The sequence below is a fragment of the Marmota flaviventris genome, chromosome 6, assembly GCF_047511675.1.
Source record: "Marmota flaviventris isolate mMarFla1 chromosome 6, mMarFla1.hap1, whole genome shotgun sequence".
Lineage (NCBI taxonomy): Eukaryota > Metazoa > Chordata > Mammalia > Rodentia > Sciuridae > Marmota > Marmota flaviventris.
In genome coordinates this window covers 122,592,978-122,734,449 of record NC_092503.1, presented here as the reverse complement: position 1 = coordinate 122,734,449, position 141,472 = coordinate 122,592,978, and the positions used below count along the sequence as shown (strand labels likewise).

The following is a 141,472-nucleotide window of genomic DNA, read 5'->3' as shown; positions in this document are numbered from 1 at the left end:
ATAAGTTTCGCTTGAACCTTCTGGAAGACAAAGGATATGGAAGAAGTTTGCCTTTGGTCTAAAGTTCTAAGGTTTGTGTTTCTATTAGGGCTACATAGATTCCATACAGCCTCCTGATTTGTTACATTTTAAACTACTTTGTATCTTTTCAAAAGTAAATTGCAAATGGGCTTATTTTTCTTGGGTTCCCACCGAAAAGTATGGAATACTCAAAGTTGGGGTCTTCTGATGTTAACATCTTCTGATGTTAGGTCTTCTGATGTTAACATCAATCCTGCCAGTGTCTGATAATGCCTGAAAGGATTGGGCATTTCTCTTTCCCATTGCATTGTCACCTTCATAAACGACCAAGATCCCTTTTGAAAGGTAGGAGGAAGATCCATGGCACATACAATGTTGTAACATTGGATCTTTCTGCCTTCCCTCTATTTCTAGGCTTATGAATAAGTGCAGGCCTGGGAGTTAGGTGAGACACTGAGACTTTCCACTGGGGTAACTCATATAAGCTGTCTGTTTAATCAGCCAGATATTTTCACTTATCCAAAATAAGTGAGATTTTAGTAGGTTGATTATGTATGTCATTTTTAGTAACACCAATTAGGGTCAAAGATCCCTGATTACAGTTCTGACCATACTGTCTATGACTCACTATGCCCACCAACATCAGGAAGCCTGTTTCAAAGGTCAGATCTCCCACCACTGTATCTGGCAAAGAGCTGCTGCAGAACTTTATAAACATGTTAGCGCTCTCTTTTCTAATGCCTTGATGAAGAAAGTATCAGTTGAATCTTCTGGAAGACAAAATGAAGGAGTAAATACCTATCCCAACATAAATTTCTCCCTAAATCTTGGAACTTTTCCTTCTAATTATACCAATGCAATACTGAGATCATAACTTCATTTAATGTAGGCCACCTGGAATCTATATTTCCATCAACCAAGAAAATTGTTAGGGTGATTCCCAGCTACTTGATCTAATATATTGAATCTATAATGTGTGATGAATTCACCCAAGTAATCACTTTTATTTTATTGCATAACAGCTTAGTACAAATGGCAGCTTAGAACAACACCCATTTACTAGCTTAACTGTGGGTGGCCATCCTCACACATGATTTGAGTTACCTCCCTGGCTGGGTGAGAGGTGCTTAGACACAGCTGTGTCAGAGCTTTCCCCACCCTTCTCCAGTTTTGAGGGCTTTTCCGTGCAGAGGCATGTCTGACCACTGCCCCAAAGAGCCAATCGTTGCCCCTGACCTTGGGATGCTGTCCCCTTAAACTTCATTGGATGGGATTTTCCCCAGAATTTTTTGTTCCTCAATAAAAGTCCACTCCCTGGCGTGTTCTCTCTCTCTCTCTCTCTCTCGCTCTCGCTCTCGCTCTCGCTCCTGTAAACCTCGCTACTGCATTAGGTAGCTGGAGGCTGGAGCTAGGAGAAGCCATCCTGGTTTAAAAGGTAATTAGAGTCTTGTCTCTTTAATTTAATACTCCCTAGCGTTTTGCTCACAGTTCGAACCTTCTTTCATGAAGCCAGTGCGGGTCGCAAGCTAGACTCACCATTCTGAGTCAGAAGTCTGGACAATGCATGACTGGGCCTTTTGCTCAAGGTCTCACAATGCTGTGATAAGTTGTTGTCTGACTGCATCCTCATATGGAGATTTTCTAAGGTCGTATAATTTAGCAAACTTCAGTTTTTGAGGTTGTAGAATTGAGGTCCCTGCTTCTTTGCTAAATATAAGCAATCACTTTATGACAGGCATATCCATAGGTGATAACTTGAGTCACTTGTGCCACCTTTTGGTATGGAAAGCAGTATCCCATTTTATACAAGCGTCAAGTCACACTTGCCCTCAAACTTGAATTGGTCAGATGGCCATTCCCAGATTTCTATTTTTGGAGGTCACGTTTCTGAAATCTCATTACACAAATACTGTAAAAATCTGACTTCTCTTATGAAAACAAAACTACTTGGGATGTCTCAAATATAAACAGATTTAGTCTAAGAAATAAGTGCTTATAAAAATACTTTAAAATATGAAGAGTTGAAAATCAGGGTGACAGCAAATAGCTTTCAGGTTTATTGCCACAGAGAACAGAAAGCTGCTGTCACTGAGGCAGGGACATATAGGCAAATGCTGCCATCTCCACAGGTCTTCCACATCCCTCTCCACCCACCCTGGTGTCTAAGGGTCAAGAAAATGCAGAAACACTGAAAACTCCTCACCTGAGTATCCCAGGCATGCATCCAGCCATTGCTACAGCAGAACGGAGTCTCATGAGCGTTCCTCTGGTGAGAATGTAAAATGTGCCTGGAACCTGATGACAAGAAAGTCGATAAACTGTGGTTCCCGGTATGGAGGTCCCTGCCACACAGGGGAGAACATTGAAGAATGTCAAAAGGTACCAGTGCCAATAACTGCTACAGCCACACACCCCACTGTATGGGAAGGGCTGCAAAGGAACTGGTGGTGACAGAGTAAAACTAGAAAGAGAAAATAGATTTCTTGCTGAGACATCTAACAGTGACCTGAATAATGATGTGCTAAAATTAAATGACAGGGTAGAGGGAATGTGAAATTCCTGCAATTCCTAAAAGAACTTTTCCCTCTATACATTGAAAAAAGAAAAATTCTAAAATTAATTACACATTTACATTGTAGCTCTGTAATTTTTCTACTTATATGCAAGTGTTTGGATCCTTTATAATTTCTAATACTGGGGTACATTAATCTCTCATTCTGTAAACAATACAAAAGTCTGAGGCCTCAGCCCCTGCATCCTTGTTCGTTTGTGGTTGTCTGAACTTGACTCTCAGAATAGGCATCCAGTTAAGATCTCTTCCACGGCAGCTGTGCTCAGGGAACCCGCTCCTAACTTGTTGGTTCTAATGGTATGTCCCTTCTGGTAAATATGAAGCCCTGCATTGTTTCAGATTTAATTTTGCTGAGCCATTGTTGCATCTGCAGAAGCTCTAGAATTTCTGAGAAGAAGAGCTTAGATGTGTTTTAGTCAGCTTTATCAATGCAGTGACTAAAGGATCTGACCAGAACAAGTTTAGGGGAGGAAAAAGTTTATTTGAAGGCTCACAGTTTCAGAGGTCTTAGTCCATAGAAGGCCAGCTCCATTCCTTGGGGCTGGAGGTGAGGCATAACTTCATGGCTGAAGAGGTGACAGGTGGAGGCAGCTCACATGTGATCAGCAAGCAGAGAGAGGTCTCCACTTGCCAGATACAAATATATACCCAAAGCCACGCCCCCAAGGAACTACTTTGTCTAGCCACACCCCACCTGCCTCCAGTTACCACTCAATTAATCCCATGAGGGATTAAATCACTAATTAGGTTAAGGCTGTAACTGGATCATTTTTCCTCCAAACCTTGCTGTGGGAGACCAACCTTGCACGTGACTGAGTCATACTCCCCGGCTAGGTGCTGAGGCTCAGAAATGTGGGACGGCTTTCCCCACCCTTCTTGGGTTCAAGGGATGGTGTGCATGGGTGTGTCTTACTACATCCTCATGGGTGGAGATATGCTCACCTCTTCCTTTGTTATATTACCCCTTGCCCTGTTTGGGATAGAATGTTCCATGGAAACACCTTTTGTGTGTCCCCTTCTCTTACTGCGCCCTTGGACGTGGCCTACCTAGATGTCAGTCAACCTGCTGACAGCAGACATTATGAAGCTAGACTCAGCCCCCTGAAACCTGATCCCTTGCCTCATTTGAATGGCTTCAAATAAAAGGGGTTAGCACTTGTGGGCCCTCTCTCTCTCTCTCTCTCTTTCTGCAGACCCTTGTGGTCAGAAGAGACATCACAGCAACCCCAAAGAAAAAGGTATTTATTTCTGTCTCTTGTGTGGTTATTTCACGCAGCCCAATTAGCTCAGTTTCCCTGGAGTGACCTCTGAGTGTTTTAGTAATGAACAAAACCCCTGTGGAGAAAGCCCTGCCAATTCCTATGACTCGGTGCCTCAGCACCCAGCCAGGGAGTGTGACTCAGTCACGTGCAAGGTTTATCTCCCATACCTTGCATTCTCTTACATGTGAGCTTTTGGGGGACACCTTAAAACCAAACCATAACAGTATGTGCAACTTGGTTAAAGGGGCTTGCTGGAACCATTCTGGAAGCAATGTTTTCAACTGATATCTTTTGTTTTTGTTTTTAGTTGTAGGTTGAAACAATACCTTCATTATTATTTTTTTAAAGAGAGAGAGAAAGAGAGAGAATTTTTTCAATATTTTTTTTTTAGTTTTCGGTTGACACAACATCTTTATCTTATTTGTATGTGGTGCTCAGGATCCAACCCAGCACGCTACGCATGCCAGGCGAGCGCACATAATAATAAAAATATAATAATAATAATAATAATGATAATATTTTTTAATGTGGTGCTGAGGATCAAACCCAGTGCCTCACACATGCTAGGCAAGTGCTCTACCTCTGAGCCACAACCCCAGCCCTCAGCTGATAACTTTTTATAGTGATTAAGAGTGTGGCCTAGGAGCCAGACTGCCTGGGTTTGAGTCCTGAATCTGCCACTTATCATCTTTAGGAGTCTCTGTGCTTCCATTACCTCACTTACAAAATTAGGATGATTTTGACGCCTAAATCACAGAGTAGCTCTGAACGTTAAATGACATTATTTGTCAAGCACTATGAATAATGTTTGCATACAGAACACTCAATGAAAACTATTAGCAATCATTAGATTGTTTATTCCTGGATACCTTATAAAGGAGGTAAGAAAATAGGGAGGTTTTGTAGAAGCTGACTTTGTATAGCAATCATAATATTTTAAATTAGGTTTCAACTTATTCAGTGTAGATCCAGGGAGCAGATGGAGACTGTGGGAGAGGAGAAGGCAAACACCTTATAGCCTAAAGAACTATTGTTGGAAGCACCAGAAAAGTTTAGAAAGAACCTGGCAGAGAATTAACTCAGGGTGATCTCAAGCTCCTTAGAGAAACACTCCATCCAGCATGGTGCTCCAGCTAAGAAAAATGGCACTGCCCAAGCTGTAGATTACAAATGGGAAAGTTAGTGGCTGGGAGGGACAGAGGACAGACTTGAAGGACTCCAACCTCCCATTGTGGGTGAAGAAAGCTCCCAAGAAGTCCCAACAAGTCAAGGAGGTGCTGAGAGAACCAGTGGGCCTGGTCTGAGTGAGGATAAAGAGGCAGCAGAGTTTAGGATCCAATGCTGGAGGCCACAGTGGGTATCCTGATCATCAGCTTCTCCCAAAGACCAGCTGACTTCTTTAGCTGAACCAACACAGGGTGCCCATGAGGGACAGTCAGGACAGGATGTTAAGGCATGAGAGACTGTCTCATCAGGGCATGAAAGTCAGTACAGGAGAAACCATCAAGGTTCAGAGGCAGCCTGTGGGACCAGGGTTCCTTCTCTATCATCCATACAGAAAAATGAACTCCATCGTCAGCAGGAGGCCATTTTTGGAATGAGAGAGAGAAAGGAGAGAGCCCTTGTAACTTCAAACAGGTAGAGTATTTACCTAAAGAGGGGTGTTTTAACACAGGAAAAAAATAACTTTAATTGTCAAGCTGAGGTCCTTCTCCCACATCTTTCTTTTGTCATATCCTTCTATGCCTAAGAATGGGGCTCCAAAGTAAAGTGACATAGATTATATTAAATAATGCTCCAAGTTTTCTCACACATGTAGATTGAAACATGTGAAATGCATGCAGGTTTGAACCTTGGATTAGGACCTTTGCTTATTCTTCCAGGTGTCTAGGGAGACAAGTACCCTCAGCTTTAGGATGGAAAAATTCACCCAGTATCCTCCTCCTAGTGGTGTGTTGATAAATGTTTAACCAACTTCTTGTGGGGAAAAGTCCCAATATGTAGCATTTTCTGATTTCTGTGACAAAATATTCTTAACATGGCCCATTTCAAGCTACCAACTTGATGTGACTGAAAAGGGATTATTGAAGTAATCCACATTGGCAAACTAATATATAGTAACATATACTAAAAAGAAGAAAAGTGCTAAGTTTGGATTGTTTATTACTTTGTTTTTAATATAATTAAATGACAAGTTTATGTCATTTGGTTTTAGTTTTTAGAGCTTTTTAAGTTTCACAACAACATTGTGTGAACAATGTTGGCAGTGTGTCAAAAAGGAAATCAAGATGAAATTAGAGTATGTTGTGAGACAAATGAAAACAAAATCACAGCATACTAAAACTTGTGGGGTGCAGTATTAAGAGGAAAGTTTATAGCATTCTGCTTTTAGATTTCACCCATACTTCTCCTTTTCCAATGTATTTTCTTTTGTTCTTATTGGCTTTTTTTTTTTTTTTTTTTTTTGGTACCAGGGAGAGAACCCAGGGGTTCTTAACCCCTGAGCCACATAACCAGCCCTTTTCAAATTTTGTTTTAAAATTTATTTTGAGACAGTCACTAAGTTGAATTCATGATCCTCCTGCCTCAGCGAGTCACTAGGATTACAAGCGTGTGCCACTGTGTTGGGCTTGTTCTGATTTTTTTAACTTTATATTTTCCTTTATACATAGGTGCCTTAAACAATATGTGGAAGATAGCAGGGTGTAAATGATGAAAGTCACAGGTCCAACCATGAAACTTTCTTTACTTTTAATCTCTAAATTTCCTCCATTTGGAGGGCATCACACAGATCACAGGCACTATTTCGTCTAACCATGCTGTCATCTCTTAGGAGCAATAGGCGATAGCAATGTCATAAGTTAATATTGATTAAGCATTTATTTTGTGCCTGGCTCTGCGTGTGCATTTTACACATGCTATTTCATTGTATCTCCTCAACAACTATCCTGTGGGGAAAATGTCACTATCTCCATTTCACATGCAAGGACCTTGGAGGCACAAAGAGATTAAATATCTTACTCAAGGGAACACAGCAACATTAGAACTCAATCTAATTTTTCTTTTCTTTTTTTTAATAAATTCAGGAATCCAAGCTGTTAATGCAAGACTATACAATATATTTTAAATCTGTGGGTCATCTAGAGTTATTATTACTGGTCCCACAAACATCTGGAATATTTACTTTAGTCTTGCTTTGCAATTTTACTTGAAATGTATTGGCACAGGATAGTAAAGGAGAATACATAGGTACATCAAGTTCATTTTTTAAAATTTTTGCATCTTTTGTTGTTTCATTTCTCAGAGTGAGAAGTAAAGAATAACACAATAAGAGCATGAGGAAAGACACAGAGAAACACAGAGAAAGAAAGGAGATAACAAAAAAGCTTTTGGAAAAAAACACATTTTAAAGTGAAAAATCTATGACTTTAATCAAATAGGAAGTTGTGAAATGGGAGAAAAGAACTAATTTCTAAAAACTTCAGCATTTTTGTTATTTAGGGGGATAGTGTTTTGCCCCTGAAAAACAGTGGGCCTTAGTATACCCAGGACCCAGATCTGGGTCCATTGTCCTGTAGCATCAATGGTGAACAGGACCAGGAAGGGGCCCTTTGCCTTGGCTGTGAAGGAAGATATAATACAGGTGTATCATCCTGGAAGAAAATGAGGAGGGTAAGACACCACATCTCAGAATAAGTTTCCAGGAAGCTGGTCAAGTCCAAGGAACAGAGAGCAGGCCTGTACCGGGGTGTATAGACAGTGGCATCCTGAAGGACACTGACTTTTTCTCCTGTGGGCCAGAAACTAGGACCAAGTCCGTGTGTTCTGCAGAAAGCTGCCTTCTTGTATGCATGCCAGGAGAGCTGCTCCTTGGGATTCTGGTCATATGAGGAACAAAGCAAGCTAATGCTGTGTTGTCTTCTGTAGCCTAACTTATACAATCCCTCTCTGTACAGTGACTGTGTGGAGCTAAGGGCACCACAGAAAGGATTTGTGTCCTTGGCCAAGCTGGCCACCACCAGACAAAGTGCTGTGAAGGAGAGGAGGTGTTCTTTTATGGTGTAGTCATGAGGCAAAGGAGGTTTTACTTGGTGAAGTACCAAGAGGGACAGAGGTGTTCCTGTCTGGCCTTTGCCACTGGACTCTCTGGTGAAATGTCCTACTTAGTCTTTGGGTCTAGACTTTTCCCATAAGGTTTTACCAATACACCTTCTGTCTCACCCCATCTTTGGGTGTCTTCCTTGGTTTCACAGCAACCTATTCCACTGCCCTAGTCAAATGGGCATGGACAATACAGTGGGCCATGGATTAACCCACTGTGATGAATGGAAAAATGGAATGAGTCATCAGTGTGTCCATTGAGAATGCCATGGTGAAAGAATGAATGGACATGGGTACCATTGAGGAAGCCATGGGAGAGGCCATTTCAGTGATGACCATAAGGAAGGCCTCAGAGATCACTGAAGAAGCCAAGCCATAGCCATGAGATAATGAAAGTCATTCTGTACAGGAAATTATGGGGGAGGAGAATATCATGGAGAAGACAAAGAGCAATGAGGGGAGTGAGTCAAGATAGGACACCAAAATATTCCCAGGTAATACCCAGAGATCATGGATAAGGTCAAGGACAGAACCAAGGGAAGCCTCTCAAGAGTTTGACCACTAAAACTGGGTCAAGCAAAGAGTTTTGAAAGACCAAATCCTCATTGGGCCTGGAAATGATCTCAAATAAATACATTCCCAGGGCTGTCTCCCTAGATCAGGATCAAGGAGGTGGCAAGCCCTTCATGGGGGCTGGGGCGGACCAGTGATTTCACTCAAGGCAGTGTCATTCCCTTCTCCCTGACCCCAAGTCATTCAGGTGCCCTTCAGGGTTTAACTCTTTGGAAAGTCTTCTTCCTTCCTCCATGTCTTCTGATGTGTGTGACTATCTTGGTACATTTTCTGCTCTTATAACAGAATACCACAGATGAGGTAATTGATGAGAACAGAAATTTATTTTTACATTCTGGAGGCACTAGCACCAGGTTTCTGGTGATGACCTTCTTACTGCTTCCTCCCAAGAAAAGAAAAAACGATATGTCCTTACCTTCCGGAAGAAAACCCCACTCCAACAAGCCCTTTTTATAATAGCACGCATCCATTCATGATGGCAGAGCCCGTAGGACCTAAGTACCTCCCTCTAGGCCCATCTCCCAACACTGTTCCATTGGGGATTAAGTTTTCATTATATGAATTTTGGAGGATACTCTCAGACATTGCAGTGACTAAGGAGAAACTTACTAAACACTAATAAATAAAAGTTTATAAAGATATATATGGTATCTAGCTGGGCATGGCGGCATATCCCTGTAATCCCAGTGGCTCAGGAGGCTGAGGCAGAATGATCACAAGTCCAAAACCAACCTCAGCAACTTAATAAGACCTTGTCCCAAACTAAAATATAAAAAAAAGGGCTAGGGATGTGACTCAGTGGTTAAGTGCACCTAGGTTTAATCCCCAGTACAAATATATATATATATATATTCATCCAGATAAAGTCTTTAAAAAAAAAACTCTTGAGTCTGTATTGTTATTGTTCATCAATCCAAATGATTTCTGTCTGCCAACCATTTTGCTGAAAGGTTTCTTTTATGTCTTTTTGTGTGTTTGTTTGTTTTGATACTGAGAATTGAACCCAGGGGCACTTAACCACTGAGCCACATTCACAGCCCTTTTTTGTATTTTGTTTAGAAACAGAGTCTCACTGAGTTACTTAGAACCTCAGTAAGTTGCTGAGGCTGGCTTTCAACTCATGATCCTCCTGCCTCAGCCTCCTGAGCTGCTGGGATGACCGGATGTGTGTCACCATGCCTGGCTTGGAAGCTTTTATATACACCATCACTCAATATCCACAATAATCCTACAAACTGCAGACTATAATCCCCACTAAGTAAATAGCTAACATATGAGCAAGTAGGAACAAGTTCTTTAACACCTAGTGATTCTAGAGAGAAAAATACATGTTGTTTTACTTAGAAATGTTATTTGGATTTTTACTATTAGAGCAGGGGCTGAAGTCCCTGCATCAACTGATAATTGGCCACAAGCCTCACCCATTCCCCACATAGAACTTCTATCAGAGACACATGGCTGATTAACTCCCAAGCACTTTCCCAGGGTATTGCAGAATCTGGACTCCTGCTACCTCTGCACCCAATACCTTATTTTCTACCTTGGCCCATTTTCTTCCCACTTCTAGAACTTGTTTGTTCATGGTTCTTTCATATCTTAAAATGCCAGCTCCAAAAGACCACAAATTTCTGTGTCTTGTTCACTGGAGTACAACGTCCAGTACATAGTAAGCACTCAAAATGTTTGTGTGATGAATAACTTCAGGCCTCATATGCCCTGAGTATTCATTCATCAAACATCTGAATGATCTAAAATGGTTCCTTTGCCAAGAGACCTAGCTATTCTGGAGAAGATGGAAACAACTTGTTTTGATCTTACATATTATAGAATTTAAACTCCCATAAGTCTTTTTTTTTTTTTTTTTTCAGTACTGAGAATTGAAGGTGCTCTACCACTGAGCTACATACCTAGCCATTTCTACTTTTTGAGACATGGTCTTGCTAAGTTGCTTCAGGCCTCACTAAGTTACTGAGACTGGCCTCAAACTTACAACCTTCCTGCCTCAGTCTCCCGATTCACTGGGATTACAGGCATGTGCCACCTTGCCCAGCACCATCTTTGTTCAGCCATGCTATTTCTGTTGGCCTCATTTAGAGTCAACCAAGAGATATGGGAAGTACTCAGTTCAGGTGGCAGATTGTCAATGCCCCAAGGGCTGCCTCAAGATCAAGTACCCTCCTTGACGGTTCAGCGTGTCTGGCATATAACACTGATGAGAGGAACCAACTGAAGCTTCTCCCATGGAAAAGTTCCTATGAATTCTTTTAAAAATGAAAGAAAGTCTGGGGATGTAGCTCAGTGACAGAGCCCATGCCACGCTAGCATGTGTGAGACCCTGGGTTCAATCCTCAGTATCTTAAAAGAAAAATTAATTAATTAATAAAAAATAAAAATGAAAGAAGAGCACCTTTACCAAGGAGGGACGACAGAAAGGACATTCTTCTGGAGTCATCATTATGATTGTTAGGTCCTGTCCTGGGTGTCTTGGGGAAGGTTTAATGTCTGCTCTGTTGTGCAAAAGCTCCTGCCATGGCTAACTTCATGCTGCTAGTGTGGACCATTAAATGAGGAGTTGGGAAGTGATGGCAACACAGCTTAATATACCATTCCCACCAGACAGCTGCAATTGATGTGCATGCCTTCGTGGGTGTACAGAATGTGGTAAAACTAAAAAGAGGTGATAAGTTGGAAGCATTTTTACATTGCTTTTTAAAATAACATTTAGTATTTTATAAGTAATCTCATGTAAATTTTTAGTGATGGCTATGTGATGAAAAATCCTGAAAATGTGAAAGTAGGCTCTTTCAAATGGGTATGACCAGTACCACTTCACTATTGGTCCTGTCTCTTCAATAGCCACAAACCCTGGTTCCCATGCCTGAGAGACCCCAGAGTCTATTTCCTGACCCCTGAGTCTCTAGTCCCCCCTCATGTAAGAAGAACTTTTGGTGCCTACTGCATACTCAGCACTATCCAGAGGCACTGTTCCTAGTTCCCACTCACATGGAACCTCACTCTAGGTGTCCTGCTTCCTAAGTCCCATTCATTGAGACCTCCTTCTCACAACCCTGCTTCCCCAGCTATCCCAAACACTTGGAATTCTTGTTCAGGAAACAAGGTGTTTTTACCTCCCTCTCTGCCTCAGAGGGTGGGTCTCCATCATTTGACAGCCTTGATCCCCTTGAACTGTCCAACTTCCTGCTCCTCCCAAGGACTCATCTACTGGGACTGAGCCTTTCTCCATCTTCATGTACTTCCTGTCCTGTGTCCCTTCTTCTCTGAACTCAGGTGTCCTATCACTGCTCATAGCTACAGGAATAACAGGCTCCATGGCCAGCCCTTGCCCAGCCCAGATGATGCTATAAAGGAAGAGAGAGGTGACACTCTGTGGAGGGAGCCTAAGGAAGCAAACATCCAGCCTTCCCATCCTGTGGCCCCAGGTCCCCCCTCCTGGTGCTTCTCTTGAGGTTGAGGACCCATTCTGTGGCGATCCGAAGGGAACTGCAGCCCTTAGATCTCCACCTTGAACTCTGCTCTCAAGACCCTCATTTGTCTTCTTTAGGCCTTGATCACATCTGGACTCAGCACCCTCCCTTCCAGCCCTACGTAGTTATACTGCATCAAGATGAAGAGAAAAGCATTTTTCCTTCCCTGCTGGTTGTTTTACCTTCTACTTTTAGTCAATGGTGAGTGATTTTGTTGAAAAGAAGGTAATGTTGGGGTGTAAGTAGTGTTTGGGGAAAATGTTACCACCTTTTGGGATGCAAATCTATCCTTTTAGCTCTCCTTTGAGAAGAAGTCAGAATTGTTATTTTTGCTTTGCTTTGTCCCATTCAACAGAGCATCTGTCTTCCGTTCTGTTCCCAGTAACAATTCTGCCCAGAAACCTAACCAATTCTCTTTATAATAAATCAATCCCAAATATAAATGCATTAAAGTTGGAAGGGATCTTAAAGTTAGTGCCTGAGCACCCATAGTAGACAGGAACCCTGTTCAGCATCTCTGGCCTCCAGTTACACATTGTATAAGCCATGTTGTTCCTTCTTAATTCCTTCTAGAATCTATACAATTAGAGCTTTAACTTATTTGTTTTATTCTTCTGAAGAACAGAACAAAAAATTTTCTCCTCAATGGGGCAGCTTTTCATCTCAGCTTCTCACTTTGTTTCTCTCTTGACCCTTACCTTTCCCCTAAACCTAATCAGAAACAATTAACACAAGGTTTTGAGGATCCTAAATTTGCATTCCTTATGTTATCCCAGACAATACCAAAGAAGGAACACATGCAGAGGGTGAGGGACTGAACACCAATATTTTGGAAGACAGGGTCATGGTGATTTGAGGGGGTATAGATATCTGGGAAGACAAGCTCTCGGTTATTACTCAGATGGAGAAATCAGAAGAGGTATAAAATAGTGTACATGAGGTAGAGAGGGAGTCCAGGTCTCATCTTGACTCTGACTGACCAATCAAGGATGCTGAACCCCTTCCTTGAATCCCAGATCTTATTACTTCAAGTTATACCTGGTTGGATTTTGCTAGACCATATGCTAAGAGCATCTGGGATCCTTTAAACTGGTGGCTCCCAAACTTTATTGTGTATGAGAATTATCGAATAGTAAAAAAAAAAAAAAAAAAAAAAGTGCATTACTATTTCCTGCAAAAATTGATTTTCCTCCCTAGAAGAAAACAATGCCATTTGGAGAGTAGCTTAATTGGCACATGTGGCCCCTTCAACTTTCTCTCTTATGTTCTGTATCTGGACGGTATCATGGATAGGTGAAGAAGGAATAACACAGTCTCTCTGTGATGCCAGGCCACTGGCTCCCCACACCTGGGATATGGAATAACATATGGATTAAGGGATGGCTCAGGGGTCAGACTGCCTTGATATAAATCCATGTATCACTACCTACTAAAAACTTCCTGGAACCAGTTGCTTCCTTTCTATAAGCCTCAATTTCCCCATCTGTAAAGTGTGGATAATAATAATTCCTATCTCCTGGAGGTATTGTGAAGATTTGAGGCACTAATTCATATGGGGGTGGCATTTAATGAACACTTAATAAAAGGCAATTATTACTACTATTGTTATGAGGAGTAATACTAGTAGTTGCAGGACCAAACTAAATTTCCATTGGAACTAACCAGCATTCTTTCTTAATCAGCTGTAGCCACCAATGGTAACACGACAATAGCCACAGAAAGCACTGCAAGCACCCTCCCTGGGTCGTCCACAGCCACCTCCTCTGGAACAACCTCAACTACCTCCTCTGGGTCACCCACATCCCCCTCCTCTGGGTCACCCACAGCCACCTCCTCTGGACAAAACACAGCCCCCTCCTCTGGGTCACCCACAGCCCCCTCCTCTGGGTCATCCACAGCCACCTCCTCTGTGTCACCTACAACCACCTCCTCTGGATCAAACACAACCATCTCCTCTGGGTCAACTCTCCCTGGGATGAATACATCCTCCTCATCATCATCCAGCTCCAGTGGGACTAACACAGTGGTGACAACCTCCAATGTCACCACTGTGAGCACTGCCTCTCCAGGGACCGTGGGAAGCATGATCAGAAACTTGAGTCCCTGGGAAGTTGCCCTAATTGCACTGGCTTCCGTTGCAATGGCTGTGATTCTCTCCATTGGAGTCGCCATCTCTCTTGTGAGTGTCTGAAGTGTGAGAACCCCTTTTCCTGAGGAGGAAGTGCAGGACAGAGAGGAGGAAAGTGGGGCAGAGAGAGCAGAGTCACTGTAGGGCTGATGGGGAATAAGAAATCTGGAGAGAGTTGTATATAAACCTCAGCTTAGAACTAGAAGATGGAAGATAAGAAAAGCCAGGAGATACTGAGAGAACACTGAAGAGGGGAAGAAGGGGCCAAAAAAGGCACTTGGAGGGGGCTGGGCAGGGTGTGGGGGATGGTGGGATTGGAGAGACAGAAGAGAAGTCTCATGACTTTGAAGCACTTCCTTTTGTTTTCCAGAAAAGCTCACCATGCATAAGAAATCTCTTCAGCACAGACCTCTACCACCCCCATGGCCCCCACCTTGGTACACGCCCTCAAGGCTATCACGGGGCCCAAAACATGCCAAGTGCGACTGGAGCTGGTTGCAGAGACCAGTATCCCCCTGAAACCATGGAGCTTACAGAGACACAGTGTCCCTGAATGTCCTTAATGACAGAAGCATCACCATCCTGAGGGGGAGGGAGGCAGCTGACCAGGAAGACCAAGGCCCAAGCTCTCCTCCTGGCTCTGTTTCAGGCCCCAACAGCCTCCTTTCTCTGGTTTTCCCAGACTGCAAAAGGGAGGCTAGAGCTGTGAACAGATTATTAAATAAATTCATCTGATATTTGTGGGAGCCAGACTCTGTGGGTGTTTATACATCACGACAGACAGGTTCCCTCACATGAGAGACCCCGTTTCCCTGTGTACTCCCAGTTCTCAGATGCCTTGAGTGAACTCCAGAGACCTCATATAGGTCGTCTTTTCTTCCCCACTCCTTCCCATTTCCCAGAGGCCTGTGGGCTGATGGAGGAGCAAAACCAGGAAGGACAGGGGAAGGCAGGTGCTGGGCTTTATGAATGTGGAATTTGTGTCTCACAGTGGGATAGTCTCTGTGTGCTCTTAGAATGTGCAGAGGGGGAAAGTGACCCTGCACTCTGCAAGGCAGAGAAGGAATTGTCATGGGGCTACTACAGCAGGACCATATTTCTTCTCAGCACTCTGCAGAGGCTTTCAGGGGACTGTGTGGACCCTTTCCTCCCTGAGCAGATGTCCTGGGTCAGGAGAACCACTCCCAATTTCAGCAAGGGCAGGCCCGACTGGCCCTGACAGGCTCCAGGTTCTCAGAAGCCCCTGCCAACCAGGCCTCAGGCAGAGAAACAGTGCTTATCCTGTCATGTGCCAGCACTATGCTTTTGCTAAAGGCTCAGCCATGTTGTCTTCTTGGACAATTGGCTGGTCATACACATGCCTCTGCCCCCTTCTTGCTGCAAATCAACCATTTGCTTGTTTTATCAATTTAATCCTGCCAGTGTCTTCCATCTGGGAGGTTCTCAGGCTGGGTTTTTACCAGAATAAAGCTGATTCTCCAGGTACATTTTACCACAGAGTTAATAGGACAGTTTTTAACAGATGCATAGTGAGAGTATCACTGGGGTGAAATTCCATTGGTAGGAAATTTAAGAATAGGCAAAACTAACCTATGCCTATAAGATCAGACCTGGTCTCCTAAGAGGATGAGAATTTCTAGGAAGGGTGGACTTCCTGGATGATAGAAGTGTTTTATAGTTGGCTAGATAGTTACACAGAAAGAAATCGGTCAAAATTCATTTAAGTGAATGCTTAAGGTCTTTGCGTTTCACTATTTATTTTATGTTAAAATTAAAATCATGTAACAGGTTGTTATTGTTTTTGTTTTTTTTATATTACCAGGGATTGAACCCAGGGGTGCTCTGCCACTGAGCTAAACCCCCAGCCCTTTTAAATTTTTATTTTGAGATAGGGTCTCACTGAGTTGCCCAGGCTGGCCTCAAACTTGAGATATTCCTGCCTTAGCCTCCCAAGTAACTGGGATTACAGACATGCTCCTCCAACCCTGGCTATACAATAGACTTTTTTAAATTTTTATTTTATTTTATATATATATATACATATATATTATTTATTTTTATATGACAGCGGAACGCATTACAATTCATATCACACATATAGAGCACATTTTTTCACATCTCTGGTTGTATATAAAGTACATTCATACCAATTCACGTCTTCATACATGTACTTTGGATAATGATATTCATCACATTCCACCAATATTTCTAACCCCCTGCCCCGTCCCTTCCCCTCCACCCCTCTGCCCTATCTAGAGTTCATCTATTCTTCCCATGCTCCCCCTTCCTTCCCCACTATGAATCACATTCCTTATATCAGAGAAAACATTTGGCATTTGTTTTTGGGGGGTATTGGCTAAATTCACCTAGCATTATCTTCTCCAATGCCATCCATTTATCTGCAAATGCCATGATTTTATTCTCTTTTATTGCTGAGTCATATTCCATTGTGTATATATGCCACATTTTTTTTTATCCATTCTTCTACTGAAAGGCATCTAGGTTGGTTCTACAGTTTAACTATTGTGAATTGTGCTGCTATAAACATTGATGTGGTTTTGTCCCTGTAGTACGCTGTTTTTAAGTCCTTTGGGTATAGACCGAGGAGAAGGATAGCTGAATCAAATGGTGGTTCCCAGTTTTCCAAGGAATCTCCATACTGCTTTTTATTTTTTTAAAAATATTTTTAGTTGTAGCCAGGTGCAATGGTGCATGCCTGTAATCTCAGCAGCTCCAGAGGATAAGGCAAGAGGATTGCAAGTTCAAAGCCAGCCTCAGCAACTTAGTGAGGTCAATGAGACCCTGTCTCTAATAAAATACAACAAAGGGCTGCGGATGTGGCTCAATGGTTGAGTACCTCTGACTTCAATCTCTGGTACCTCTCCCCTGCCCCCGCAAAATATTTTTAGATGTAGATGGACACAATACCTTTAATTTATTTAGTTATTTTTATATGGTCCTGAGGATGGAATACAGCGCATCACACATGCTAGGCAAGCGCTCTATCACTGAGGCACCGCCCCAGCCCACAAAAGGTTTTTCAAAAAAATATCCTTGAAGGCAGTAACTAGTCTATCAGTTATCTCCTCTTCATCTTTAACAGACCCCAATCCTTTACCTAAAATAATGATCTTCTTCCTTGCTCATTTCTTCATTTGTTCATGCACCATATTTACAGAGCATATAAGAAGGTCCCCAGGAGTTGGGGAGACAAGGATGAACCTGCTGGCCATGGCTGGGTGAAAGAGACCTATTTGTAGACAGATAAGCTGTGGGTCAATGATGAAGTCCAATCAACTAAATTGTCCCAGGAAGAAATGTATAACTTGGCCCAGGGAGTCAGGGCTGGCTCACATAGATATTAACATGTGGATTATGAAGACTTAGTAGCATTTACAAAGAGGCCAAAGCCAACAGTTTGTGTAAGCCTGGGCCTGGCATGGTCAGTGAATGGTCAGAAAACTTGTGGGACTACATAGCACCACAGAGAGGCTAGGGTTAACTACAAGGCTTGTGACACCACACCAAGGAGGCTACAGTCCATCCTATCATACCAGGAAGCCAACACAGCCTTGTAAGTTGTAATGGGACAAGATCCAAGCAAGAACACTCCAATTACCAGAGTTGAAAAGGGTAAAGTGGAGCTTGCTGTAGCATGCCTGTAACCCCAACTACATGAGAGGCTAATGCAGGAGGTTCCCAAGTTCTTAGTCTCAGCAATTAGCAAGATTCTGTCAAAAAATAAAAATTAAAAAGGTTTGGGGACTGGGGTTGTGGCTCTGCTGTAGAGCAATTGCCTAGCACGTTGCAAGGCCCTGGGTTCGATTCTGAGCAACACATAAAAGTAAGTAAGTAAATAAATAAATAAATAAAAGTATTCTGTCCAACTACAACTAAAGAGTAAAAAAAAAAAAAAAAAAAAATTAAAGTCTGGGGATGTAGCTCAATGGTAGAGTGCCCCTAGGCTCAATCCTCAGAACCAGTTCTAAAGGTGAGGTTGGGTGTTTAGGGCCCCCTCATAGACATTCCTCCTTTTCTGTTAAGAATCAAGGTGCTTATACCCTGGGACATCTAACTCCCCTCCTTGCCAGGCACTGGTCCCCCAAGCAGCCTGGCTGCCCCCTTGGTCACCCTGACCTTACCAACCCTCTCTGACCAAGAGGAACCAAGGCCCTCTCTGACCACTGACACATCCAGCCTGTGGAGAACAGTTTTGATCTAGAGGTGTTAGCAAGTAATATCACTCACAGTGACAAGCTTGATCCCATTGCTGCTCAATTCTAGACTCAGGCAAAGGTCCTACCTGCCCTGAGGCATCTCTCTCCTCCTAGCCCTGCCTCTCTCCTGGATTGGACCCTTCCTCCCTTGGGAGATGCAGAGTCATAGAGTAGGTTGCTCCTCCCTGCAGAAAGGAAAACCCAGGAGCCCTGGATGCCATCAGCAGCCACACCTAGAAATCCCACAGCCACTGTGGGCTGAGGAGGGAAAGATGAAAAATCCAGTTGAGAGAAGGAGGGAGGACAAGGTGCCCTGGCTTCCAGCCTGTGCAGATTTCCTGAGATGAAGAGAAGAAAATGCTCCATCCCGCTGCTGCTGCTGCTGCAAGGTGAGGGACTAATTTGGGGAAGAATGACACAAATGTTCCCCAGGGCTGGAGAGATGGAGTCAGGATCCCTCAGGATCCCTAGTGAAAGAACCTCTGGGGTCTCAGGCAGGGTGGGTCCTGAGCACAGGTAGCAAGGAGGCAAGGCAAGCTCAGAAGGTGCCAGACCAGACCCTGCTCTTGTTGTGGGCTGATCGCTCAGAAAACACTCTCAGTCTGAATATTGTCCAAATTAGAGAGGTTTTTTTTTTTTTTTTTTTTATTTAAGCCAGCTGGTGACTGCTCCCCTACAGGACACAAATTGTCTCTGCCAGGAACAGCACTGGGTCCAAGTTATGTGGAATTTATAAGGGGAAAAACCACATCCTCGAAAATGTAGGTACAGGCAAGCAGCAGGATACAAGGGCTGAGAAAGCAATCAGCAGAGCAAAAACAGACAACCACATCCTGGGTTCGAGCACATTTGTAGGCACATGAAGTACAGAAAAACAATTTTTACATCTTAGAAACAGCTTAACATTGTTTATTTTATGACACTTATCATAATCCTATTATCCTACTTATTATTATTTTATAACCTATAATTTATAATCTATATTGATTAAGCTCACACCATACCACTATCTGCCCCAAATCTCCATCCCAGGGAAACAGGAGCCAGAGTCCTGCTCACTCTCTGCCTCACGTCGGTTTTTTTGATTATTTACACTTCAGGGTAGTATACTTCAACTATCCTTGAAAAACGAAAGCTCTGAGTCCCATTAGAAGACTCTTGAGAATCCACAGCAAGTCGGTTGGAAGGGTTTGGGGCAAAGGGACCCAAAACTTCAAAATTTATGCCAGCATAAGCTGCACTCATTCCTGAGATTAAATTCTCCCAGGCCTGAAGCCTGCTAGTGGGGGGGTGTGTTGTGTTGCAGGGGATGCATCTTTTCTTATACCCAACTTATACCCAACTCAGTGGTGCCCTCAGCCCCAACCAGCCCATACCCATAACTGCCTCTGACTCCTCTCCTGACCCTGCCCCAAAACACCTGGAATCTCACCCATTTCCATCTTGCCACTTTAGTACCAGATCTGACCCAAGAACCATCTTATTCTAAATTATGTACCAAACCATGGCCTTAATGTAATCTCTAATATGAATTACAGTTCCTACCTTGCTTGTTAACCAGAACACCAGGGGCAACTGGACCAGAGGAGACACGTACATGCAGTCAGAATTTCTTAATTGCTAAAACACTGACTGGGCGATAGTGAGGTTAGAGTCAGGGTTACTGTTCTATGGAAAGAGACCAGACGCAGCAAGGACAGAATCAAAGACTGGGTGAGCAGAGGCTCCAAGGATATGACTTAGCTCTGGATAATCCATATCATAGTGCAAGAAGATTCCTTGTGAAATACGTTTTATGAGAATTAAATCCAAAGTATCAGATGTTTCTTAACTCACATAAATGCAATCACATTAACTGAGCAGATATGTCATTTGGGTGGGTAGAAAGTTATGACAAAGAGTAAGAACAGATAAGACAAGCCATTGAGAGTACAAATTAGATGAGATTATTTTTGAGTAGGAACAAGCCAGAGGATTTTCACCAGGGACCCTGAGATCAGTCATAAAGACTCAAAGACAAGAGAAAATTATACCACAGATGACCCAAGGACAACTGAAGTCTATGTCACTGCAGACCTGTGTCCACAGTCACCAAGGAACTCTGTGTTGTACCTGGCTTCATGGTGGATCCAGGAAAGGGAGGACATCCTGGGAAGGAGGGTATGTAAGGAGAAGGTGGGCACAGGGATGGAGGTAAAAGGTGAAAGAAATAGTCAGGTATGAGGAGGCCAGCAGAGAGAGAGAGAGACAGAGAGAGAGAGAGATGGAGAGAAAGGAAAGAAACAACTAGCAGAAAAGATGAGGAAGGAAGAGAGGAAGTTGTGAGAGGTTGGCAGAAGGAGGGAAGATGGATGAAAGAGAAGAGAGTGCAGTCAGTGATGAAGCAAACAGAAAGAGAAACAGAGTACAGTGAGAGCTAGAGCAAGGACACACCACTACGTGAAGGTAGATGTAAAAAGCTGTAAGTTATCAGAAGACAGAGGCTGGGTATGGTGGCACACGCCTGCAATGCCATCGAGTCACAGGCTGCAGTAGGAGGGATTGCAAGGTCAAGACCACTCTGATCAAATTTAGTGAGACCCTGTCTCCAAATATGTGGGGTGTAGGGCAAACTGGGTGTGTCACTCAAGCGTAAAGCACCCCTGGCTTTATTCCCTAGTGTGAAAAGAAAGAAGGAGAATATGAGGGGACAGAGAATTGGGGGTAAGAGGAAATAAAAACATTTTGATGGTCCACTCATGTCAGAAATTATATTTTTTGTGTTATCACTGCCTACTCTGAAATCCTGCAAAAGATTGTTTTTCAAATCAGAACTGGATAAGTTTTATGTGCATGAATGCTCTGCACCAGAGAGGTGGCTTGTAGAAGTTCTCAAAAAGTGAACTCTCGGGCTGGGGTTAACAGGGAAGGGCTGCTCCTCTTTAGCCATCTTAATCTAAGGAGCAAGTGCATGCTGGAGTTTTAACAAGTGGTTAGTTGTGAGATTAATTAACTCATGAAGGTCATTAAAGCCTAGTTAATTCCTGTGGATCATTTATGCCATTGTATGCTGACCTCTGCCCCAAAGGCCACAGCTGTGGATCCCCTTGTGGGTAAAGTGGACAGTGATGCATTATACACTTGCGTGTTCACGTTTAATCCTACCAAAATGACACTTTGAAACTAGAGCCTTCTGAAAGAGGGCTAACAAGAGGAAAATGGGAGTGAAAGCTGCCACAGTACTTGATTCACACATGAGTCACACTTAAGACTTGTCAAAGGGGCTGGAGGTGTGGCTCAGTGATACAGCATCTGCTTAGGATGTGCAAGGTCCAGGGTGCAAGTCCTAGCACCCAAATAAAACCAAACAACAAAAATAAAAACAAAAATCTTTTCAGCAGAGGGAAAGCCTTCAGTGGATTTCTGATCACGTGGAGCATGAAGAGAAATCACCGAGCCTTGAAGGATGAAGGATGAAGGTTGAAGGATGCCTTCCTCCCCAAAACCAGACTTCCCACCACTGGCACAGAGCAGAGCTGAGCATCTGCATCTTCTTTATCTCTTGTAGAGACTAAAAACAAGAGATAGCTCAAAAAGCCCAAGGAATAGGAAGTAAGAGGAACACCTGTGTTCCAGAACTTTCTAAATTTTTAAGTTTTAGACTTTTTATCTAGGAAGTTTTTTGAAAGATGAGAATTATCACTAGTTCCATCCCTTCCCCTAATCCCATCAATCAAAATAATTTTCCCCCAAATGACTTCAATGTTTGTGTATATCACACATCTCCAGTGGTAAGTGTCACAGTCTGATGAAGAAACTGAGGCAGGCAGTAGTCATAGAGCTGAAGGCATGGGCTGGACAAATCTCCATAAACCACAAACCAGTAGGCAAAGAGAGGAATGATCTTAAAGCTAACTACTTTCTTTCTTCCTAGAATAAGTGTTTGCTACATCCATTAAAACCATCTACCAAGGTTATGCATGGTCCCCATGCCACAGACTGAGGTACACTATCAAGAGGACCCATACCTGGCTGGATGTGGTGGCATACACCTGTAATTCCAGTAGCTTGGGAGGCTAAGGCAGGAGGATCGTGAGTTCAAAGACAGCCTCAGGAAAAAGTGAGGCAATAAACAATTCAGTGAGACCCTGTCTCTAAATAAAATACAAAATAGGGCTGGGAATGTGGCTCAGTGGTCAAGTGCCCCTGAGTTCAATTCCAATAACCCCCCTCAAAAAAAAAGAGGAACCACACCTGTAATTCCAGAGACTTTGGAGGCTGAGGAAGGAGGATTGCAAGATAGTAAGATCCTCAGCAACTTAGAGAGACCCGTATCAAAATTAAAAATAAGAAGTTCTGGGGCTGGGGATGTGGCTCAAGCGTAGCACACTTGCCTGGCGTGCGTGCGGCCCGGGTTTGATCCTCAGCACCACATACAAACAAAGATGTGTCCGCCGAAAACTAAAAAATGAATATTAAAAAATTCTCTCTCTCTCAAAAAAAAAAAAAAAAAGAAGAAGAAGTTCTGTGGATATGCCTCAATGGTTAAGCACACCCTGTTCAAATCCAAGTAGCAAAACAAAACAAATACAGACCTCTCTTAGCTTCTGAAGAAGGACCAAGAAGCATAGTGTGTCCTCAGGTTCCAGGGTCAATGATCTCAGCCCTGTGACCACCAGATGAGGAAGAAATCTAGCTTTGGGAATAAGCATTTTAGTGACACTTGGAAGGACACTTGACCTTTCTGAGAATCTCCCAGTTCTGTCTGGCCATTTTTATTTCCTTGGGAAATTTTCCTATATCCATCTACAAAGTTTGGTCATGAAAGCCATCTAAGGTAGAAACATACAACTCAGATATAAGAGACATTCACTGTCTGATAATATACATAAAGTAACTGTTCCTATCTGAGTCACATGTCTGTATTAATTCATTTAACAGAATAGATAAGTGCCTAGCACAAGCCAGACACTCTATGCTTTTCAGTCTGTCTCTCTCAGTCTCTCCGTAAGCTGAAGATGTACCTCTTTGGTCTCAAAGCCCAAGCCCTCCCAACACTCAGACCAAAGAATCACATATACAGGATATAGCCTGCAGGTCACTGAACAAGTATGCATTGAGCATGTACTGTGGACAGACTGTCATAGCAAGTAGCTGAGTCTCATCTCAGTCACAATGTGAGATGAGGAACACAAAATCCAGGACTGACCTCTAACTGTGAGAACACCTCTGTCTCTGTGAGGCACCAAGAAGTGATTTCCTTCATTGGGGAGTCCTGTAAATGATGCTTAAGATGGTAAGAGCTTAGACAAGGTCAGGACCTTGAATATAACAGTTCCATGGGAAGTATAGGACAAAAAGCAAATAAGCAAAGATTTTTGATGTAGCCAGGTGTGGTGGTGTGCATCTATAGTCTAGCTACTCAGAAAGCTGAGGCACAAAGATCACTTGAGCCCACAAGTTGATGAGAGTTGATGATTGTTTGCTTACTCTGCCACTCCTAACAGAATTACCACACTGGTAATTACCAATAATTACCCAATGCGACTGTGGAATTATGGTATGGAGCTCTTTTTCCCCCAAGGACAATATGGCACCTGCTACTCTGCTGTTGGCAGTGTAGATCAGGACAGTATGTAGGCAATGGACCACCCTGTTTTATAGACAGCACAGTGTTTCAGGGGAATCTAGGAAAAACTGTAAACTCTATACATTTAGTAAGGATGGGATCTTGTTTCTCTGGGTCAAAAAAGGAAAAGTAAATAGTCTCAATGTCACTAAAAATGAACTACTGTACTCCTTCAACCTTCCAAAGGCAGTTTGCTTTTAATTCTCACCCAAAACCACTGTCCTGGAAGTATAGCAGCCTTATACTATTTTCTAAAGATGGTGCAGCTGGAATTACCAAACTAAACTTAATGGTGTGAAAACTGGGATACATTTGAAATAATTTATTTGAGGAAAAAAAACAGTGAAGTTTATGTCTTTAAAAGCAACAATTTAAACACAGGTGCAAATAAATTACATTTGCAAAAATTAATAATTTTGTTTCATCCCTTGTATGCCAACCACATAAGTCACCTATGTTCCAGGAAGTAAAGCTACACCTTCGTTTGTTGGATTACACCAACACTCCAACTCTGCTGGATTCCACACAGCTCTAAAGCTGTGTTCCTTTGAAAGTTTAAAGTTCTTTTAAAAGTTTCCTCAAAGCTGATCATTTTACCATGCTATGGAATAAAAAAGCTACTTTTGTGTTGGTAATAGGTAGTATAGATGTTGACAAGAGAAGGCGCTTCCTACATGGAGAACCAATCCAATGCTACACAGCAACCAAGGAAGAAAGTGAGGTAGTACAATGACTAAAACTAACCCCATACAGGATGTAGGTTGGAATTCTAGTTCTACTGAGATTTTTGCTATTCATGGTTTTAGGCCTGCCAAAGCAACACTTTTCAACTTGAAATGTGACCCTGGGTTTGAGTTTGGAATCCATCCTTACAATGAAGCCTACTGCAGCCCTCGTGGACATGTATTAGTACTAGTTGGATTTGGAAACCTGAGGGAACAAATGGAAACATGGAATATTAAAAACTATATATTTTTTTCTAAACTAGTGTTTTCTGATTCTATATGTTTTGTTTGGTGCCCAGATGGGGAGTGTATTTTAACAGCTGCATTTGGTCCCAGGTACATGTTAATGATTGGTACAAGATAAAGCATTACTCTGGCTCTAAATGTGATGTACCATCAAATGCAAAATCATGGCAGGTCTCTTGGCAGCCAGTTTTGGATGGAATATTTTCAGCAAAACCAATAATTTACCAAGCAGTTCCAAGTGAAGTACCCAGTGAGGACCTTTAGGAACCAAAAGTTGCAACAGCTTATAGACCCCCAGCTTTAGGAAATAAACCAATTACTGATTCCAAATTGCATGAAGAGAACCATTTCAGAATATGAAACCAGAAGCAGAAAATAAAAGCCATTACCCCAAACAGCCATTAAAAATCAAAGGAAGCATGATTTAAGAAAGCTACCAAGCGAAAAGCAAGAAGTGACAAGAGGTCAGATTTGACAGTTACTCTTGCCCTCAGAGCATAACATGAAACATCACTCCTCTGTCAACTTCTGGTGACCCTAAAGTAGACACACAAAAAGAAAGAACTTAAAGAAGAAAGTGAAAGCAATCGAAGAACTGAAGAAAAAAGCAGTAGCTGGAAACTAGAAAAAAAGTCTAATTGGAGAAATTTCAAAAAGAAGGTAAGGCACAGGGGAATGAGATGATCCAATTATGTGGATGTATGAATATGGCATAATGAATCTCACTATAATGTATAATTATAATGCACCAACAAAAAAGAAAAAGAATCATAACACACCAATAAAAGAAACAAATAAAAGAAAATTTAAAAAGAGACAACCCTTCTCCAGGAGCTGGAAGATTTGGAATTGGGGATTTAAAGATTTACAGAAAGCAAATTGATTACCAGAATTTAGTACAAACACATCTGCTAAACACATTGGTGCTCATGGAATATCCATGTACCACATTTAATGTTGGTCTATAATTTTAACCATTTACCTAGTCTGTATATGTGTGAAGTCATGTAATAATGTCTATTAAATTAACTTTTACAACCTGCATCCTATATCATGTCAGCATAAAGAAAAGAGATACATGAATTTTTCAGCTAAGTTTGAGAGCTGAGAGGCAGTGTTTTATAGTAGAGGATTCTATTTAATTTGTAAATGAATAAAGTCATTTTAAATTTTTTTTAAAAAAATCTGGCATTGAATCAGAAACACAGAATAAATCAAAATATTAGAATCCAGTTTGATTTCCAAAATTTATACATTACTTATTATCATCCAGACATCAATACTACAAGTTGGGTAAGAGTCAAACTGCCTCACAGGTAGGATTCAAAACAGACAAGTACACTCATAATTTTTATATAATATTACAAGTGATATGATTGACATACAGATACATTGAAGTATCAAGAAACTGAAAAACTCAGTTTCACCACCAGCCAGCTGGGCATCCTGGGAGCAAGTCCCTTAACTTCTCAGAGCCTCTTTTCCAACCTTTAAAATGAAAGAACCGAATTGATTAAATAAATATTAAAGTGACATTTCTCAAAATTGTTAATAAGTCCTTTTAAAGGGAAAGATACATTTTGAGAACTCCAGTGTTGGCTTAAATTATTTTCTTATATTACCAGACTATATTAAAACCAAGAAATGAAATATAAACTGCTGTGCTTATAGTGTTACTATTCTGATAAAGTCAGAAATAACAGCAGCAATTTAATTTGATAAATGACAGTCCTTGCTCCCAACATTAATGTGTATGGATTACTACAGCATATTCACCTGAGTCTCCTCAGCAGCATGATGTCTTCCTTCTTTCTTGGATTTGCTCTTTATGAATTCTCTCAAGACCTTCAGCTGTGAGACTATCTGGTCTTCACCTAATACAGTGCACCATATAACTTTTTAAAAATACGTGTATATAGTACATTAACATTACTATTATCTGAAGTTACCACCACTGGGTAATAGCACACCAGACTTCTTTCTCCAAATATTTAGTACCTGTTAATCAACCTTTTCCCATCTCTTCTTCCTGCCATCACCATTTAAATTTTAAGACAGTCCTTGTTCTACTTTTGTTAGTCTGTGACAGTTGTAAAGACTAATCATCCCTCTTCACTTTATGTGGATTAGATGTTAGTCATCAGGAAGAACCAGGAAAGGCTTACATTATGGAAATTTCAGATTATCATCTAAAGGAAAACATGTGACAGAAATGCTAGTTGCTATTAAACATCCCCTTTCCTTTCCTTTCATGCTTGAAAAGCTGAGTTTTGTGTGGGACAGCCATGTACGCACCTAAAATTTCCCAGTCTCCCTTGCACCCGGTGTGCTGAGGAGGTGCTATTCTGGCCAGTCATCTCTGGACATAAAAGAGCCCAGGAGAGTACTCACTAGGAGAGAGTGGAGCAAAGGAAAGACATCAGCTGGATCCCCAATGGTGTTACTGAGCCCTCAGCTGCTCCTTCTGGATTGTGTTTTGTGTGTGTGTGTGTTTTTTTTGTGTGTGTGTTTTAATTTGGTTTTGGGGTTTTTTCCTCAGGGAGTTTTGCTATGAAGCTTAGGCTGGCCTCTAGCTCCTGGGCTCAAGTGATTCTCCTACCTCCTAGGAGATACCTCCTAGCTGGTCCAGGACTGCAAGCCCACACCACTACACACAAGATGAGTATTGAGTCACAATCATGTTCAACCCCCTGCACTGGAGGTTGAATACCGCTCTATGGTGGTTTTATTTTTTTTTTTAGTTATAGGTGGGCACAATGTTTAATTTATTTAATTTTTATGTGGTGCTGAGGATTGAACCCAGTGCTTCACACATGCTAAGCAAGCACACCACCATTGAACCACAACCCCAGTCCCACTCTGTGATATTTTTATTGTAGTGAAAATAAAAATACCACGGAGAATATGTGGGCTTCAGAGAATACATCCATAGTCCCTTGGGAAAAGACTATTATTATAGTCCCCTCTAGTGCTAAGAGTTTAAGAATGTGTGACTTACACACCGTGGGAATAGAAAAAGAACAACATAAGTTTCTCCCTTGCCCCCATAGGTGGAAAGGCAGAGTTTGGGGACTCAAGATACAATAAGAATATCTGTTTATCACAGGGGAGAAAAGAGTTTCTTTATTAATATACAGTCAGAAAAAGTCAGGTGTGTCTCTATAAAATCCTTCCCCTGCAGTTTGGACTGGGGCTCAAGACTGCTTTGGCAAGCAGAAAGAATTCCAGAGCCTGCTTTGGCTCTCAAGGAGGCAGAACTTCTGCTGTCTCAGCACATACTTGGTTTGTGCAGTAGACAAAGAAATTGCCAGAGCTGTGAATTCTTACTGAGGAAGTCTGTGTAGTTGAGTCTCTGAGTGTTGAAGGCAGCTTTGAGCACTTGTAGAAACCATGAGATCTTTGTAATCAGCATAGCATGTAAATCTCTTAGTCCAGAAATTCTAGCTTGCAAGGAATATCAAAAATTGTTGTTCTCTTTCAATAGAGTTGAATTTGCTCCTGTCAGGTTTGAGGAAAAATCAATCGGAGTTCTTTTTGTTGCTCTGAAGAGTCATACATGAGACAGAGGTACATAGGACACCTTTAACGTCAATAGCAACTAGCCTGTCCTAATTACCCCTCCAAGACCCCATGTCCCTTTGCGTCAGCTCCACCACAGGCATGGTGTGTTTGGTGAGTCAGTGTCCCTTAACTTACCACGTCACCTTCTTCTCTAAAACATGACTACCTCTGCAGAGTGCTGCTGGGAAGGAGGGTATAGCTTCTGCAGTTCAGGCCCCAGAGAGATTCTGGGCCTCGCTGGACGGTATTGAAGGTAGAAAAGACAGGAGGATACTGCAGAAACATCCAGAAGGAAAAGAAAAAGAAAGAGAGCTCAAAAATAAGGAGCAAATCTCCCTAACCCCTTTTGGGACCTTGTACTACAAGATTTGGTAACTGGCTCCCAAACCATAGCACACTCATACCCATGGACACTCGCGATTTACTACATGTTTCTGTGCATACCATCTGTTTAGTGATTGTGTCCATCATATGAGTTCAGTAGCATTTGGCTAATCCGCCTTTTCTCTTTACAAAGTCTAGTGTTTAAAGGACTACTTTAAATTATTATACTAATATAAGGTATAATTAAAGAGCAGTACCAAATCCAAGTGGACCCAATTGGCAAATACCATCACCACACTGTCCAGACTGAGGAAACCAGGCAAGTACGCCCTGAATAGAATTGTGCCTGAACTGGATTTGTGCCTGTTTGGGTGTGTCACCTCGAACAAAAATGTCTGAAAATGCACACTCTGGTCCAGTCCCCTATCTTTACCAACAAGACAATGTTTTGTGATGCTTTCCAGCAATAGTGATTCAACACCCTCCCTTACTTTTTACCATTGAGTAGGTACTTTTCCTGCAATTTTTCTAAAAGCCGATCCCTCCTTCCAGTCTCTAGCACCATATTTATTTCCTTTATAGACCTGATCACAAACTTTGTAAAGGTTTATTCATATGTCAATTTATCTGCTCACTGTCTATCCTTCAACTAGAACATCAGTTTCTTGAGAACAGAGATTTTGAGAGCAATACATAAAACCAGGTGGGTATTCAATTATCACACGCTTTCAATATCCTAACAGGCAACTTTCCTCCACAGTAATCTAATTTAAAATGGAGCTGTGACTTACCATCCAGGGCATGTCATGGTGTAGTTGGCAGCACTTTTTCTTCCTTAGTGAGACATAAATAGTGGTTCACTTTATACCCAATGTCATCCTAGATTTGATGAAATACATGTTCTGAAATGAATGAACGCATGCTTTCTTTTGATGCTAACTCTTATGTTTTGATCTTGCTTGGAATCACAATGAAATTAAGATTCCTTTAGAGCTGGGGATGTAGTTCCGTGGTAGGGCCCTTGGGTTTGATTTCCAGTACCATGCACAAACACAAATGCCGGGTTTCTGTTCTCGTGACTAAAAGGCTCAGGGGTCACTCTAGTTAAACTGGGCTAACTGGGCTGCGCAAAATAACCACACAAGAGACACAAATACCTTTTTCTTTGGGGTCACTGTGACGGCTCCTCTGACCTTAAGGGTCCGCAGAAAGAGAGAGAGAGCACACGCTGACCCCTTTTATTGAGGAGAAGCTATTCAAATGAGGCAAGGGGTCAGGTTTCAGGGGGCTGAGTCTATCTTCATGATGTCCACTGTCAGTAGGTTGATGACACCTGGGTAGGCCACACCCAAGAGCACAGTAAGAGAAGGGGACACACACAAGGCACTTCCATGGAAAATTCTATCCTAAACAGGGCAAGGGATTATATTACAAAGGAACAGGTGAGCATAGCTTCACCCATGGGGCTGTAGCAAGACACACCCATGCACGAGACACCGACCCTCAAACCCAAGAAGGGTGGGGAAAGCTCTGCCACATTTCTGTGACTGAGCGCCTCAGCACCCAGCCAGGGAGTGTGACTCAGTCATGTATAAGATTGATCTCCCACACACAAACAGCTTTAAGTGAGTGTTTAATCTGTGCTGGGAATTCATTTAGGAACATAGTCTTTTCCCTGGAGGACAAGAAAATGAACAATTATAGTGCAATGTGCTAAGTGCTATAATAGAGGAATGTGTTGGGATGGAGTCCAGAGAGGTAGCTTGCTTAGCCTATGCAGATGCAGAAAAGCTCCCCAAGGAATGGGGTAATTAACCCAAGGCTTATGGCAAATTTATGGGGTACTTTGAGCTACTTTTACATTCCTGGTCTCTTCACATTAACTCTGTGAGATAGGAAAATCTTAAAAATGCAAAGACTGAGGGGTTGGGGTTGTGGCTTAGCGGTAGAGTGTTTGCCTAGCAAGTGTAAGGCCCTGGGTTCGAGCCTCAGCACTACATATAAATATATAAATAAAATAAAGATAGTGTGTCCAACTAAACTAAAAAATAAATATTTAAAAAAGAAATGCAAAGACTGAGGCTCAGAGAAGTTGAATTGTCCCCAAGTCACATGGCGAAGTGGGCTGGGATGAGAGAGAGAGTTTAAATCATGGCTTCAGTCTCCAGGGTCATTCACGTTTTGCCTCATTTGAGTTGAATCCCAAGTGATGAATAATTGCTCAGCACCCTCTTCACAAAATTGTTCACAGGTGTGAAAAGCTTTATCCATCTATATCTTCTAAGGCTTGTAAAGACAGGCACTGTGATCTTTCCTTTTCACCTGTTTTGGATTTTGAGCCAAGCAAGAAAAACCAGACACAGTCCTTGTTCTTGGGGAGCTCCTGGTCTAGAAATAAGTTTCAGACACAGAAAAAAAAAATCCTGGCATCTAAGATAGACAGTGGGAAGTAGCTGGATAATTTTGACACTCCATGGCATTTATTTGCTTTTGCTAGTGAGTTCTGCTTTGAAAGTATTTCCAACATCTTAGGCCCGACTCTCAAAGAATTTGAAGACTAGACACAATCAGAAATTCTATTTTTAGCTCAGGACCACAATCAGGGTTCAGAGGCAGGGTGATGTTGAGGTTAAGTAATTTTTTCCACCTTGGGGAGTTATTCAGCCTCTCTATTCTCTACCTGAAGAGAGTTGGCACGTGATGATTCATTAAATTACCTGTCAGTTCTTTCCTGAGGACACAAAGATGGCTCTGATGACATAGTGGAGACATATGAACGGCTGCCTGACAGAAGCTAATGCAAGCTTGTGAAATGCCTCAATATTCCACACCTTCTTTGGAAATCATTAAGGAATTCATTGAGCTTTCAGCAGTGATATTTACAACCAGCAATGTAACCAAATGGGAAAACAAGTAACTGAGCTACAAATGCACTGTGGAGCAGAGAAGTTTTCTCTTACTGTTAGGTGCAGGACAGGCTGAACTATGTTGTCTGCAGGGCAGGCTGAAGGAATGTTAGCTGCAGGATGACCCACTGCACTCAAACCCTGCTCTGTCTGGTCCTTTATCACCTGTTGCGTCAAGTCTTAACCCTCAACCCCACTCAAGGCTGAACACTCGACCCTCACGGGTCTGGTGCAACAGAAACCTACATTTGACCCCTGCCCCATCTGCCTGAAGGCAGAAGATGACACCCTTAGCAACTGTTGTATGATCCAATCACTGTACGCCAACAAGGCAGCTTGAAGACCCAGAGACCCCATTAGATTTAGGCTATAAAAACTCCCTCCTGCCAGGCCCCTCTTTCTTGTTCTTGCTCTTTCTTCTCTTTCACTCTCCCTCTCACTTTCTTCTCTCCTCTCTCTCTGCTCTCCCCCTTCTATTCCCTTTCCCCCCTCTCTTTCTCTCTCTTTTTCTCCTCTTTTGCACTGCTGCAATAAAGATCTCTTGTTTGCTCCAACTGTTGTGGTCACTTTCCTTTCACTTACACTGAGACTATAACAGACCCATTCTTTTTGGTTGTGATTAGTATTCACCTCTTGTATTCAGCTGCTCGAAGCTGATATCCTACTTGTGAGTGGAGTTGAAGTCTAATGCAGGATGGATGAATCACAGACGCTGCAAACATTTTAAAAAGCAGAACTCACTAGCAAAGTCAAAAACCATGAATGTCACAACTGATGAAAACTGGCCATTAGAAAAGTCTGGATACAGTAAAATTGTTAAATTGGCATGAAGATTTGATGAGAATGTATGTTCAGGATTCAGAAATAGATAATGGAGGAAAAAAATGCAATGATAGTCAAAGCAACTATGGAAACCGTATCCATGGCAACAAATGGCCTGGTCAGAAGGGAGGCTCAGGGACTGTCTGTATCCTCCTGATGAAATATGCTCATGAGCTCCCTGGTGGCCATGACTGGGTATGGGCCGCGGGACTAGTGACTCTTTGAGTGACTCTTGGAAATTGATCTTGGGAGTGCCTCAGGGAAAGCTGGCTTGCCCAGCAGTTCATTGTCACACCCCAGCTCGCTCCTTGCTTTGAGCTTGCTGGCTTGAGGCACAACATAGATCCACAAACACCTGCCATTTCTCACTGGCTCTAAAGACTATTCTCTGGAAAACATACCATCATTTTATGCACCACTAAGGAACAAAAATACAGTCAATTAAACTAGGGCATTCGATTGATTTTAAGATCCATCCCTTTTTGAGAGATGTTAAATGTAAAAATAATTATGTTTTAAAATCTACAACATATGACAAGTGATTTTTGGTGAGTTGCTTATTTCTGGAACTCTGTTTCCTTACCCATAAAGTAAATGGCTACACCACCCATCCATTCATTTTGTGCACATTTGTTTAGTGCTAATTCCTAAATAAGTGCTGACTTCAGCACTGAGGGTATTCTAAGGAGTTGGTCTAAATTTATGGGGCTTTTATTCTAGTGAATTCTAGTGACTGCGGAATTCCTGATGATCTTTGCCATACTAAAATCCTGAGTCAATAATTCTATGACCCCTAGTGAGTTGTAGAAGAAAAACAGGCACCAGATAAAATATCAGAAAACCCGGGTTCTTATCTAATTCTGCTCTTTAATAGAGTGTTTAATCTCTTTCAGTCTTAGTTTGCTTAGTTTATCTGTTTAAGTAGATATTATTCATTTATTGCCTGTCTTGACTGGTTAAATCAAGAAATGGCATATTTTTCTCCTAGCTCAGTCCTTCTAAGAATATGCAATGATGGTCAAGAGAGCAAAGTAGGGGGGTGACACAGTGTCCATGGCAACCCATGATCTTTCTTTCCTGCCCTCAAATCAACAAAGTTCCAGAATTTTTCTTGTTACCTTCAAATGTTAAGAGCTCTCTCTCTCTCTCCCCCCACCCCTCTCTCTTTCTCATACCAGAGATTGAACCCAAGGACATTTTACACTGCGCTAGATCCCCAGCTCCTTTTATTTTTATTTTCAGACAGGTTCTCTCTAAATTGCTGAGGATCTCACTAACGTTAAGATTGGCCTGGAACTTGTATTCTTCCTGCCTCAGTCTTCCCAGTCTCTGGAATTACAGGCGTGCACTAAGGCAGTATCATTTTATGTATATAAACATCTAATTCAGAATAATACCAATTTTTTTTTCTATTTTCCAGTATAGGGCTTCTTGTTCCCTAATGGACAGCAGTGCTGTAAGGAGGGAGGATAGGGTCTAACAATGGCCTGCAAACCTAATTGTAGAAGACAGGCTGCATATCTGCCCTGAGGTGGGAGGTAGAGGAGAGGAAGCTGAGCTTTTGTCCCTGAGCTTTTCAGGACAAAGGCTGTGTATGTTTCCGGTTAACTAGCTGTGAGCTGGGCTAGAAAACAAGTCTTGTGGGGCTCAGTTAATCCTGTCTGCTATGGCCACCTACAGGTGTGAATAGGCCTAGGCAACTAGAGGCTGAAGTAACAGGCATTCCTAAAGGAAGAAGGAGGGAGGAAGGAGGAAGAAAGGAGAACCTCCTTTGCAGCAGGGGACTGCAGTTGTGTGGTCTTCGACAATGGTCTTGGGGAATGAGGGTCTCAGAAGAATTCATGGGAGCACACAAGCAAGAAGAACCAGCTTTAAGACCTGCCAGTTCCAGAGAATGCAAAGCCCTTTGCATCCCCTGCCATCACAAAACAAAAACAAACAAACAAATTAAAAGCTTCCTTGCTGGGCACAGTGAAGGACTTCTGTAATCCCAGCTACTGACCACAAGTTCATGGCCAAACAAAAGAAAAAGCAGAGAGGTCGGTACTGTTGCCCCCAAACTCAAATTGGGCTGGAGTGTGGCTTTGTAGTAGAACATATTCACAGCATGCACAAGGTCCTGGGTTCAATCCGCAGCACTGCAAAAGAAACCAGACTGTGGGGGCGGGGGGGGGGGGGGGGGGAAGCACACAAGTTCGCAGCCTAGGCAACTTGGCAAGATTCTATCTCAAGATAAAATAAAAAGGGCTGGGGATGCAGGTCAGTGGTCGAGTGCTTGCCTAGCATATACCAGGCCCTATCCCCAGTAATATAAAAATAAAAACCCTCTTGCAACTAGACCAGGCAAGAAAAAATTCTCCTGCTACTCCCCATCCCTAGCCCTGGAACTCTCCAGTTCTTCCCTTTCTGCTCCCTTGGAGGGCTAGAAACCACCATCGACTAGATGGGAAAAGGGGAAAAGAAGCACAAGGTAAAGAGGAGGAACTGTGCATTTTGTCACACATTTTTTAATATCCTGTCACTTTTTACTTAATGTAAGTTGGTATAGCTGCTTTATTTATGTTAGGTTCCCAAGAATGGATGAAATTCCCATAAACTCAATCTATCTGACTTTCATTTCCGACATAGGTTTGCAATTAAATTTTTACTTTAAAGTGATCTCAACCACTTAATATACAAATATTTAAACAAACATATAAAATGACATTAACTATAACACTATACTGTGGTAAAGAATTTATGACAAATATACAAGAAACTGATTTTTGGAATTGAAGTAGAATAGAAGAAATAAAAATTCTTTTAAAAGTAGACAAGAAACACAAAGGAAGGATAAAGAAATAAAATTTTATTTCATTGTTTAAATTTCTTTATTAATTTTAGTACTGGGGCTTGAAGCCAGGGACACTTTAACACTGAGCTACGGGCTGGGGATGTGGCTCAAGCGGTAGCGCGCTCGCCTGGAATGCTTGCGGCCTGGGTTCGATCCTCAGCACCATATACAAACAAAGATGTTGTGTCCGCCGAAAACTAAAAGATAAATAAATATTAAAAATTCCCTCTCTCTTAAAAAAACAAAACAACAACAACAAAAAAACACTGAGCTACATCCCAGTTTTTGTTTTTGTTTTCCCTAAACTGCTGAGACTGGCCTTGAACTTACAATCCTCCTGCCACAGCCTCCCAACTCACTAAGATTATAGGCGTGTGCCACAGCACACTGAGGAAATAAAATTTAAATTAAAAAATTCCGCATACCTTGCCGAGCCCATTAGGTCCTTGCAGATTATATTTTCTGTTGCTGATTGAGATTTGTTACCTTTTCTTAGGAACTCAGTTGGGCAGGCAACAGGTCTGCACTGCCCCATGTAAACAAAGACTCTCAGGCTGTGGGGCATGTGAACAGGAGATCGCCCACTCTCTGCACAGGGATGCTCTGCAGGAGCGCTATAGAAACACGTAAGCCAGGCATAACACCATTTTGGGATCTAGGCAACTCATGAACCAGCAATGAACTGAGTCACTAGCTGTATCACAAAACGTTTCTATAAGAAGACAGACCCATTCCTAAACTCATGTTCAAATAAATAGGCTCATTTGCATTCCTTGCTATTGATGATCTTAAAAGGCCTGTTTTTATAGTACCACCAAAAACTATATTTGTTTTTTATATTGCTGTCAAAAACAAGAACTAAACAACAAACATTGGGGTGGATCTGATAGCCATCTTAAGATCTATAGCATGCCTATAATCCCAGAGGCTTCCAGGCTGAAATAGGAGTATCAGAGTTCAAAACCAGCCTCAGCAATGGTGAGGTGCTAAGAAACTCAGTGAGACCCTGTCTCTAAATAAAATACAAATAGGGCTGGGGATGTGGCTCAGTGATTGAATGCCCCAAAATTCAATCCCTGGTACCCCCCCCCCCCGACCCCCACAAAAAAAAGAGAACTATAAAAACTGTTTTTTTTCCTCAATATGTTTCTCCTGTTTATTTTTTTATTTATTTTTTTAATATTTATTTTTTAGTTTTTGGCGGACACAACATCTTTGTTTGTATGTGGTGCTGAGGATTGAACCCGGGCCACACGCATGCCAGGCGAGCGCGCTACCACTTGAGCCACATCCCCAGCCCCTGTTTCTCCTGTTTAAAAAAAAAAAAAATAGTATCCATTATTCTTATTTGATTTCAAAGCAATGACAACTAGTCACCAGACCTCAGAAGTCTTCTGAGGATTGCAACCAATTTCTCAGGAAACCCTGAAAAATGTATATATTCAATTTTCTATCAACTGAGTTGAAATATACCAAATTAATTGTAGAGTCTGCCTAAAACAATTGTTTTAATTTCCATAATAATTAATGTAGTTTACCCTATTTAGTTATCCAAATCATGCATCTCTTAAAATCCTTTCTGGTTAAAGTTGTTACATTTGATCTTAGCCAAAAGGCTGAGAAGCAATCTGGTTAAAGAAAGCAAATGAAAGAGAAGACAAAAAGAAAAAGAAAAGGAGACAGACCTCAATGGATCAGCAATGCTTTATAGAGCAGCAGAGGGGCACATTTTCAAGAGGGTTACATGGCGAAAGGCTACAACAAAGGTCTGAATTTTATAGTGTTTAGAGGGCCAGGTCTTGGGAGGAGTTGGTCAGTTACTTTTGGTGGGCTTCCTTTCCATGGGCAGGGGGATTTTGGCAGATAATGGAGTTTGAGACAGGTCAGGTTCCTGAGCTCGCCTTTTTCCTGAGGGTTTTGTAAGTCTCCATTTCCTTCTGTTAAAGTTAACAAAAGTGTATCACCAGTCTACTCTGTTCTGCAGTATTGTCATACATCTAGTTCATGTAAAAGCATGTTTGAATTGTTCAGAGAATAGTTATTAGGATATATATACATTTTTTTGGTTGGTTTGTTTTTGTGTGTGTGGTACTGGGGATGGAACCCATGAATGATTTACTACTGAGACGTATCCTCAGCCCTTTTTATTTTTATTTTGAAACAGAGTCTCATTAAGTTGCTTAGAGCCTCACTAATTTGCTGAGGCTGGCTTTGAATTTGCAATCTTCCTGCCTTGACCTTCCGAGTAGAAGGGATTACAATAAGCATGTACCATTTCACTCAGCCAGAGAGTAGTTTTAAAGGGAAATTAGATACTTTTAAAAAGTAATATCTCAATTTTTATGAAGCTGTGGTAAACAAGCACTCACATACAGTACAGTGGGTGCCATCTTTTTGGAAATATCCTGATAATAAGTAACAAGAGCTTTTATGTACAGGAATGTTCATGGTAGTGTCTCTTATAAACATGAAGTGGTTCACAAGTCCAACAAAAGGGTATATCCTATGGTGCTATATTAGACAGAAACTTTAAATTATTTTATGAAGAATTTTTAAGGATAAACTATTATTTATGACATGAAATTAAATAAAGGTACATGCCCAATTTTTTAAAAATCAAGACTTACCAATATTTATTTATTTTTCTCCCCCCACTTTTTTATTAATGTACTATAATTATACACAACAGTGGGATTTGTTATGCTGTATCTGTACATGCACAGAACATAATTTCATCAATCTCATTTCCCAGTACCTTCCCTTTCCTTCCCCTCCTCCCTCCCCCATCTATACTATAGACAGTATAATTTGGTAGATTTCATTCCCCCACCCTTGTACTACCACATGCCCTTCCCTCCTCCCTTCCTCTTTCCTATACTCTATTGGTCTTCCTGCTATCTTCCTGATACCCCCCCCACCCCTGCGCACCCCAACCGTAGCTTCTGCATATGAGAGAAAATATTCAACCCTTGACTTTTTTGAGTCTGGCTTATTTTACTTAATATGATGTTCTTCAATTCCTTCCATTTTCCCACAGATTTTTTCTTTCTTTATGACTGAGTAAAACTCCATGGTGTGTGTGTTGTGTTTGTGTGTGTGTGTGTGTGTGTGTGAGAGAGAGAGAGAGAGACAGAGAGAGAGAGATCATCTTTATCCATAGTAATGTTTATTTTATGTTATTGGAGCTAGTAATGATTTTTAATTTTTAATATTACATGTGTTATCCTTTAAGTTTCCAAATCCAAAGTGTGTGTGTGTGTGTGTAATTTTTTTTAACAGAAGGAGAAACATATTGAGCAAAAAAGTATTTTATAGTTATTAAGATTGCTATCAGGTCCACCCCAGTGTTTGTTCTGCACTTGTATTTGGCAGCAATATAAAAACAGACAGCTTTTTCTGGTAATATAAAGAAATACAGTTTTTTTTTTTTAACATCAATAGCAAGGAATGCAAATTAGCCTCTTTATTTGAACTTGGATTTGCTTCAGATGATTAGTCAGAGGCCAACAAAAATAAAATACAACTGTAAAGTCCCTCTTGTTCCTAAAAGGTCTATCATAGGACGACAGGCAGGTCAGAGTGCGTGGCCACTGGAAAGGAACTTGTTGGCAATGCACTGAGGCAGACTCTGAAGCAGAGGCCTGGGTGCCACCTGGGGAGAGGGCAAGCCAGAGAAAATGGAGGGGAAGAACAAGGAAGCCTTCATAGCATCTGCTGCACATGATGCCATCAGCCCAGGCTGGGTATCCAGAATGCACCATGTGCACGGTGCACAGGAAGAACTCCAGTGGGTCTTCTAGCCTTTGTGTGGCTGGTTGAACGCAGCCCTCTCTGCCCCCACCAGAAATCCCACACAAACACATAAAGGGCTTGAAAAAGTGAAGAACCTACAAAGGACAAAAACAAATAAATACAGAATGAATAAATGAATGAATGAATGAATAAAAGGAAACTCTATAACCTAAATAAGTAGATAGATAAGTGAATGGAGCAGGATCTGGACAGCAAATGGACAACTGTTTAGCAGATAAAAGCAACTTGAAGTGAAGTCTCCTGTGGGAGAATCCTAACAGCAGGTTGATTTCACACAGTTGGACCCCAGTAAAGAATGGAGACACTATAATATTGTGCCCAATAAAGCCAGTGACTCAAAGCCAGTGTCTTGGGTGAGAGAATAAAGAGCTTTGTCAATAGTAAGTGGGCTTAGGGCTGGGGATGTGGCTCAAGCGATAGCGCGCTCGCCTGGCATGCGTGTGGCCTGGGTTCGATCCTCAGCACCACATACAAACAAACATGTTGTGTCCGCTGAAAACTAAAAAAATAAATATTAAATTCTCTCTCTCTCTCTCTCTCTTTAAAAAAAAAAAAATAATAATAATAAGTGGGCTTGGATGATGGTGGGTCCAGCACCTTTAGCAACCATCTTGGGGGACTCTTGCTCCTGTGGCCTGAACTGGATGCTGTCCCAGCCACTCCATTTGAAGAGAGACTAGGCCAAGTCTAGGTCAAGTCGACCCTGCAACCCTGCATGGAACCTTTCTTTACACGTGGTTCCAGTCACCCATTGGACACTTGCAGGCCCACGGATGAGCCCCTGGATGGCAGATAATTTCACTGGGCCAAAACCTGTCCACAGTAGGCAAGCAGCAAACACTCCTTCAGTGCCAGGAGCCGCGGCCTGCCTGTAACCCCAGCAGCTCGGGAAGCTGAGACAGGAGCATCATGAATTCAAAGCCAGCCTTAGCAACTTAGTTGGTCCCTAAGCAACTTAGCGAGCTCCTATCTTAAAATAAAAAATTAATAGGGCCGGGGGTGGGGCTCAGTGGTTGAGCTCCTGGGTTCAAACCCTGATATAAACAAACAAACAAAAACCCTCCTCTGGGGTGAAGGGGAGGCACGGGAGGGGGTCGGGAAGCCAGAGCTCAGGCACTGCATGCAAGACCTAAGACACACAGTGTCCGTGTCAGGTCCAGTTCACTGACAGGACGCAAGCGGAACCCGCTGATGTCCCCATCTGTGACCAGAAACAACAGCAGCGGCAGCAAGAATCGCAAACCGCCGCCCTTGGTACCAGCTAGAGAAATTCTTTTCTCCACCAACGTCCCTCTAGTGTCCTCTACCGACAAAACTTTGTACTGTGCTCACTAGAAGGGGTACCGCTTCCAGCTCAATTAACACGGAGCAATTAACAGGGTGAATTTATGGTGGAGAGGCAATCAATTTGTTGCCTTTGTGATGAAAGACAATGACAAGAAAGATCGGAATGGCAAACACAGGAATTAAGAAACTGATGAAATGGAGACAATGCATATAATAAACCCACTGCAATTAATGTTTCATAAAAATAAGGGAAAGAGTTTTCTGCCTGGAAAAACTACAAGAGGACTTAAAAATGAATACTTAAGAAAATTTTAAAAATCGTGTATTGAAAAATATAATTTCAAGGGCAAAAAGCTCCATGGAAGCGTTAGAATTTAAAGTTGAAGAAGCAAGAGATAAATGTTGGTGGTATAGAAAATATATAAAAATAAGGTAGTTAATCTGGATGAATAATAGCATTTCTAGAAAGAACAAAAGAAATTATTGAGGAAAATCATGCAAGAAAATCTCCCAAATGTTCAAGACATAAAATTCCACATTGAGATGAACCTCAAGTATCTAGAAAAATGTCTGGTAAAAGGAATAAAGTCCAAGGCAGATTATTATGAATTTTAAAAATACTAGGTCAGCTGGGTATCATAGTGCACACCTGCAATCACAGGGACTCTGGAGGGAAGGGCAGAAGGATTGCAAGTTTGAGGCCAGGCTTGGCAATTTAGCAAGACCCTGTTTCAAAATTAAAAATAAAAAGGGCTGGAGATGTAGCTCAATGGTAGAATGCACCTGGGTTCAATCCCCAGTACCACAAAATAAATAAATGATAAAAAATAAAAATACTGCCATACACAAAGAGGAAAATCCAAAAATTGAGCCCCCCCCAAAAGTGGGGGACAAGTCACATACAAAGGATAAGGACTCAAAAGTTTGTATTTTTTGAGTGTGTTGGGGGACTGTTGTTTTTTTGTTGTTGTTGTTTGTTTGTACTAGGGATTGAACCCAGGGGTGCCTTACCCCTGAGCTACATCCCAACACTTCTTATTTTGAGACAGGGTCTTGCTAAGTACTTAGGGCCTCACTAAGTTGCTAAGGCTATCCTCAAACTTCCAATTTGAAGGCTCAGTCCCCAGCTTGTGGCAGTGGAACCTTCGAAGCTGGGACTTAATGGAAGGAAGTTGGGTCATTGGAGGCATGCCCCTGAAGGAGATATTGGGATCCTGGCTCCTCTTCTTCCTCTCTTTGTTTACTGGCCATCACAAAATGAACAGACCTCTTCCACCCAACATGTATTCCTGCCATGATGTACTACTGTATTGCCACAGGCCAAAAAAAAAAAAAAAAACAGGGCCAAGTAACCACAGACTAAAACTTCTGAAATTGTGAGCCAAAATAAATCTTTCCTCCTTTTAAGTTGATTATCTCCTGTATTTTGTCAACCTAACAGAAAACTGATTAATGCAGATGGTGTAGGGCTTTTTGACATCATCACTGGAAGCTAGAAGATAGTGAAGGAATGCTTTCAAAAGTTAGAAGGGCTAGAAATGAAATTCAATGGTAGAGTGCTTGCGGAGCATGTGTGAGGCCCTGGGTTCAATTCCCAGTACCACCGAAAAGAAAAAAAAAGGTCAAAATTTAATTTTGATGTAAAATCTGCAACTTGGAATTCTATCTTTAGTTAAAACCATTTTATGTAATGGTTTCATGAAGGATAAGTGTAATGATAATATAGACATTTCAGAAAAATCTCAGACATTTCTCTTCCTTTCTCCTTTCTTGAGGAGGTTAGTAGAGTGTGTGTTCCATCAAAATAAAGAGTTAGGTCAAGAGAAATAGATATGGGATCCTCCCAAGTGGGAGGCGAATGAAAGCCCCACTATGACACTGAAGGGAACCCAAGGAGGCAGCTCTTCAGAGCAAGAGATCAACAGGTTCAGACTGAAACAGGAGTTTGGAGCCCAAACCTCAGGGACTAAGGGAATTCCTCACCTGGCTTCAGAAAGATGTCTCCAAGAAAAAGATGAGATTGATTAATTATCATGCATTTTAATGGAGAGAAAAACTATGCCTCTGAGGATAATTTGGTGGCAAATTATTGATAAATTCATAGACAAGCAATCAAAGGAAAACCTAGCAGATGTGTGTTGTTCTGGACATTATTCTGTAAGACTTACCATCAGCCCTTCTAAAGATTTCAGGAGCCCCTAATAACCTTTATAAAATTCCTTCCTGTTTAATAAACCTAGAATAATCTCTATTTCAGGTACTTAACACTAACTTAGAGATACAAATTGTTAAGAAATAGGAAAATAAAGAGCAAACGATGGCTGGGGCTCCAGCTCAGGAGTAGAGTGCTAGCTTTATGCATGCATGAGGCCTTAGCTTTTTGCTGAAGGTCTTGTAGAATTCGTGGACTCTTAATATTACATGCATGTATAAATTTGGTTAAAAATTTAAAATAGTCAAAACTTCATTTAGGAGGTAATATACATTTAAGCACTAAGACACATACTGAGTTTTAAAAACAAAAACAGCTGTTTACAGTGGCACATGCCTATGATCCCAGCAACTCAGAGGCTCAGGTAGGAGGATTGCAAGTTTCAGGCCAGCTTCAGTCAGCAACTTAGGGAGATCCTGTCTCAAATTAAAAAGGGTTAAGAATGTAGCTCAGTGGCTAAGCACCCCTGCATTCAATCTCAGCACCAGGAAAACAAAACAAAAAACTCCATATCCATGAGACTGGCTCTCTAACAGTGGCATCAGGATTTTCCTACATCCTGGAAGATTTATAAAAACATGATAGGGACCCACTTATAAATTTGAAAACCTGTGTTTTCTACCAATGCATTGCAGATTTTCTTTACTTACCTCTTTATTCTTGTATCCTGGGACTGAGCACAGTGCAGCCCACAAAGCACCTCACATTTCAGACAATCACAGCAGATTGGGGCCCTACATTCTCCATCATCCCATCTCTCCTCCTGCTTGATTTTTCCTACTCTTACAGAAACTCAAGGCTTCATGGGCCCTCTGTCAATGAAACTGCTATGATCACAAATGAGCCTGTTCCCTTGAGCCAGCAAGATCCAGTATATGGTCAGTACACTAGCCTCAATCCTGGCCAGAGCCCAACAGGAAGGCATCTGCTCTTGAGGATAGAGACTCTAATGACTTGATTCTAATTCCCAGAGGTCTGTGCATATGTCCTCCTCAATTTCATTTTTTAGACTCTGCTAGATATTAGTCAAGTATTCAGAGATAACGAGGATTCTAAATCCCAAAGCCTTCATCAGCCAGCTGCAGTGGCCCTGCTGGGGTCCTGAGGGAGACATGTGTGGCAGACACTCCAGGCGAAGTCATTCCTAATGACTGGTGCCCTGGGAGTTACTTGGAGCCTTGTAATGGTCCAGATAGTGGCAGTTCAAAACTGGTAGGACAGCTCCATAATAAAAATTCTGTAACCCAGGCTGCTTCCAGCTTTCCACTCTGGTTATCCATAGGACACAGCACTTATTCTCATGATCCAGAGGGCAGGAAGTGTGACTCCTTGGAAGAGCACTTACCTAGTATCAGGAAGCCCTGGGTTCAATCCCCAGCCCCAGCACAGGATGCTACAGCGCCATCTGGGGGTAAGACATATGCCAGCCTGGACTGCCAAACAGGTGCTCTGATTTGTCCTGCGATTTCTTTGCAGAAATGCAGTAGACTTCATTCTAAAACCTGCTTTGGGCACACTCCCAGGCCTTGCTAACATCTCCTGGTCTCACTCTAAAGAAGGAAGTGAGTCCTACTGCACCCTGAGATCCTCCCTGTAATATCCTCCTATGAAAGGTAACGGGTGGAATTAGAGTGGAAATAGACAACACAAGCCAAGCACAGTGGTGAACACTTGTAATCCCAGCTACATGGGAGGCTGAGGCAAGAGGATCTCAAGTTCAGGGCCAGAATCACCAATTTAGTGAGATCTCATCTCAAAATAAAAAATAAAAAGGACTAGTGTTGTAACTCAGTAGTAGAGTGCACCTGAGTTCAGTCCTCAGTACTGCAAAAAAGAAAGAAAGAAAAAATAGACAAGACAAAGACAGACATAAGTGTATTCAAAAGTCAAGTTATGTTCTAGTTTTGTCTTCCATAAGGAATGTGTGTGTGTGTGTGCACGTGTGTGCATGCAGTACATTCGACATGCTCAGCAATGTCAGGAGACAGGACTTAAGGATATTTTCTTGAAATAATCCAAAAACCTCCCTCCTCTTCCTACCAAAATACAATCTGTTTCCACAACTTTCCTAATGTATTACTAGGCTATTATTGAGCCTGGATTTTCCATCTATAACTCTTTAAGAGGGATGAGATAGAACATAAAGTGAGAAAATAACATTGTTCCAAAATTGGCAAATGTTAATTGTTGAAGCTGCATGGTAGGTATAAGTTCATCAGACTACTTTCTTTATTTTCATATGTTTGAAATTTTCCACAATAAAATTTATAGTGTACCAGAAGGTCACAGGTGCTAATAATAAAGATAAAATTTCTGTTGCCCTTAGTGGGAGAGAATATGGAGAGTGGAGAATGCGTAAAACTTTAGACTTTCTAAATGATTCAGTTCCGGTGCTTTGATTCAGGGAGTTAAAGGTGGAGGGAATGAGGGCTGGCTCTTTAAAGGATGCTACAGCGCCATCTGGGGGTAAGAACACCCAAAAACCCTTAGGTAGGAAGATGCTATATAAAGCTACTGTGACCAGCTGATATCATTATGCCAGTTCTTTCAGTGATCTAATAAGTCAATAAAATAGAAAATGATTCAAAAAATAAAATTTGGAAGTTAAATTAATTAAAAGTACACTAAACAAAAATGTTTATGGTTAGTACAACAAGCTATCATTCTGCCATTAAATGAAATAATGTTCTGATATGTTATGACACAGATGAACCTTGTTAAAGTTATGCTAAATGAAATAAGCCAGACACCAAAAGAAAGCTTTTGCAGGATTTCACTTAAAATAAAGAAAATTGTATAATGAATCTCTATGTAAATATTCAAAGTAGGGAATCCAGAGGCAGAAAGTAGATTAATGGCATGAGGGACTGGGGGTAGGGGAAGTGGAGTGTCATCATTTAATGGGTACAGAGTTTCTGTTTTGAGTAGTAGACAATTTTGGAAATAGTGATGATGGTTTCACAACTTGTAAAATGTTATTAATGCCACATAATTATACATGCAAGATGGTTAAAATGGCAAATTTTGTCAGGTGTAGTGATGCATGCCTGTAAACCCAGTACTTGGGAGGCTAAGGCAGGAGAATTGCAAGTTCAAGGCCAGCCTGGACAATTTAGTGAGATCTTGTCCCAAAATAAAATGTAGAAAGGGTTGAGGGTGTAGCTCCATGGGAGAGCACTTCTAGAATGTGTGATGCCATCAAAACCCAGTACTGGGGGGACAAAAAAAGAAGAGGAAAAGAAAGGTAAATTTTATATTATACTGCATATATATATTGAAAGGATAAAGAAATTGAAATGTAAAGGATAAGGTTTGTTTCAAGACCTGTAAAGTTTTTAAGTTCTGTTAAGTTGCATTTGGAACCTGAAATTCATGTGGCAGTTAAAACAACTCCTGGAGAGACCAGTAAATGTATGTTGAAATCTCCCCTATCTGGTTGTTCTGTAAAAACAACCCACCCTCCCAGAAAGAAACTGTGCAGTCCAGCACGTATACACCTCAGGGCTTAAACCAATCAGTTTAAATATATACCCATCTTAGTACTGACCAATCACCCCCACCCGACCTGTTCCCGCCAGTGAATGTGCTAATCATGTTTTAGAGTTGTTATTTGATTTTCCCACGGTATGTAATGATTTGCTAAAGGATGCTATGATGTATGTAAAGTCCCTGCCCCCTCCAAAGAATGTATATAAGCTCTGCTCAAGTTGTTCCCGGGGCTCTTTGCTCTTTGCTCCTCCGAAGTGAGCTCTGAGCCCCAGCATGCTGGACCCCCAATAAACCCTTTGCTGTTGCATGAGACAGTCTCTTGGTGGTCTTTTCCTCCGACGTTCGCCCGACCTTTACAATATATATATATATATATATATATATATATATATATATATATATATATATATTTTACCACAACATGTCTTTTTTCTTTTTAATTTTTATTACAACATATTTTAATGAACTTGGCTACTAAACAGTTAAAAAGAAAGTTAAAATAAGGGAAAAGCATATCAAATACAATATAAAACTTACTGCCCTTAAAAGTACAAGAACAAAATGGACACAGTGAAATATTGAAACTAGTAGGTGGAAATAATAAAGTAATCTAAGAAATCCAAAATAATACAAATGAATAAAGACTAGGAGGAGGGGAGAAAGTATTTTATATTTGAAGTTAAAATTGGCCCCAATTTTAAAACTGTGGACCCATATGGAGAAATAAACATGAGATCCTTCAGCAGGGGTTCCCTGAAAAGTCACCTCAACAGCCACCTCTTACCCTGCCTAAGAGCATCTCACCTACAGGGTCACAGCCCTCTAAGAAGGTGTCAGAGAAAAAAAGTAAAGTTCTCAGGGCTGGACTTTTTGGCGATTGCTTATAATCCCAGCAACTTGGGAGGTCAAAGCAGGAAGATTGCAAATTGGAGACCAGCCTGGGCAGTTTAGAGAGACCATATCTCAAAATAAAAGGTGGAAATGTAGATCTGTGATAGAACCCCCCTGGGTTCAATCCCTAGTACCAAAAAATAAATACATAATAAAGGCCCCAGGACCCTGGGCCAGATCAGCTACAACACCCCAAGTGCTGAGAGTAGACAGAAAGGAAAGGAGAGTAAGAAGAATGAGAGGAGGAAGAAGCCAAGGAAAGAGAAGTAGCAAAGGAGTGGTAAAGAGAATGAGGAAAAGCAGGAGAAATGCTGACAAGACAAGAAGGAGCCACTCATACAGTGAATCCCAGTTGTGCAGCTCCTTGGATGGTTCCCAGGCTCTCAAAAGCCTTATCTAGAGATGAAAAAGAAAAAAGCTCAGAATCAGCAGCGGTTGCTGTAGCTGCTTCTTGGGTTTGGGAGGAGAAAGCTCATTTGGAGAGGAAGTTTGGAGGCAGTGAGACCTCAGGAGGTCTGAATGGGGGAGAAAAGGAAGCAATAGATGCTGTTTTGTGCTTATCCTACTGATAATCTTCACAGTGCTCAGTGTTGTCACTGTGGTTGGCCTGTCCCAGCCCTCCAGATCTCCAGTCCCCTACAGGGCTCTGGTGGAGCCTCCCCATCCCCCGCTGAGTGAGCAAAGGAGCCCAGATGCCTGTGCCTGCAGGAGGGGCCAGCCAGCTGGGTGCATCTCTCCAGGCAGGTGTTATTATCTTAACAGAGAAATCAGATGAGGTCCTGACTCTGCACAGGTGGAAGATAAGTTATTTGTTTCTCTTCTGCCTGAAGGAGAAAGCTGAATGGCCCTTTCACTGGGAGGGAGGTCCTGAGGAAGCCCTTAAGGGGAAGTGGACCTCATCTCATGTTGTTGTTGACATCTCCTGCAGAAAGGAATTTAAGGACAGATCATAGTGATACACAAGTCAACTTTATTAAAAGAAAGGAAGAAGCACACACTAACAGAATGGAATGTGAGTGGGCATTAGAGAGAAACTCGATGGCTTGATCTTGGCATAGATGTGTAAAACCTATATATTTTTTTTTGTTTTGTAGTACTGGAGACTGAACCCAGGGGTGTTCTACCACTGAGCTACATCCCCAACCCGTTTTATTTTTTGAGATAGGTTCTTGCTAAGTTGCACAGATTGACCTCAAACTTGGGACCCTCAGCCTCTTGAGTCACAGGCCTGATGCCACTGCATCCTAGCTAAAATCTATAGTTTTATAGACATGATCTAAGTTGGTATTTTTGATCTTCCTTTCTGTTAGTCACTTGACATGTTAATCATTACCTATTAGGGTTTTTGTTTGTTTTGTTGTTGAAAATCTGTTAACTTCTCTATCTGGATTTCATCCCCTGCTTTTTAAACAGAACTATATTTGTTTAACATTGAGAGTTATTGTGGGTTTTTTTTTGAAGTCTGGCTGGTGTATGCATAGAGTAATCAGATCCTAAAAATAGAGATTTCAGATAAATCCTGTTGACCAAAGCATTTTTTGGCTTGTTTTTCTTTAAGTCAGGTCAGGAAAGAGTTATTTATGAGATCGCTAAATAAGATCTGATGATTGATTTAATAGAGCTGTTTGTGAGTATAGGAGGTGGAACTGACATTTAAATCCGGAGTTAAAATCATGGCCTCTCTTGATTTGTCCCATATGTCTCCTTTCTACCTATCCTCTGTCTTCTCTCCTACCTCACCTTCCAGGGGTTTTCCGTTTGCAGTCTCTCTTTTGTTTGTTCAGGTGGAAGATGTCACTGCTGGAAAAGATCTGGCACTCAAATCTCAGAACACCGGAAGAAATTGGGGTTTTCATTAGAAAGACAGTAGGGGGTGGATTTAGGCATCATTGTGAGCCACAGTCATAGAAAGCCATGACCACAGGAGACCTGAAGCTGAACTGGACCTGGAAAGGAGGGACCAGGTGAAGGAGGTGGCCCATGGCTGCTGTTTAGAACTCTGGGGCTCTCATCCCTCCAGCCGCAGCGCCAATGTCCGTGGTGATGCCCACGCGCCGCGCTGCGGTCTCCCGCGTGCCAAGGTCGCCCAGTCTTCCCCCTAGTGGAGGACCGCGGGGCGGCGGGAGGGTGGGCTCCCCTTTCCCTTCCTCACTGGAGCCTGGCAAGGATAATTAATGACTTTGGCCTTGACAATGCCAGGAATGGCAATAATTGTAGTAGCTGTGCTAAATGATTTGCTTGAGTCATCTTACTTAATCCCCACAAAGAGGGAGGTGTTATTATTTTATTTTACAAATGAAGAAACTGAGTCTCTGAGCGTTTCTTTGACCTGCTGCGGGTCAACAGCTTTAAGTGGATCCACCCAATAAACTGCTCATATTCTGAGTCCTGCTGAGTTGGTGTTTAGTTCCTTTCCTTTCCTCTCCCCTGGAAAGCATTTGCTTCGTATAAAAGGGGACAAGGGAGTTAGCTGTAGGGTATATTGCTCAGACAGTTCCCTTTGAGGGGCAGGGGGTGCTGGAGCTGGAATCCAGGGCCTCAGGTATGCTAGGCAAGCACTGGAATACTGAGCTACACCCCCAGCCCAAAACAGCTCCCTTCTGAACAATCCAGAAAAGAAACAGACTCAAGATTATTGCTGGATCCCCAGTTTTAGAACCAGTTGGTTCCTAAGGTAGAATACTCTTATTGGCTCACCAGGTTGTCTACCTCCTGGTGACAAGATACCTGGAAGGAAAGGCTGACTGCTGATCCAGATGTTGTCTGGTGACCAAGAAGTTAAAGTCAGAAGAAGTAGACATTTTGGGAACATTTCATTTAAGGCTAGTAAAACTCACTTGCAATAGAACATTGTATTTATTTATACCAGCCTTGTTTTAAACAATATAAAATAGCCTAAACACAATGCAAGGGTGGTGGGGGGGGAACTAAGGCAAATGAAAAGTTAGAAAAATCAGATAAAAATCAGTGAAAGTATGAACATCATGCTGGGAGGGGATCACAAATTTGTCACTGAACTCTCTAGCAGCCAATTCAAAGAGGGAAATGCAACCATCACATGGCTCCCAACATACACAAGGCAAAAAGAGACCAGTCACAGAGGAAGCACAGCTATTCCTTCTTCTGAGATTAGAAAGCAGTTTTCATCTAATACCTTTGGATTAGAAGTGGTGTAGTAACACGACAACATCTCAACCATATTCTAACATAAATACAAGTTTCATAGAATTCATTTGTTGCTTCTATGTCTCTGTGACAGTTGTTGGCACTGGGGTCAGTTAGAATCAGGCAAAGAGAACAATGTGATCTGACACTGTGTGCCCCTGCTGTTGTTCAGGCTTCATCCAGGCAGGGATTCTAGCATAATCATGAAATAGGGGACACATATAGTGTTCCCTCAAAGTAACATAAGAAGTCCCTCCCTGTACCCATCTTTTGATATGCAGAGCATTACCGTGAGTTCAGCACTTGACCTTGTAGCCAATGTGGGCTGCTGATTAAAAGTAGGTTCCAATAGAATACTATACTCAAATGTGCCTATCTCTCCTTCAGGAGCAATGACTAAGCGGCTCACAGTTCTTGTCCTGTGGGCTCTCCTTTCTTAGATTCCATAAAAACCAGCCTCTTCTGTACCCACATTCTTTCTTCAGAACAGGCCCAGTGCCATAGATTAGATTTTTATTTTCTTATAATCTGTTCATGCATGCTTCCTGGGATTATCCTTTGATTGGATTTATTTGCTTCCCAATTTCCTTGGCACCCTTAGCAATTCCTTCCCCAGATGGTACCTCTCATTCACAGTGTACAGATTCCCTGCAATTTTAATTTATAGCGATTAGCTTCCATCTAATCTCCCAGGAAACACTTGCTAGCTGTGTGACTAGGCAAGTTACTCAACATTTCTGAGCCCTGTTTTCCATCATTTATAAAGTTGAGCATTCCTGCCTAGGAAGGTTGCTTGCCATTAAATAGTAACAGCAGCAAAAGTTTATTGAGTTCTTATGATGACAGACAATAAACTAAGCGTTTAACATGCAAATATTTGGTGGAGTCATCTCCATAACTCTATCACATGGGAACTCTGACTAGGCCCATTTTACAGATAAGAAAACTAAGGCTTAGAGTGCTTAGTGCCTGGCCCATTAGGCACAGTAGTTGTAATAATAATAATAATAATAACTATTATTATTATTATTATTATTATTACTATTTTGGTACGAGGGATTGAACCCAGGCACACTTAGCCACTGAGCCATATCCCCAGCCCTAACTATAATTATTTAATGTCATGAGAAAGACACCAGGAGCATGCAGGGGTTGTTAGGGCTGGGGAAACACTTGAACAATGAATTATCTGCAGATGGATGGACTTGTTTGGTTGTTTTGTTTCCATTGAAACCTAGCACTGGATATGGTCCTTGAAAAAGTACAAAGTGAAAAAGATGAAAAGTTTTACCACCAAAGAGTAACCACTGAATAGCATCTTGACCTTCCTGCCTCTCCCTCCTGTACTAGGGACCCAGCAGAGCTTTACCACTGAGCTACATCCCTAACCCTTTCTAAAACCTTTTTACTTTAAGACAGAGTCTTGCTAAGTTGCCCAGACTGACCTGGAACTTGTGATCCTCCTAAATACCTAGGATTACAGGCTTGCCCTGTAGCACCTGGCAAGAATATACTTTTAAAAAGAGATCAACTTAGAGTATATACTATTTTATTTTTCTGGGTAACATTTTCCCCACTAATTCGTACTGGAAGGATTACTTTGTATATGATTATTTCAGCCTTTCTGGTAGTTTAAAACATGAACCTTTAGTTCTCATCTAATTAGTGATTAATTTTTTAAACAAAGCTATTTAGTTACATTTTTATTGAACATAAAAAATGGGTTGTATCTTTAGTCTTTCCCCTGAACCAAACACACTTTCACTTTTTTCCTTCTTCTATTTTGCTTTAGAGCATACCCTCCTAGGATTCCCCAGGTTTGGGAAAATCCAGAACTGGAATCTGGTGAATGAATGGACCATTTAATATTAGAGAAAGTGAAGGTGGGTGATAATAGGTGCAAGATACAGAATGGCCCAGGGTTCAAGGCCCAAGTTCAAGTGTGGGCAGGGACCTTGGAACATTGATGCATTCATTCATTGGTTCTGCAAACATTCCCTGAGTCCCAGCAGTAATGTCTGCCTAGACTGAGGATGAGAAGTAAAGGGAGCCAGCTGCTTAGAATGGCAAGCTCCAGACTCTGCCAACAGTCAATACCTGAGCAGGGGAGTGGTGTGACAGCTGACTTAAAGGATGGGCTTGAGGTCACAGAGCCTGTGGGTATGAGGTCAATTAGGAGATTGCACTAACCACCCAGGCAGGAGGGCCAGGAGGATCCCCACGTGAGAACAAAGGGCATAAACAGGAAACAAATTTAACAATCAAACAAAAGCACCTCCTTAACAATTAAACAAAAGCATCTCCCTCTTGCATATATCTCTGCCAGGCCCTGCAGAAACATCTGAGGAGTCATTTCCTCTCCTGGTGACTTGCCTGACTGCAGACAGTCCTGATGAGCTGAAGGCCTCCACTCACTATCAGTGCACTAAACCACCCATTACCCATCTACTGAAGCTCCGAGATCACCCGAATCTATTTCTTAGCTCACCCACACTTACTCTGCCCCCTCCAATCCCTTCACCACCAGGAGAATCTTCTCCCTTCCCCTCCCTTCCCCTCCTCTCCCCTTCCCTTCCCTCTTTTCTTTCTTTCTGTTTTTCTTTTCTATAGTACTAGGGATTGAACCCAGGGATGCTTTGCCACTGAGCTACATCCCCAGCCCTTTTTATTTTTAATTTTGAACCATGGTCTGGCTAAATTGCCCTGCTGGCCTCGAACTTGCAATCCTTCTGCCTCAGACCCTGAGAGCCACAGGGATTACAGGTGCGCACCACCACATCTGGCTCAGAAAACCATTTTACAAGGCAAACATGATCCTATTACTTTCCTGCTTGAAACTTGGAATTCTCGTGGTTCTTCAGATAAGGCTCAATGTCCAAATCCCTGAGAGGGCCCATGGGCCCTGCAGGATCTGGCCAGTCCCTCCCCTTGGGCTGCTATTAGGCTCCCTTCAGTTATTTAAATGTTCCAGATTCTGTCCCTTGGAGGTCTCACATGTTTCTTACCACTGTCCCCCACCCCCTCCTATACCCAAAGCTTTCTCCCTCAATATTCTTTATATAAACATGGGGCCTCAGTAGTCCAATGCATCTCATTCCCTCTGGCCACAGAGCCTAGAGATAAGAAGTACACTATATAAATGAATGAATAATATGACCTGCTCTCAAGAAAATATCTTAAAGCAGCTGGACAAGGTGGTGCATGCCTGTAGTCTGAGGCAGGAGGATTGCAAATTCCAGGCCAGTTTGGGCAATTTAGCAAGACCCTGTCTCAAAAAAAGAACTGGTGGTATAGCTCCGTGGTAGAACACCCCTGGATTCAATCCCCAGTGCCACAAAAACAAAGAAAGAAAATTCTTAAAGCCATTTGCTCTTAGTTGCAGATGACTAGAAACTACTTAGGTGATCCCTAGAGATATGTCAGTCCAAGATGATGTTCACTGAAGAATGTGTATCAGTTTGCTAAGGATGCTGTAACATAGTACCATCACCTAAGTGGTTTAAGCAACAGAAATGTATTGTCTTGTAGTTCTGGAGTCTGCAATTTGAATTCAAGGGATCAATAGGGTTGGTTCCTTCTGAGGACCATGAGATAATATGTTCCAGACTTCTGTCTTGGCTTCTCATGGCTTCAGGCCTTCTGACTTGTAGATAGTGTCACCCTGTGTCTTTATATCAGCTTCCCTCTCTGTGTATTCCTGGTGTCCAGATTACATCAGTCATATTGGGTTAGGACTCACCCTAATGACTATATTTTAATTTAAGTACTTTTTTGAATATCCTATTTCCAAATAAAAGTTACATTCTGAGGTATTGGGGATAAAGATTTCAATATATCATTTTTGGGGGGATGCAGCAGGACACATCTTAAATGACTGTAACTTACATGGGCCCTAGCTAGGTAAGAATAACAGATGGGAAATCACTAAGCACTTCATGGTGACACTTATGCTCTAATAAAAGTAGGATGTGATAATATCTTTTAAATTAGCCAACAATGTCAATTGCCTAACTTAGGTGTAGGTATCATGCCCAGGGTCTCACACATACTACTTGCATGCTCTACCACTGAGCTATGTCCCCAGCCCCAAAGAGAAAGTGTTTTTACCACCAACTCTCATGTGGACCCCCAGCACCCAGCCTTTGTTTTCAGATACTATTCTCCACCTAAAGGAATGAGAGCCCCTTAGAATGCAGGGCCTAGACAGTAGCTGAGACAGTGTATCAGGGAAGGGAAGAACTAGGATCTGACATTTCCAGAAAGCAGTGACATCTTCAAGAATGCCAAGGATGGTACCACATGCCTTTAGTCCCAGCTGCTCAGATGGAAAGTTCAAGGCCAACCTTGGCAATTTAGCAAGACTGTCTCAAAATAAAGAGACTCTGGGTGTGTAGCTCAATGGTAGAGCATCCCTGGGTTCCATCCTAACACTGAAAAAGGAAGGAAGGAAGGATTAAGAAATAAATAAAGAAAGAGTGAGTCAAGGAAAGTGTTAAAAAGGAGCCAACTTAAAGGAGCTCCCATTGTTTAGGAGATGACCGAGCATAAGAAGGTGCTGAGGGAGAGAAATGACAATTATGGTTGGTTGAAGTAAATTGAGACTATGGAAGGCCCTGAGATCATTATGATTCTCAAAAAATTCAAGTTTATATAAAGGGCACAAAAGATGGCTGTAACAGGAAATAATAGTTGTTTTTTTTTCATTGATTTGAATAAAAAGGGAACTGTTCATTTTGATTGTTCTATTAATTATGTGTCCATTCAGAAGGCAGAGGTAGGTGCTTATTTTCATCTATGTAAGCTGAAAGGAAACTCACAGGGAATGGTGAGAAAGCCAAGCAGCCCCACTATATGCATAAACTTTAGCAGCAATAAGCCCATCTGGCGCTGGGTGTGGTGGCGCAGGCCTGCAATCCCAGCAGCTGGAGAGGCTGAGGCAGCCTCAGCAATTTAGTGAGGCCCTGAGCAGTTTAGTGAGGCCCTGTCTCAAAATAAAATATAAAAAAGAGTGGGGATGTGGCTCAATGGTTTAGTGCCCCTGCGTTCAATCCCTGGTGCAGAAATAAAAATAAAAAATCTGGCAAGAGGCAATGTAGGAAGCAAGAACGCAAGAGAAGGCAGTATCAGTATAAGCACCAAAAAATCCCTAAAGAGGAGAGCTAACCACATCAATTCAATTCCTCATTCCCCTCAAAATTAAATATCTAGACTGCTTTTATGGTTTGGATATGATGTGTCTCCCCAAAATTCCTGTCTTAATATTCAGAGGAGAAATTATTAGATCATGACAGCTGTAACCTAATTATTCCATCCTAGTTTGAATGGACTGAGTGGTAACTGTAGGCAGGTAGAGCATGGTGGGAGGAGGTGGGTCCCTGGGGGTGCACTTTGGGGATTAAATCTTGTCCCCCGGTTCCTCCTTCTTTCCTATTCCTGGTTGCCATGAGCAGGGAGCAGCATTCCTCCATCAAGCGTTTCTGCATGATCTGGCCTCACCTCGGGCTCAGAGCAATGGAGCCAGCCAAACTTTTCCTCCCCTAAATTGTTCCTGTCAGGTATTTTGGTCAAAGTGAGGTAAACGTGACTAATACAACTAACTTAATAATCATAAAAGGAATTATATGCTGAATGTTCACACCTGTAATACCAGCAATTTGGGAGATTGAGGTAGAAGGATTGGAAGTTCAAAGCCAGCCTTAGCAACTTAGCAAGGCCTTAAACAGCTTAGTGAGACCCTCTCTCAAAATAAAAATAAAAAGGGTTGAAAAATGGCTCAGTGGTTAAGTGATTTTGGGTTCAATCTCTGGTACCATAATAATAATAATAATAATAATAATAATTACAAAAAGGAATGCACAAAATTTAATAATGCTATAGATCACATCAACATATCATAATGCAAGGAAAATGGATTATGTAATGTAAACCAACACATATTTTATTTATTTATTTATTTATTAGTTGTTCAAGACAATACAATGATCTTGACATATCATACATTTGATTCAAATAGGGTATGAATTCTCATTTTTCCACGTGTACAGATTGCAGGATCACATTGGTTATACATCCATGCCAACACATATTTTAAAGCTATTTTATATTAGCAGGAGAAAATAGATTACAAATTAGGCACAGTGGTGCATGCCTATAATCCCAGCAGCTCAGGAGGCTGAGGCAGGAGGATTATACATTCAAGGCCAGCCTCAGCAATTTAGTGAGGCTCTGAGCAACAAAGGGGCGGAGGTGGATGGAGATGGGGATCAGTGGTTAAACACCCCTGGGTTCAATCCCTAGTACCAAAAAAAAAAAAAAAAAAAAAAAAAAAAAAAAAAAAAAAGCAAATAGGTTGCAAAATTCTAATATTATGAAAGATGAGCACCTTTAAAGAGTTTCATTCCCCGAGGGGATACAATTTTGCACGCATTAGGCTATTATAAAAAGATAATAACAAGTGTTAACAAGAAAGTAGAAAAATTGCAACCCACATACACAGCTGGCTGAGTGGTAATTCACTCCTGGGTTCAATCCCCAGGATTGAAAAAGGGTTGGGGGGGTGGGCATGGGGGCAGTGAACATGGAGTTGCCATATGACTCAGCAATTCCACTCCTATGTAAATATCTCAGAAAAACAACAATACACGTCTACCCAAGAACTTGTACACAGATATTCATAAAAACATTATTCACAATAGCCCACAAATAGAAACAGCCTAAAATAGCCATCAGTTGATGATTGGAAAATAAGACGTGATCTATCTATATAATGGAATAAAAAGGAAAAATGTTTGTTTTAATTAATTAATTAATTATTGTGGTGCTGGGGGTTTAACCTAGGGCCTCATGCTAGCCAAGCACTCTATTACTAAGTTACACCCAGCCCCCTTAAAAAGGCATTTGACAATAAAAAAAGAGATGAAGTATTGCTATATGCTGCAACATAGGTGAACCTGGAAAACTGTGCTAAGTGAAAGAAGCAATCATGAAAGACCACACATACATTAGGCCATTTACATGAAAAGTCCCAAATAGACAAGTTCATAGAGACAGAAAGCAGATTAGTAGTTACCTAGGGTTTGGGGTAGGTGGAGCTGAAGAGGAAGGGGGAGGAAGAAGAGGGGGAAATGGGGAGTGAATGCTGTTACATGAGGCTTCCTTTGGGTTGATGAAAATGTTCTAAAATTGATTATGATGATGGTTGCACAAGTCTGTGAATATGTTAAAAAACACTGATTTATGCTCTTTACATGGGACCTGATGGTCCTATTCTCCTCCCAACATCCTGGACTGCATGTCTAGGGCAACACCCTGTTACACAATAGATACTCCTGAGGACTTGTAGGAATGTGGGTTAGCAAAGGTATCTCAGGGGTCTTTGCACAAGTCCCTTGAGAGCAAAGGGAGAATGTTGACCTACAAAGGAGAGGGAAGCACACTGAAAACACCCTCCAGGTTGACTAATAAGAGAAACAGAGGTAAGTGCCCGGTCTAGGGAGAGAGACAAAAGCAGGTGGCCTTTGAGTGACATGAAAGATGAGTGAAGGCTGAGCACAGTGGCACATGCCTGTAATCCCAGTGGCTTGGGAGGCTGAGGCAGGAGGCTCATGAATTCAAAGCCAGCCTCAGCAGCTTAGTGAGGCCTTAAGCAACTTAGTGAAACCCTGTCTCTAAATAAAAATAAAAAGGGCTAGAGATGTGACTCAGTGATTAAGTGCCCCCAAGTTCAATCCCTAGTACCAGAATAAAAAAGGGGGATGAAATGTGAGCCAGCATGGTGGTGCATGTCTATAATCCCAGCAACTCAGGAGGCTGAGGCAGGAAGATCATAAGTCCAAGGCCAACCTCAGCAACTTAGCAAGACCTTGTCTCAAAAAAAAAAAAAAAAATTTAAAGGATCAGGGATGTAGCTCCTCTGGGTTCAATCCCCAGTAACCAAAACAGGAAATGGATTTGTTGAAGGAAGGACTCCAAGTGGCAATTAAGCTGTGGGAGCTATAGAATCTTATTTTCACCTGCTCTGTGCAGTTTTCCCACCCATTCCTGCAGTGTTCAAATAGTGCCTTAGCCTACCTCAACCCCTTACTGACTGTGTGACTTTGGGTAAGTTACCTAAGCCTCAGTTATCCTACCTGTAAAATGGAAATGAGAGTAAGTACATCCTAAAGTTTAGGAAAAAAAAAAAGAATTATTTTTTTATTTTTTTGCACTGGGAATTAAATCCAGGGCACTTTGCCACTGAATTACATCCCCAATCCTTTCTATTTTATTTTATTTATTTTTTATTTTAAGACAGGGTCTTGCTAAATTGTTTAGGGCCTTGCTAAATTGCTAAGGCTGACCTTGAATTTGTAATCCTTCTACTGTCTTCCAAATTGCTGGGATTGCAGGCTAATGTTGTTAAGATTGAAATAATCTTGCAACACATCTAGTTCATGGTAAATGTAGGATGATGGGAGCTATTATTATTACCACCCAGAGTGTCACATCTGACAGGCAAGCCATGCCACAAGGGGTTGCGCCAGACTGTGACAGATGATAGGAGGGTGAGTGCTTCCTTTGGGCTCTTTCTTTTGGGCCTCCGAATGACACATCTTATGCCCAGATCAGTGGGGTGAAATGCAGATTTATGACCCTATGGATCATAAATCCATACTTACCCTGTCACCTACAAGGAAGGTAATAAGGAGGGGAGCTGGGCGTGGCCCTGAATTTGCAGTGTGCTGTCTGGAAGCTCTTAGTGTTAACCCAGGTGAGATGGAGCTGCCATGGTCCTGAGTTCCTGGATCCCATAATTGACAAAAAACACAACTACAACCCTGTGGCTGAGCTCACTGAGAAGTATGACCAGGAGCTCAAGAAGACTCAACTCACCAAAGCTGTCCCAGTGAGGAAACAAGCTCCGTATTTGCAGGCTCAGTGATCAGTACTGTTTGCAGACCCAGTAACTAGTAAGTTCACCAATGTGAGGATGAAAACAGAAAATGAAGTACATGACACAGACCCTAGAAGCTATAAGAAGGAAGCTTCTAGAGAAGCACCATGCTGCTGTGCAGAGGAACAGGCAACCATCAAATTCAACCCCTCCATAATCTTCCTCTGAAAAGCTCTGAGCCTGTGATGGGGTTGGTACCCATCCTCAAAGGCCACATTTCCACCTGTCCCTGTGTCCCTAGATGACTTACATTGCTACTCCCTGCTATGTAGTGGATGATAACTGAGGACTGAGAAAATAACCACCAGAAGATGCGGAGGCCAGAGGAAATTGTCACACAAACTCCTAGAGGCTTTCGGCAACCAGGGACCTGGAATCAAGAGGAAACGCGGCATGCACAAGATGGCGGAGGCCAACTGCTCCCTGGCCCACTACCGTGGGTGGCAGGAGAGTAGAAGTTCCAGGAGGAGCTCAGGGGCCTCTGCCATAGGAAGCCACATGAACCACTGTCACATTGAAAAATCCCTTAGGGTTAAGGGCATAGTTCCTTTTTAAGGGCAGGCAGACCTCACAAAAGTGATGAGCAGCATGTTTATTGCCCATTAATCTTTCTTTCTGTGGGGCTAGAACTGGCTGTTCCTGCCACATCTCCTTATAAAGAGATGACATATCAACAGGAATTTACTCCAAGAAACTTAGTACCCAGTCTTTTCTTCCCTCAGCTTGGTGTGGGCCTTTAGGTAATATGAAAAGAAACAGTTTTAGTATCAGAAAAAAAAATTATTAGAAAAATCTCACCATAACTGGGCACAGTGTTGCACTCTTATAATCCCCAGCTACTGAGGAGGCTGAGGCAGAAGGATCCAAAATTCAAGGCCAGACTCAGAAACTTAATGAGGCCCTCAGCAATTTAAGAAGACTCTGTCTCAAAATAAAAAATTAAAAGGATTGGGGGTGTATCTCAATGGTAAAGGGCCTCTGGGCTCAATCTCAAGTACCCAAGAAAAGAAAAGAAATGAAAAAAAGAAGGAAAATTCTCACCCTGAACTGTTGTAGCATGTGATACAGAACTACATTCATTACATCTGTCTGGAGGGAAAAAAAAAATCTGAATGGCCAAAGGTGGTTTGTTTAAGGAATAAAATATTTAAATGAGAAGGAAGCTTCTTGATCTTGGACTCCTTCTCCTGAGTGTGATTCCCTGTGGGGAGTATCACACTGACCCCTCCCAAACTCAACCACAGAGTTAATTGCAGCCATGTCACTATCCCACTGTGGCCTAAGAACTATCCTACATGGTATTGCCAGGGCAGCCTCACTGAGACAATGTGCAGCATTATCATCAATCCCCCTTGCTTGCTCAGAGATTTTCAGTCTCTAATGCACTTTGTCACTATCTTTTTTTTTTAGTTGTAGGCAGACACGATACCTTTTATTTTATTTATGTGGTGCTGAGGATCGAACCCAGGATGTCACACATGTGAGACGAGTGCTCTACTACTGAGCCTCAGCCCCAGCCCAACTCTGTCACCATCTTAATTAAACTTCATAACAACCCTGTGAAGTAGGCTGTACATCTCCCTTCATCCCATTTCACAGATGAGAAAACTAAGGTCTACAGAGGTAAAAGATTCTCCTAAACTGGCATGGCAAGAAAGGTTGTAAGGCAGGAGGGGAAATGTGATCTTCCAGCTTCTGGACAAGGGCTCTTTCTCCTATAGCTTCCTTCCTCTTGGATAGGAGAAATGATTCTTGCTGTTTCAGCCACCATTTCCACCAATAACCACAATAAAAATGTAATAATCAGCTGAGCATGAAGGCACATGCCTGTAATAGTGGCTTGGGAGGCTGAGGCAAGAGGATAGCAAGTTGGAAGCCAGCCTGGGCAATTTAGTCTCTGTCTCAAAAGACTGGGAATGTAGCCCAGTGGTAAAGTGCCCCTAGGTTCAATGCCCAATACCAAAATAAAAAATTAAAATTAAGATCAGTACACCAGCAGCAGTCTCCATTGCAACATTGGCATCTTTATTACATGGCAAATTACCAACCCCCTCCCTTTAAGCAACAACTAACCTTAAGCCAAAGACCACTCTGATGGAACTGGCCAGAGCTACCCAAGACCCTCCTCTGTTGCAGACCCAGCTTTCCTAAGCCATCAGTGCCGAACTTCACCCCCTCAGCTCAGTGTTGCCTGCATGCAAGCCCTGCCCACCTTTCTGGGCCTCAGTATCTCCCCTGCACGTGGGGCCCTGCAGGACCTGGAGGAGTTCTTAGGAGGACTAGCTGGAAGGGTGAGTGTAAAAACACTTTGTCCAGAATCTAGCACAGATAATAAAAGTTAGTTGGTATTTCTGTTAATTGCATATTGTACTTGAACATTTCCTGGACAGATAATAAGAAAAATTAGCTTGAAGTCACTCCTGTGTCACTTGTAAAATTTCTCTCTTAGTTTCTCCATCACTAAAAATAATCCTATAATACCTTCATCATGAATAGAAGGTTAAATGGTGAAATGTGCAGAGTATGGTATGAGTTGAGAAAGGTTTACATGAGATACAAGAGGAAATATCAGTGAGGCTGTGGGAAGGCCACAGCAGGAGTGCACATCAGGCTCTGTGTGCAGTCATGTGGCTCAGGAAGCCAGTAGAAGAAGAAAGAAAATGACAGAGGCTTAGTGCATTAGCTTTCTGTTACTATAACAAATACTTGAAATAACTTATAAAGAGAAAAGGTTTCTTTTGGCTGTCAATTTAGATTCCAGTCCATGATCAGCTGACCCTGTTTTTTTTGTGTGTGTGTGTATGTGTGTGTGTGGCATGTGGCAAAGCATCACATCATGGCGGGAGCACTTGGCAGAGCAAAACCACCCACTTCATGGTAAGCCAGGAGCAAAGAAAATGAGGAAGGGACCAGGATCCCACAGTCCCCTTCGAGGGCACACCTCCAATGACCTAAATACTTCCCACTTTAGGCACCAACCCCTAAAGTTTCCACCACTTCCAAATAGTGCCACCCTGGGGACCAAGTTTTTAACGTATGAGCTTTTAAAGGACATTCCAGGTCCAAACTAGAGCACTTGTAGAAAGATGGGGAGGAGGTTCACCCTCTCCTTCAGTGTTGCTGAGCACCTGCCCTGGTCCAGACACTGTTCCTGGTGCCAGGCATGCAGCAGTGAAAAATAGACAAAGTCCCTGTCCACTGGTGCTTACACTAATGAGTCTGGGGAACAAAGTAGGGGATTTCTGATACAGAATTTAAAAGTGCAAATAGGAGTGATTATAGTAAAGGGGCAACCAAAAAGAGGGACAGGAAAAAAATGTGCCTGAGAGAATGATCTTGGGCCTGATAACAGCTCTTCATCCTTGCCCTAGAACCAGGAAAAAACGAGACAGTCCAAGTAGGGGAAGTAATTGGGCAAGGAGGTGGAGGTGATGGAGAAGAGGTTGATGAAGGAAAAGGTGGGCTGATGGGGGAGGGTCCCTAAAAGGAATTCCCAATGCACCTTCTCACTCAGGCAGGTGGCTCTCTAGGGCTCTGGTGTTGGTCCTCCTGTTGCCTGTTCTCCCACATACTGTCTAGTCTCCTGGACCTGGGGTGCTCCCGGGCTGTATGGAGCACACATACCTGCACACTGAGAGCGGGGTAGACAGCGTGGGGAAAAGAGAATCTAGAGACCCAGTCAGCTCGGTGCCCCTCCTGCTAAATTCTTTCTGCACTTTTGTAGATTAACTCTCCACTATCCTCACACCAACTCCTGTTCAAGGATGCTGAGCTCCTGGGAAAACCAGAGGGAGGCTGGAGAAATATCAGCATGACCACAGAAACTATGTCATCCCGTGGGAACAAAAGTATCAGATGTTCCTGTAGGCAGGATTGTTGGCTCCAAGTTTCTCTCCCTTTCCGCTCCCTTTTCTCTTTTTCTTTATCAAGGGCTACTATGCACTCAACAAATGTTCAAAGTCTGTGGTGTGGTTCTCCGGGGCACAATGCACTAAGTGATGCATATAAGGGAGGAGATCCATGTATCTCCACTTCCAAGAAGTGTGACTTTCTGGGGAATAAAAGATAAGCATAGACAGGTGACCTCTGGTTCTCTGTGTCCCTGTGAATAGAAGGGTATTATCCCACCTGGCCCTGGTGCTCACTTCCTGGTCCTTCTCCCTCCCTCCTATAGCAGGTGTCCTCTCATTGAGTCCTGCTACCTCTCCTCCCCTTTTCAGACTCCAGCTGTGGTGTTCCAAGAGAAGCCAGGAGGATGAAGAACTCTTGGAGGACACTGAGTATTGACAAATAAATATTCCCCTAGCTGGTGCCTGGATATTGATTAATATCTCCCCATGGCTCCCAGGACACCAATTAATATTCCCCCAACTGCTACTTGGGAATTGATTATGGATACCCCAGATTCTAGGAGGCTGTGCTATGGTCCTTGTTCCCCATCCAGTCCCAGGACCTCCCCCTCCCCAGGACACACCAGGATTCAGAGTCCCCCAGGGGAGGCCAAGCAGAAGCCTATGGATGAGACGCCAGAGAGACCATTCTGAAACCAGCCCTCCCACCCAGACAAGGTGAGACCATGAGGCTCCACCCACATACACCTGGGCTTTGATATTTCACAAAGATGGGGATGACAAGAGAGGGTCAGTTCACAGGGAACCTTAGAGAAACATGGGGATGGCTAGAAAACTGGGATGGACCAAATGCACTTCAGTTTATACCCAGAAACAAAGACACCGACAAATAGCAAATTCAAGAGTTGCTTATATTTTATTGGAGATTAGCGTAGAGCAGTAAGGGAGGAGGTAAAAATGGGGATAATGTTGGAAAGTGCTGATGGAACCTGATTCAACTTGTATCATGAGGGGCTGGAGCTCCACTCCCTCCTCTGACTCGGGGTTCCTCTCACCATCTCTACTCCCACTGCTCATCAGGGTTCTGAGGATTAGGGAAACCAGCTGGGGTGTTCCAAGAGAGGCCAGGAGGATGAAGAACTCCTGGAGGAAACCGATTATTGATACCTGGGCGCAAATGAATATTCCCCCAGCTGGTACCTGGATACCGATTAATATTCCCCCAGATGCTTCCAGGATACCGATTAATATTCCCCCAGATGCTTCCAGGATACCGATTAATATTCCCCCAGATGCTTCCAGGATACCGATTAATATTCCCCCAGATGCTACCTGGGAATTGATTATGGATACCCCAGGTTCCAGGAGGGCGTGCTATGGGCCTTGTTCCCCATCCAGTCCCAGGACCTCCGCCTCCCCAGGACACACCAGGATTCAGGGTCCCCCAGGGGAGGCCAGGAAGAAGCCTATGGATGAGAGACCAGAAAGGGTGCTGGGAAAGAGCTTGTCTCTGGGCTCCCAGCAGGTTAGAACGTGGCAGCTGTCCTGACTTTGAGTCCTGCTGGAGAAGTGAAGTCTCAGATGAGGGCTCTTCCTGGTGAGCAGAGGATGCCACAGACAAAGGACGGCCACCCAGTGGGACAGCACCAGCACTGGAAAGGTAAGGCAGTCCTTCAGGTGGCATCTCTCCCAGCTGGTCCTCATTTGCAGCATCCATCACCTGCCAAGGATCCTCAGAGGGCCAGAACCCCAGAGGAGGCCCCCAGGATGGAGGCCACCTCCGCACCCCAGATCCTCCTGCAGGTTGGGAGCCATCTGGTGGAGGAATATTGGGTTTGAGAGGAACTCCCTCTAAGTCATTAGACTCAGAGTTTGGTTTCGGCTGAGGATGTCCGTAGTTGGTGGGACCAGTGAAGGAAGGTTGTCCCAGCAGAGGCAAGTTTGTCCCCAAGTGTGGAGAAACTTTCTCCTCCATGGCACCGATGCTCCGGGCAAAGAAGCCTGAGGGAAGGGAAGACAAGCAGTCAATGGACTCATTTTGGTACCAAACATCCTCCTTTTCCTGATTCTCTTCACTAAAAGTCCCTTCACTTCCCCAACACCAATTCTTATCTCTTCAGGGACCCAAATCTGTACCCTCTGTGTATATCCTGCTGCCTTTACCCTCCCTGTCATTCCAGCTCTGGAGGGGCCCATGTCCCCTCCTGCCCAAGGACCAGGCATGGACTTCATACCTGGGAGATGCAGACAGACCAGGAGCAGGCCCAGAGGAGCCCGACTCCCTGCCACACGGGCCAGCATCCTGCTCGTCTCCAGCATCTCCTTCAGTCCAAGACAGCACCTTTATCCTGTTAGTGGGGTGAGGGACAGAAGAAACAGGCTGGGCCAGTGGTTTTAGAGACAATAGATCTCACGGTCCACCCTCATTCTTGATTCAGTCTGTGGCAACAGGTGTCACTTGAATGTCCCAGAGAAAGCTGGGTGTTTCTATGCCTGGCTCCTTTCCTTAAACTCCCTGCCTCTTCTTGATCCAGGTGTTCTGGCCCACAGCTCATTCTTGGTTGCCAGATCTGCCTTTCCCTAGTCCCTACATCAGGCCCACTAGGACCTTCACCCTTAGGGGTCCCAACATCCTCATTGCTTCCATCAGTAATAGAAAAACTTGGTTCTTCTCTCTCTTTGTGATCCAGATCATTCTCACCCAGCACTCTCCTTCATGCATGCCCATATCTCCATCTTGAACCCCACCTACAGGGGATTCTGGGGCACGGAGTGGCCCCGCATCTGAGGAACTGCTTCTACACATATCTCCTTCCCTGTATCTAGGGAAATAGAACTAGTTCCCATCCATGAGATGATAGTGTATTAATTTCCTGTTGCTGCTGTAACAAAGTACCACAAACTTAATGTTACAGTTTTGGAAGTCAAATGCATTATGTTACAGTTTTGGAAGTCAAAAGTCCAAAATGAGTCTCAATCAAAGTGTGGTAGTATGCATCTGTAATACTAGCAAATGGGAAGTCTGAGACAGGAAATTAGAGGCCAGCCTGGGCAAATTAGTGAGGCCCTATGAAACTTAGTTTCAAAATGAAAGGGCTGGATGGAAATATAGCTCAATGATAAAGCCCCTCTGGTTTCAATCCCCAGTTTAAAAAAAAAAAAAAGTCTCCAGGTTAAAAATCAAGGTGTCATCAGGATTTTAGAGAACAATCTAATCTGTTAACTCTCCTTTTCCAGTTTCTAGGACTACCTGCATTCCTTGGCTGGTGATTCCAAACATGGTCTATCTTTCCCAAACACCAGGTTCTTCTCACACTGTATCAAGTGTCTTCCTTTTGCCTCCCATATGCACTTTTTAAAACCTGTGATTATGTTGGATCCACCCAAATAATCCAGGATAATCCCCTTAAATCAAGGTAGAATGACTAACAACCTTAACTCCATCCACAACCTTATTTTTCTTTGCCATGTAATATGACATATTCATGGGTTCCAATGATGAGAACATGGACATCTTTGGTGGTATTGGGGGTGTTGGGCATATGGTCAGATATGTTCATAAAATGTATGAAATACTGAGAGAGAGCAGCTGTTTCCAAGGAATAATAGAGCTGGACATTTAAATGCTATTGTCAAATGGCCATGACTTGCAGCAGAGTGGTGGGAGAATAGGGTCTGTTAACTCTTTGTCTATTTTTAAATATTGGTATATTTTACATATGGTTTGAATGTGTCCCCCACAGATTTGTATACTGAAGCATGGTCCCTAGCGTGGCAGTATTGAGAAGTGGTAAACTTTTTAGAGGCGAGGCCTAATGGAAAGCAATTAGGTCATTGGGATGATCAATGTTGGACTCTTGGAGTGAATTAGTTCCCACTAATTCATTAATGGGTGTTTTAAAAAAAAAGAGTGAGCCAGACCATGGAATTTTCTGGCATCCTGTCTTGCCATGTGATCTCTCCCTCTCACATGCAATTCTGACATGTTGGGACATAGTCAAGGGGTGGGGGGGGTCCTCACCAGAGCCTAGCAGTTGCTAGTTCCATGCTCTTGAACCTAGTTAAATGAACCTCTATTCACTGTACATTACTTAGAGTCAAGTATTTTGTTATGGCACAGAAAGTTGGCTGTGAAATACAAATATTTTAAAAATGTTTAAATAAAAAGTTAAGGGCTGGTCTATAGCTCAGTGGCAGAAATACACTGAGCCCTGGATTCAATCATCAGGAACACACACACACACACACACAAATGCCTTTGTTCTCTTCATTTCTTCTGGGAACCCAACCCCCGCACACATACACACACATTAGATAGGCTCCTGGTTGCTTGAGGAAAAATGTGAGCTGTTACACAATTTTATTGATCTGGTCTCATCCTCTGACCCTGTGGGCTAGGTACTGGAAGAGTGACAGAACTCTATAGTACAGGGAGCACAGTACCCCTTTTGGGAAACATCCAGCAATTTTACAAAACTTTTAACCTGGTCCACTTCAGAAACTAGAGTCGCCGTATCACAGGGCCTATCTCCCCTACTTTTCCCATCTAGAGAACTTCTGAGAGCTTTTTTTCCTGCCATTGACTGAAGTTTGGGGACCAGGTGCTGAACCAAGGGTGACTCTACAGTAATGACAGAAATAGGACTGTTTGGAGCCCTACTTTGTCTCCAATCAACCCTGAAATTTGGTTCAGTTGCCCTAGGTCATTTCTAGTCAATGTAACATATTGCTGCTGGTTCTGAACTTGGAACTTCAGCAGTTCTAAATTCAGTACAAGCCTACTCCACTTTGAAAGGAGGGGAAAGGTTAGATCCTAGGATGGGGTGGATTTCTTTGCAGCAAAGCAAGGGCTCTGAGAAGTGGCCAATGAGGCCTTTCTATCAGGACACATAGTGCCCCCTGCCCTCCTTGGAATGTAAGAGCATCCTCAACCTCAGCTTCTCCTCTGCCATCTAAGGATGTAGATTACATGACCCTGTCCATACTCTCTACTTTTTCTTCTCTTTTCCATGAAGGCCACCTTCCCTTCTGCACTTGAGCACTCTAACCTCTTAACCGACCACAGCTCTCACTCTGGATCCACAGCAGAAGCAGCAAGTGTATGGAAGCAGAGAGGACACTGTTGGCTCTGGTCTGCATGGTCTGCATCTTGTTAAGTGAGTCAACATGCTTGGCTGCACTTCCTGCCAGCCTCCCATCTTGTCTCACTCTCTCCGCCCCCGGCTCCCAGAACAACCAGGCTCTTATTCATTCACAAGGAATCTGGTCTGAGTTGTTGTATCTAAGCCTTCCCAGAGTTCCAGGTGTTCCAGAAACCCAGGAAGTCATCGACGCTGGGGACTCCCAGAGAGGATGGCGTCTAGAAGGTGAGGCACACTAATGGTAGAGGAGACAGAACTTGGGTGGAGAGGGGAAGGAAATAATGAGGATTTTATATAAGGGAGAAAAGGACTCCAGTGTGAATGGGGAGTAGAGAGAGACTGGATCTTCTGGAGCCAAGAGAGAGGGGGAAAGTGGATGGAAGGGTCTGGGAAACCAGGCAACTTCTGCTTTCAGTTCAACAAATATTTATTGTTTTCCTTCTTTGTGGGAGTAGCTGTAAGGCATGAAAGAAATACTGGGCCAACTTATGAATGGAAACAGGGACATGGAGACCTCTAGAGGCACAGGAGGTTCACCACCCATGTCCTAGGAGGAGACCCAGGACTCTAAGAAGGCAAAAATTCTGCATCGAGTTCACACACTTTATTGAGCCATGTCCAGGATCCAGAGAAAGCAGGGAGATGGCTCCATTCTCAGCAGGTGCCCTGGTGTCTCACACAGGGCAGCATCTCAGCATTGAGAGAAGCGACAGCCAGGGAGAGGGCTGGCTTTTTGATGCAAGGGTGTGTTGGAAACAGCATCCAGTGGTATAGAGGTTTGGTTGAGCAGATGGTGAAGACAGGTCAGTGAAACATGGTCATTATCTTTGGGTAACAATTTGGACTTTGCTTTATCTGACAAAGGAAGGAATGACTTGTCCAGGCATCAGAGATCAGGGGTTTCCTAGTCAAGAACCTGAGTAGGTGGGTTTTGTTAATGGACTATCTCAAAGAAATACCCAAGGAAAATTTAAGGGGTGGTGTTCTGGTAGAAATGGCACTGCAGTAGAATGGGATCTAAGATGTCGGAGAGAATGGGGAAAGGGATTTGGAGTCTACCATTTGGGCTAGTGAGTGATAGGAGGAGAAGAAAGAAGAGGTAATAAGGGAGAGTTTGCAACACTGGAATACTGGAGGAGGCAGAGCAGCTCTTTTAGGAGAGGATATGAGCTAACCCCATGTCTGGGCCCCTGGATGTCTCCCAGCTGGGAGATGGTATGTGTATATGTGTGTGCCCGTGCATGCATGTACAAAAAGCTGACTTATGGACTGTCAAGTGACTCTCCCTGGGGTAGGAAAACTTCAGGGTCAGCTAGCTGGGGCCCTAGAGGCTTCACTTGGGTCAGGATGTCCCGGATAGAGCGGCAAGGGATCCTTCCAGGGCTGCTGAGGCCACAGGGCTTGGCACCAGCAGAGGGATCAGGCTGAGGAGAGCCATCGGGACCCCCACTCAATGTCGAGGAGGAAACAGAAATGCAAGGTTGACCAGAAGAGCTGGACTTGATGCTGCAGGGCTGAAGGATGATTTTGCCACTGGATAGGGAGCTGGAGCTGGAGCTGGAGCTGGAGCTGCCTCCTAAGGAGCCAGTGCCTGGTGGGGAGCAGGGACCCTGGGAGACACCACTGCAGGGGTGGTAGGATGAACCGGAATTGCTGGATATGCTAGAACTGATATGCACTCCAGAACCAGAAGGGGAGCAGGGTCCCTTAGGTCCTGTGAAGCCGACTCCACAGGGCTGGACCCCACCAGAGCCCACAGGCTGGAATGCAATGGCTGAGGAAGCTCCTGACTGGTGTATGTTGGAACTAGATGAGCTGTGGCTGGGGATGATGGGATTGCTGGAAAAGTATTTTCCCTCTGAGATGGGGGGCCCAGCTGCAAAGGACGGGGACCCTGGAGACCCCTTGACAGGGTTATCTTTGGTGAAGTAGCCCACAGGGTAGATTTTACCCTTGCTATAGGTCATGCCTGGGACCAGATAGCTGTCAGAGGAGCCACCTACCACCTCATAGCCACCATAGGATTGCTGTACAGATGTGATGGGGGGGCAGGGCTTGCCTGGGAGGCCACCACTGCTACAGGGGCTACCTTGAATCACTCCAGGGCCACCAGAGCCATGCTGCTCCACCACCACTACTACGGGCCTCTGCCCCCCTGACACAGAGTGGGAACTGGAGATGTAGGGGCCAGAATGTGAGACAATGGGTCCCCCACTGCAGGGAGAGTCAGGGACATCTGAGCTACAGGGACGCAGGTTGGAGCTGCTGCTTTGACTACTGCTGCTGGACATCTGAGAGGTTTGGGAAAAGGAAGAGCTTCCTCCAGACATATGAGACTTATCATTGACCGGTAGAGCAGAGCCATCCCCTGTTCCTTTGGGATATCCTGATCCTGGTTTAAATAATGCAGATCCTGCAGAACCACCCTGGTAGAAACTGGATCCACTGGAGCCACCACTGGAACCACCCCTGGAGCCACCACTGAAGCCACCACTGGAACCACCACTGGAGATACTATAACCGCTGGAGCCACCACTGAAGCCACCACTGGAGCCACCACTGGAACCACCACTGGAGATACTAGAACTGCTGGATCCACCACTGGAGCCACCACTGGAGCCACCACTGGAGCCACCGGAACTGGAAATGGAGTTGCTGAAGCTGCTGGAGCCACTTTGGCTACTGAAGCTGCTGGAGCCACCCTTTCCAGTGAGACATGGGTTGTTCGGAGAAGTGATTCGTGTGGGGTCCTTACAGGGGTCTGAAAGGGTCCCGATGCTCTTAGCCAAAGTTCCTGGGGAGGAAAGTAGCCGTCAGTAAGGGCCAGAGAGGAGCCTGGCTTTCTCTCTTACCTTTTAGACCAATCCCAAGTCCTCCTCCATGCTGATTTCTCCAGAGTGGAGCCTATGAGATTTTTTTTTTTTTTTGAGGGTGGGGATACTGGGGATTGAACTCGGGGGCACTCGACCACTGAGCCACATCCCCAGCCCTATTTTGTATTTTATTTAGAGACAGGGTCTCACTGAATTGCTTAGTGCCTTGCTAAATTGCTGAGGCTGGCTTTGAACTCCTGCTCCTCCTGCCTCAGCCTCCCACGAGGCTGGGATGACAGGTGAGCCCTATGAGATTTTGACAGCAGAAGAAAAGGGAGGGAGAAGTGGTTGTTGTCTCTAAAGGATATCAGGGTGGCAGAATAAGGGCAGTTTCATTGTTCTGGGAGCGTGGTGTTGGGTGGGGAAGAGGTTCAACATTTACTAGAGAAGTAGCCAGCCTCCAAAGGGGGAGGCATTGGAGGAGTAAGCGGCAGAGAGTGAAGAATGTGAACAGACAGGTCCAGGAACAACTAGGTCGAAAAGAAGACAGTGGCGAGGCTGAAACTCTGAGAGGTAGGGAAATCTGGAGGAGAAAAATCCCGGGCCAGACCCTGGGACCAAACAGAAAGAAAAGATAGAAGGCGAAACAATAGAAGGCCGAAAATGGAAGAGAAAATACAAAAAAAAAAAAAAAAAAAAAAAAAAGATAATGGGAAAAGAGACACCCAGTGGCAGAGGGACCAACACAAAGAAGAGGGTAACACTTGGTCACCAGCTCCCTCCTAGAGAACAGGCTGAGGGGAGGATGGAAATCCTGATTCCTGTCTCAGTGCTGACCATGCCAGTGAAGCTGGGTGGGGGCCCGGATGTGGGGGCACTCACCTGTTGCTTCAGAACCTGCTGGTACCAGTGTGACAGGACACCGCGCCCTAAGCCACCCCTGCTCTCACTGGCCCAGCCTAGGGACACCAGCATGAAACCCTCCTTGGAGGCATGTGACCATTATCAGCTTTCCCTGCTCCCCACCCAGCCTTCGCACATGTGCACCTGCTGTCCCCACCCAGCCCTGTATCTGACTCCTGCTGCCTTTATTTGCCTCAACTGTGGAATCACTTCTTCTTTAACCATTCCTCTGCTCCTAACCCCCAGGCTCAGCTTACCCCAGTTTGTCTTCACCGCTCTCTATTACCTAAATGTCTTCTGCCCACCTTTGTCCTTTTGGGTCCTAGATGGCATGGACAGAGCCCACACTAGCAGATCACTAAACTTCTCTGAGTTTCACACACATGGGAGGCCAAATCTGTCCTGCTTTCCTTACAGCATTACTATGAGACTGAGTGAGATCACCTACTTTCAAAAACAGAAAGCCTTAGACATTATGATTCATTATTTATTGCTACTCATCCTTGAGCTCTCCACCAACAACCAGACCTCTAGTCTGCAGCATCCCTAGTCTCTCCTCAAAAAGAAATCCTCTGCATGAACCTCCATGCACCAGCTCTGCCACTGCCCCTCACTCCACGTGAAATCATCTAGCACTCCCGCCTCCTCCATTGCTCCCCCAGACGATGTGCACCCTGCTCTCCACCTGCCCACCCAACCAAGGGGGGAAGGTCACAGAAAAGCCTCAAGGGCCATAAACACCTGGTGGTCAACAGTACAGGCCCAAAAACTACCCAGCCTGGGGTTTGAATCCTGGCTGAACTGCTTCTAACCATGATCCTGAGCCAGTTTCCTAACCTCTGGGAGCCTTGTAAAAAGAGAACCATAAATATTCTCTTATTGTTTTTGTTATAATCAAAAATGCTACTATATTTGAAGTGCTAGAACAATGTCTGACACATTAAAAATAATTCCAAAACAGAACTTGGGGGCACATATCTGTGATCCCAGCAGCTTGGGGATCCCAAGTTCAAAGCCAGCTCATCAGTTTAGTGAGGCCCTGAGCAATTTAGCAAGACCCTGTCTCAAAATAAAAAATAAAAAGGGCTGGGGATGTGGCTCAGTCATTAAGCACCCCTGGGTTCAATCTGCAGTACGGAAAAACAGAAACGAAAACCTCCAAAAATGGTAGCAATTCTTTTTACTACAAAATATCCAATCTTCACCTACTAGTGTTCCATAATGACAACCACAACATTGATACAGCCCTCTAGAGCTTCCAAAACACCTGTCACACACATTAGCTAATTTGAGACACAAGGGAAAATTAGTACTAGGTGTTATTTTAAACCCCACCTTAGAGTGTCAGAAACCAAGGCAAGTTTAAGAAACTTGCCTGAGGTAACAAAGTAATGAGGAGCAGCCCCTAGACTCAAAGGTCAGATTCCAAAGCCCCTGCCTTTCTCCCTCGCTGGATTCTCTCCTAGACCCTCCTCAGGCACTGAATTCCCCCAGCCTTCCCTGCCCCTGGGTCTGTGTTCCTTCTCTCCCACCCTACCCTCCCACCCCCAGGGCCCCCAGCCTCCTACCTGGCAGGAGGAGACCAGCCAGCAACAATGCCATCATCCCTTGCCCTCCCACACGCCCCATCTTGGGTGCCCGAGAGGAGCCCATCTCGGACGGCGTGGCCTTCTGACTGACAGCAACTCGTGGACACCCAGGGCCTTTATGTTAGGGCTGGACATTCTCTGGGCAGGAGTCACTATGGGGAGGGGAGGAGGGGCGGAAGGGGTGGGTGCCTGGGGGCAGTTGGTGTGGCCCGAGGAGCTGAAGTAATCAGCCAGGGCATCTGCCTACTCAGCAACAGCGGTGGCTACAGTGTGGGGGACCCATGGCCACTGGGCCCCAGATCCTGCAGCCCGACCGGCCTGCCCTGGATCCTCATTGCTTAACCTGGAACCAGGTGCTCTGCCCTATGGCCACCCACTCTGGTGCTGCCACTCTCACCCTGGGACCCAGTCTCCGGTTCCTTCACTCGCTGCCTCCCAGGGTTGGCCTGTCCAACTGCCATCCTCCCATCTTCCCTCCCCTCGAAGATGTGGGCATTTCAGCTTTCCCTTTGGTGCCTGGGAAGTACCCCACCCCTGCTCCAGCCCCCACCTCACCCTGCTGCATGGTTCTGGCCCCACTGGGTTCCCATCCACAGCCCTAGGTCTGCCCATTTCCTTGGGCTCCTGTTACTCAGCTTCTACTTCCCTTCTTCAGATATGAAGATCTGCCCCCACACCTCTGTCTTTTGCTGCTGCTGTTGCTCAAGCGCCTGCTTGCCACTTACCCATTATGTGTCTATCAGTGAGTGAACCTTTTCCCTCTCAGAAATTGAACATCCACATTCTGAAAGCCAGCTCATTGGCATCTCCCTTCTGGGGGGTCCCAAGGACAGTATGAGGGGCACTGGGTGTCAGAACTCAGCCTGGGAAGAGGCCTGGGCTGGGGACCCCTGTCATAGCTGGGCCTCAGTTACTCACAAGCCACTCATAGCCTCTCCCCCAAGGTGGTGACCTAGACTTCTCAGGGTGAGCAAGAGGCTAATAAGGCTAATTGGAAAGGTGGTGGCCTGGCAGCCCATTAGCTGGCTCTCTGGCCTGAATGAGTGAACAGGAAGCAGTAGCTAGCCATGTCTTAGTGGGATAAAGGAGGCCCAGGTAGTCTCCTGAGTTCCTGAAAGACAGAAGGCAAAGAGCCCTGGGATCTGCTGGGAGGTGGTGGTTTCTCCTCCACTGCATCTCCCTCCCTCCTGCTCTGGTCCTGGCCCCACCCTGACCAATTTCTCACCGGTGTTGCCGAGAGTAGAGAGTAGGGGAGTATCAGTATCAAAGGGAGGTGCCCAGGAGGCTGTCCTCCTACCCAGTCTCCTCAAACAGCCACCAGCCCCGTGAAGTCCTCCTCCCCTCACCTGAACCCATTTCTAGAACTTCTTGTCTCCTCACAAAGGTAGCTCTGTCCTTGGAGCCCTTTGGTTGGTCTATCCTGTTCTCTCTGCCTCCTGACCTGCCTTGGATTTGTGGCCAGCATGGTGATGGAGATGTCCTGTATCTGTGCTGTCTGATGCTACAGCCACTAGGCACGTGGGACTACTGAACTCTTGGAATTCACTGAGGAATTTCACTTAACTCTAATTAATGCCTGCCTTGGAAGGTTTTTGTAAAGATCATATAGGAAATTATCAGAAAGAATGATACAAGGGCACAGTCCCCCTGGCATGGGTACTCAGGAAATGGAGCCCCACTGCTGCTCCTGCCTGCATCCTCCCTTTGGGGGAAAACAAATAGTAGAAGGGTTTACCCACAGCCCAGGCTCTCTCTAGCCCATCCCCCACTGGGAGACTCTCCTCTGCTCCCTTCCCACCTTGGGTAGAAAACCTGAGGCCCGGGCTGTTTAAAATGATGTTGCTCTCTCTCGGGACATCAGCGCCCCTCCCTAGACTCTCAGGCCCCATCTAGGATCTAGGGAAGGGGAAAGGGTGTGGAGCAGGGACAGGAGTGGCAGGGAGAAGAGGGGAAAGGAGCCTTATGGAGGAGAGCAGCTGGGCTGTCCCCAAGTGGGTGGGGAGAAGGCAGGAGAATGCAGGGACTCTGGGTTGTTCTTTTCCAGCACATGCCTCCCCTGAGCAGCCAGAGTCTTGTTTTCTTCTTCACATTCCTCCTGGCTGCTGTCAGCCTTTGGCCAGGACAGTCGGGCTGGAGGAGGCTGTCTCTCTCGGCCTCCAGGCAAGTCTCCAACCACCCACATGGGCATTCTTCCGTGGGCTGCTCCCCTCCTGTTCTATTTCCACTCTTCCTCTCATCCTGCCACCCTGGGCTGCCCAGGTCCCCAACTGTCCTTCCTACATCTGGGCCCTGAAGCTCCAGTCAGCCCTCCCTGAAGTCCCATCAGCTCCCCTGTGCAGTGGTCCCTGTCCCCCATCCATGGTTTCACTTTTCAGTTGCTTTTGGTGGGTAAATATAAAATTCCAGAAATAAACAAGTCATAAGTTTTAAATAACTTTCATCATAAAATATAGTTATAATTGTTCTATTTTATTGTTGTTAATCTTCCTGTGCTTAACGTATAAATTAATCTTTATCATAGATACGTATAGACAGGAAAAATCATAGTATAGTACACATAGGGTCAGGTACTAGCCACTGTTTCAGTCGTCACTGGGGGTCTTGGACTGTGTCCCTTGCAGTTAGGGGATGTAGCTCTATTTTATTCTGCTGTGTTCTTTGTCCTCGCCATTAGCCTTTCTCTCAGCTCAGGCAGGGAAACCCTGAAGTTAACGGGCTAAGGAAGGAAGGGAAGGGACATTGGTTGAGTGCCCACATAGGGCAGGGTCATCCTATGGGGAGCTGGTCAGTCTGGGGATGTCCATAGTAGTACAAGCAGTTCAGCTGGATTCCACAGTGAGACTGTACTGACTCCAGCAGAAGGACCAGAGCAGAGGGAGGACTGGGTGAGAAAGCGTGGGTGGAACGAGCAACCCCCTCCCCCAGAAGGAAAATCAAGTTCAAAGTGGTGCCTTCTGCAGACAAGAGATGGGAGTCCCTGCCTTGCATCTGTGAGGAAGAAGGTGGCTATCCACTCCAGTCTCCTCTCTGCCAGGAACTGGCTCACCACACCTGTGCTTTGGAAGTTCAGTGAAGAGGAAGATGGATTATTCCTTGCCCTGAAGGAGCTGCAGACCAGCTGTCGACATGCAGCACAGAGAGAAGCCTTGAGCGGAAAAGGCAGGTCCTTGGCTTTGAGTAGGTGGCAGATTTTTCCTGGGCCTTGAGGAGTGATGAGAAGAGCAGGAAGCTCAGACCTAGGGCCTGGTGGTGGGTCTGTCCATGGGGTGTACTGAGAACAAGTGGATGACCGGGCACATGCACAGGAACAGTAGGGTGGACGGATAACCAGCCTGTTAGCACCAGGATTCCTAGTGACCTTTAACACCAGGCAAAAGAAACTTGGATTTTATAGGAAATGGAGTAAATATAGAGGACACAGGGAACCAAAGGCTTTTGAATAGACTTGTATGGTCAAAGAGGAAGCCAGGGGAGGAGAGCCCCATTGACTGACTGCCCAACCTGGTACTGGATCTTTATTGTCACGTTGAATCTTCACTATGGTCCCTTGGGGTAAACGCTTCTCTCCCTTTTTCCCAAAGGAGGAAACTGAGTTTAAACAATATGTCTGAGCCAGCTGCTAAAAAGCAAAAAAAAAGTCTGGAAAAGACTCCAACCCAAGTCTGCGGGGCCTCTAAGCCCACCGAGATCCTTCCACTCTGCACCCCAGCGCTGTGCCTCACACTATGGCAGTGCTTCACAGACAGGCTTCAGAGCTTCCTCACACCCTGTAAGCATGTGTGTGAAATTCCTCATGCATCTCTTTTTCTAGAGAGAAGGTTCCTGCTTCTCTCCAAGTCTCAGAAGTTAAGGACCTTTAAGCCAGGGAGTAAGGGGCACACGAGGTCCCTCACACGCAGCTTTCCACCCTTCCATTTCACCAGTGGGTCTAAATGTCAGGGCAGAAGTTCTAGAACAAGGATTCCATGGAGGGAAACTTTGTAGACCTGGGAGAGGCTGGGGAAAAGGAAATGGAGTAGACAAAGATGAGGGAAAGCTTGAAAACAGATATAATTTGGGACAGTAGAGGTGGACAGAGGACACCCAGAGTCCCTCGGAAGCCCAGGACCCAGGCTCCTCCCTGCCTCTGCTCCTCTCAGCTCAGGCAGAAGGCCTTTCCCCCTCCTCCCCTCTCTTTCTCCATCACCCTTGTCACCTGGTGGACTCATCTCCAGTCACAACACCCACCTCTCCCTCGAGTGGGAGCTGACACTCTTGGCCCACTCCCGCTGGGAATGTCCTCTGAGTTGTTTTTCCTGTAGTAGGGACGGGTGGCCCTGAGTCATCTACACGCTTCACTTGGCTACTCTCGTGACCAAAAGGGCAGAGAAGGAGAGGACTCATCTGCATGTGGAGTTCCTGCTGGTCTGTGCAGGATGGGGCAGACCCCACCTGTGCTGCCCCATGTGACCAGGGGAACCGCTCCCCTCAGTCCTGTCTCTTAATTCTCTGCCTCCCTCTGGGGAGCACCCCACTGCCCTCTGTAGGAGTGGACCATGGTAGATGGGCAAGGGTGAACCAGTTCGCGCTCTCCCTGGCCCTGACTCCTACATCCTCTTTTCAAATAGATTCCACGGCATGTAATTTAGACTTCAAAATGTGGCAGAAATTATTTCTCTTCACCCGGAGGGTTTCAGGACAGTGAGCACAGCACTCTTGTGTTTCTTGAACTCCCTGATCTTAGCTGTGAAAGGTATACTTGATGATTTTTTGGAATGAAAGAATGAATAAATGTGTCCAGGCTAACTTCCCTCTTTCCACCTTACTCAGGAAAAAGTTTCCCTCCTTTCTGGCTTCCTTGTCCTCTCCCCTTCCAAACACATTCACCATGTGCAAAGACCCCAAAGGTACTGGGGTGGGGGTGGGATACACTATGGCAGTGGCGAGGCCTCCAGGAGAGCCCTGTGTGGGAAGCAGGGAGACTGATATGTGTACCTGGCTCTAAAACAGAGCCATTCACCAACTCCCTGTGTTCTCTCTGTCTGTCCAGCTCTCATTCCTCATGAGTGACTAACTCCCCTGAACCACTCTTCTCTCTACAGGATTTTTTTTTTTTTTTTAAGACGCAACAAACTTCCATTAACAAATAGCAGCATTCACATGGCTGTGATGAGGAAGTGCAGGGATTTTCCCTTGGACAAGGCATTCATCTTGTGCTGGGGGTGGGGTAGGACAGTGCTGGGTATTTTAACAATTCCCTAGGGGGTTCTGCTAGGGGTCCCCCCCAGATAACATGTTGCCCCTGGCTAAGAATCACTGCTCAGGGGAGCAGCCTAACCCCTCAATCCTTCTCCCTCAGAATATCCAGTGGTATGGCTCTTCTCTGCTCAATCCTTCCTTCCTTTTTCCCTGCCTGTCTCCCTCTCTGTCCCTCTTACCTCCAGAACTGCCCTCCTGAGTTTGGCCTAGTCAGCCTCCCTTTTCCATACCCCACCCCTGTTCCCATCCTCTTGGCAGGACCCAGGGCCCATGGGAGTGAGGACTGGGATCAGAGTCAGGTGCATCTTCAGGCTTAACTCCTGAAAGAGGAGGAATTGACAAGTGAGGATCCTGCCCATCAGGCTATCTGCACCCCCATCTTTTTAAAAAATATTTTGTAGTTGTAAATAGATCTTTTATTTTATTTATTTATTTATTTATATGTGGTGCTGAGGATCGAACCCAGGGCCTCACACATGCCAGGCAAGTGTTCTAACACTGAGCCAAAACCCCAGCCCCTGCACCCTCCATCTTATCCCTTCACCCCTCCTTCCCCAAAGCAGCAGGGAGTCAGCTGAGGGTCAGTCATGCTCCCCGAGCTCAAGACTTCATGGCCCTGTTTAAGTGACATCTAATTTGGCCACCACCCCTCTCATTCTGTGAGGAGATGCAGATAGAGGCTGTGATTAGCTCTCAGAGTAACAAAATATTTTTCCCTTCTCTGTTCTGTGGAGCCAGCATCAGGGAAACCAGTGCTCCTTGTCTGCTCATCGTGTGCATCTATTAAATAGTCCTTCTTTCCACTTACTAATGCTTTTTATTGTTATTGGTCACCCGGAATTACAGATCCAGTTCCCTTCCCCATGGAGGAGAAACTTGCAGGAGAAGAGGCCCTGGGCACAGCATGACTGTGGTCTCATGGTCTAGGGAGAGGTTGGGGGACTTGTACCAGGAGAGGGACTTTTAGGCTGGGTGTGGCCCTCAGAGCCCCAGGGACAGGACCTCTGTGGTGTCTTCTAACCTGTCTGAGCACCTCTGGCCAAGGGTTCCTCATGAACAGCTTCTCCAATTGGCTTCTCCCATTCCCAGTTCCCCTGGTACATGATACACCACTCAGCACACAGAGGTGACCAATAAGCATGGACTCCTATTGGAGTGGCTGATCCCAGGACTACACCATCTGCACCAGAGAACAGCTCTGATTCCTGGACAAAGTGAGACATTTAGTTCATTATCAATATTTTAGTGCACAGGATTTATCTAGAGTCTCTCAATGACCCTAGAAGATAGGAGTTATTATCTGTCCTTTGGACAAATAAGTTAAGGGAATTAAGCATGATGCCTACTACCAGTAGTTGGGGGTTTTGCATCCTGATGCTGCATTCTACATACTATACCAAGCTGTTTCTTTGCCTCTTCTCCCCAGATATTCCCATAAGCCTGGTTTGCTTAGTTATTTCACTCAGTTCTTGTTATCTGTCATTTCCTTAGGTAGATCCTCCGTGACTTTTTCATTTTTTTAACTTTTTTTTTATACTGACAATTGAATCCAGGAGTGTTTTACCACTAAGCTATACCACTGGTCCTTTTTATTTTATTTTATTTTGAGACAGGGCTCCCTAATTTGTTGAGAGCCTCCCTAAAGTACTGAGGTTGGCCTTGAACCTGCCATCCCCCAGTCTCAGTCTTTCGACTCACTGGGATTACAGGTATGCACCACTGCTCCCTGTCCTCCATGATTTTTCTACTTTAAAGTGTGTCCCAGCCCCACACACAAAGCATCATTCTCCTTCCTCTGCCTTACTGTGCTTTATAGTATTTATCACTACACAACCTCGTATTACAGATACCCTGTATGCCTATTGAGCCTTCACTTCCCCCACTGGGAGGTAAGTCCTGTGAGCATAGTATCCCCATTCCTTTGCCTCATAGCTGTTTCCACACCCCTAAATCACCTGCTTTTGAAGGAACTCAATAAATAATATATGAAGACTGGGGATATAGCTCAGTTGGTAGAGTGCTTGCCTTGCAAGGCCCTGAGTTTGATCCCCAATACCACAAATAAATAATATATGAGAGAAAGAATCAGTAGTGATTGTTGGACCACTGGCCAAGCAATCTGAGGGCTGCATTTTACTGGGGGCTCCTGAGCCTCCCTCACTTCACCTTAGGTGTCTGGCTGGCCTTGAGGGGTCACTTGGTGACTAAGAGGATTCTTGTGTGTGCTGACAATGGCCAGGAGTGCATGATATTAATAAGACCAACGGGCAAGGAGGGAGAGCCAAGAGAAACACCTGAGAGGAGCCTCTAGGCTGCCCTCTGGTGGCAGACTGAGAAACACCCACGCAAAGAAACCAGGGTTCTCAGCATTGCGCAAGTTTAGAAATAATTAAAGGAATTCCCTAGAATTACATCCCAAGACCACACGGATAATATATGACAGAGTAAGGACAAGAGCCTGCATCACAGTCTGATGCTCTCACCACACAGAGATTAGGCTACAAAAAGGAAAACTGGGTCAATTGTTGACTACCTTTGAGGATTTCAGGCTGAATTTGTTTTAATTCAACAAGTTTTTAGAACTAATGCCAGGCACCTGGAGGGCACTTAATTAAAAATTAGAAGCCATGGGGCAGGGAATGTAGCTCAGTGGTAGAGTAGTTGCTTAGTATGCACAAAGCCCTGGGTTCCATCCCCAATGCAACACACACACACACACACACACACACACACACACACACACGAAAGAGAGAGAGAGAGAGAGAGAGAGGAATCAGGAGCCAGCTATGGTAATGCACACCTGCCATCTGAGTCTTAGCTACTTGGGAAGCTAAGGAGAGAGGATCACTTGATCCTGTGAGTTCAGGAGCATTCTGGGAAACATAGCAAGACCCCATCTCAATATAATAAAATAAAATAAGAGGAGGTGAGACTGGGAGTGTGACTCAGTGCTTAAGGGCCTGGGTTTCATCCCCAGCATCCTGGAGAAAAAAAAGAGAGAAAGAAAATAATGTACATCAAGAGAGCTTAAATTTATACCAAAACAAATCTTTTTTGGTCAAATGAATTCCAAACATAAAACTGGCAGAGGACTGGGGACTTCTCTCCTGGGCTCTTGCCTCAGATGTGCCCTCTTTTATCCCATCTTATTGCCATGATAGACATGCTTGTTTCCTCCCTAGACCCAGAGCTCCTTGAGGGCAGGGAGGACTGAAACTGCCTCCTGGGATTGTCACTGTGACCCAGCATCCCACACAGCAGAAGCTCAATAAATGCTGGATGTATGGACAAATGAGGAAACAAATGGGTGGTTTGGAGTTTCCCTGTCTGGAGATCTTCAAAGCAGGGCAGACAACCATCTCCTCTGTCTAGTCCAAAGACATGATTCTCCTGCCCAAAGGCTGAGGGCTGTGCCCGATGCTTTCTCGGGGTAACTTGGCTTCTGTAATTAGACTATACCAGGACACTAGTTCTAGATTCTTTTCTTTCACTGGCAAGCATTTATTGACTATCTGCTGTGTTCAAAGTACTATGCTATTGTTCTGCAGATCTGTGATCCTATTCTATTATTTAATTCCATGACTCCTTGTTGACATAAGATGTGACACTGTCCCCACTGCATTCACTCCCAGGTGAGGTCAGCCAAGGCAGACAAAGAGCAATTGGCATTGTCTAACCTGATGGATAAGGTGACACAATGGGTCTCCCTGTGTTAATACTCCATACCATCCAGTCTCAGTCTCCCCAGCTAATAAACATGGCATGTTTGAGTGCCAGTACCCACTGCTATTAATAGGTATTAAAATCCCCAATGACCTCATGCTTCCTCCTTCTCTCTCCCTTTCAACCCACCTGTGGTATCAAATTGAGAATTGATTTGAAGCCAGGCAGTCTGACTTTGGCATCTGTAATATGTTAGTACTTAGTGAAGTTTCTTATTTTTCTATTATCTTTTATTTTTTTATTTTTTAATTTTTTGATGGTAGGAGGTGATGATTTAACAGAAGGGCACTTTAGCCAGGCACTGTGGTGCATGCCTGTAATCCCATCGGTTCGGGAGCCTGAGACAGGAGGATAGCAAGTTCAAAGCAGCCTCAGCAACTTAGCAAGGCTCTAAGCAACTCAGGGAGACTGTCTCTAAATCAAATACAAAAAGCATTGGGGTTGTGGCTCAGTGGTTAAGTCTCCCTGGGTTCAATCCTTGGTACCAAAAAGAAAAGAGGACACTTTACCACAGAGCTTCATTCCTAATCCTATTTGTTGTTATTGTTGTTGTTGTTGTGTTTGTTTGTTTTTGTTTTGTTTTATTTATTTGTGTGTTTTTTTGGTTTTTTTGAGACAGGGTCTCAATAAATTACTGAGACTGACCTCAAACATGCCATCATCCTGCCTCAGCCTCCTGAGTTCCTGGGGTTACAGGGTTGTATCACTGTGCCTGTCTAGCATAGTTTCCTAATCTGTGAAATAAGGCTAAGAATTTGTTTTATTGAACATCTTCTGGACCAGAGACTAGGAGGAAAGTAAGGGATACAAAAACTGCTCCCAGTCCCTGTTCTCTGGGAGTTCATACTTTACAAGGAGAGAAAGAAATGGAAACCAACATAATGTTGAAGAATTAAATAAAATAGCAGGATGTTGCTAGGGATGGTGGCCCACACCTATAATCCTAGTAATTTGGAAGGCTGGGGAAGGAGGATCTCAAGTTCCAGGCCAGCCTGGGAAACTAAGTGAGACCCTGTCTCAAAATTTAAAAAAAGACTGGGTACAGTAGTGTATGCTTGTAATCCCAGTAACTCAGGAGTCTGAGGTAGAAGGATCACAAGTTTAAGACCAGCCTCAGCAATTTAGGGAGACCCTTCTCAAAATATAAAAAAATAAAAGGAGCTAGGAATGTATCTCAGTGGCAAAATGCCCCTGGGTTCAATCCCCAGTTATGAAGGAAAAAAAGAAGTAGGTAGCAGAATGTTAAGAACTACAGATGTAGCTGTGTACAGTGGCACATGCCTGTAATCCCAGCAGTTTGGGAGGCTGAGGCAGGAGGTTCATGAGCTCAAAGCCAGGCTCAGCAAAAGTGAAGTGCTAAGCAACTCAGTGAGACCCTGTCTGTAAATAAAATACAACATAGATCTGGGGATGTGGCTCAGTAATCAAGTACCCCTTATTTCAATCCCTGATAATCTTCCACCCCCCTCAAAAAAAAAGGTACGTTAAAAAGTGATGAGAGCCGGGCTAGACATGATGGCACATGCAGCTCAGGAGGCTGAGGCAGGAGGATCCCAAGTTCAATTAGCAACTGAGCAAGACCCTGTTTCAAAATGGAAAATAAAGTGGTCTGGGGATGTGGTTCAGTGGTTGAGCGCTATTGGGTTCAATTCCTGGTACAAAAAAAAAAAGAAAGAAAAGAAAAGAAAGTGATGGAGCTAGGGCAAGCCTGATGCCTGTAATCCCAGCAAATCAGGAGGCCGAGGCAAGAGGATGGCAAGAGGAGGCCAGCCTGGCCAATTTAACAGAGACCCTATTTCAAAACAAAAATTAAAAGGGGCTGGGGATGTAGCCCGACAGTAAGAGCTCTTCTGGGTTCAATCCACAGTACGGTGTGTATGGGGACTGGAGGGGTGGGGGAGGTTTGAAAGTGGGACCTGGAAGGGAAGGAGGCCAAGCAAATGAGTAAAACCATTGGAAGTCTCAGGGAGGGCAACTTTGGTACAGGGGATTGAAGTATTGATGCCTTTATATTGTCAGTTATTCATATTGTCCCCAGGAGTGGGAGTGGGTGTGGTTGTGTGGGAGGATGTGGAGGGAAAACTTCCAGCAGGAGGCACCAGGCAAAGTTCCCTGCAACCCAGCCAGAGGCATGGGTAGGGCTACTGGGAATGATACAGCACACTGGGAATCAGTCACTAGGCACTGAAATGGTGGAGTCTACAAGAGAAGAAATGTACCAACACAACTGTCTCTGCTCCCAAGAGGCTCATGGCCTGAGAGGGGAAGACACGGTGAATAAAATCATTGCCTGTGTGTGTGTGGACCCTGGTGCAGTAAAGCCTTCCCAGAGGGGGAACAACTGGTTGGGGAAAGGGCTGGGGGAGGAAGTCCTGCTCTTCCAAATAGAGGGAAGGCACTTGCACAGGCAGAGGCCTGCAATTGCCTGGCCACCCAGGCTCCTGGGTTCTTCTGCCGCTTGCTTAGCCTGCTATCCCAGAGCTGCCCTGTGAGCACCAGCTGGCAGCTTCCTCCTGCCACAGCCTGCCTTTCCTCCAGGTCCTGCAGGGGAAGTACTTATAGGAGCCTCCTCTGACTATTCCTACCACGGTGGTGACTCTAAACTCATAGTGTTTACTGCCAAAGCCACTACTTTGGTTCTTGAATAAGAACCAAAGTACTTAGTTATAACTTAGTTATAACTCAGCGGTAGAGTGTTCACCTAGCACGCGGGAGGTGATGGGTTAGCTCCTCAGCATCACACACACACACACAAAAATAAATAAACAAATAAATTTAATTTATTTTATTTAATAATTTAAATTTATTTAATTTAATTTAATAAAGGTGTTGTGTCCAACTACAACTAAAAAAAATTAAAATAAATAAATGAATCCTGTCTCTCTTGGTTTCATTTTAAACTTCCTTGAGAAGAAAGTACAAATTTTTATTGTTTATATTCTTATAATCTCCCATGGCTCCAGGAGTTGGAGGACATATTAAGGGTGTAAGATAATAAGTGAATGGGTAAATTTGATCTATTTGGGGGACTATTGAATCCTACTAGGGTCTGGGGCAGGTGGCACACTCCTGTACTCCTAGAGACTGGGAAGGCTGAGGCAAGAGAATCTCAAGTTAGAGGCCAGCCTGTTAGTGAGATTTGTCTCAAAGTAAAAAACAGAAAGGACTAGGGATGTAGTTGGGTGGTAGAAAATCTCTGGGTTCAGTCCAGAGTAATCATCCCCCACCCGATGTCAAAAAAAAAAAAAAAAATCCTCCCAGGCTTACCCTTATAATTATTTTATGTTGGGGCTGGGGATGTGGCTCAAGTGGTAGCGCGCTCGCCTGGCATGCGTGCGGCCCGGGTTCGATCCTCAGCACCACATACAAACAAAGATGTTGTGTCCGCCTAAAAAAACTAAAATAAATAAATAAATAAATAAATATTTAAAAAAAATAAAATAAAATAATTATTTTATGTTATAAAATTATTACTAAACCCTAAGCTTATTTTTTATTTTTTTATTTGGGTCATCTGTAGGTTTCAATGGGAGTTACCACATAAGCAAACGGGATACTAAGGGGTAAGTTTAAGGTCATGTACCTCAATTTCTTTTAACCCCTCCTCAACCCTCACCCTGGTCAGCCACTTGATTAACACTAGAGTTAAGAATTTGGGATCTCTGAACCCCTGCCTTTTAAAGTAACTGTTTCATAAAAGAATTTTGAAGAACTATGTACTCCTTACACATTTTTAAGACAACATCTAACAGTTTAAATATGAAGCTAAATTTCAAAGGATATACTACTTTCCAGGGATTTGAAAGTACTTACCTGTGAAAAATCACTTCACTCTTTTAAATGTAGCAGATGGAATATAATACCATAGACTTTCATATCTATTTAAGAAATATATGAACAAGCCCTTGTAGTGGCACCCCCTTTCTCTACAAAAAAAATCTTAACTGGGCTTCTCCACAAATCTTTACCATGGTTGATTTTAGGAGTGTCAGCAAAAGAGTCTCTACAAAAATGTTCAATGTAGTTAAACTTCCTATTTTCCTGTTGCTCTATTTCACTTGGCCATTGGCCAGGAAGAAATCAGCACTTCAGGTGCTGAATGCCCCTTTACTTGTTTTTCACAAACTTGTATCCAGTATAGTAGTTTGTAGAAGTGTGTTTGCAAATTAAAGATGTAATTTAAAAAAAGGACAAATCCTATAACAAGGCCTCTGGCCTTGAGCTGGAGCTTCACAGAGATGTCTACATTTCTATGATAAGACAAGTTACCAATTGGGCTCCGTGGTAACAGCTAACAGGGGAAGGAAAGAAAGGGGAGAAGAAACTCTCCCCTTCTTAGGTGTTGTCCTTGAAGGGTTAACTTGCCCAGAACAGTGAAAGAAAGAGCTGCTTTTATGTGAACTTCCACAGATTGTGAACTTCTGAACCCCTCCCTTTACATGCTGGGTATAAAATTCTGAAACTACCTGAACTCGGGGTTCAGGGAATTGATTAATTATAGTAAAAGCTGTGCCCTCTGAACCTGGCTGCAGCCAAATAAAACTGTTTCCTGCTGTCTTTGGTGCCTTGCCTCGTCTGTCCCTACAATACTCTTTAACCAAATAGAAATTTGCCTTGTTCCGTTTTTCTCTTTAGTTCCTTTTCCAGTCTCCTTTTCCTATAGAATCTCCCCTAATAAAATTTATTTTTTATTGTAGATCTCTTTTATATTTTGTTGTATACCTTTTTTACTAAGTCTTTTATTATATATCTCTGACAAAATGTGCATATAAATTGAAATTTATTTCTTACAATCATAAGACTCTGTTAAATGGTTCTTCTTCACTGGGTTATTGTAAGACAATTGGTCAAAATAACAAACATAGCAATATTTAGACATTAAAAAGTAAACTTTTATTGAAAATGCTTCTCTTAATGAGATGAAAAGGGCTGATTTACATTTCCCATTGGCTTCTTTTTTTCTTTTTTTGGTGATGCTGGGGATTGAACCCAGGACCTTATACATGTGAGGCAAGCACTCTACCAACTGAGCTATATCCCCAGCCCCCCATAGACCCTAATTTGGCAGCTCCAGGAAGAGTACCCTGTTAGGCTCAGGGTGAGCAAGCGACTTACTTATATACATCTGGAAACTGATTCCCTTAAAACTGCCCATATGCACTGGATGTGGTGGTGCACACTGTAATCCCAGTGGCTCGGGAGGTTGAGGCAGGAGGATGGCAAGTTCAAAGCCAGCCTCAACAAAAGCGAGGTGCTAAGCAACTCAGTGAGACCCTGTCTCTAAATAAAATACAAAATAGGGCTGGGGATGAGGCTCAGTGGTTGAGTGCCCCTGAGTTCAATCCCTGTACCCAAAGCAACAACAAAAATACTGCCCACACACCCCTGGGAAAGTTTGCATGTACTGCCAGAGGCATGCAAACTATGAGTCATTAAAGAAAGACCTAACTTCCTTTCTCACTCTTCAATACAGGGGTCCCATAAATAAAGGAACTTGGGTCTGAACACCATTGTGATTCTGCTAGATGCATTTTCAAGGCAGAGTCCTACACCTTTTTGCATGACATGTAGGAAAGATAGGAAACTCAGATTACTTCCAGACCTCTGCAAATTGAGGGCTGTGAGAAGGGCATCTGAATATTCAAAAACATAATCAATGGTAAAGAAGTGGCCTAGATTCAGAAATAAGAAAACATGGTTTTTATTTTTCTATTTCAGGGAAGCGCCATCCTTGTCTACTGATGGGTCCCAGTCATATACCACCAGGTAGCAGCAGAGAGCACAGTCTGCTGACCTGGCCCAAGAAATCCCAGGTCCCAGGGATGAGGAAGAGAAGGTGGAAGGTAGGGGCAGCGAGAGAACTAGGTGAGGTAGGAGTGTGTGCTTATGCTGTCAAAGAAAAAGAGGGAAAATATGGGGACTAAATAGGGATACCAAGAGGTGACAAAACATCGATGATTCCTTCTGAAATCAGAATAAGTTGAGGAAATGAGGAGTTAGACAAAATTGGGGAAATTTTAAGGGGAAACAAAAGGGTAGAGATGTGCTTGGGAGTACTCTGCCTGGAGGCCCAAGTCACCTGGGGATCCCTGTTATCTGTACTCTTCCCGGGGAGGGTCAAGGTCTGGCTCATCCCGAGGGCCATGGTCTACCTCAGGGGCAGGTGGCCATGGGTTTTCTGGGGGCTGGGGTCCTGCTGGCCAGGGGTCATCAGGCCGGGGAGGTTGAGGAGGATCAGTGCTGGGTGGCTCAGGGGGCCAGACACTAGTTTCAGGCAGGTCTCTCCAGGGACGGGTAGGGCTTGGAGGTGTAGGGTCCTCAAAGAGAGGGGGTGCCCCTGGCCAGGGGTCACCAGGTATCGGAGGGCCCCGAGGCAATGGTGGGGAGCTCTCCTCCTCTCTGCCCTCTGTGGGTGGGGTAGAAGGTTGGTCCTTGCTGCCTGAGATTCCTGTAGAAGAGGAAGGAGAAAGGTAAGGGGTGAAGAGGAGCAGTTACCCCCCAACCACAGCTACAGACCAGGAGACAGAACCTCTTTGGGATGGACAGTCTGAGCTGTCCAGCTAAACCTCAAAGTAATTTTCAAAGCACTCTCCATACATTTATCACAGTCTTAAAATGACATGAAAATTGATTTTGAGCCATTAATTTGCCCAATGTTAAGGGCCTGACACCTCCCCCAAATAATCTTCATTCTATGCCCACACCTAGCTAGCATGGGCCCCACTGTATCCCAAAGTGGTCTACACTTTGGCCACATGTGGCATCCACATCCCACCTCCACAATGATCCCACCATTCCTAACACATTCCTTCCTCAGCCAACATATCTGAACTCTGAAACAGCCACATGGTCCCACCCGAAAGAGCAAAACATTGATTCTGAACCAAAATGCTCTGAACTATACCCTTCATATAAATTTTCAGAATCCCTTCCACCTTTGTGTGCCTGATTCACCCCTTTCCTTTTTAGTGGTTATGTTCACTAAGGGTTGGTCATCTTGGCCATCCCCATTACCCCTGATATTCCTGGCCTGCTCCCAGCTCACCTCCAGTAAACAGGCAAAGGACCAGGATCCCCAGTAGCTTCCAGTTGATCATCATGGCTGTCTACTGGCCCCCAAAAGTGGGGTGCTCTGAGTCTGGGTGTCTGGGAATCCCAAGAGGCTTTATAGGGGAAGATGGAGAGGAGGAGGCCAGTCTATAGGGAGGGGCCGGCCCAGTGACACAAGGAATCCCATCAGAATCAAAACTGGTCAAACCCGTTGGGAAGGCCCTGGCTAACATGAAGCCTGACTATGGCGTCTCTCATTTTAGTCCCCTAGCCCAAGACCTAATCACTGGCTCTCACTATCATTGACCCAGATGATCACCCCACCCTTGTTTTTACACCTGCTCCATCCACACTCTGCAGAAATCTATACCCACCTGTCATCTTCATAATCATAGGGACCTCCACCCTTTCATCCCTGGTAGCTATCAGAAGCCAAAGAATGGGAGCAAGCTCTGCTTGGGAAGCACCATAATTATAAGGCTGTGAAGCAGGACGCTTGAGCTGACGTGGGGGGAGCCTTTGAAACCTGGGATGCAGCTGATGCAGTGTCCACTAACATGCCTGCCTCAGCCCCCTTACCCTTCATTTTAAGGGCTTCCTTCCTCAGGACCAGGCATGCTGCTTTCTGGCATGTGCCTGCTTAAATGGGACCTCCCAGTGACAGCCAAAGAATTCCATGTGGGAGGCATCTGGGGTGACAATGAAGAGGAAAGACACACGAGGATATCCTGCTTCCCTTTCCCCACCCAGAACTGGTGGCATTAGTCTCCAGCCAGAGGTTCAGGAAGAAGCTGCCCCTCCTGTAATCCTGGCCTCTTCCTCCTTCCTCAGGAACTCTTTGCTCCAGCTTTTTCTGTCCCCATTTTCAGGTCTCAGTTCAAAAATGCATCTTCTTACAACATGCTAATTGAGCTGGGCATGGGGGCACATGCCTGTACTTCCAACTACTCTAAAGTCTGAGGTAGGAGAATTACAAGTTGAGGGTAACTTCAACAACTTAGAGAAACCCTGTCTCAAAAATATAAAAAGGGCTGGGGGAGCTGAGGGTATAGCTCAGTGGCAGAGCACTTGCCTAGCATGTGGGAGGCACTAGGTTCGATCCTTAGCACCACATTAAAATAAACAAAGGCATTCTGTCCAATTACAATTTTTTTTTTTTTTAAATAACTAAAATAAAAAGGACTGGGGATGTGGCTCAGTATTAGAGTTCTCTCTGGGGATTCAATCCCCAGTACTACAAAAAAAAAAAAAAAGTAAATTGAAACTGAAGCCTCTAGAGCTTTCTATTGACTTTGAATAAATTTTAAATTACTTGCCAATATTGGCCTCTTCCCCAACATCCTCTGTCTGGGTCCCCTTAATCTCTCCTGGCCTCAGCACAAAGTTCCTTGCCTTTCCTGGCCCTCACCTAAAGCTGCCCCTCCCAGAGTCCCCTTCTATCATATATCTGTATCTTACTTTCTCTTCCTAGCTCTCCTTTGAAGCACTCATTTATTCTGAGGTCCTTGTCTATTTGTCTCTCCCATTAGAACATAGGCACCTGGGTGCAAAGGCCTTGCCTGGATCTAAGATTCTTGTTGAATGAATGAATGTTTATCTTTCTCTCTCCTGGCATTTATCACATTCCAGAGGAAAAGAGTTTTAAAATAAAAAGTGAGAATAAAAGAAAACAGGAGCTTCTCAAAAGCTTCTAAAACAGGATAGAAAAGATGTTTGGAAAGAGGTACCACTTTTCACAGCCTCAGGAAGAATTCCCCAAGATAACACTTCCAGACAGTAGTTCAAGTGGAGTCATCTTTATTTAGTGCAGGAGAATTTAGACTTAGAGGAAGTTGGTGTCTGTGAGGCTGGAAGGGGAAGTAGACTGGGCTGGCCCCCACCCATTCTCCAGGATCTTTCTGGGGATTCAGCCCTTGGGCAGGCTTCACCTCCAGCTCTCAGCTGTAGCTGCTCAGATGTGGACTGGAGCAGAATTCTGGTTGTCTCCTTGACAAATAACTTCCTCCTTGGAAATGGCCTCACTCAGGCCCTGTAGACTATCAAGCAGGACAGAGAGGGACTCTGGGAAAAAAAGACACCCAAGTATAGACGCTGGTACTGGATATGATGGTATGAGGGACAAGTTTCTTGGGTCAAAGGTGGGTGTGGATGGAAGAGGCCAAGGCATACACACACAAAAGGGTCTGGAGTAGATGCCAGGAGTGCCCCCATTTGTCGCTTTATGATTAGTCCATTACCTTTTGTGGGCCCCCTGGAAGACAGAGCTGCTGCCGGTGGTATTGAGGATCCGGGAGGCCTGGGGCTGGACTCCACAGATTTCTCCTTATCCAGTATAGAGGGAAGAACTGCCAACAGTCGCTGCTGCTTGTAATGGGAGAGGAGACCCGCCTGCTGCAAGGTGGCCTGGGAAGGAGAGGGTTAAACGCCACCTAGCCCGGGGAAAGCCTTCCCTCCTTTTTCCACTCCTTTACCTATCAACCAGTAAACCATGGGCCCTGGTCTCTTCAGTCTCCTACCAGCATGATGTTCTTGTCCCTCTCCAGGTCTTGCACTCGCTGGGTCAGCCGCTGCCCCTCCTCCTTCCGGGCCTCATCCTGCAGACGCCTGAGCTCCTGGTTCCGCTCCTTTTCTCTAGTGGCTTTACGTTGGATCTGGCGCAGAGACACCTCTGTGGAGAAGCCAGGGTGGAGAGGGAGGGTGTGGGTTATCCTAGAGGTGGCCAGGCACCATGAAAACAAAACTGGAATGCCAGGGCAGGTGCCCATATGGGAAGTTACTCTACTCTGTGGATCCCAGTGTCTCTTCCATTCAGCTGGAGAGGTGGGATGATGCTCCAGGTTCCTGTGTATCTGTGAACCCAAGTACCTCTCCCATCCCCCAATCCACCCAGGAGTTCCTTAGGGGAGAACTGAACATGGGCTAGATATTAGATTTTGTGCAATTAGTACTCATATTCTTATAGTATGATCATAGTATTGCAGTTACACAGAATTTCCTATTTGTGGGTGATTTGGCTGAACAATCATGTTTGCAATCTACTTTAAATAATTAAAAAATGTATATATAAATATGTGCATGTATACACAAGAGCAAATGTGGCAAATGTTAACTGCCATCTCTAGTTAGAGAAGATACATTCAATAAAGTTCTTTTTTTGGGGGGGTGGATACTAAGGATTGAACTTACACTCTACCACTGAACTACATCTCCGGTTTTGGGCGTGCGTGTGTGGTGTTTGGTACAGGAGGCTGAACCCAAAGGCCCTCTACCGCTGAGCCACCACCCTAGCCCTTATTTTATTTTGAGAAAAGGTTTTAGTAAACTGCTGAGGCTGGCCTGGAATTTGCAATCCTCCTGCCTCAGCCTCTCAAGTCACTGGAATTACAGATGTGTACCCCCATGCCAGGTACCCAAGTACTTTTTAATTTTGAGACAGGGTCTCCTGAGTTGCTGGGATTAGAGGATACACCACTGCACTCAGTGTGTGCTGTTTCTTGACATGACACTAAACTTCATAGTATGTCCACAGGTAATGTGCCATTCCTATCCCTTCATTTGTGGCATGCCTCAACAACAAGTTTTAGTGGGGAATAATAACTTTCTGTCTCAACAATTCCTTCTTTCTAGAAGGCCTACATCTATCCTGGCACATCTCACCAGCCTTGGCCTGCTCCTTCCGAGCCTCGTTCAGTCTCCTCTCTGTGTCTGAGAGCTGTTCCCGAAGTCGAGTCTCCACCTCAGCCACCTTCTCTTGCAAAGCTGGGATGAAGGTGCAATGAGTGTCAGAAGGAACCACCCCAGACCACAAAGGGGTGCACACTTCCCCTCCCCCACACCTTGCCCATAGATCTTCTGCTGCTGAGTCAGCTCCTTTCGGAGACTGGCAGCCTCTTCAGTGCTCTCCTGCTGGCCCTGGCGAGCTGCTTCCAACTGTAGTCCTAGGCTGGCCAGAGACTCCTGGGTTTGCTGTAGTTCCTGCTCCAGCTGCTGGGCCACCTTGCTCAGCTGCTGCCGCTCTGCTTCCCCTTAGAAGAATATGCTCACTCAGACCTCTTCTTGTGCATGTGCTCTAGATGTCAAGTCTTCCCTCTTCTTCATCAACGTCCCCCATCTATTTATCCATCCATCTACATGTACCTTGCTCCCGGGCCCGGCCCACTTCCTGCTGGATGACATGGGCACTCAGCTGCAGTTCTGAATCCAGGCGATTCCGTTCTTCCCGCAGCTGCTCCAACTCAAGGTTTAAATCTATGTCAGGTGGGGGTGGAGGTGGGGGAGGGGGTGGAGGTGGAGGGCAGCTAAGACCGAAGAGAAACAAAGTCAGCTGTTGGCTAAGAAATTTAGAGCCCCTATCCCTCCTCAGTCCTCATTGTTTGGGATTCCAGCAGCCAACACCCTAAAGCTTCACCTCCGCATAACACCCCCTCCACCTTAAAGTGCCCAGACTTTACCTCTCCAGGCGCAGCTGGGCCAGAATCAGTTTTCGAGCCATCAGGCCTGGGAAGAGGCAAAAAGAGATGAGTACACAGAGGAAAAAAGGACAGACAGGGGAGTAAGGGAGAAAGAAATGCTGGGGCTGGCAAGAAGGAACCAGGAGGATGGATGTGGGATCAGAAAGAGCTGGGCCAGAAAGATGATGGACAAAGTAAGCAGGACGCACTCACAGTTTCTCTACCCACCCTGAATGGTGTGGACCTTGCGGACAGCATAGCTAAGTCGGTTGCTGAGGCTGGGAAGCCGGGCTATAGCCTGTTCCACCTTAGTCAGAGTGTTCTGGAAGCAGATCTGAGAGCTGGAGAAGGTACAGGTCACTAACCCTCCACCCTCACCTCAACCCCCAAAGACCTGCAGGGTCTTGTACAGACAACACTGTTATACAAGTGAGAAAAGCAGAGAAGGGGAATATGAGAGAGGAAAAGAGAAGCTGAAGCCACTGGGAAGGGTAAGACCTTAGTGCCCAGCCACTGTGCCCCATAATGGAACCACCGCGTAAATCATATCTAAATTCCTTAGCCAACAGAAGCAGAGAAACTGAATGCTTAAGGCCTTTAGTAACTGTCAGATAAAATAATCCAACTGCTAATAAAACATAAATATTCACCAAGTCATTCCTGGTAGCAAATGCTACCAATAAGCTACTTCTACAGCACTTTTTTTTTTTTTTTTTTTTGGTACTGGAGACGGGACCCAGGAGTGCTTTACCACTGAGCTACCTCCCAGACCTTTTTCTTTTTTTATTTTCAGACAAAGTCTTGCTAAATTGCTTAGGACCTCATAAATTGCTGAGGCTAGAGTTGAACCTGTGATTCTTCTGCCTCAGCTCCTGAGTTGCTGGGATTTCAGGAAGGTGCCACTGCATTCAACTCCTCAGTACTTTTAAATTTTTATTATTTATTTACTTATTATTATTTTAAGTTATAGACGGACACAATACTTTTATTTATTTTTATGTGATGCCAGGGATTGAACCCAGTGCCTCATGCAGGCTAAGGCAAATGTTCTACCGCTGAGCCTGGCCCAACTTTTTTAAAATTTTATTTTGAGACAGAGCTAAGTTACCTAGACTGCCCTCAAACTTGTGATCTTCCTGCCTCAACCTCCCAATTGTTGGGATTATAGGTGTGTGCTTCTGTGCCTATCCTGATCAGTGTTTTTAATTACACCCCTGTAAAAAAATAAAAATGACAACATTCATGAGGTCCTATCTCATCTTGACCTATAGCCCGTAACTCAGGAAAGTGTTCAGTAACCATTCTATAGGGGACAGCACAGCTGGTACCATGAGGCTGGATGATCTCCAGTTGAACTAGACTTTATTACCCACAGCCATTGCTCCAGAAATTTCATTGTTTGGTACTGTATGCATCACACTCACAGTATATGAACTTGAGTGCATTTTTCTAAGGACAAGGCTCATAGTTTCCATCAGTTTTCTAATGGGCCAGTTCTCTTGGCCATAGCCCAAGAAGACATCAAATGACCATATAGATTTTTCAAGTAACTACAAAGTTTATTTCTCAGAACCTATTTTTTGATTACTATTATGCAACAGAGACCAGTTACCCTCAGGCACAAGCCCAAGAATGGAGATTCCCTGATACCAATGAAGGGCAAGTCCACATGCTTTATCAGGGGGCTAAACCAGAGCCACGACCAACATGGCTCAGGAAAACTGAGAAGTGAAAAGAGCCCCCAAAGAGGGACCAACACTGGAACCTTCTTAGGAGAGTATGAGTTCCCCCTAGCAGAAAAACTAATGATGACTTGACAAAGCTGGCAGCAGAGCAAAGACTACTCTCATCTGAAAACTATTTGAGAAGGTGGTTCCAAGACCTACAGTGGCTCTTATTAAAACCATTTTCTGGTAGTTTCCGGTCATCTAAAGAGTTGCTAACAAATCTGGCAACAACCCACCTGGACTGCTTTAAGCCTGGAGGGCTCTTCAGTAATAAATCATTAACAAAAATCATTTTTGTGATCTTATGAGACCAAAATAAAAATCTGTCCTTGACATATCTCTCTTCTCCTATAAGTGGAAGATTGTTGCAATGGACTGCATCTGGACAGTGGCTCCTCAGAACTAGTCTATTTCTGTGCAAGTTTAAAACTCTGCATCTTTTTTTAGTGGGAGATGGGGATTGAACCCAGGGTCTCACACATGGTAGGCAAGCATTCTACCACTGAGCCACACTTTGTATAGACTACCTACTTCAGTTATTGCACAGATGAGAACTAGGGAGAGGCTGTTACCATTGCAAAGCAATTCCTTAGAGGTCTCATTAAAGATTATGTAACAATTATCAGGGATTAAAAAACCAAGAATTTGGTAAGAAACATAAGCCTGCAATTTATTTAGGACCCTGATATACATTTTAGATGGACATCCAGTAAGCAAGTAGGAGACAGATTTAAACAAAATATTTTCTAACCAGCTAATAAGCACAATGGCACATGCCTGTAATCCCAGGGACTTGGGAGGATTATAAAAAACAAGGCCAGCCTGGGAAACTTAGTGAAACCTTATCTCAAAATTAAAAAAAAAAAAAAAAAAAAGTGCTGGGGATATAGCTCAGTGATAGAATGCCTCTGAGTTCAATTTCTAATACTGCAAGTTAACATACTAATAAAAATTATTTCAACCAAACAGGGCTTGCCAGGCATATGTGAGGCCCTGGGTTTGATCCCCAGTACTGCAAAAGAAAAAAAAAGGAAAAAGTAGATCATATATTTCCATACCCATCCCTGAACAATTATAAAGGTGGAGATCCTCCCAGCTGCTCGAGCAGGTACTACACTAAACTAAATCATTAGGCAGCAGTGCCTCACCTCCCACCCAACATAAAGTGGAAGTTCACAACAGAGCCTGTAGTACCTGCCAAATGCTGAGATGTGGCAACACCCCAAGAGAAATCAACACAGAAGATTTCAGAGGAATAAAGGCCTTCAGCCCTGTATCTTCCAGCTGCCAGATTTTTAGACTCTCTCACATGATGCTTTTCAATTCCAAAGGTGCCCCCAAAGCTGGGGAAGCAGCTGGAGAAGCAGAAATGCTCCTCCACCTGCCCCTCCATCCCAGATACCTGCCGACAGCACCAGCCACAAGCTTCAACTGCTCCTCAGCCGAGGCTGCCTGCTGTTGACACCGCCGCCTGGCCTCCTGAGCACGGCTCAGCTCCAGCTGCAGGGCCTAGAGAGGATGAAGTAAAGGAAAGGGTCCCTTCCTGGGGCCCAGCCCACAGACTGAAGCCCTCCCTTTGTCTCTGCCTGTCTCACACACTAACCTTGGCACCCGTCCGCTCCACCTCCACCTCTGCTGTTTTGTCCTGCAGGGCGCGCTGCAGGATGGCCTGCTCCTGGCTCTGGGCTGTCACTTTTTCCTGGAGCTCAGCCATCTGGGGGAGAAGAGGGCAGGGCAGTCTAGAGCCAAAGCTGTGGGGGCCACTGGAGACAAAGGGATAGGGGGCAGAAGTCTTTGAAGGAATGCCATATAGAGAAACAAGTGGCTAGGGTTTTCCTGAGAATAGAGTCTGAGTCCAGTAGACCTTCCAGAAGCATGTTTCATGTACTCTCGTTCTTTGAAGAATACCCCCTGATCCATCTACAAACACCCACCATCTCTGACCATGAGACCAACTCAAAGATGCTGTCATCTTGTCAGAGAAGCCACCCCTGACCAAACTACCTAAAGCAGACCCACTATGGTTTCTTTGTTACATCATCTTTAAAATGTTTCTTTTCAGCACATATACTTGCTTGATGTTACCTGGCTGTTTACTTGTTGAATCTCAATTCGAGAACATAAACTCTTTGAGATCAGAGTTGTCTTGTCTGCTTTGTTCAGGTTGCATGTGGTAACCACTCAATAAATATCTGTTGAATAATTGCCATCCCTGTGCAAGGAGCTGGGAGGAATGCAGTGAGAAACAGCCACTGACCTGTCCCTTCAGCTGCTTCACACAGTCTCTGTGCTCCAGCTCCTGGGCTTTAAGCTGCACCATGAGTGCAAACACCTTCTCCCGCCAACGGTTTAGTAGAGACTGGCACTTCTTAGTGAACTCAGGTTCCAGTAAATCTGAAGGTTGAACCTGAAGATGGGGAACAAGTGTGGGCTCCTGGAGCAACAGAGGAAGGAGGTACCATCTTTGGCTTTTCTCTGTTCTGCCTAAGCAACAGAGGCCATGGGCTGCCCAGGAGGGCCCTACCTTCCTGAGCAGCTCCTCCTCCTGCAGGGTGAGCATGTGCATGAGGCTCTGCACACGCACCTGCATCAGTTCCACGGTTGCATGCAGGCCATCTCGGTCCTCCTCCAAGTTCTGTGAGGGAGGAAGAGTAGAGTGTCTTAGGGCTCCATGCCTGCTCCAAGGCACCAGCCAGTTTGGGCCCAGCAACATCACTGCCTACCCTTTTAGGTACTATACTCTCCTCCAAGGGTGACCACATCCCCTACCCTGATTCCTGGTGTCTCCCTCCAGACCCACACCCTGTATTCTCCCACCTGCACAGTGTCCAGAAGCTCCTGTCGCTCTGTTTCCCATGCCTGGCTAGGGGTCTCGAAAGGGCCTTGTTCCCCTACATATTTCCTCAGATTCTCAACCAGGGTCACTTGAGCTGTCAAATCTTCTTGTGTCTTGCTAGGATTAGCAAGGGTAGAAACAAGGCAGTCATTAAGGGAGCACTGTGAAGAATCCCACATCACCAACCTCTGGGCCCCCTCAACTGTCCCTGTCAATTTACCTGAGCTCCTTCCGCAGCAGCTCAGCCTCCTTCTGGGCCACAGTCAGCTCCTTAACTTCCATTGCCCTCCTGGTTTCCAGACTATTCAGAGACTTCTCCAAGCCCTCAGCCTTGTTGGTCAAACTAAAAAGAGCCTCCTGGTGAGCCTGTGTCAAGGAGGATAGCTGTGGAGAGAAGAGTGGGCTCAGCTCAACCTTATATCAGGGTATTCCAAACTATTCCTGTGTTGGCCTTGTCTCTCCACTCCCACTGTCTGTGACCTCAAAGAAAGACAGATCACTTAAGTTGTCAGTTTCATCCATGAGGACAAAAACTCATAGGCAATTTGGTTATCAAGTCTCCAGCTCCTATCTCAGGGATGGAAAAGAGAAGTATTGGGTTTCCCGACAAGAATTACCTCCCCTTTTCCATTCCTCTATAGGGGCCACACCCACCTTCCTCACAGTCTCCCACCACACCGGAATCAAGGTACCTACTTCCTTCTGATGAGAGGCCACTTGAGTCCTGAGAAACAAACAATCTGAATAAGATCAAAACACCTAGATTCTCTGTCTTTCCAAGCTGCCTGCTTCACTCCTTTGCCAAAGACCTCATGGCTTAACTGCTCTTGGGGATCTCTTCTGATAATGACTCTTTGTTAGGAAGTTCCTACCCAGCTACCCTGTTATGAGTCTGAACCCATCCTGCCCCTACATTCACCTGCTCTTGGTGCAGTCTCTGAACTTCCTCCAGCTCCTGCTGGCTCTCCTCTTCTAGTTTCTTACGTACAATCTCAGCCCCAGTTAAGGCAGCACGCAGGCCCTCAGCCTCAGCTCGGCCAGCCTTCTCTGCCCGTGCCAAAGCCTCCAGTTCCATGGCCTGGGCCTCCAGCCTCATCTTTTGTTGCAGTGAGGTCTCCCGCAGGACCTGGACTTCATCCTCTAGCTGCCGCAACTCTTGTAGCTGCTGAAAGATCAGCTCAGCCTGCTGGCTCAGGGCATGAGACCCCTGCTGCTCTAGGGACCTTCAAAGACAGGATGGCACAGACAAAAAGGTGTCTCTTGTACTAAGAGGGAGGCCAAGGGCATAAATGGAGACAAGAAGAGGACCCCTCTGTCCTTACATTGGGAGGTGGGAGATGAAGTTGGGGCATGGGAATCTCTATATTCACATCACCATTGTCATTCATTGAGGCTCTACTAAGCACAATAGGTCCACTATCTGGATTCACAGGACCTAATGGCTAGTGAGATCATGGAACATGATTTTTCTGGAGACCTACATACAGGCAGATGTATCAAACATCAAATGCACACATCATGAGGCCACAAGTTCTGAGTAAAGAGGTTAGAAAAACATGTAAGACTTCCGAATTTTGATTTAAGACTAGGAAAAATGAGGGAAGCATGGGCATAGGGGTAAATCTTCCTGGGCTTACAGTATCAATATGGCAAGTCCAGATGCTAGGTATAGGCTTTTACAGAGTGTTTGGCCTACTGTATGAGGAGTCTGAGAGGGCAGAATAATAAATGAGACACTCCCAACCTTTGGAGAACACTTTACTGGTGTCATTTAAATTTAAACCAGTTCATAACATGGCTGAGACAACTCCCTCACTGAGAACCATACTTTACTTTACTTTTCTTTTTTTAAATAAAAGAGATCCTTAGGCTAGGGAAAATAAGTGAGTTGCCAAAAGTCCCCTACCTGGCAGCCATACTAGAAATAGAATCTCTGTCTCCTGATACCAGGCTAGTATTTCCTTGATGTAATCCTCACTCTGGATTGACAGTACATTTGGGAAACGATATATAAAACTGAAAGAGTAAGAATTCTTTCTGGGCACATTAGCACATACCTATATCCCCAACAACTCAAGAGGGTGAGGCAGGAGGATCACAAGTTTGGGGCCAGCCTGGGCAACTAAGAGAGACTCTGTCTCAAAATAAAAACTAAAAAAGAACACACAGTGGCGCATGCTTATAATCCCAGAAACAAGGATTGCAAGTTGGAGTCCAGCCTTGGCAACTTAGCAAGACCCTCAGCAACCTAGTGAGACTATCTCAATAAAAAATAAAATGGACTGGGCATATAGTTCAGTGGTAAAGCGCACCACATTCAATCCCTAATACCACAAAAAGAAAAAAGAATTTTCATAGCACATTCACAGAGAGTGCATGCCAGATCAAATGGAGTGTTCTCCAAAAAGGCTTTCTTCAACTACTTCATCAGAATGAACCCATGCACCACAGCACTGGGTCTACATATCTAGTCTGCACTTCATCTTGTTTTATCTGGTAGTTTCCAAATATTTGCAATCAACCTATCTCCTCCCTTAGAAATTTATATTCTTTATAAGTTGAAGATTTAAGGCAGGCTCTCATTTATTTTTTATCTCTATTCTTGGAGTCTAACACTCCTTATTATATATGTATTGTAGATACCAATAATTGCCTATGTAAAAATGTATATTATTGAACCAAGGGCCAAACAGGGCAAGGAATTTACTTCAGAGAGGAAGGGTCACGAGCAAGCACAAATGAGAAAACAGAAACAATGGATCCCTACCTGCCTCTCCGCCCTGGCCCTTGCCCATTTCCAGAAACACCCTGTTCCCACGTGGTCACTGGAGACCTCTGGATGTCTAGTCGCCTCTCTGAGACATCCTGATGGGCTGGTGGTTGCACCTGGGGAATGTCTGAGACCCACGTGGGAGCCATTCTTGAAAGAGTTGGAAGGGGCTTGGCTTGGAAGTGGGAGGGGGGAATCAGCCCAGTGAAACCTGATGAATCATAAGAGCAAAGATGGTCATTAGTTTCCCAGGAAAAGGCAACCAATGGACCCCTTGCCTGGCCCCACTGACCTGAAGGTGGCAACATCTCCTCGTTGGCTGATGGCTCTACATTCTTTCTCTGGCCATCTTTCTTCCCCTGGACATGGACAACAGGAGAAACAAGGACACTCCAATTTAATTTTCAAGCCACCTTCAAAAGCCAAAAAGTCCCTACAGTAACAAAGTCATAGTCCTTAAATTACAACCAGTTTTAGCAACTCTCAGTTCCTTTTTCCTGGGTCCCAAAAAAGATAGTGGATACCCCAGGTCCATTTGCTTGTCCCATTCTGCCTCTCTATAGAACTGGGCAATAACCAAGATGTGGAGAGAATTTACTGAAATAGGCCAAGTTGAGGTTCTTAGGGCTTTATTCCTACTTTTAAGATTCTGGGCAAGGCCTTTACCTTCTTCCTCTGGGCTGGAGGTGAGAAAGGAGGTACACAATGCAGGGGCCCTGAGCTCAATTTCCAGAGTTCTTTCAGTGATTCAGCAAGGCCTTGGGGAAGACCATCAAGGCACCACAAAGCCATGACTTCTGATTCCTTCACTATTAAAGTGCTGACCCAAGGCCTGGCCCCACAAGAATGTGGCACATACAGTGAGTCGCCACTCACTCCCAGGACCCCTGGGAATGCAGGCAGCCTAGAGCAGGTGGCAGAAAAGCCAGCTTCCTGATATCTCATCCAAACCTCTCTTACTCTCAGTTTCTCTCTACTATCCCCTCAGTTTCAAGTCCTGTTGCCCTTCCCTCGAGGCCCACAGCCCACAGAGTGAACTCTTCTAAGACTTTCCCTGACCCTCCCACCCGATTTCATCCACTGTTTATCTAACCTGGGATGCCTACCCACGACCCCTCTTACATCCTATCTGCTTTTTTCCTGAAGGGATTATTGTGGTCCCTCACTTTCACCCTCATCTCCCAGATTATTATGCTTTGTTCTTTTTACTCTCTCCCAAATACCCTGGTCTCTTCATCCTGCGAGCCTCTAAAGCTGTTTTTACCACCTCATCTTTTCCTTTACCCCGGCCCCTGTGACCTTCTTCCCCTGTGAACCCCGTGAACCCATCCCAGAACCCCTTTAGCCCTCCCCACCCCCAACCGACTCTTCTCGAACGCCCCTTACCGAGCTCGAGAGCCCCCTCAGCCCTTTGGCCACACCCCCTACACCTCGCTCGGGGCCTGGCCTCCTTCTCTCAGCGTGCATGCGCAAGGCGGGTGTGTTAGCGGGTCTCCCCAGTCCAGTTTCGCTCTGGAAGGAGGCGGGGGGGGGGAGGTGCACGCATGCGCAGTGGCATCTAAGGCTACGCCCAATCAACTCATCGGGGCAACTCCGCGCCCTGTCGGCTCCTCCCCACTCCGGGAACCCGGGAAAACTCCTAAACTAATCAAAAAAGGCGGAAGGCGGGAGATTGGGGACCCACCCCGAAGGCCGCCCAATAGAGAGGATGAGGGCAAATAAGAGGGCCAATCAGGAAGGGCACGGGGGGCGGGCACGCTCGGCGCGAAGTCAACCCGGGAATTCCGAAGGAGGGGTCGACTCTGCCCGCGCGCAGAGGCTGCGCCCCTCCCTGCCTCAGCTTCCTGGCTGTCAAACTGCTGCGAGAGCGGGAGCTGGAGCACTGGCCTTTTTGAGAAGGATATTGCCTGGAGCACAGACCATTCCGAGACTGCACTACGCGGGTAGATCTGAAACTGGGCTGGTGCCGGGACGTAAAAGGCCGTTTTGCCTTGCGGAATTTCAAGGAACTTCTTCCCGTTTGATCCCATCCAGAGAAGCCGGGACGTAAGGAGTTCGATCCATTTTGTTGAATCATTTAGGGGCCCTTTTGCACTGTCCTTTAGAGTGACAGTGAATTCACTTGGGTTGGAGCTGAGCGAGGAATTGGCCAGAAGAGCGGGGCGCGGTCGAATGGGAGGGGTGCTCTTATCTGGAGAAGCAAGTCTGACAGCAAGCTTCTCTTCTCCCGATTATACTGTGATACGTTCGTATCGCATTTTCATGTTTGTATAACAGGATCGCTCCCCCCGCCCCCCACCACACACCGTACACCTCAGTTTGCATTTTCCCAGAAGCTGCCTAACATACGATTCGTTGCCTTGCACAGATTGGAGGCTCCCCGGATGTTTGATGGCCTAAGGATCCAGCTTAACTGAGGTGTCATAGGACGTGTTCCTGTTTTTGTATTGGGCCAGCACCCTCCCGGAATTCTTTAGTTGCAAATTTGCTTTGTAATCAACTTTATACTGCATTCAGTCTACTTGAGCTCTGAATTTTCACTACTCGACCTGTGTACTCAAGGTTGAAATTACACACAACCCAACTCACTTTTCAAACTGAAAAGTTAACTATTAAGCTAGAGGTGCATGTCTGAGGTGTGGAAGAGGTGATGGATTCCTGAGAAATAAGGTGGTGTGGAGGGGGCACCGCCCATGCTACCCTGCTTCCAACTACTACGCATAGGGGGTGGCAGGGGCGGTGATCTCTACACCTTCCATCCCCCCACTGGGGCTGGCTGCACCTATCGCTTGGGCTGCAGGGCCGACCTATGTGATGTGGCCCTGCGGCCCCAGCAGGAACCTGGTCTCATCTCTGGAATCCACGCAGAGCTGCATGCTGAGCGCCGGGGTGATGACTGGAGGGTTAGTGTGGAAGACCACAGCAGCCAAGGTAAGCCTTGAGAGGGGTAGTTTTTCCCCAAGGCAGTTCCAGGTTGGAATAAGCGGATAGAAGATCTTCTGGGAACCTGTCATCTGCCTCCCCAAATCACTATCAAGTTGGACAGTCAGTCTAGTTCTTGAATTTCCATCAGAAGCATGCACTGTCAACTCTGTAGAACTTAAATGCTCTATTTAGGGCTTGGTGGATCAAGGGCACAGGTCATCATCTGGGTAGTGTCACAGTGGGCAAGTTTTGGGGCCAAGCTCAGGATTGACTGTTTTCATCTTTGCTGAGGTATCTTGTTCCTGTTAGATGACTCATAATGATGATCTGCACATGTGTCTTTCCTTCCTACTAAAGGCAGCCACGGAAGGCTAGGGCTCAGTTGTGTTCTGCCACTGGCTCCTGGTAAAACCCTGATCAGGCCTGTCACTCCACTTCCCCAGGTCTTAGTTTCCTTTACATAACATAAAGTTTGGTAAAGTCAATGCTGGGGGTGCTGTAAACATTAGACTATAGTAGCCAACATTCATTTAGTCACCAGCTAGATATTTCTAAAGCGCATTCAATGTGGAAGACACTAACACCCTCAATTAACAGCTGAGGAAAATTAGGCACAAAGGTTAATAAACAGCTGATAAATGGCAGAGCCAGAATCTGAACCAGTCTGAGGCTATCCTAAGTAAGCATGAGAGTTGGACCTAAGCACTTTGGGAGGAGCTTCCAGCTATGGAGATTACAGGTGGTGTTATTTGCCAAGGGGTTTAGAATGTGAGGGAGAATTTGATTCTCTTTCCTGTGTCCCCTGAAAAAAAATCAAACAGGTCCTTTTTTCTCTACTCCTGATTGGTCATTTCTGTTCTTGTCATTGTTTCATGCCCCACCATCAACAGGGACTTTGGTCAATAATGTCCGACTCCCAAGGGGCCACAGATTGGAGTTGAGTGATGGTGACCTCCTGACCTTTGGCCCTGAAAGGCCTCCTGGAACCAGCCCCTCGGAGTTCTACTTCATGTTCCAACAAGTCCGGGTCAAACCTCAGGACTTTGCTGCCATTACAATCCCACGGTCTAGGGGAGAAGCCAGGGCTGGTTTCCTGCCCATGCTGCCCTCCCAGGGGGCCCCACAGCGGCCCCTCAGCACCCTCTCCCCTGCTCCTAAGGCTACACTGATCCTCAACTCCATCGGAAGCCTCAGCAAGATCCAGCCCCAGCCTCTCACCTTCTCCCGGAGTGGGGGTGGGCCACAGAGCCTGCCTGTTCCCACTCCAGCTGGGGAAGTGGGTACCACGCCTGCCCCACCCCCAAGAAATCGGAGAAAATCAGCTCACAGAGTGTTGGCAGAATTGGACGATGAGAGTGAGGCTCCTGAGAGCCCCCAACCAGTCCTCACAGAGCCCAGGAAGAAACTCCGTGTAGAGAAAACCCCACTGACACCCAGTGGGTAAGTGGCACACTCAGTGTCAGCCTACTCTCAGTATTTCACTGCCTTTGATTCCTTTTTAAGAGTCTCAGGCTGTGGAACCCCACTGCTTAGGAGGTGAACAGATAGAATTGATCTTAGAATGGCAGGAGCTGGGTTAACTCTGACATACATACATATATATACAGGAGGAAGCAAGTTGGTATTGCGGCATTGGTTAAAATAGGAGTGTAGGAAAAAATAAATAAAACTTGGCAAAGGATGGTAGTGCACACCTGAAATCCCAGTTACTTGGGAGACTGAGACATGAGGATCAAATTTCAGAACAGCCTGGGCAATTTGACAAGAGCCAGTCTCAAAGAAGAATCCTGGTCCGCTTAGTGTTAGCGTTTTCCTAGTGTGTAGGAGGTCCTGGGCACTACCCCCAGCACAGTAAATAAAGTTATGAACTCCTTGTCTACTGACATCCTGTTGTTTGGGGTTAAATTTGGGGCCTCAGGCATGCTAGCTAGGCATGCACTCTGCTACTAATCTATACCCCAATCCTAAATCGTTTTTATTCATTTATTTTTGGTGCTAGGGACTGAACCAAGGGGTACTCTTACCATCAAGCCACATCCCCAGCCCTCTATTTTGATACAGGGTTTCATTAAGTTGCCCAGGCTGACCTGGATCCTCCTGCCTCCGCCTCCTGAGTAACTGGGACTACAGGTGTGCACCACCATAGCAGAAAGTCCCTTTTTACATTGAGGACTTGCACCTTTCTCCTAGTGCTTAAAGACAGGGAATTAAATTTCCAAGGCTCACATTATCTACTGAGTCTTTCTAGATCCACCCTATGTTATCCAGGGCCAAGGTCTAGGTTTTTCCTACAGGTTTTCAATGACCCTGGTATTTGTTGCTTCCTTTAGAAATCGACGTGGCCGTCCTCGGAAGCACCCAGTGAGCACCCCCATGACTCACCCTGTAATTGGGGATGGGGAACCTTGTGCAGCCCCTTGTTGCAGCCTGCCCCAAGAAGAGACAGTGGCCTGGGTTCAGTGTGATGGTTGTGACATCTGGTACCATGTGGCTTGTGTTGGCTGCAGCATCCAGGCTGCCAGGGAGGCAGATTTCCGATGCCCAGGGTGTTGTGTTGGGATCCAAACCTAACATCCACCACCAAGGCACTAGAGGACAGAACTGACACCTCCTATCCAGGATTGAACACAGTAGTGTGCAAATGGATCCTAAGAAATGCTTCCCTTCTTTCCTTCCCTCCACAGGAGGGAATGACCACAAGGAGAGGTCCATTGCTATGGACACTGATTCAGGGCCTGAAGCAGGCCCTCATGGCCAAGGTGGTTTCCTGCCAAAGAAAGTGCTGCCTCTCCAGAAGTTGTCAGTGAGCTGGAAATTCCCACTGTTACAAGCTGTAAGGCCTTGTTGTCATGGACACCAGAATATATCATCCAGCACATATCATCTGCAGAAGCTATGCCTGGGAAGAAACAAGAGGGAGTTGCTAATGTCCTTGAATGGCATCTACCTAATACACTCTAGGAAAATCAAGGGCACAGTCCTGCCTGCCCCCAACTTCCTTATACTGCTTAGTCCTCTCCCTGACCGTATCTCTGATCTGGCTTTTCAGAGCTTTGCTTTTATTTCCAAATAAAAACCAAGCAGCTTCATTCACTCTTTGCTCTTCTTATGGCTCTGATATTGTTTTCCAACTTTGGGAAGAATAGACTTGATAAGGTCTTGGAGAAATAATCCAGTTTCTTAAGGGAAGGAGGGAAGAGAAATACAAACCATACAAACCTGTTCATTGGAAAGGCTTGAATATGTGGGATAAGCTAGAGATACGAATCAGGGGAAAAAGAGGAATGGAAATTACAGGGAAAAGATCTACTTCCATTAAAATAAGATAGTTGAGATTTAATTCACAAGGATGAATTTTATAGGCTTCACCAGGAAAAAAGAAAAGCTGGTGAACCAGCTATAGCAGAAGCTGATCTGGTCCAGTGTGGATTAACCTCTTAACCCATGTACATATCATACATGTGATGGTGTAAAATGGGCCTTGCACCAAGCCAAGATACTGCTGGAGTCTACAGCCACCCTGAACACTACCGATCTGGTCTGATATTGCTGAGTGTTGCATCCTTTCTATAATTTGTATGAGAAAAGCTGTATTTTGACCTATTCTATTGCAACCTGTATGTCCATCCTCTTTCTTCTGAGACTCACCAAACCCACATTTTGCCCACATTAAGGAAACCATTCCAAAGTCCCCTAATTAACTAGTCGCAGAACCAGGAATAAGAAGGTATATAGCAAGTTACTTAGGAATAGTATGTAAGTGGAACTCAAATGGACTCTGGTAACAAGAAAATACAGTGGGCTAGGGTTGTGGCTCAGTGGTAGTGTGCTTGCCTAGCATGTGTGAGGCACTGGGTTTGATTCTCAGCACCACATACAAGCAAATAAATAAATAAAGGTCCATCAATAACTAATAAAAATATTTTAGAAAAAGAAAATACAAGGGGGCTGGGCACAGTAGCTCATGCCTATAATCCCAGCAGCTCAGGAGAATGAGACAGGAGGATTGGCTAGTTCAAAGCTAGCCTCAGCAAAAAAGCAAGTCGCTAAGCAACTCAGGGGGAGTTTTTAATTGGGGTGACATGCAGTGGAAGTTGTATTGGGAGACTTGATTTCTTAGTATACAGCCACTGAGGATTTCCAGAGTAGCACAGGTAAAATCAGCTCCTAATAGGTAACAGGGAACATGGTAACTACATCTGTGGGTATTCAATTTAAATACTCGAAGACCCCAAGGACTAGCTTAAGCTTCTAAGATCCTCTACAAAAAAACAGGGGTTCCAATTTCAACTCTCTTAGGCAGTGAGAAGTTAGTTTATTCTAGAGATTGAATCCAGGAGCACTTCACCATTAAGCCAGTCCATTTTTATTTTGAGACAGGGTGTTGCTAAATTGCTGAGACTAGCCTCAAACTTGTGAGCCCCCTGCCTCAGCCTCCCAAGTTGCTGGAAAGACCTTGAATAGTTGAAATGGCACGTCAGTTTCAGGGTCACAGGTATGACAGCAGTTAGTATCTAACACCAGATTTCTCTAGTGCCCTTCAATAATTAAAAGAGGATAAACCAAAGACAAATTTATCTATCTACTGTGTCCCAGGCTTCTTTATTATTTAAGAACAAAGTATGAGTGATGTGGGGATTAAAATCAAGAGCATCATTGAACTTCACCTTCCCTCCAACCAGTTCCCTAACTCCTCACCCCACCCTTTGTGCTTCCAATTCCTTCCTTAGTGAATGAAGAACTTAATCCCAAAAGCCCTGGTCCGGACTCCAGGTTCTCTCCCTAGCTCCTCTTTCCTCTGCCCCCGTACCTGGGAAAGGCAGGTACCTCAGTTTGAATGCATGGGAGAGCCCAGAGTGGTGACAGAGACAGAGGGAAAGGCTTCCCCCTCAGGAAAAGGAACCGGGGAATAGAGTGTGGTGAAGTGAGGGCTTCCATAACCTGAGGTACCAAAATGGGGCCCTGGGGCCAGAGGAAAGGATACAGGTCCCCCTGAGAAAGGAGAAGCTGCAGCCTCAAAATCCTCTCGTTGGGAATAATCAATGCTTGATCGTTTGCCCTTCTGGCGCCGGTTACAGAACCACACTCGGACCACCTGGGAGTGGATGACACAGGAGAGTGACATTAGACTATAAGCTCCTGGAGTTGGGTCTGGCTTTGCTTGATCATTTCACCCAAAGCCCAAGTGGCAGGAGGAGGAGCTAGAGCTAGAGAAAAGGGAGTGGCAACTGGGGAGGCAGAGAGATGGCGTGGACAGGGACAGGTGCACTCACGTCCTTCTCAAGCCCTAGCTGTTCAGCAATGTGGCTGATCTGCTGCAGGGTGGGTTTTGGGCACTGCAGGAACATGTTCTCCAGGTTGCCTCTCACTCGGTTCTCGATACTTGTTCGCTTTCTCTTCCGGGCTTGCAGTAGGGTCTCCGCTTTGCATATCTAGGCAGGTAGGGAAGGGGTGACAAGGTCAGGCTTTGAACCTTCTGAACAACAGCACCACATTGAGGGGTCAGTGACATGAAAGCACATTGCTAAGGAGACAGTGACTGGATTGGTCCCCAGAGCTAGAGGGTATGAAAAATGAGGAAATTGGAAGGGAGGGTTTAGATCACCTAACAGAATGAAAGGATTATACTCCATCCCATTGAGAAGTGCTGCTTGTAGCTCAATGGTAGAATGTGAGGGCCAGGCTCTGGATTCAATCCCTAGCAGACAAAGAAAGGGAGAGAGAGAGACTGCTGCCCCCAAGTGGTAGAGCAAGAGCTGCAGGCCAGGGAGGGAAGCAATGGAGACTGGGCTGACTCAACAGGTCCCAGTGCATCCTTCCCACTCTCACCTCCTGAAGGTTCTCATTGTTGTCTGCTTCCTCCACCCACTTCTGCAGCAGGGGCCGCAGCTTGCACATGTTCTTGAAACTGAGCTGCAGAGCCTCAAAGCGGCAGATGGTCGTTTGGCTGAACACCTTCCCTGGGAGAGGCCAATTGAAAAAGAAGCACATTAGGCAGGGTCCCTGGTAACCTCAAGACCCAGGTGGTCCTCACAAGCTCCCAAACCAGAGTCCAGCTTCTTCCCAGAGGCAGCTCAAGACCAAGTGTCTTCTCCCTCCCTCCCCCATACCCCCCGGAGAGGAGTGGGGATAGGAACTGCCCTGACACCCTGCCCACACTTTCTTGGTGGAGAAGACCTAAAATTAGGGGAGATGCGGTCCCTGTGGATCAGAACATGCCGAGGGGGACCCACCAAAGAGAACCCCCAGGGTAAGCCCCACATCGGCCTGAGTATATCCCAGATTGATCCTCTTCTGCTTCAGCAGCTTGGCAAATTCCTCAAGTTCTTTCTGCAAAGCTTGGATATCTTGGGACTGCATAAAAAATGGCAGAGGACTTATAAGAACATAGACACACTCTAAACAAACAAACAAACAAACAAACAAAAACCCAAAAACCACACAGGGTTTTTGAATCTGACTGAGGCCCCAAGGAATGGTCTGTGAAGTATCTCAGCCTCCCAAGACACCCACATAACCTCTAGAAATAGCTCATTTATAAATGTCTAGTTCACCCATTTACTGCTCTTCCCCCAGAAACTGGCACATCTAATAGATATTAAACACCACGCAAGGGACGAAAAGACGGGCCTAGGCTCCATGAGAATACCTGACAGATTATGTAATGACTCCTGTCTGCTAACTCTGGCCTTAGAATGGACTCTGACTCACAAATCACTCTCTCCCACCCCCATTTGAGAATAGAGAAATAGAGGATGATATCTGTCTGAATCTAAGTTCAATACAGCCCCAGGGCCCCAAACTAGGACATGACATGCAGACACAAACATACTACAGTAATTAGCCAGGTACAGTGGCACATGCCTGTAATGCCAGCAACTCAGGAGGCTGGGGGCAGGAGGATCCCAAGTTCAAGGCTAAGCCTGAGCAACTTGGCAAGCTCCTGTCTCAAAATAAAAAAGGGCTAGGGATATAGCTTAGTAGAGTGCCCTTGGTTCAATATCCAGTACTATAAAAATAAAAAGTCTTGGGGAATCATTATGTACAACTATAATGCACCAATAAAAAGTGTGTAAAGATTTTTTTAAAAACACACAAAAAAAGACCTGAGGATGTAGCTCAGCTGTAAACCAACCCCCTCCCCACACCGGATTTAAACACCAGTTCCACAGCACTGCAAATAAACAAAAAAAAACATGAATAGTATTTTCTATATACTTGATTATCAATCTTAAAGGCTCATTTATGCTTAATTTTTAACTATCTTTTTTGTAATATATAAGCACTCTCACTGGTAAATCAACAGATTTATTGAGTACCTTCTATAAACCAGTAGTTACACAAAGTAGACAAAAAGTCTTTTGACTTTATAAAGTTTACATTCCAATGTGGCAAAATAAATTACTATCCTACATAGAAGTGCCAAGGAAATAAATCAAGTAGGGGTAGGGTACAGGAATGGAGTACAGCAGGATAGGAAATTATCTTTTTTTTTTTTTTTTTTTTTTTTTGATGATGCTGGAGATTGAATCCAGAACATTCTGAATACTGGGCAAGGTTTCTACCACTGAGCCTTATTTTAAATTGTCATCCCCCAGCCCTGGAGGATGACAATTTAAAATAAGAATTCAAAGAAAGTGATATTTGATGAGTTCAGAGGAAGAAGAGCTGGACAGATCTTGCAGATGCAATAGCAACTTCGATTTACCAAGTGAAATGATCCAACTCTTCTTGGGTATTTTAAAACACTGACTCAAACTGATAGGTTGTCCAGAGACTATGAGGAAGCAAAGGTTTAACTAGGAAGGCTTTTGCTGTGGTCCCAGACATTAGTGGCTGGAACCAGAGAAGTAGGACATGTTAGACGCAGGATGAACTTCGAAGGTAAAGATAACATTGTTTCCTAAGTTGTAGGATGGGAAAGGAGCAAAAACAGCTGGTTCTGGCCATAAGCAACTGATGAGGTGGGGCGGTGGGGGCCAACAAAGAAGACAAAAAAATGCAGTTGTCACTTGATGTCTAAATGGCACGTGAGCCTTGAGGGTGGGTAAGAGGAAGGAAGGGTAGATAGAACAGAAGTTGAGGTTTAAGGACTGAGCCCTGGGGCACTCCAGTGTAGGAGCAAAGCAGAAGCAGCTAGTAAAAACCTACATAGCCTTTGCAGTCCGGGAATGCTTAAGGAAAGTATTTCAATGGTGACTGTATCAGATTCAAACAGACAAACTTTCAATCCCAGTTTCTGCTCAGCCAGTGTCTTCTTAGCTTTTCCAAATCCTATTTTTGCCTCATGTTAACAGTTGGGACACGTGAAATAAGCTAATAATGCCTCCCTAGGAATTTCTGTGATAGCTAATGAGATAATGATGTATAAACTGAGCACACAGCCAGGTATTTAGGCAGTGGACCCCAATTGCCAGCCATTATTATTCAACAATCACCTCCTGTAAAGAGACTGGGGCTACTCTCTCACACCTGAATTCACTTACACCTACTCTGAGGGCGAAGGCTTTGTACTAGATCTCTCTAATAGCTTACACTTTTTGCTTTGGAGGACTGGAAGATGCTTAGTCCCCAGGGGGGCTGGAGGCCTTCTTCTCCCTCAGCAAACTCTGCGCACTTTACAAAAAGGCCTGTAGGAAACTTCTCCCACGATTTTCTTCTTCTTTATAACTTACGGAAGTGAGGCTGAAATTGATCAAATTAGCACTTCCAGCTCCCTTCAAGGGGACACCAAGGTGTGTGTTTAATATCATGGTGACTCACAGGCAGGAGGCAGAGGTCAAAGACCTACAGGCCCTAAATTTGACTGGAGGTAAACCATACTCCACAAGTCTACACAAGGCCCAAACAGGACCTCCTATCAGAAACTAGGCACACCCTACCCTTTCAAGAACAATAACTCTGGGATAAGCACTGTTTTTACCTTCAGGCCACGCTCAACCTTAAGGCCAAGATCCTAGATTTGATAAGGATCAAGTTTTCCAAAAGGGCTAAGGGCGGGAGAGTCCAAACCTACCCCAGGCCCAAGCCGGTGCTAGCCTGGTATTGAGCGAGTGAACTGACCCTGGGCAGATAAGGGCCAGAGTTGAAGAAAGGACCAGTCTTGTTCAGCTGCAGATTCCTCCTGGTAATTTCAACTTCTAGTTTTCATCTTGTCTCTCAGGAGTGCCTGCAATCACCACACCCCCCTCCATGCCTAGGGTAGACAATCCTGCCTGCACCCCTCAGGTTCCAGGCCTGGGCAGCTGCAGGTGACCACTTCCCCCTCATCTCTGCCCTTGCCAGCCCAGCCAGTTCCCCATGGCATCTCACTCACCTCCTCAGGGTTTTGATCCACCTTCTCCTTCTCCACTTTCACAACAGCAGGGTGAGCAATGCAGGGCTCGGGGGAGGCCCCCTCAGAGTTGCTCTCCATCCCAGCTCCCACCTCAACCTCAGGCTGAGGGGTCTCCAGGCCACCGTGGGGAATCAGGCCCTTTCCAACCTGAGGTCCACAGTATGCCATCCCTCCACAGAAGTCGTGGGGCGGAGGGTATGAGGGAATCCCCCACACCTCCGAACCTGGCCCAACTCCTGGCCCGATTCCTGGACCACCGGGAGGGCCTGGGAAGCTTAGCCAGGTCCGATGGTCAATCCAGCCCGGCTCTGGCCCTCCTGGCCCATCACCCCCACCGCCCGGAGGGGGCGAGAAGGCAAAGTCCGAAGCCAGATGTCCGGCCATGGGTTAAAAGGGCACCCCAAACCGGGGCCCTGAAAAAATAAGGGCTCACCAAGGAACAGCTCAACACCTCTCTCCCTCCCCAATCCCACCCACTAGCCTTGACCTCTGGCCCCGCCCCCTGGATGGGTGGAGGAGAGAGTGGTGGGGGGTGGGAGAAACTGAGGCGAAGAATGTTTGCCTTTTGGTAGAGGTGCTGTCAGTGGTAGGAGAAATCAGGGGGTATCCAACTGGGCACCCCTCTAAGACCCCCTGGGGCCTTCCCCTTCAACTCCCAAGTAGCTGCCCGGCCCTCTCAGGCCCGGTACATCTCAGAGATGTCTGGGATCCCCTCTTTGTATTCTTCGTGAGCCAGGTGCTTGACCTCCTCTCCAAAGACCCTCCACATTGCCCTCTCATTGGGGTTCACCCAGCCACACTCTCAGCTCTTTAAGCACTTATTGAACACGAATGTGCCAAGCACTTTTAGGGGCTACCCTTGATTCATTAACAACCACAAACACAAACACACTGGCCAGCTGCCCTCCTCTAGCTCCCCTACCCCCATCCAGAAACCTAGTCCTTCCTCTGCAGATACTGGCCAAATCCAGTTATCCTGCAGTCTCAGATGCCTGCCACCAATCTACCCAGCCTGCCACATATTCCACAAAGCCTCTATTCCATACCCTGGTCCTGTGGCTCCAGAGTCCCCTCACCTAACAGGTTCACTGATTATTTTCGCCCCAAACACACACTTCCCCTTATAGGGACCAGGCTCTGGATTGACTGAGCCTGTTTTCCAACCCAGGTCCAGACGGAGGGAACTGACAACTAAAAGACCTGAACATCAGGCCCCCATTCCTCCTGGCCAGAGACTCAGACATTTAATACAGCAGCAGGCCCAATTCCCCCTCCCCCACTTCCCCATCCAGGCCTCCAATCCTAGTTCCTGGGTGGAGAAAACCAAAGGGGTGGGGGGTATGTGGAGAAAAAAAATATCTGACTTCAGGTTCAAAGAGGCCTGGGAGGCACTGGGGGAAGGGGCAGGACAATGGCCTTGGCTGTACAATCCCAGTCCCCAGAGGGGGCAGCTCTAACCCTAAACAAGTGCTCAACCATTGAATGGACCAGGATGGCTCCCCTGGGGACAACTTCCTGCTCCCCAACCCCCCCAGCTCCAATCCCTCACACACAATCCCCCTCTGAGCGCCCCAGCAAACCGCCCCCCACTATCCCCTCAAAGACTGAGCCTCAGACAGGCAACAGGAGCCTCCTGCCAGGACCCAGGATTCTGTACCCTCTTCCTCTGGAGACTAGGTATCCAGCCTCGGCACCCACCCATCCCCCAGCCCCCCAGGTCACGGGATGTGCTTTGTTTAGGGGGACTGGCAGGCAGCGGAAAGACACTGAGAAGATAGTGATTTGGAGGAGGGGTGCAGGAAACCTTCCCTAAGCTGTCCTCAGTCTATTTTTCTGGGCCTATCTGAGCATCTTTGAGGGCTCATGCTGCTGGCCTAGTGCTCCATTCGGTTTGCAAGAGAATAGCCATTGGAATGCCTGTCTGCATGGGATAATATTTGTCTGTCTACTCCTAAAACTTATCCTAAACGAAGAAAGGCCCCAGAATAAATCAGTGAGATCCAGAAAGGCTCTGGACCAGAGTTCCCCAAAGCTTGAAAGGCCAGAATTTTGAGTGTGGGACCTCTACCAACTCCAGGCCTAGCCCAATTTGGTTTTATTTGCTAGGGTCAGTGGCTCTGTCTGCCTTCTGGGAGACTGTCCCTTGGGAGCCCCCTGACTGTAGTCAGCTATCTTTATCTCTGAGGTATCTATGAGTCTTTTGAATTTGTTTCGTATTCTTCCCTCTGAGTCTGTTATATTGCCCCTGCTTATGTGCCCATATCTCCCTTCCATGTATACTTTTTGGGTGTCTAACCATAGGCATGAATATCAATGCTTCCCATACGGCAGTTTGAAGATCTACAAGGCTGTGGAGCTGGAGCCATGTTCACATCTCAGCCATTAACTTCCCCAAAGGCAGTTGATTAAGGGGCCTGGCGGGGGTGAAGAGATGAGTTTTGAAACTGGAGGAGCCCCTCCCCTGCCATCTCCTCAGCCCCCAGGACCGAGCCATCAGGGCACCTTTGTCATGCATTTTTCTGCTGTCTGCCTGGAAGACAGCCTCCTGGAGGAGGGGGAGGGGCAGGCTGAAATCCCTACACCAGAGCTTGCCCTTCTCTTAACTCCTAGAAACTGCCACTTGCTGCCTCTGCTTTCCAGGTGCCCTCTGCCCCAACTTCCTCATTTAATACCACCCTTGTTTTTTGGATTATAATTTGTGGTTGTTCTAGGCAGTGTTTCTGGCTAGGGCAAGAGGCCCTGGCTGCCTTGTGACTGGATATGTGAAGCAGGTCAGCCCATGCTTGCTGGAGTCTGACCTGGAATTTGGGAACTGGGCTGACAAAACTCTTCACATAAATCTTTTAGCACACTGTCAAGGACCTTTGGCTGGAGACCCAGAGACAGTAGGTGAGTTCCACCACACCTCATGTGGCACACTGGCATGGCTGTAAAATTATGAGGGTATGATGGGTGGCTTTGCTACCGAGAAACCAGCCACCCCTCCCTGCGGTTAAGGGCTGTGGTTTGACTGGAAAACCAGTTGAAATGACTCAGAGGGGGCTAATCGAACCAGAGCTAGGAAACTGCTAATTTTGACTTCTGGGTTCTGTCAATCTGAAGGCAAAAAAGGGGAAGACATAGGAGTTGAGAAGAGAAGTTTCGGGCCTGGCCTACCTTGGAGATGATCTCCCTTAATCTCAATTTACATAGCTTCCGCTGCTCACTGCAGACCAAGGCATGACTTCTCAGCAACAGGCTCCCCCTGGGACCTGCAAACTAAGCTCTTTTCCCAAATCCAGATACTGTGACCTAAATGGAGGAGTCAGCCCTCTGGTTTTAGTCTGCAGGGAGTGAGGAGGTGGGGAACAGTTAGGGGTACACTAACAGGCCATAGACCAGGGTTCTAGGCTTCCCGGTCTGGCTCTGGCTTCCCAGTTAATGACACTTCCTTTTCTGTGCCTCAGTTTCCTCGCTGAATTTAGAGGACTTGGAATAAAATGAACTCTAAACTTCCTTCTACTCAGAAAATGCTGCTCCACTCCTATACACCCTCCTATCTTCCCTTTTCACTTAGATGACTCATAATATAGATTTCTCTCTGTGTACCTGTAAAAATAAATGGTCTTGGAGAGGTGAGAGAGGGGGAACCAGCTGGTACAGGCCTTCCCCACCCCTTACCTACCACTTCCAGATTGAAAAATCTGACAGGTTTTCCCCTCAAGGTTGATTAAACTTCATAAGGAGTTTGTGAATCCAATTTGGATTTGGTTCTCAGTGCTCAGGTGTCAATAAGAAACACATTCCATCCGGGCTTGGTGATGCATGTCTCAGCAACTCGAGAGGCTGAGGCAGGAAGATCACAGATTCAAAGCCAGCCTCAGCAAATTAGCAAGGATGTAAGCAACCTAGTGAGACCCTCTCTCAAAATAAAAAATAAAAAGGGCTGTGGCTGTGGCTCAGTGGTTAAGTGCTCCTGAATTCAAACCCTTGTACTAAAAAAAGAAAGAAAAATACATTCCAGGAGGTAAAACTCCTCATGGATAAATGAAGGGTGAGAGTGAAGGAAGAATAGAGGGAAGGAGAAGAGGACATGGATGGAGAGAAAAAATAGAGACAGGGATGTCCAATAATCCCTAAAGTAGCTTCCATCTTTAGTACTGTGAGCATCTCTGCTGACCTGCCCTTTCTCAGAGGAAGGTAGCTGCGGCTCCAAGTGACCTCTACACAAGCCAGAAACACACAGACATCCAGGCGAGGGGTTGCTTAGTTTGGGGAACCTGTTTGAGGCAAGAAAGCACATGGTAGGCAGGCACTGTGGAGCACACCTATAATCCCAGCATCTCCGGAGGCTCAGACAAGAGGATTACAAGTTCAAAGCCAGCCTCAGCAAGGGCAAGGTGCTAAGCAACTCAGTAAGACTGTCTCTAAATAAAATACAAAATAGGGCTGTGGTAGCTGAAGTTGTAGCTCAGTAATAAAGTGCTTGTCTAGCATGTGTGAGGCACTGGGTTCAATTCTCAACACTGCATATAAATACATAAAAGAAAGGCCCATCAATAACTAAAAAAAAAAGGGCTAGGGATGTGGCTCAGTGGTCAAGTGCCTCTGAGTTCAATCCCTGGTATCCCTCCCCCCCCCCAAAAAAAAAGAAGAACAAGAACGTAGTGATCAACAGACCAGCAGGACTCCCCAACCTTTTCCTAGCCACACTGGTCATTCTCCACTAGACAGGAGAGTCTCTGCTCATGTCCAGGGGTACCTTAGGACCTGAAGGTGCTACTCAGTGGTAGAGCACTTATGTAGCATGGACAAGGCCTTGAGTTCTATGCCTAGCATCACAAAAAAAAAAAAAAAGTGGGGGGGTGTTGTTGGGGGATCACAGTGAACAGCTATCTCTGAGCAGAGTCATTCCCCATGGATACTGAAGGCTTAAGAACCCAGGGACTCTGGAGTCAAGGCAGCCCATGACTTAATTAAGTTGGATGGACTATTAGAGGATGAAAGCCAGTGGCCCACAGGTTAGGATGGGAACACTTCCATGGACTTTATAGGAAGCCACATGCATGTCCCAGGTGCAGATGGGACTAAAAGGCTAGTGAGAGAGGAAGGAGTGATGGCAAAGGAGACCTTAAGACCTTCTAGACAAAGAGAAACTGGCCCCATTTCTACTGCATTCCAAGGTCACTATAGGTAGATACCCTGCCCTGAGTCAGACCTTGAACATCCGGTGGAGAAAAAGCTGACCCGGTGTGTGAGAGAAGCAGAGCACATGGCCAGGTGGCTCATTGAGGGAACTGTGCTCACATTAAGACACAGCCAATCAAATGGAGTTTCTGAGACTCCCCAGACCTCCTCATAATGCCATCAGCTTCTCCACCTTCCCTTCTACTGGTCAATCAGTCCCCACCTGTCACATGTATTATAGATCACGGCCCCAGCCCAGCTGCCAAGTGTTTCCACAGAGAATGGATACAGCTTTGGCTTGCCCCCTCCACCCTTCCACTGTAGTTCGACCTTTTTTTGATTTGTTTTGCTCGAGTTGAAAGCCTGAAATGTGCTGAGAAGGAGGTCCTGGCCATCATAGTTGTACTGCCAGTGTACCCTCAGGTTCTGGTTTCCCAGCCACTCACAGATTACTATGGGCTGGAAGTTTAGATGACTCTAAAATGCCAAAGTCCCAGAACTCCAAAGTTTAAAAAACAGCACAACGGTGGCCCTCTTCATCTCCACTCCCACCACCTTCCAAAATGCCTGGAATTCTCTTCTCCTGATAAACCCACACTCATTCTTTAACATATAGCTTCTCTGTCATGCAAGTCCCCAACAAAATCATACTGCACCCTACTCTGTAGCCCCTGCAACAAGTGTTGCACTCCTATGTCCCCAGCAGGCATCACTCATGCCATGTTACTGCTCTTGCCCACACTGTCTCCTCATTAGCTATACACCCCACCACATGAGACCTGTTGAAGGCAGGGACCATGCCCTGTGCCTGACACAGGATCACATTTAACCCTTAGCTCTAGGCCAGGCATGGTGGAATGTGACTATAATCCTAGTAGCTCAGGAGGCAGAGGCAGGAGGATTACGAGGTCAAAGCCAGCATCTGCAACTAAGTGAGGCAATTATCTCAAAATAATAAGAACAAAAAGGGCTGGGGATATGGCTTAGTTGTTTAGTGCCTCTGGGTTCAATATCTGGGTTAAAAAAAAAATCACAGATCTAAGTACTACGTACTGACTATAAACCCATGGTGAATGTAACTGAACCTCACTTTTCTCATCTGGAAATTGAAAAAGATAATAATTCTTACCTCCCAAGTAAAGATTAAGCCAGGCATAGTGGTATGTACCTTTAAACCCAGCTACTCAGGAGACTGAGGCAGGAGGATCAAAACTTCAAGGCCAGTCTAGGCAACTTAGTGGAGACTCTGTCTCCAAACAAACAACTGGGTAAGATTGTTATTTCCATGCCTATAATCCCAGCTACTCTACTCAGGAGACTGATGCAAGTTCCAGACCAGCCTGATCAATTTAGGGAGACATTATTTCAAAATAAAAAGGAATGGCAATGTAGCATAGTGGTAGAACACCCCTGAGTTCAAGTACCACACCAACCAATAAACAAAGAACCAAACAAATAAAGATTAAATGGAATAACATATATGCAAGTGTTAATGTAAAACTTACCAATAAGAATTTGAGATGGGGGCTGGGGAATGTAGCTAAGTGGTAGAGCACTTGCCTACCATGCAGGAGGCCCTGGTTCAATCCCGAGTATGGCAAAAAAAAGGAGGGGAAAAAAAAAAAAAAGGAATACAAGATGAACCTAGTTCAGTCAAAGAGCACTTGCCTAGTATTGCAGAGGCCTTGGGTTCCATCTCCAGGACTGCTAAATAAATAAATTTAAGAATTACCAGGGGTTGGGAGTGTGCTCAGTGGAATATCAGTTGCCTATATGTGTGAGGCCCAGGGTTTGATCCCCAGCCTGCAAAAACAAACAAAAAGGAACTAATAGCTGCTATTGGAAGGTATATGGGGGGCGGGCCGGGGGGGACAAAAAGCACACACACACAAAAACAATGTATATTGGAATATCCTTTGCTTAAGACCTTAACCAGATTTCTAGTGGGGGTGGAGGAGGGAAGGTGAATATGTCAGAAAACAGTCCGGTTGTTTCCCAGTTTCTAAATGTGAAAAATTTGGATAAATTTTTTTTTTCTTTCATCAGAAGGGAAGGCTTGGGAGTTTTAAAGACAATTGATAATAGCTTAGAAATTTATTCCCTGAGTGGGGAAAGGGGGAGTCTTATACTTATGTCCCATTATTTCCAGCATCAATATCCAGAGCTTTGGCACCATTGGTTAGATAACAGGGTTTGAGTGAGTGGTGAAATGCCTCAGAGAGATGGAGAAAATAATATTAGAGTCTTAGTGACGAGTTCTCGCACAGAACCTGACACAGCTTTTTTTTTTTTCTTTTTTCGTGGTACATGCTAGGAAAGTGCTCTACATCTGAGCCATATTCCCAACCCACAGAGCAAGTAAATCTTATTTGAACAATAATGAATGCATCTCCACGTCTTTAACCCTCTATTGCGTTCCCCCCTCCTTCTACCTTCCCTGCCTTCTCCTAAGCTCCCATCCCCATCACCTTGGCTTTGATTGTTTGGCACCATGATGCTCCTTAGGATGATGACAAGGTGCTAGCCTCTGCAAACCTGCCACTCTCAAGCTCTTGGGTCCCTGACCTGGAACCAGGACATCCAGGGTTCTCCCACTGGCTCTCTTTGCCGCACCATAAGAAAGGGTGGGGGCTGGGGTTGTGGCTCAGTGGCAGAGCGCTTGCCTCGCCTGTGTGAGGCACTGAGTTCGATCCTCAGCACCACATAAAAATAACTAAACAAAATAAAGATATTGTGTTCATCTATAACTACAAATAAAATAAAAACAAAGGATGGTCACCCAAGTCACCTGAGATTTCATAAGGGGCTGGCCTGGGAAAGAGCAATGAAGGTGTAACCTAGAGAAGGAGTTATTGAAGGAAAAAGAAATGAAGGGAAAAGGTTATCTGTAACAAGAATCTTGCCTGGGAAGGCATAAGGTTTCTGTGAGTAAAGGAGGCTGAATGACTATTTCTTAGGATACCAAAGGAATGTGTACAAGGAATAGGGAGTGAATCATGGGAAGGAAAAATGTTGTCTGTGGGTGTCATACAGGCTCATTGTTTTATTTTTATTTTTAAAATATTTAAATATTTCTTCTTTTTTTTTTTGTACTGGGGATTGAACTCAGGGGCATGCTCTGTCATTGAGTTATACTCCCAGTGTTTTTTATTTTTAATTTTGAGACAGGACCTGACATATTGCTCAGACTGGACTCCAGCTTGCAATTCTGCCTCAGCCTCAGTTTGGGATAAAAGGCAGGCTTATTGTTTTAAATAGTAATGATTACTGGTCACCATAGCACATGCCTACAATTCCAGTCAGTCCCCAGTATAGGGGAGAGGGGAGTAAATGTCCATAGACCAAATTTAGAAGCTCAAAAAACATGGATTAGGGCTGGGTGCAGTGGCACATGCCTGTAATCCCAGCGGCTCAGGAGACTGAGGCAGGAGGATAGCAAGTTCAAAGCCAGCCTCAGCAAAGGTGAGGTACTAAGCCACTCAATGAGACCCTGTCTCTAAATAAAATAGAAAATGGGGCTGGGTATGTGGCTCAGTGGTCGAGTTCTTACCTTCATGTGTGAGGCATTGGGTTTGATTCTCAGCACTGCATATAAATAAATACAATAAAGATCCATTGACAACTAAAAAAATATTTTAAAAAAACAAAACATGGTTTAGGGGCTGGGGATAGAATGCCATGGTTAGTATGCATGAGACCCTGGGTTTGATCTCCAGATATGCAAACACAAACAATATAATTTATTAAGTAAATGGAAAATATTGAGGAGATAAAAGAAAGTGCTGGGGGACTGGGGATATAGCTCAGTTGGTGGAGTGCTTACCTTGCATGTACAAGGCCCTGGGTTCAATCCCCAGTACCACCAAAAAAAAAAAAAAAAAGAAAGAAAGAAAGAAAAAAGAAAGTGCTGGGGTGGGCTGATGCATTTAGGATCACAAGTTGGGTAGAAAGATCACAGAACTGAATTCTGGGTATACAATGTCCATCTGTCCTGTCAAATTGAGACGTTATGAATGCTGTATACCACATAAGGTATCTAGAATATTTTAGTAACTTCTTGGTTTTTCTATTTCTCTTTTTATACAAACATTCTATTTATCTAAGTTGTCTATGTGCAAAACTTCTTTTGTATTCTATTCATCCCATTTGTTTGGATAATACCAAACAAACAGCCACCAAGTGTGATTTACAAGGATGTTTATCCTGGAATGCTGCCTCCCTCAATATCCCCCAGTTTCAAGCAATCACCAAGCCCTGCTCATTTTTTACTACTTATTTCTTGAACCTGGACATTTCTCTACCCCCACCAAACTAACCCTTAGTATAGCTGACTTAGCAGGCCAAAGACCCCTCAAAGCCTGCCATCTGAACCCTCACCTCCCACCACCCCCATGGGTCCTTGAAGAAAGGAATATTTAAGCATCTCTGAATTCCTTGTGTTATTCCACAACCCCGGCCTTCCTGAGGCTGTATTTTTTATTTTATTTTATTTTTTTTTTTGTACTGAGGATTGAACTAGGACACTTTACAACTAAGGTACATCTCCAATCCTGTTTGTTTTATCTTTTGAGACAGGGTCTCGCTAAGTTGCTGAGTCAGGCCTCAAACCTGTGATCCTCCTGCCTCAGCCTCCTGGAGACCATCTATTCTTGAGGGGAAAAGGTCCATCCTTTTTTTCTTCTCCATCTACTAGATAATCCTTTCATTAAACCCTTATCCTGACCTTCAACCAGTGCCTCTTTATTTCAGAGATGACCTCTGACTTACTCAGAGAATGATGGGCTTACCCCCAACACACATACCTGCCCCTCTCCCTTTTACTGTTCAAAATTCCTCTAGAGTCCCTTGATCCCAGTATAGGGGAGAGGGGAGTAAATGTCCATAGACCAAATTTAGATGCTCAAAGAAATGCTAAAAAAAAAATTTAGATGTTCCCCTCTGCCCAGCAGAGAAGTCCTCTCCTGAATGTCAGCTCTTGAGAGAGGTAGGAGGTAGGAGATAGAGGTAGGAGGCTATATATAGCTCTGCTCACTCTGCTCCTTGTTCCCTGAGCTTGCCAGAGCCCAAGAGTCACTTGGGTGGTTGTTTACCAGTCCCTCCTCTTGAAAGCCTGACTCTGGAGGGTTGGGATCAGCCCAAGAACCTGTGCTTCCTTTTGTTTGTTTGTTTTGGTACTGGAGATTTAACCCAGGGGTGCTTTATCACTGAGCTACATCCCCAGCCCTTTTTTGTTTTTTATTTTAAGACAGGGTCTCACTAAGTTGCTTAGGGCCTCACTAAATTGCCACAAGTTCTGTCTGAGCCTCCTGAGCCACCAGGATTACAGTTGTGTGCTATCGCACCCAGCTTGATTGATTCTTTTCAGATAAAAGTAGTATGAGCCAGGCGCAGTGGTACACCTGTAATCCCAGTAGCTCAGAAAGCTGAGACAGGAGGATCAGCTAGTTCAAAGCCAGCCTCAGCAAAAGCAAGGTGCGAAGCAACTCCGTGAGACCCTGTCACTAAATAAAATATAAAATAGGGCTGGGGATGTGGCTCAGTGGCCTAGTGCCCCTGAGTTTAATCCCTAGTACCCCCCCCCCCCCAAAAAAAAAAGGTAACATGAACTATGAACTATCTCAGAATATTATGGTAAAGAAAACTATAAACTGTAGGCCATCCCACACTGGCCTACTTCCAAGATCAGCTTGGTGAATGTTCTTCTAGATTATTTTCATAAATTTAATGACTTGCTTTAAACAAGAATGAAGGGGCGGGGGATGTGGCTCAAGCGGTGGCGTGCTCGCCTGGCATGCGTGCGGCCCCGGGTTCGATCCTCAGCACCACATACAAAGATGTTGTGTCCGCCGAAAACTAAAAAAAAATAAACATTAAAAATTTCTCTCTCTCTCTCTCTCTCTCTCTCTCTCACTCTCACTCTTTAAAAAAAAAAGAATGAAAATTTATTGTTATGCAACTTTTTATTCACTTAGTAATTTTTTTTTTTTTTTTTTGTATTGGGGATTGAACTCAGGGGCATTAAACCACTGAGCCACATCCCCATCCTATTTTTTTTTTTTTTGTATTTTTATTGAAAGACAGGGTCTCAATGAGTTGCTCAGCACCTCACTGTTGCTGAGGCTGTCTTTGAACCCATGATTCTTGTGCCTCAGCCTCTCCAAGTCACTGGGATTATAGACATGTGCCACTGCACCTGGCTTCACTTAGTAAATTTCTGTCTCACCTAATCTTGCTTTTGCCCCCACCTCAGCGTGCTCAACTGGCTGAGGCCCATAGCTATTTCCTAATGGCCAAAGCCACTGCTAGCTCTTTTCAGCCTTTGTGAGGTGGTGTGAGGTACCATGACCCAAAATTTCTCTTCTTCTTGTCACTCTCCTGCTTTAAAACTGACTGCACTCCTGGTCTCCTTGACTGGTTCCAGTGTGTGAAAAGTGACTATATGGGATTTAAGGAGTCCTTCCTCAGCCCTTCTTTCTGCTTACTCTGCAAGTATTGCCTGAACCAGGCATGGGACTTGGGAGGCTGAGCAGGATTACAAGCTCAAAGCTAGCCGCAGCAATTTAGTGAGACCCTATCTCAAAATAAAAAATAAAAGAACTGGGGATATTGCTCAGTGCTGAAGTGCCCCTGGGTGTAATTCCTGGTACCAAAAAAAAAAAAAAAAAAAGTATCACCTGGAGAAGCCTATGTACCTCTGGACTCCGTCAATACTCTCTTCTTTCCCTTGCAGCCTTCCTCCACACAGGTGTTCAAGTGGTCTTTCTCAAAGACAAGTCCAATCACTTTACTGCCCAGCCAGGGATTCTTCAATGAGACCCTCCCCTATGCCTCCCCAAACTATAAATCCCTTTGCCTGGCTTATGTGGGAAATGTCACTGGCCTAGGGTTTGTTATCAGAAAGAACTAGATTGACATCCCTCACTCTGTAACATATCAGTAGTGGGAATTTAGGGCAATTACAAACATTTAAGCTTCTTTTTCTCATCTGTAATCCAGGAAACTTAAAACTCCTTGGGTGGATACTGCTGATTCAATAGCTTGGTAGTAAATAACTAGAAAACAACAATATACACAAGTGCTCTACCAATCAATTTGTGCTCCCTTCAACCCTCAGTTTTATATATCTCTCTGTGGTTCCCAGAATTTACTGGCTGTGCCAGTTGCCTGGATAGACCTCTCAACTCTGGTTTGCTTATCTTTCAACACTGAATGTCAGCCATCTGTCTTAGATTTTCCTGCACCTCCCAAGGTGGAATTCATCCCTTCCTTTGGGATGCAATAGCCAGCTATAACTTTGTGTGTATGTGTGGTAGTAGGGATGGAATTCAGGGCCTTGCACATCCTAGGCCAGTGCTCTAACACTGAGCTATCTCCCCAGCCCCTTTACATTTTTATTTTGAGACAGGATCTAAATTTCCAGGCTGACCTCAAACTTGGGATCCTCCTGCCTCAGCTTCTGAAGCAGTTAGGATTCATAGGCATGCACCACTGCACCCACTTTATAGATATGATTAACATTTCTCTTTTACCAGAATGGATGTCTTTTAAGATCAGACCTTAACCATCTTTGCATCCCTGGTGCCAAGGAGAAAGTAGTTGATCACTAAGTAGATGTCAAAACAATCAATTGAATATAAAATTCACTTTTTCTCTGTTCATCTCCTGCCATACTGAACTAATTGATGATAGAGTTGAATTTAAGTTTCAAGTATGGATGGGGAAGAGGATTCAGGGCAATCTACTTATAAGAGGCAACCAGTCTCAGAGAAACCCTACCTTATCATCTATCTCTCAGACTCAACCTCCATTTCCCCTGTCTTCCCTGTCTGGGCTCCAGGTAATGCTCACAAAACACCCCATAAAGATTAGAGTTTGGGGAAGGGTACTGTTCCAGGGAAGGAAAGGATTCTACACAATTGAGAACTCCCCAGCTCTACCCCCACACCTAGGTTGAGGGTGTCACCTGGCCTCAGTTTCCCTAGAAGCAAGGTCTCTCTTGTGAAGATGGAGGTCGGGGGTTGGCAGGGCTGGGGCATTCAGCAGATTTGGAAGTTTAAGCTCCCCCCTTCTCCCCCTCCCATACTTGACATCTTGCACTCACTGGCCTGACTTCCTGAAAAAGCCACCCCTAGCAAGCACTAGGGCAAGCGCAAGGGAGGGCAGGCACCTGTGCGCACACCTGGCCAGGGCCTAGCCCCCTGCCTTGCTGCCCACCGCCACTAAATGTGCAGTTTTCCACCATACAACTGGACTCTGCCCTAGAACAGCGCGTCTGGGAAGGCTCCCACCAGGCAGGCCACAGCTGCTTGAGATGAGGGACTTTCCCTTTTCCTCCAATGACATCTGGTTAAATTTGGTCAGAGACAATATTCTCTCTTCTGCAGACAGATAAATTATTTGGTCCTGGTATACTCCGCAGCTTCGGGTTTAGTTTTTTCCTCTATCACTGTGGAATGATGAGTGTTTGTTTTATGTGCAGACTCCTCCGCACCGATTAAATAATTAAATATTATGGGTTTTTCCCCTTCTGTGCTGAGAGTGGACACTTTCCCAACAATTAATAATTAAATCATCCCCTCATCCACAACTGTTTTTTGTATTTTATTTAGAGGCAGAGTCTGAGTTGCCTAGCGCCTTGCTAAATTGCTGAGGCTGGCTTTGAAGTTGAGATTCTCCTGCCTCAGCCTCCAGAGCTGCTGGGATGACAGGTGTGTGCCACTGAGCCTAGTCTTGCTTTTTTTTTTTTAAAGAGAGAGAGAGAGAGAGAGAGAGAGAGAGAGAGAGAGAGAGAGAGAGAGAGAGAGAGAGAGAGAAAATTTCAATATTTATTTTTCAGTTTTCGGTGGAAACAACATCTTTGTTTGTATGTGGTGCCGAGGATCGAACCTGGGCCGCACGCATGCCAGGCGAGCATGCTACCCCTCGAGCCACATCCCCAGCCCTTGCTTTTGTTTTCTTAAAGCTGCTTTTGCTTGACACAGTGGCACACACATCTGTAATCTCATATGTAATCTCAGCGGCCCTGGAGGCTGAGGCATGAGGATCGCAAGTTCAAGGCCAGCTTGGACAACTTGGGGAGACCCTGTCTCAAAAATATAAAATAGAAAAAAGAGTTGGTGGTGTAGTTCAGTGGTAAAGCTCTTCCCCCCCTCCTTTGATCCCTAGTACCACAAAAATAAAAATAAAAATCTGCTTTCATGCCTGATTTCTATTTTCTTTGATTTATTTATTTATTTTAATTAGGTATATATGACAGCAAAATGCATTTTGAGTCATTGTACACAATTGCAGCACAACTTTTTATTTCTCTGGCTGTACATGATATAGTGTCACACCCTATGTACAGTCTTACATGTATCTAGTGTAATGATGTCCATCTCATTCCACCGTCTTTCCTGCCCCGTGCACCCTCCCCTGATTTCCTGTTTGTTTTTTTGAGAGAGAGATAATTTTTTAATATTTATTTTTCAGTTTTCGGTGGACACAACATCTTTATTTTATTTTTATGTGGTGCTGAGCATCGAACCCAGCGCCTCGCGCATGCCAGGCGAACACGTTACTGCTTGAGCCACATCCCCAGCCCTGATTTCCTATTTTCTAAGTAGCCCCAACTTCCATTCCAGTCACATAATTGTTTGAAGATGCATCAGCTGCCTGTTTATTTGATTTTTAAAGTTTAACTGAATTTGTTTTTTTGTTCATTTGTGAGACAGGATCTTGCTATGTTGCTCAGGCTGGCCAGAAGCTCTTGGGCTCAAGGGGTACTGCCTCGGCCTCTCAAGTAGCTGGGGCTACAGGTGAATATCCCTTCTCTCTTCTCTCTCCCTGTTTTATTTTTCAATTCTGTGGATCAGTCCCAAAGCCTTGCACATAGGCAGGTAGTCTACCAGTCTACCGTGAGCTACATCCCCAGCCCTCTACTTTTTTTTTTTTTTTGTAGGAGGGAATTGAACCCAGTGTCCTTAACCACTGAACCACACCCCAATTCCTTTTTAATATTTTATTTAAACAAGGTCTCATTGAGTTGCTTAGGGCCTTGCTAAATTGCTGAGGCTGGCTTCAGATTAGCAATCCTCCTGTGTCAGCCTCCTGAGCCACTGTGATTACAGGCATCTGCCACTATTCCTGGCTCTACATTTTAATAACTATATGATATCCTAAAGAGCAGGTGTATCATAATTTATTCAGTCTTTGTACTCTTGATGTAGATTTTATTTTGCAATTAAAACAATAGGGTTGGGGTGTAACTCATTGGTAGAGTACTTACCTAGTATGCACAAACCCCCTGGGTTTGATCTCCAGTACCAGAGAAGTACAAATAAAACTATAATAATCAGTCTTACATGATTTTAGCCTCAGCTGTTTTTATTTTTGGAGCCACATCCTACTGTGGATTGCCATGGGGTGGGAAGTATTCTCATTTACGTTATCAGATTACCTTTACCTTTACAAACAATGGAAGCAGTTTCCAGTCTCCACAGTTTCCTTTCTCACCTCCTCACCAGCAGAATGCCCCTTTCTCTGTATTCTTACCAATCCTAGGTGTTAAGACTAATTGAATGACCTCATAAGGTTTGTAGTCCATTGGGATTTATAATTCTGAGGCTGAAGTGCCAAGTTTATTTGGACCTCTGGGAGGTAATTCTTCACTTCACTTGTCAACAGTCAGGCTCTGAGGCTGCCTGCAGTTCTGCCATCCACAGCCAGGATCACAGGAAACCAGGCAAGGACTGTGAGAGGCTGCAAGAAGCTTTGGCCTGGGGGAAGTCTGGGTACACAATGGTAACTCATTGAACTTGTGTCCTGGGCCAGTCTACTCCTGGGGACTATTCTTATTCACCCTAGGTGTTTTTTCCTAGCCCTCAGGAAGACTGAAAAGAATTTTGTCAAAAGGACATTGCTTACTTGTGTTTAGACTTGAATTCAAATAAAGGGAGTTCTGGGACTGACATACCCTTATGTACCAGCTCTATCTGGTCCCCTTCCCTGAATTACCCCTGCTTTCCCTGCAGTGACCAAAATGAACCTATTTTTTTTTTTTTGGTAGTGGTGGGGTGCCAGGGATTGAACTCAGGGGCACTCAACCACTGAGCCACACCCCCAGCCCTATTTTGTATTGTATTTAGAGACAGGGTCTCACTGAGTTGCTTAGCAACTTGCTTTTTTTGCTGAAGCTAGCTTTGAACTAGCTAGCTTTGAACTAGATCCTCCTGTCTCAGCCTCCCTAGCCTCAGGGATTTTAGGTGTGCTCCTTCAAGATGGGCCTAGAATGTTTTCTAGAAAGTTCCTTTTGCACACTGCCATTCAGCCCCCCTGCAGCAGCCACTGATTTGATGACTATTGCTATAAAGTAGTAGTTCATATAAATGCACCCTCAGAGTACATATGACTTCCTTTGTGTCTGGCTGGTGTATGTGTTTGTGTGTGTTTGGGGTGGGGGAGGTACTGGGGATTGAACCCAGAGCTTTTTTTGCATGCTGGCTAAGGGGTCTACCATTGAGCTACATTCCCAGCCCCTTTATTACCAATGTTTTTTACATGAACTTTTTTTTTTTTTTTTTTTTTTTGTGGGGCTGGGGATTAAACCCAGGTCCTTGCATGGGAGGCAGGCACTCTACCAATTGAGCTGTCTCCAGCCTTAAAAGAACTTTTTGTTAAAAAAAAAAAAATCCCCTTTTGGAGCTGGAGATGTGGCTCAGTGATAGAGCCCTTTCATGCATGAGGTCCTGTGTTTGATCTCCATAACCCAAAGAAGAAAAGGAAAAAAAAAATCTTTACAAGGTCAAATCTACTTATTTTCTTTCACACATTATCCAAAATGTTGTCTAGGGCTCGGGTCGTCTTGTAGCTCAGTGGCAGAACACTTGCCTAGCATGTGTGAGGCACTGGGTTTGATTTTCAGCACTACATAAAATAAATAAAATAAAGGGCCATCGACAACTAAAAAAAAATTAAAAAACAAAACAAAACAAAATGGCGATCTAAATTTTTTGTGAGGGCTAGTCCCTAGGAATTTCATAGGATTGTCTTTTTGTGAGAAAGTAGGCCAAAGTGATTTCTCTGAAGCACCAAGAACTCTTGGGAGAAATTCATTTTTTGGTTTGTAACACCTATTCAGATGGTTTCTCTGAGGATTGTGGAAAGAATGAAATAAACAGGAATTCAGGAATTCTCTAAGTACTAGAGCTAAAGAAGAATGCTCAGAATCCAGTCCTACCTCTCCTACCCCACCCCCACCCTTGAAGTTTGTCACCTTAGGCCTCTTTGCCCCCTGAAGCCCACACTTGTATATCCTCTCTCATGGTTCTGTATCTACTTTTTGGTTCTGGCTCCAGCTCACATTCCTCCCAGAAATCTGATCGAGGTCACCCACATGCTCAGAATTGTCAACTCTTCATTTTTTTTTTTTTTAAAAAAAACCTCTCAGCAGCTTTCCCCACAATCTATATAATTTGCTGTATTTCTAGAATTTGTTAAACAAATTTTATTAGGAAGTAGTTCTCTCTGGAAGAAAAGAATAGAGAATTATAAGAAAGTTTATGAAGCCACCACCTGCATTTATCAATTCATAGCATCTTTTATTATTAATGACCATATGCATTATATATAGCAAATAATAGAAACATATGCAGACAGCCCTCATTTTGCACAGTTCTAATATATGAGCATTTCAAGTGATACTGTACTGAGTCAGAAAAGTATTGCCTGTGGAGCTCCGTGCAGTGGCACACACCTGGAAGACTTGGGATGCTGACAGAGGATTGCAAGTTGCAGGCTAGCCTCAGCAGCTTAGCAAGACCCTGTCTCAAGATTTAAAAAAATAGAAAGGGGTGGGGGTATGGCTTGGTAGTAAAGTGCTCCTAGGTTAAAACCCCAGTACCCCCCCCCCAAAAAAAAAAAAAAAACTACAAAAAAGTGTATGTGGAAGATGTGTCTTTTTTCTAAAATCTGGTTATGTATTCATTTTAGTTGTTGATGGGCCTTTATTTTTTATTTATATGTGGTACTAAGAATCGAACCCAGTGCCTCACACATTGGAGGCAAGTGCTCTACCACTGAGCCACAAACCCAGCCCCAAGATGTTTTTTATTGGGTTGAACCCATTGCCTCACACATGCATGCTAAGCAAGTGGTCTACTACTAAGTTATATCCCCAGCCCTGAGGGTATGTATTGAACTTCATATGCCTTTATATATATTTTTACAGCTGTGTGTGTGTGTGTGTCATTTATTTGTTGGCTTTTTTTTCGTTCTGGGGATTAAACCTAGGGCCTCAAATATGCTAAAAATGTCCTCTACCACTGAGCTACCCCACAACCAGTTCCCCTAAATTTCTTTTTTAAAAATTTCCTCAGTAATAGGGATTGAACCCAGGGGTGCTCTAAGACTAAACACATCTTCAGCCTATTTTGAGACAAAGTTTCCCTGAATTGCCCAGGCTGTCTTGAACTTGACATTCTCCTGCTTCAGCCTCTAGAGTAGCTGGGATTACAGGTGTGCACCTTCATGCTTAGCTTCACTTCCAGGATTTTAAATATCTACATACAAATGAATCCAAAAAGTGTATCTCTACATAATTTTATACTTTAAAAAATTGAACCCATATAGGCCCTTTCTTTTTATCTTTTTTTTTTTTTTTTTTTGTACCAGAGATTGAATCCAGGAGCATCAACCACTGAGCCACATCCCCAGCCCTTTTTGTATTTTATTTAGAAATAGGGTCTCACTGAGTTGATTAGGTCCTTGCTAGGTTGCTGAGGTTGATTTTGAACTCAGGATCCTCCAGCCTCAGCCTCCTGAGCCACTGGGATTATAGGCATTTGCCACCACTCCCAGCTGGTACTTTCATATATTATAGGTGAGAGAGCCATCCCACTTCAGGAATGTGTTAAAAAATATACTTGCACACCTTCAAAATGACTCTATGTAAAATTATATGTTGTAGTATTATTTATAAAAGAAAAAAAAAAAGTTGGGGCTGGGGGTGTATCATTGTGGTAGAGTGTTTGTCTAGCATGTGTGAGGCTTTGGATTCATCCCCAGCATTGAAAAAGCAGGATGTGGGAGAAATAGAGAAAGAAAAAGAAGTAATTCAAAGGGGTTAAAAAACATTGGTTAGGGGCTGGAGATACAGCTCAGTTTGTAGAGTGCTTGCCTCTCATGCACAAGTCCCTGGGTTCAATCCCCAGCATCAACAAACAAAAAAATGGGCACAGGCAGTTTTTAATATTCCCTCCTGGGATGGTTTCCATGTTACCCTGTAAGGGGAAAAAAGCAAGGTACAAGAAAGCATATGCAGTTTGCTATAGTTTGTGTGAAAAGGCAAAAACATTTATATTTGTTTACATATACATAAAATGCCTTTGGAAGACTCAAGAATAAATTGGTATCAGTGGCTGCTTGTCAGGGATGGAACAAGAGTGAGAGAGACTTTCTTTTTGAATCTGTTGAATTTTGAATAAAGAGAAAATAAAACAAAAGATAATTCCAAGGAAGACAAAACCAAAAAAATCCCAAATTAAAATCTTTAAAACTGGGGGTGTAGTCAGTTGTTGAATACTGGGATCAATTCCCAGCACCAAAAACAAAACAAAACTTGGATAGAAAGAATTCTTTTAACTTCATTATGATAAAAGAAATTTGTTTAAGAATGAGCATTCATTAAACAAGGATGTTTACTAACATTTTTACTCAACTTTTCTTTTTAATTGAATTTGCTTTCTTTACATATCTTTTACTCACTATAAGATAGAATAATTTTTAAAAATTTATTAAATGAATGCAGTTTGTTCAGAGAAGGAAATTTTGAGCAAACTCACAGAGCTTGTGACTTCAATAAGCTCAGGGCGCCCTCTAGTGCCTGTGAAATGCAGAAAAGAGCCCTAGCTGTGCTCCTTTAGGATACCTGGTTGTTACCTCCCTGGTTGTTACCTCCCTGGTTCTGGGGATTGAACTCAGAGGTGCTTCACCACGAGCTACATCCTCAGCACTTTTTATTTTGAGACAGGATCTCACTAAGTTGCTTAGGGCCTTGCTAGGTTTCTGAGATTGGCCTTGAACTTGCTATCGTCCTGCCTCAGCCTCCTGAGTAGCTGGGCTTACAGGTGTGCACTACCACGCGCAGCTAGAACAAGTGATTGAAGCCAGCTGCCATGAGCCCATGATGTTATTCCTATAAGTTTGCTCATACTCATCAGACTGGCACTCCATCTTTGTGTCAAAAGGACTCTCAAACTGGGTGTAGTGGCACATACTTGTAATTCCAATGATTCAGGAGGCTGAAGCAGAAGAATGACAAGATCAAGGACAACCTGAGCAACTTAGTAAGACCTTGTCTCAAAGTAAAAAATAAAAAGTGCTGGGGATATAGCTCATTGGTAGAGCATACCACAAAACAAAGAAATAAACAGAAACTCTCAAAGCTCCTCTGGAAATACCACAGCACCCCCAAACAGTAGAAAGGCAGTATAGCAAGGCCTGAAAGTCAATGTCACAAAAGGTGAGAGGACCTGAGGATAAAGCATCCAGTCTGTGGAGCTGCAGGAGCTCAAATGGCTGTGTGAAAAGCTCTGTTTCTGGGTCACCTTCCGAGGGTGTTCCCTTTTGGGTATTCTGCCATTCCTGGACTCCCAGGAAGTCAACACTTTATCCTTGCAACATTATTTAAGATGTTCCAGGTCCAATATAGCTTCTCCTATTTCTTTGCCTCATAGCCTTCTTCTAACTCTTATTGTGGCTCTGGAAACTGATAGTTTGGTCTCCCTACACTGGTCAACCACTCTACTATGAGGTACAGCTTCAGCCCTTTCATTTTTTAAAATTTGAGATAGGGTCTCGATAAGTTGCCCAGGTTGGCCTCAACTGGAGGTCTCCCTGCTTCAGATTCCCTAGTGGTCAGGATTACAGGTATGCACCACCACACAGGCTTCCAGTCCTCTTCTGACATCCAAAACCAAGTCTGATGGGTTTAGGGCAGTGGCTCTCAATGTGTGGTCCCAGGAGTTATTAGAAATGCATCCCCTAGGGCTGGGGATGAGCTCAGTGGCTAAGTGTTTACCTAGCTTTCATGGAGTGCTGGGTTCCATCTGCTAGCAACACACGTACACACACAACCATCAGAACTTAGAAATGTAATTTTCAGGTCCTATTCACACCTGCTGAAACAGAAACTGCAGTGTGTGTGTGTGTGTGTGTGTGTGTGTATGTGTGTGTGTTGGGGGTACTGGGGATTGAGCCCCAGGGATATCCTGTTTTTCTTTTAGGTTTAAAAGGCCATTTATTAATCTTAAATATTTGCAACTCATGTATGAAAATACTTACCAGTTTAGGGGTTGGGGTTGTGGCTCAGTGGTAAAGCTCTTGCCTTTCAAATGTGAGGCACTGGGTTTGATCCTCAGCACCACATAAAAAATAAATAAATAACTAAAACAAAGATTTTTTTTTTTTTAAAAGGAAGGAAGAAAGAAAATACTTATCAGTTTATTACCAATGGACTATTTTGTTTGAAGGAGACTTCCCCTGTTATATATATTAGTTATAGGTAGAAACAATACCTTTATTTTATTTTTATGTGGTGCTAAGGATTGAACCCAGTGCCTCTTGCATGCTAGGCAAGTGCTCTACTTCTGAGCCACAACCCCCTTCCCCTGCCATCTTTACCACTTTTATTTTTGATGGCTGAGAGGTCCAGGTTATTTTTCTAATTTTTTACATTCCCCTTTCTAAATATTTTGGATCAGGTCATCTTGCTGTTCTAGGAAATTATAATGACCGCCCATTTATAGTCTTCCCACAAAATTTTCCATCTCTGTCTTACTGGGGTGGGATTTGTAATCTCCGCAATTTAGGAGGCTGAGGCAGGATGATCACAAGTTTGAGGCCTGCCTGGGCAACTCTGTGAGACTCCATTCAAACAACAACAGCAAACCAAAAAGAGCTGGGGATGTAGTTCAATGGTAAAATGACTCTGGGCTCAATCCCCAGTATCAAAGGAAAAAAGTTTCCCATCTACAAAAGGAAGGTCCCATCTGCTTTCTTAGCCACTGCCACATTCCAATACAAATAATGATGACACTAAGCTTCAATAATATTGGCATATATTATTGCAATAGAAAAAGTGCAAATATATAGCAATGATTAAATAACAGAAAACAATTGAAATTTCTTTAAGAAACAGAATAATAGGGAACATGGAAGTACAGCAAGGGATATTTATGAAGAATATATCAGAGTCTTGATATTTACATTTAAGTAACAAAATCTCCTCTATGCTAAGTAGTTTCTTTGTATACACTTTATTAGGCCACCAAACGAAACATTTGAATGCTTTAAGAAAATTACTATGTTACTTTATAACATATTTCAACATGGTTCTAAAGTGTTCACAATGCTACAATTTATTTCTTTTTTTTTTTTGGTACCAGGGATTGAATCCAGGGGCATTTAGCCATTTAACCATGAAGCTACATCCCCAGCCTTTTTATACTTTTTATTGAGATACTCTTGCTCAGTTACTTAAGTAATGAAGATATAAAAAAAAAATATTGTCGTGCATATCTTGTTGACATTTTAAAAATCCACAAACAAATGATCTGAAATCTTGTCTAGAGAAATTGTTCCTAAATACTTAATGTTTAACTATGGAGGACTCAAGCATGTCTTGAGGATGCTGATGATGATGATGATGATGATGATGATGATGATGATTATATTTTATATACTTTTATGCAGTGGGTGCTAAGGATGGAACTCAGTGCCTCACACATGCTAGGTAAGCACTCTACCACTGAGCCACAACCCTAGTCCCATGCCATGATGTCTGAGTTTTTAAAGTGTCTTCAAAGCAAAACAAAACAAAACAAAACAAACAAACAAACAAAAAAACCACTTCAAAACAAGACTTATTTATTTATTTTGGTATCAGGGATTGAACTCAGGGGCACTTAACCACTGAGCCACAATCCTGAGCCCTTTTTTGTATTTTATTTAGAGACATGGTCTCACTGAGTTGCTTAGGGCCTCACTAAATTGCTGAGACTGGCTTTGAACTTTTCATCCTCTTTCCTCAGTCTTTTAAATCGCTGGGATTACAGGCCTGCACCATTGTGCCTGGCCAACAAGCCTAACTGAATGTCCTTAAATGCTGTTTGAAAATGTGATGTTAGGGCTGGGGTTGTAGCTTAGTTGGTAGAGTGCTTGCCTTGTATGCACAAGGCCCTGGGACAAGGCCCTGGGTTCAATCCCCAGCATCACCACCAAAAAAAAAAAGTTATGCTAAGGGAATGGAAACAATACAGGCTGAAATGAGTGCAAACATTTTTTGGTTTTTTTTGAGAGAGAGAGAGAGCGAGAGCGAGCGAGAGAGAATTTTTTAATATTTATTTTTTTAGTTTTCAGGGGACACAACATCTTTGTTTGTATGTGGTGCTGAGGATCGAACCCGGGCCACACGCATGCCAGGCGAGCGCGCTACCGCTTGAGCCACATCCCCAGCCCCAAACATCTTTTCAACACAGGTTTTAATTGAAAAGGTTTGTGAACTAATGGGATTCTTTTCCAAGGGCATGCTGGAAACACTGAAAAATAACATGAGAGATCTGGCAATATTTTCTCAGGCAACTTCTCATCCTATTTCAGTTTCCTGAAACATCCCTGGTTAAGTCTCTTGTGATTAAAAAGTCCAGACAAGCTTTTATAAAAGTCCATCAGGTTCATCATTAAAGCTGAAGTCACACACTAGACAGAGGTGATCTGAAGGGTAATTGAAGGATGGAAGCCCATTGGGTCCAATCTGTTATTCCTTAAGTAAATTGAGAGCCAACTCTACTGTCAGCTCTTTTTTTTTTTTTTTTTTTTTTTGAATACTAATAATCCAAGGTGTGCAGGTACTCTGAGGTATGAATCTTCTAGGTAGTATACTGTCCATCATCACTCAGAAGCTTGTAGGTGCTATTAATATTGAGACTGGAGGAAGAGAAGTGTTTGTGGACCACTTCTTGGCTCTGCACTGAAGTCCCCAGGGAAATCTTCTGCAGGTTCTGGAGAAGGTCACAGCCCTGAGGCAAATGAAACAGCTCCCAGCCAGTGCATGTTTTAAAGTGGGTAATAGTGATGCTGAACTCTCTGATTCCTTGTGCTCTAGGATCTCTGCAATGGCCACCTGATTGATTTTTCATGTCATGATTGTCAGCCTAATGTTGGCACTGTTGATGAGCTTGAATTGGGTTTGGAGGAAAAATCAGGAACAACCATCTGGTCCATTGTCATGTTCAATTTCTGGAGAAGGTGACCAGGAGTTCAGCAACTGGGGAGCACAGAGCACTGATAAAGCAGGTGCTATCATGAGGGAACTGGAGGGGGGACCTGGGGACCCTTCAATGGTACAGTTGGGCTGAGACTCAAAACCCAATGCGTTCTACCACTGAGCTACAGCCCCAGTTCTTTTTGGTTTTCATTTTGACACAAGGTCTAGCTGAGCTGCCTAGGCTGGCCTCAAACTTGCTTTCCTCCTGCCTCAGCCTCTGGAGTAGTTGAAATTACTGGCATGTACCATTTCAGCTAAATATATTTTTAAAATTATTTTAAAATTTTTGGTATCAGGGATTGAACCTAGGGGTGCTTAACCATTAAGCCACACCCCCAGCCCCTTTTTATGATTTATTTTGAGACAGGGTCTCCCTAAGTTACTGAGGCTGACTTTGAACTCACAATTCTCCTGCCTCCACCTCCTAGGATTACATGCATATGCCTGGCATATGCATGTAATATACCACAAATATATATATATATATATATATATATATATATATATATATATATATATATATATATATATATATAAAACCTTAGGAAACTAGGCCTGGTGGCAGATACCTGTAATTTCAGCAATTTTGGAGTACGCAGGAGGATCACAAGTTCAAGGCCAGCCTGGGCAACTTAGTAAAATTGTCTCAAAATTAAAACTCAGTGGTAGAGCCTGCCTAGGTTCCACCCCCAGTAAGAAGAATAAAAGAGAAACAACAAAAACAAAACCGTCTGGAGTTGTCATCATGGGAAATATAGAACTTTGCTTCACTTCCTTACATTTGTTTTAAGCTTTATAGAGTCCCAGTTCTTGGGCAGTGGCCCACATCAGGGGCCCCAAACCTGCAGGGCCTCCTCTGAAGCTTTTTCTCTCTGGCAATCACACAATGCCCTGGAACCAACTTGTTTTTTTTTTTTTTTTTTTTAGTTGTTATTGGGCCTTTATCTTATTCATTTATTTATATTGGTGCTGAGAATTGAACATGAATGCAAGGCAAGTGCTCTACCACAGAGCCACAACCCCAGCCCTTATATGTATTATTAAAGCAGTAAAAGTCTTTTTTTTGGGGGGGAGGGGTGTGGGGGATAAGCAGAATGAGAGTGTGCTGCAGCTGGCTCACCTGGGAAGCCCTGTAAGGAGAGTAGATATCACAGAGGAAAGGGTTTGGGACCAGGTGTCAGGGGAGTTGGGTTTTCTCTCCCACTCTGCAGCAAAGGTCATTCTTCTGACCTCCATTAATGAAAATAGACTCTCCAAAAATGGGCCTGGACTCCAGTGCCTCCTGTGCAAAATAAATTATCTTGATCAAAATAATTAATAATAGCCAGGCATGGTGGCCCACCCCTGTAGTCCTAACTACTTGGGAGGCAGAGACATGGTAAATTCAAGGGCAGTCTGGACAACTTGGTGAGACAGTGCCTCAAAATTAAGTTGCTTAGCACCTTGCTTTCTGCAGAGGCTGGCTTTGAACTCATGATCCTCCTACTTCAGCCTCTCAAGCTGCCGGGAGTACAGTTGTGCACTACTGCACTCAGCTTGTTTGTGTAATCTTGACTTGTTCTGTGAGCTTCAGAATTTTCTGCTACAGATCAGCAATGGCAACCTTCTTGTGCTGGTCTGGTTTCATTCACAGAGTCTGTGTGGAGGCCGCCATCTGTGGTAGAGGCCACCAGACTAAAAGTCTGGCGAGGTTGCTTACTTCGAATCTCTTGATTCTTTAGGCAGTTGCCTCCTGTCCTGGTAGACATGCAGCAGCCTCACAAGCTATTTCCATCACAGTGGAGTTGGTAGAAGCATCAGTTATGGATGAAGACCTGGGTGGGCTTGAATGTATAGCTGCTGCCATCTCCTGCCCAGATTTCCTGTTAATTTGATAATTTAAGGAGATTAGTTTTTGAGGCTTCTGGCTTGCCCCCCATTACTATGCAAACTTCTTGCCCTCTTCATCTTTGGTGGCACTTGGATCTGCTGCACAACAGATTCAGAGCTGTAGGATGGGCAGGAACACCATCAATCTCAGCACATGTGGTCTGACTTTCCAGATCCCTTTCAGGTCCTCCATCTGTCCATATTTTCTCAGCTTCATGTGTGGACACTGATGACCTTGTGCAGTGGTGCTGAAAGAGATACTTCAAGCCTTGGCCAATTGCATTCATGTTCTCCAAAGCATACGGGCCATTTTAGATAACTTGCTCTGATTCTGTCTACTTTCAGAACTTTGTATCTCATAATTTGCCTCCAGGATCAGGGTCCTCCAGGATCAAGGTCCAGATATTGCCTAAAGTCTCCATCAGTAGACTTAAGATACTTATTTGTGAAAAAAAGGAAAAAAAGATTAGGTAGGTTTTTAAACAACAACTATGCATGAAGCTGTGAGATTGCCTACCCTCATCACTCTTCCTTAGCATTTTGTTTTTTTCTCTTGTGGTGTCATGGGGATTGAACTCAGGACCTTGTGCATATGAGGTAATCATTCTACTCACTGAGCTACACCTCCATTGTTCCTCAAGTACGTCTAAGGATGTACAGGAATCCTGTCAAGAAAAGACACGGGGCTGGGGATGTGACTCAAGGGGTAGCGAGCTCGTCTGGCATGCGCGGGGCGCTGGGTTCGATCCTCAGCACTACATAAAAATAAAACAAAGTTGTTGTGTCCACCGAAAAATTAAAAAAAATAAATATTAAAAAAATTCTCTCTCTCTTTAAGAAAAAAAAATGCTTTAAAAAGTACGTCAGAGGGCAAGCCCAACGCGTTACACACTCCTCTCTGCGCAGCTGCTACTTAAGCAACAGAGTGACAGAGTGAGGTCAGTGTTCCTTCACTCAACCACAGCCTCTGCTCATGCGGTTTTTCAGAGCACTTTGAGTTTTTCGCCACCGGTCCGGTTTGCTGAAGGGGTGGCAGACTCGCGCAGTATGGGGCTCAGTGGTGTCCGGCTGCTCCCGGCCTTGGTTGTCCTCTGTGCTCCCGTGAGTGCCGCAGTTGGTGAGTAGGCTTCTTGCGGACCTTCAAAGCTGTGAGATTCCAGGGCTGCGGGCTGGTTCCAGCGAGAGTTGAGCGTCCCCGGGACTGACTGACGCGCTCAGGTGCACGATCCCTGGGTGGAGGAGGGGTGTGGTGCTGGACTGGACGCAGCCATTTGCCACCGAATCTCAACTCCGCTTTTCAAGGTTTCCCCCAGCCTCCTTGTCGGGCGACCTAGATCGGTGCTGCACCTTGCCGCTTCTTTGCCCTGTGGTTGGTTTTCGCACTTTTATTTTTTTATTTTTTACTTCTGACGCTGCGAGCTCCCGGGGCTGTCTCCCAGGTTGCTCCTTTGAGCAATATTCATGGGGATCGCTTCCCACCCGTGTTGGGGAAAAGTTTACAGGCATCCGAAGTCACTGGAGTCCTCAGTACCTGGAGTTGGGGGTCTTCCTTTCCTCCTGCCAGGAGCTGGTAGGGACATGGCCACAGCCGCTGTGGGGACTGTGGC

The 141,472-nt window shown here is 44.5% G+C and overlaps 6 protein-coding genes, 2 long non-coding RNA genes, 1 other non-coding gene and 2 pseudogenes across 14 annotated transcripts in view; 5 read left to right on the top strand and 6 right to left on the bottom strand.

The window, feature by feature from the left end:
* Positions 1–14,154: 14,154 nt before the first annotated feature.
* On the top strand, positions 14,155–25,799 carry LOC114081607 (eukaryotic translation initiation factor 2A-like; annotated as a pseudogene).
* A 31,847-nt stretch (positions 25,800–57,646) lies between these two features.
* On the top strand, positions 57,647–63,460 carry LOC114081605 (small ribosomal subunit protein uS7m pseudogene; annotated as a pseudogene).
* Positions 63,461–64,084: 624 nt separating this feature from the next.
* C6H6orf15 (chromosome 6 C6orf15 homolog) lies at positions 64,085–65,325 on the bottom strand. The gene is made up of 2 exons (XM_027923076.2): positions 65,259–65,325; positions 64,085–65,025 (listed from the first exon to the last, which is right to left on the bottom strand). The coding sequence occupies exons 1-2, from the start codon at positions 65,323–65,325 to the stop codon at positions 64,085–64,087; spliced, it is 1,008 nt and encodes a 335-aa protein (XP_027778877.2).
* A 3,003-nt stretch (positions 65,326–68,328) lies between these two features.
* LOC139706249 (uncharacterized) lies at positions 68,329–88,194 on the top strand. Its single transcript, XR_011707885.1, has 3 exons — positions 68,329–68,390; positions 85,952–85,994; positions 88,150–88,194. It is a non-coding gene; the product is annotated as an uncharacterized lncRNA (long non-coding RNA).
* Positions 69,428–73,534, bottom strand: Cdsn (corneodesmosin). Its single transcript, XM_027923101.1, has 2 exons — positions 73,450–73,534; positions 69,428–70,959 (listed from the first exon to the last, which is right to left on the bottom strand). Exons 1-2 carry the CDS (start codon positions 73,532–73,534, stop codon positions 69,428–69,430), a joined length of 1,617 nt encoding a protein of 538 aa, XP_027778902.1.
* Positions 87,400–87,472, bottom strand: Trnav-cac (transfer RNA valine (anticodon CAC)). Its single transcript has one exon. It is a non-coding gene; the product is annotated as a tRNA-Val (tRNA).
* Positions 88,195–88,275: 81 nt separating the features above from the next.
* Positions 88,276–89,531, bottom strand: Psors1c2 (psoriasis susceptibility 1 candidate 2). Its single transcript, XM_027923046.2, has 2 exons — positions 89,477–89,531; positions 88,276–88,879 (listed from the first exon to the last, which is right to left on the bottom strand). The coding sequence occupies exons 1-2, from the start codon at positions 89,529–89,531 to the stop codon at positions 88,524–88,526; spliced, it is 411 nt and encodes a 136-aa protein (XP_027778847.1). The 3' UTR covers positions 88,276–88,523.
* Positions 89,532–91,261: 1,730 nt separating this feature from the next.
* On the bottom strand, positions 91,262–103,204 carry Cchcr1 (coiled-coil alpha-helical rod protein 1). 5 transcript variants are annotated; one of them, XM_027923055.3, is made up of 18 exons: positions 103,186–103,204; positions 101,558–101,624; positions 101,263–101,476; positions 99,415–99,718; positions 98,716–98,879; positions 98,477–98,612; positions 98,184–98,294; positions 97,917–98,066; positions 97,263–97,373; positions 97,062–97,168; positions 94,161–94,273; positions 93,933–93,978; positions 93,619–93,779; positions 93,318–93,506; positions 93,139–93,240; positions 91,998–92,149; positions 91,719–91,884; positions 91,262–91,542 (listed from the first exon to the last, which is right to left on the bottom strand). In XM_027923055.3, exons 1-18 carry the CDS (start codon positions 103,186–103,188, stop codon positions 91,433–91,435), a joined length of 2,406 nt encoding a protein of 801 aa, XP_027778856.2. In that variant the 5' UTR covers positions 103,189–103,204; the 3' UTR covers positions 91,262–91,432. The 5 variants fall into 5 exon arrangements, with proteins under 5 accessions (XP_027778856.2, XP_027778854.2, XP_027778855.2 ...); XM_027923053.2 differs by lacking the exon at positions 103,186–103,204 and adding an exon at positions 102,652–102,782; XM_027923054.2 differs by lacking the exon at positions 103,186–103,204 and adding an exon at positions 102,652–102,782 and having other exon boundaries at positions 91,719–91,842.
* Tcf19 (transcription factor 19) lies at positions 103,011–107,279 on the top strand. Of its 2 annotated transcripts, none has more exons than XM_027923058.3 (4): positions 103,011–103,311; positions 103,634–104,196; positions 105,081–105,630; positions 106,521–107,279. In XM_027923058.3, exons 2-4 carry the CDS (start codon positions 103,959–103,961, stop codon positions 106,759–106,761), a joined length of 1,029 nt encoding a protein of 342 aa, XP_027778859.1. In that variant the 5' UTR covers positions 103,011–103,311; positions 103,634–103,958; the 3' UTR covers positions 106,762–107,279. The 2 variants fall into 2 exon arrangements, with proteins under 2 accessions (XP_027778859.1, XP_027778860.1); XM_027923059.3 differs by having other exon boundaries at positions 103,026–103,311; positions 106,875–107,279.
* Positions 107,280–108,900: 1,621 nt separating this feature from the next.
* Pou5f1 (POU class 5 homeobox 1) lies at positions 108,901–113,930 on the bottom strand. The gene is made up of 5 exons (XM_027923034.2): positions 113,507–113,930; positions 110,424–110,544; positions 110,020–110,150; positions 109,464–109,622; positions 108,901–109,285 (listed from the first exon to the last, which is right to left on the bottom strand). Exons 1-5 carry the CDS (start codon positions 113,909–113,911, stop codon positions 109,019–109,021), a joined length of 1,083 nt encoding a protein of 360 aa, XP_027778835.1. The 5' UTR covers positions 113,912–113,930; the 3' UTR covers positions 108,901–109,018.
* Positions 113,931–140,751: 26,821 nt separating this feature from the next.
* Positions 140,752–141,472, top strand: part of LOC139706050 (uncharacterized) — an 8,236-nt gene continuing 7,515 nt past the window's right edge. The window contains exon 1 of the long non-coding RNA XR_011707769.1: positions 140,752–140,982. This is a non-coding gene — a long non-coding RNA (uncharacterized lncRNA). The remainder of the gene's footprint in view (positions 140,983–141,472) is intronic.

Coding starts and splice junctions, on each gene's coding strand:
- Tcf19 (XM_027923058.3), top strand. CDS start 103,959: ATGCTACCCTGCTTCCAACTACTACGCATAGGGGGTGGCAGGGGCGGT. Junction 104,197..105,080: donor GGAAGACCACAGCAGCCAAG/GTAAGCCTTGAG, acceptor CACCATCAACAG/GGACTTTGGTCAATAATGTC. Junction 105,631..106,520: donor ACCCCACTGACACCCAGTGG/GTAAGTGGCACA, acceptor TGCTTCCTTTAG/AAATCGACGTGGCCGTCCTC.
- Cchcr1 (XM_027923053.2), bottom strand. CDS start 102,732: ATGCACGCTGAGAGAAGGAGGCCAGGCCCCGAGCGAGGTGTAGGGGGT. Junction 101,477..101,557: donor GGAGATGTTGCCACCTTCAG/GTCAGTGGGGCC, acceptor ATGATTCATCAG/GTTTCACTGGGCTGATTCCC. Junction 91,885..91,997: donor GGGACAAGAACATCATGCTG/GTAGGAGACTGA, acceptor TCTCCTTCCCAG/GCCACCTTGCAGCAGGCGGG.
- Pou5f1 (XM_027923034.2), bottom strand. CDS start 113,911: ATGGCCGGACATCTGGCTTCGGACTTTGCCTTCTCGCCCCCTCCGGGC. Junction 110,151..110,423: donor TACCCTGGGGGTTCTCTTTG/GTGGGTCCCCCT, acceptor GGCCTCTCCCAG/GGAAGGTGTTCAGCCAAACG. Junction 109,623..110,019: donor ACAATGAGAACCTTCAGGAG/GTGAGAGTGGGA, acceptor CTACCTGCCTAG/ATATGCAAAGCGGAGACCCT.
- Psors1c2 (XM_027923046.2), bottom strand. CDS start 89,531: ATGATGATCAACTGGAAGCTACTGGGGATCCTGGTCCTTTGCCTGTTT. Junction 88,880..89,476: donor CCTTTGCCTGTTTACTGGAG/GTGAGCTGGGAG, acceptor CCTCTTCTACAG/GAATCTCAGGCAGCAAGGAC.
- C6H6orf15 (XM_027923076.2), bottom strand. CDS start 65,325: ATGCTGGCCCGTGTGGCAGGGAGTCGGGCTCCTCTGGGCCTGCTCCTG. Junction 65,026..65,258: donor GGTCTGTCTGCATCTCCCAG/GTATGAAGTCCA, acceptor CCCTTCCCTCAG/GCTTCTTTGCCCGGAGCATC.
- Cdsn (XM_027923101.1), bottom strand. CDS start 73,534: ATGGGCTCCTCTCGGGCACCCAAGATGGGGCGTGTGGGAGGGCAAGGG. Junction 70,960..73,449: donor GGCTGGTCTCCTCCTGCCAG/GTAGGAGGCTGG, acceptor TTTCCTCCCCAG/GAACTTTGGCTAAGAGCATC.